Source organism: Mercurialis annua, linkage group LG6 (genome assembly GCF_937616625.2).
Source record: "Mercurialis annua linkage group LG6, ddMerAnnu1.2, whole genome shotgun sequence".
NCBI lineage: Eukaryota > Viridiplantae > Streptophyta > Magnoliopsida > Malpighiales > Euphorbiaceae > Mercurialis > Mercurialis annua.
The window spans coordinates 38556597-38671387 of NC_065575.1; the positions used below are offsets into that span (position 1 = coordinate 38556597).

The following is a 114791-nucleotide window of genomic DNA, read 5'->3' on the forward strand; positions in this document are numbered from 1 at the left end:
AGCAGATATAATATTCAACAGATAATATAACATGCTTATCCAATTCTGAGTCTAAAAATAGGCATAACATAAATAATCCGAAATAACTACATAACATGCCAGAGCAATATAACTGGTCAGATCAATCCGACAAACAACTGTAATAATAATAAAGACGTCTAGTCAACTACTGCGGTCTAAGAATAAAATAGTTTGACAGTTTATCAAAATAAATGGAACCTCCGAGGAAAAGTAAATGCGGAGATCACCAGACTCTCTCAGATCATAACCCTGGGAAAAATTGGGAAAACAACGGGGTCAGATATACTGAGATGAGTTCATACCACTATTTTCATTTATTAAGTGGAAAACCTTTAAAACGTTTAAAACATTTAATAACGATATTACAGATAATAGTTGGAACCCTAATCCACAATTCTAAATAATAATAATAATAATCCAATAGGTCTGGTCCCGAGAGCTGAGCTACACCGAGTTACCACTGACCACACTTATACCAGAGTCCCGAGAGCTGAGCTACACCGAGTTACTCTACCTGGTCCCGAGAGCTATGCTCACACCGAGTTACCACATTTCCATATATACCTTACCCAGATCAATACCGGTGCGCACGCAGTCCTAATGATGCCCATTAGGTAGCATGTTCCAACTAAGAGCCATAATATAAAAACAGTTCGAAATATACGTACAGTATATATATTTAATATTAAAATAACAATTTACTTAATAAAGCGGTAAATAGTAAATATAAACTCACTGCTTGCTAATCCGCGTGAAATACCGGCAAGCAACTAACTCTGGTTCGCCTCTGAAGCACGAACAGTAGACGAGTCTAGACAAATAAAATAATTATTAAAATCAGACCCTAACTCTAAAGAGTACTAGACACCACATAGGACTAGCACAAATAACACGTCGGAATAAATAATCCAAGGCACACACAAATAATACCCATTAGGTAATAAAACCCAATTAATATAAGTCTATTGAGTTCTCGCTTATAATTCAATTTAAAAATATTATTTAATAATTTTAAATAATAAATAATTTCCAAATAGTGGGTTAGCCGAGTTACCAATAACTACCAAGCTAACCTCACTTGTCGGGTGACCCAAGTCTAACCCGATTCAAAACGTTTATCAAATATAAACCCGAGTTTATATTTATAAAATAATTCCATAAAATAATAAACCATTTTAAAAGCGGAACTCAATAACTTCAATTCAAAGTAACCCAAGTTACAACCCCAAAAACTTAGTTAAATAAGTCAAATAAAAGTTCAGGGACCAATTTGCACTTTAACCAATTAGGGACCAAATTGTACTTTTGCCAATTAGGGACTAAATTGTACTTTAGCCAATTTGATTTCCAAAAATCAAATTAATTACTTTTATTTATAATTAATACAAAATATAAATTTACTTATCACAAATCCACTTAATTGAGTTATAAAAATAAGTCCAGGGACTAAATTGTAATTTAGCCAACTTTTGACAAAACGACATTTGTAGGCAAATATAATTACCCGAGTAATTATATTAAATTAATTTATAAACAACTTTCGTTTTAAATGTTACATTTATAAATTAAACAAATTCCAAGTACTTAAGTAAAATTTAACTCTAAGGGTTTATTTGTTTTAAACAAAATAGTTTGATAACCATAATGGCTAATTAGCCATCCCTTTCCTTTAAACCAAAATTCTTCCCCGCCATGTTACAGAACCACAATTCAGAATCAAGGATTTAAACAATCACAACAGGAATCAACTCCAAACCAAAAGCATGAAACTAATCCTCATCATAACTTAAACTTAATCACATTACAACATGAACCCTAAATCAAACTTAAGAGTCGAAGACAAAAATCTCAGTCCAACACGGCAGAAACTCGATTTCAAAGCAACGAAGAACTCAAACCGTAAACAACACAATCCAATCAACTTAGTTATGAATCTATAATCTTCCCAGACATCTTATATCAAAAGGAAACACAAAATCAAGCCAAAGGAATAAGCAAAGCATCGGCAGAAGGTAGATCATCCTAGAAACAGTTTCAAAAACTCTAAAACGATAAACCGTACGGCGATTAAAACGATAAGATTTACGTACCTTTTCTCGAAAATTAAAGATGGAAAACGTAGGGAATTGAGTCTAGAACGTCTGAGATCAAACGGTTCTGATTTTCATCAACAAACGAGGGAGAACGATAAGAATTACGGAATATCGTTCATAACCGAAAACTGGAAATCAAGAATTTAGAAGACTTACCGAACAGCGATCTTTGGATGATGATTTCGGCTTCGTTTCTCAACGAAAGGATAAAAGGAAGACGGCTAGGGTTTGTTTGCAGCGTGATCTAGGTTTTTCGTTTAGAAATCGAGTTTAAATAGCGAAAGGAACTAGGTCGAAAACGAGTGACAAAAGGCCCCGACACAAAGCCCATTACGGGCTGCCCTTTTCTCGAACGAGACTCAGCCTTTTGGGCTGAGTCCCGTTCGGGAATTCCTGGTCTCGTACGAGACCAGGCTAGGAAAACCATGGGTCTCGTACGAGACATGCTAGTCTCGTACGAGACCAGTGCAAAATTTGCACAGTCCCGTACGGGACAGGCACAGTCTCGTACGAGACTGTGCGTGAATTCATCAGGTCTCTTACGAGACCTGGTTTATTCCTTGGTTCAACCATTTGGTTGAACCAAGACCCAAGGTAACCGAGAACCAAACCATAAATTGAACCGGACCATGAACCAAACCCTTAAATCGAACCAAAGATGAATCGAACCACCAATAATTTACGAAACTTCAAATACTCCTCAAAACACATCCGGAACCACGTCGGAAAATAACAAAATAAATTCAAAATTTTACGGGATATTACATTCTCCCCAACTAATTAAAAATTCGTCCTCGAATTTAACACGATAAGCAATTACCATTAGAACAACACGTAACACAAGTAAAAATCATAAAAGTCACAGAAATCAAGATATTGTACCTCACGGAAATAGAAAAGGATAGCGATTCCGCATATCCAACTCGGTCTCCCAAGTACACTCCTCTACAGAATGATTGCGCCAGAGAACTTTAACCATCGGAATCTCCTTGTTCCGCAATTTACGCACTTGCGTATCAACAATCTCAACTGGCTGTTCCTCATAGGACAGCTCCTGGTCAATCTCAACACTCTGAGGCACAATCACGTGTGAAGGATCAGAAATGCACTTTCTCAACATAGAAACGTGAAACACAGGATGTACTAACGACATGTCTGGCGGTAGAACCAGACGATAAGCCACAGCTCCAATCCTCTCCGAAATCTCATAAGGACCAATATACCTCGGTGCCAACTTTCCCTTGACACCAAAACGAACCACGCCTTTCATAGGCGAGACCCGAAGAAACACAAAGTCCCCCACCTGAAACTCGATGTCTTTCCTCTTCGGATCAGCATAACTCTTATGCCGACTAAAAGCAGTCTCTAATCTCCGCTTAATCAACGGTACTTTCTCTGAGGTAATCTGAATGATCTCAGCTCCCGAGAGTTTACGCTCTCCGACTTCCTCCCAACAGATAGGAGATCTACACTTGCGCCCGTACAAAGCCTCATACGGCGCCATCTCGATACTCGCATGATAACTGTTGTTATAAGAAAACTCAATCAACGGCAAATGAGTATCCCAGCTACCCTGAAAATCGAGAACACACATCCTGAGCATATCCTCCAACGTCTGAATAGTCCTCTCAGACTGACCGTCAGTCTGAGGATGAAAAGCTGTACTGAAATCCAATCGAGAACCCAAGGATTCCTGTAACGCTTTCCAGAACCTCGAAGTAAACACAGAACCTCTGTCTGAAACAATAGAAACCGGTACACCATGCAGACTGACAATCCTGTCGATGTACAACTGAGCCAACCTCGAAGCAGTATACGAAACCTTTATCGGAAGGAAATGAGCTGACTTGGTCATACGGTCAACTATAACCCAGATGGAATCGTATCCCTGTCGAGTACGTGGTAACCCAACCACAAAATCCATAGCAATCCGCTCCCACTTCCACTCTGGAATAGGTAGTGGTTGCAGATAGCCAAAAGGTCTCTGATGTTCCAGCTTCACCTGCTGGCAAGTCAAACACTTAGAAACATACTCAGCGACATCCTTCTTCATCCCGCTCCACCAGTAGGTACCCTTAAGATCATGGTACATCTTAGTAGAACCCGGATGAACACTATAAGCAGACTTGTGCGCTTCTTCCAGAATCTGGTCCCTCAAACCATCTGAATCCGGAACACACAATCTCGAACCATGTCTCAGAACTCCATCCACAAAAGTAAACTCAGAATTCCCATCCTGCTGAACCTCCTCAATAATCCGTTTCAACTGTGGATCCTCAGCTTGTAAAGCTTTGATCCGATCAATCAAAACAGGTTGCACTTGTAACTGTGCTAACAAACAACCAGCCTGAGAAATCTGTAAACCATAGCCCGAAGCTATCAAACTGTGCCACTCTCTAACCATGGGTCTACGCCCAATCTCAGAAATATGAGCCAAGCTGCCCGAAGACTTGCGACTCAACGCATCGGCTACCACATTAGCCTTACCAGGATGGTACTGAATAGTACAGTCGTAGTCTTTCAGCAACTCTAACCACCTCCTCTGTCTCAAGTTCAACTCTCTCTGATCAAAGATATATTTCAGACTCTTATGATCAGTGAAAATCTCACAAGTAGCACCATACAAATAATGTCTCCAGATTTTCAGCGCAAAAACCACAGCTGCCAACTCTAAATCATGAGTAGGGTAATTCACCTCATGCTTCTTCAACTGTCTGGAAGCATAGGCAATCACCTGTCCATGTTGCATCAGAACGCAACCCAAACCAATCCGAGACGCATCACAATACACTGTGAAACCATCAATGCCAGAAGGCAATGCCAAAACCGGAGCTGTAGTCAAAATCTCTTTGAGCTTCTCAAAGCTCGCCTCGCACTTGTCAGTCCACTCAAACTTGACACCCTTCTGTGTCAGTTTAGTCAAAGGTGCAGATATTCTGGAGAAATCTTGCACGAACCGACGATAGTAACCAGCTAAACCCAGAAAACTTCTGATCTCGGTAACTGACCTTGGCCTTTGCCAATCCATGACCGCCTCAATCTTCTTCGGATCAACCTTGATCCCATCTTTCGACACCACGTGTCCTAGAAAGGTAACCTGATCCAACCAGAACTCACATTTTGAGAACTTAGCATACAACTGATGCTCACGCAACGTCTGTAGTATAGTCCTCAAATGGTAAGCATGCTCCTCCTCACTCCGAGAATAGATCAAAATGTCATCAATGAATACGATAACAAACTGATCCAAAAACGGCTTGAACACTCTGTTCATCATATCCATAAACGCTGCTGGTGCGTTCGTCAGACCAAAGGACATAACCAGAAATTCAAAATGTCCATAACGAGTCCGAAAAGCAGTCTTAGGCACATCTGCATCACGGATCCGTAGCTGATGATACCCCGACCTCAAATCAATTTTGGAAAAACACTTCGCACCCTGCAACTGGTCAAACAGATCATCGATGCGAGGAAGAGGATATCTGTTCTTGACAGTAGCCTTGTTCAACTGTCTGTAGTCGATACACAGTCGAAAGGAACCGTCTTTCTTCTTTACAAACAGAACTGGAGCACCCCACGGAGAAGTACTCGGTCTGATGAACCCGCTATCCAACAACTCTTGTAACTGGTCCTTCAACTCCTTCAGCTCTGCAGGAGCCATCCGATACGGCGGTATCGAAATCGGAGCTGTACCAGAAACCACATCAATGCAAAACTCAATATCACGATCAGGTGGTAATCCAGGCAATTCCTCTGGAAACACATCAGTGAACTCATTCACTATCGGAACACTATGCATATCACCACTACTAGTCTCCAAATCACGAACCACAGCAAGAAAACCCTGGCAACCCTTGCCTAACATCCGCTTCGCCTTGATGGCGGAAATCAGATTCTTAGGTGTCTCTGCCTTTTCTCCCTGAAAGGAAAAAGGTAGATCACCTGGAATCCTGAACTCGACTGACTTCCCTCGACAGTCAATAGAAGCATAATGGCGTGACAACCAGTCCATCCCCAAGATAACATCAAAAGAAAGAACATCAAGTACAATCAAATCAGCACATAATTCTCTACCCTGAATAACCACTGGACACGAAGGATAAACAACGTCCACTACTACACCTTCAGACATAGGTGTAGACACAGCTAAAGGTTCACTCAAAACAGATGGTGCCATACCCAATTTCCCAGCAAAACATGTAGATACAAACGAATGGGTTGCACCCGCATCAAATAACACTAAAGCATCTATAAAAGAAATCGGAATGGTACCTTGCACCACAGCATTTGATGCACGCGCATCCTGAGGAGTAAGTGCGAACACTCTGGCCTGACCCTGCGGCTGCTGCTGCGAACTTTGTCCAGTACCATAACCGTTGGAACCTCTACCGCCGTTACCACGGCCACCAAAGCCTCTGCCACCAGAACCACGGCCCCGCTGGCCACCAAAAGATGCTGCAGGTTGAGAGTACCCTACAGACTGTGTAAACGCAGGTCTCTGCTGCTGATAAGATGACTGCGCCACACTGGAGTTAGACATCTGCTGCCCAGATGTCGGACACTCCCTAGAAAAATGACCCGGCTGGCCACAAGTGAAACAACCTCCAGGAGCTAACTGGCACTAACCATAATGCCTACGTCTGCAATTCTGGCAGAACGGTATGTTCGATCCACCACTGTACCCGCGTCCTGAACCACGGTTGCTCCCACTGCTACTGGAACTGTACGGAGCACTCCTGGCACTATGCCTCCCTTTGTTGTGAGTCCGTCGACTCCCCCTGTTGGCCTGAGAAGAGCCACTGTAGTAATTCCCACTACTATGCTGCACTGGGGCCTGCTGCCCCCCACTAGGAAGGTCACTCTTTCCCTTCTGATTCTGGAAAGGGTCAGAGATCGTTCCAAACTGAACCATCGAATTCTCCATCCGTCGCGCACTATCCACTAACCGGGCAAACTCCATGTTTGTCCCTATCAGCAAAGGGAGAAACTCCGAGCCTAAACCCCTAACATAACGGTCGTTCACTCGCTCTTGATCACCCTGAAGATCTGTAGCAAACCGCCCCAAACGTACAAACTCAGTAGTGTAGTCTGTCACTGATCTATCCCCTTTCTTCAAATTTAGCAGCTTTTCTCTGAAACTCTCAGTAACAGAGAAGGGTAGATAGTAACCTCTGAACCTGATCACAAAATCAGCCCAAGACAAAGTATCCATAACTGGCCTGATGTTATCATGATACCAGTCCTTAGCTGGACCCTTCAGCGACATCTCCACAAGCATCACTGATTGACGATCAGAAGCTTGAATCCTCTGACTGTTGTACTCAAATTCCTCCAAAAAGTCAAGAGCATCCCCAGTACTATCAAAAGAAGTCGGATTCAACTTCAAGTAGGTCATCACCAACTCTCTGTCTGTTGGAATATGACCGACACCAGCAAGTCCACCAATACCAGCTACAGCACCAACCTGAGGTTGCTGTTGCTGCGCTAACTGACCCAGTATATTACACTGATTCTGCAGTAGAGCCTGATTGTTCTGCATCTCGACGACGCCAGCCAAGAAAGTAGTGAAGTCGAACGCTTGCATGTTTGGTGCTTGTTGCACCTCCGGTGCCTGCTGCACATTCGGTGCCTGAACACCTGCTGCACCGCGTCCTCTAGCTCCACCTCTACCAGCACCAGCTCCTCTGCCCCTACCAGCACCTCTACCTCTGCCAGCACCTCCACCTCGACCACGTCCAACATTAGCCTGAACTGGTGGTACGTTCTGATCGACTTCCATGGAAATCGCATCATCAGCCACAGCTTCTTGCTCTGCCGCAGCACGAGCACGAGTACGAATAACGTTGTCCATATCCTAAGATTGAACGACAACAATTTAAATAACAGATATTTCATACCCAAGTATGAACAAAACAAGCAACATATAGGATTTCCCAAGAAATCAACAGCAATAAAAGTTCACCCAAGTGAAATAAAATTAACATTTAACAACATCAAATCAACATACAATGACTGACTCGACGCAAACCTATTGGTGTAGGCAGAATGTTTTTAAAATCAAAAGATGACGTTTTTAAAGACATGACAGAATCCTATATCCGCGGTAGTTCCTAAGACACAACCATACTTAACAGAGTAAACACATAGCAAGCAATGGCCTTGGTTTGAAACCAAAGCTCTGATACCAAGTTTGTCACGACCCATTTTCATGAATCGCGACCGGCGCTAGGGTATGGGTAATATAGTACCGAAACCCGTAGCTAGCCTTTTATTTAACACATAAACACATAAACCTGCAGAAAACCAATGCTCGGGGGCAACCGAGACTTCAGCCTAAATCTAGCAGATATAATATTCAACAGATAATATAACATGCTTATCCAATTCTGAGTCTAAAAATAGGCATAACATAAATAATCCGAAATAACTACATAACATGCCAGAGCAATATAACTAGTCAGATCAATCCGACAAACAACTGTAATAATAATAAAGACGTCTAGTCAACTACTGCGGTCTAAGAATAAAATAGTTTGACAGTTTATCAAAATAAATGGAACCTCCGAGGAAAAGTAAATGCGGAGATCACCAGACTCTCTCAGATCATAACCCTGGGAAAAATTGGGAAAACAACGGGGTCAGATATACTGAGATGAGTTCATACCACTATTTTCATTTATTAAGTGGAAAACCTTTAAAACGTTTAAAACATTTAATAACGATATTACAGATAATAGTTGGAACCCTAATCCACAATTCTAAATAATAATAATAATAATCCAATAGGTCTGGTCCCGAGAGCTGAGCTACACCGAGTTACCACTGACCACACTTATACCAGAGTCCCGAGAGCTGAGCTACACCGAGTTACTCTACCTGGTCCCGAGAGCTATGCTCACACCGAGTTACCACATTTCCATATATACCTTACCCAGATCAATACCGGTGCGCACGCAGTTCTAATGATGCCCATTAGGTAGCATGTTCCAACTAAGAGCCATAATATAAAAACAGTTCGAAATATACGTACAATATATATATTTAATATTAAAATAACAATTTACTTAATAAAGCGGTAAATAGTAAATATAAACTCACTGCTTGCTAATCCGCGTGAAATACCGGCAAGCAACTAACTCTGGTTCGCCTCTGAAGCACGAACAGTAGACGAGTCTAGACAAATAAAATAATTATTAAAATCAGACCCTAACTCTAAAGAGTACTAGACACCACATAGGACTAGCACAAATAACACGTCGGAATAAATAATCCAAGGCACACACAAATAATACCCATTAGGTAATAAAACCCAATTAATATAAGTCTATTGAGTTCTCGCTTATAATTCAATTTAAAAATATTATTTAATAATTTTAAATAATAAATAATTTCCAAATAGTGGGTTAGCCGAGTTACCAATAACTACCAAGCTAACCTCACTTGTCGGGTGACCCAAGTCTAACCCGATTCAAAACGTTTATCAAATATAAACCCGAGTTTATATTTATAAAATAATTCCATAAAATAATAAACCATTTTAAAAGCGGAACTCAATAACTTCAATTCAAAGTAACCCAAGTTACAACCCCAAAAACTTAGTTAAATAAGTCAAATAAAAGTTCAGGGACCAATTTGCACTTTAACCAATTAGGGACCAAATTGTACTTTTGCCAATTAGGGACTAAATTGTACTTTAGCCAATTTGATTTCCAAAAATCAAATTAATTACTTTTATTTATAATTAATACAAAATATAAATTTACTTATCACAAATCCACTTAATTGAGTTATAAAAATAAGTCCAGGGACTAAATTGTAATTTAGCCAACTTTTGACAAAACGACATTTGTAGGCAAATATAATTACCCGAGTAATTATATTAAATTAATTTATAAACAACTTTCGTTTTAAATGTTACATTTATAAATTAAACAAATTCCAAGTACTTAAGTAAAATTTAACTCTAAGGGTTTATTTGTTTTAAACAAAATAGTTTGATAACCATAATGGCTAATTAGCCATCCCTTTCCTTTAAACCAAAATTCTTCCCCGCCATGTTACAGAACCACAATTCAGAATCAAGGATTTAAACAATCACAACAGGAATCAACTCCAAACCAAAAGCATGAAACTAATCCTCATCATAACTTAAACTTAATCACATTACAACATGAACCCTAAATCAAACTTAAGAGTCGAAGACAAAAATCTTAGTCCAACACGGCAGAAACTCGATTTCAAAGCAACGAAGAACTCAAACCGTAAACAACACAATCCAATCAACTTAGTTATGAATCTATAATCTTCCCAGACATCTTATATCAAAAGGAAACACAAAATCAAGCCAAAGGAATAAGCAAAGCATCGGCAAAAGGTAGATCATCCTAGAAACAGTTTCAAAAACTCTAAAACGATAAACCGTACGGCGATTAAAACGATAAGATTTACGTACCTTTTCTCGAAAATTAAAGATGGAAAACGTAGGGAATTGAGTCTAGAACGTCTGAGATCAAACGGTTCTGATTTTCATCAACAAACGAGGGAGAACGATAAGAATTACGGAATATCGTTCATAACCGAAAACTGGAAATCAAGAATTTAGAAGACTTACCGAACAGCGATCTTTGGATGATGATTTCGGCTTCGTTTCTCAACGAAAGGATAAAAGGAAGACGGCTAGGGTTTGTTTGCAGCGTGATCTAGGTTTTTCGTTTAGAAATCGAGTTTAAATAGCGAAAGGAACTAGGTCGAAAACGAGTGACAAAAGGCCCCGACACAAAGCCCATTACGGGCTGCCCTTTTCTCGAACGAGACTCAGCCTTTTGGGCTGAGTCCCGTTCGGGAATTCCTGGTCTCGTACGAGACCAGGCTAGGAAAACCATGGGTCTCGTACGAGACATGCTAGTCTCGTACGAGACCAGTGCAAAATTTGCACAGTCCCGTACGGGACAGGCACAGTCTCGTACGAGACTGTGCGTGAATTCATCAGGTCTCTTACGAGACCTGGTTTATTCCTTGGTTCAACCATTTGGTTGAACCAAGACCCAAGGGAACCGAGAACCAAACCCAAAATTGAACCGGACCATGAACCAAACCCTTAAATCGAACCAAAGATGAATTGAACCACCAATAATTTACAAAACTTCAAATACTCCTCAAAACACATCCGGAACCACGTCGGAAAATAACAAAATAAATTCAAAATTTTACGGGATATTACACATTATCATACAAAATTATATTAACATAACAAATCTGATTATCAATCAAAAATCAAAAAAACGTATTATTTTTACATTATCATACAATTATCATATTATATTTACATTATCATACAATTATAATTAGATTATTATTTTTATAAATCAGAAAACTATACCAGGATACACATATTATCATAACAGTATCATCAACTTATATAACAAAATAAAAAACTGTAATTAGAGTAGAACATGTATTATCATATCATTATCATACAAAATTATATTAACATAACAAATCTGATTATCAATCAAAAATCAAAAAAACGTATTATTTTTACATTATCATACAATTATCATAAAAAATTATATTACTACAATCGACTAACAAAACAAAATATTATAATATCATCATATTATCAACTACTATAAACAACATTATCATAAAAGTATCACAACTTATATACAATTTTATACCTGAATAGAATCATTTTTATTCAGATTATCACTTCCAAGCCTTCTCATCTTAATGTCTCTTTTAACCACAACAGGTTCTGCTTTCCTTTTACCACATACAGATTTTTTAACTGCTCTCCTCTTCATTCTTGGTTTTTTCTCAGTCTTACAAACAGGAACTTCAACTGCATGTAACATTTTGATTCTTAAACTTTTTCGAACTGGAGAATTAGCGACATTCTCCACTTCATTATCAACAGTGTCAGGAGAATTAGCGACATTCTCCACTTCATTATCAACAGTGACAGGAGAATTAGCGACATTCTCCACTTCATTATCAACAATGACAGGAGAATTAGCGACATTCTCCACTTCATTATCAACAGTGACAGGCTTTTCATTTGTCTAATGATTTGAGTTACTGTTTTATTCAAATCGGAATCACTCATGATGTCAGATTAACTGAAAATAAAACACAAATCAGTTATAATCAACACAATACAAAGAGAAAATCAACAAATATGAACAAACAATTGAAAAATTTAAATAAAAAATAAAAAAAAATGCCTAAAAAACCTAAAAAACGATTACAGACAAATTAATTGAAAAATGTAAACATTACTCACCAAACGCACTGATAAGATTCAGAAAACACAGATATATCAATGAGAACCAGAAACGAAGAATCAAAATCGATGAAGAAAAGAAGAAAATGGAAGACGAAGAAACGGCAATAAAGCGAGAACTGAAAGAGAATGAAAGAAAAGAGAGGGAAGAGTGATAACTGCTCACGGAGTAAAAACATAAATATTTGAAAACTGGGAGTATAAACATAAATGGGTTGGGTCATTAAAATAAAAAAAACCGCCCATGTAGGTAAAGACATATATGTCCATAAAATAGAGAGTAATTTCAGAATCTTTTAATCACTGAGGTATAATCTGTAAATATTTATAAAAAGAGAGTATTTTTTCTAATTTTCTCAATTTATTTCATCCCTGCAATTCTACTGCTAAAAATGGCAGCAACTGCTAAACTGCGCCTGCTCACTCCATCATCCCTTCATTCTAATGTCAACAAAGAATTTGCTCTCACAAATTCCATTTTAGTTCGTCCCAAGCTAACGGATACTCGAATTTGTCACTTCAAATCCGCCACTATTAAGCGCCTACGATACGCCCCTCTCCTTCCTGTAATCAATGCCCAAAGCTCACCTGGTATGTGCATTAGTTTACCCATCTTTTTATGAAATTGTTTCATAATTTCTTATGTGCTTAGTAATTATTGGCAGTTGACTACATTCCTGATGCTAAGTTCTATAAAGTGGAAGCCATTCTCAGGTGCTGTCACTGATCAATTTTTCGATTAATATTTAATATTCTTTCCAATTTTAACTGTGCAACTGAATTCCGGCGTGTTGTAGGCCTTGGAGAGTCGCCCAAGTTTCATCAGTAAGTGTTTCTTAATTACTCAGTAAATAAGTTTAAGACTTACTAAGGACCAACTTATATGTTTGTCAATGCCAACACATAATTGTACTTGCTGGAGATTATATCTTTTACTGTATTTGTTATGCAGTTTTTGATCTTCGAGTTAGCGATTTTTGGTTTTTTATTTTGCAAAAATGACTAACTAACTATAGAAGTGAACCAGATGAGCTGGATATTAATATTACGATTTAGTAAAGTCAGGTTATTCGGTAAGTATGGTTCTTACTTAAAAGACCTTGATATGTTGTTTCAAGAGGGGAGTAGGGGGAATCTGGTGGTTGATGATAACTCAGAGGTGTGATATGTTTCAAGAGGGGAGTAGGGGGAATCTGATGGTTGATGATAACTCAGAGGTGTGATATGTTTCATTTCTCTATCAATCCATCTTTGTGCAAGACGTTGATAATTTAAATTACCACTAATTTTCTCGTTATATCAAATTGTGCCTATTAACTTTCTTGTTTAGAGGCACTGAGACTGTTTGTGCATTCCCGAACCAGTATTTGATGGATGATACTGAAGATGTCGTTATTCAAGTAGTTTCATGTTTTTGCCTTTAGAAAAAGGAAACTTGCGATGAAGTAAAAAATTATACTATCATGCAAATATTTTAAATCTCCACACTTATTTGTTTATATGTATAGTCACTCACTGCTGCTTTGAACTATTTTCAGTCTTCACTAAATTAATAACCCAGTTTTTTCTCTTTAAATTACGAGCATGGCTGTTGTTTATTTTCCTGGTCAATGACTCAATGGTCAATCTGCATCTTTTCTTGTTCTGTCAGGGTGCTGGTGGTTTGTTTCATTTTTTCATTCTTTGGCTTCAACCTATGTGCAGTGCATAAGCATGTGCTAGCTGTTAAATTTTTGAAGGCTGTCGGGTTTTGTAAATCTGTATCATGAATTACTAATTATCATTTCTGTTGTTATCAATTGAGGCTTTGCTAAAAATTGGTATCCGAGGTGTTACTGTTTCTGATGTTCGTGGTTTTGGTGCTCAAGGTGGTTCAACAGAAAGGCATGGTGGTAAGCTCTTTGCTTAACTGTCAATCCGGTTTTTCTTTTTTGGTTCCCTGGAAATTTAATACATGGTTATAGTATGCAAAAATCTGATGACCAAGTTATGGCCTATCTCGCAATTTAAATCCTTTTGTTTTACCATTCGTTTTAGATGCAATACATTTTTTATCCTTCTAACCAGTTTAAATGGTTTACAAGACCATGATTCCCTTGCTTGTTATTGCTTATGGTGTTGTAGGCTCAGAATTTTCTGAAGATAAGTTCGTTGCTAAAGTTAAGATGGAAATTGTGGTGAGCAAAGACCAGGTATGCATGATATGACTTTTCAACATGGCGACTCTTATGCCGGAATTAGTAATGTTTGAAACAATGTATTCCTATTATTATGGAATTGATTGTCAAACTCATGCATGTGAATATGTTTTTATTAAATATCTTCGTAAAATATGAAACGTTGCCATTGCCAAAGTATTGCTTATTAAATGTTATTCATTTTTTTTAGGTTGAAGACGTGATAGATAAAATCATTGAGGAGGCAAGGACTGGAGAGATTGGAGATGGCAAGATTTTCTGTAAGATTAAGCTTCTTTAATCCTATATTTATAGCAGTGCATGATGCATATTGTTTCTTAGAACTTTTCCACCTTAAATATCTGTTCTATATTGTAAGTTCACTGACTTCTTTTCTGAGGTTTTCTGCATAGCCTTTCGTGTAGTTTTAGGAATTTATCGACAGAATTTTTTGCTATTTGAAGGGGTCAGATTAGCGATTTACTGTAGTGCTTAGGGAATCTGTTAAACAGTTAGCACTTGAGTTAAGATAGTTTACTGGAACTGTAATCTTCAGGTAATTCAAGAACTGTTCCTTTTCCCAGGACTAGTCTTAAAACTTTCTTTCATGATGACTGTGAGCTTGTAATGCTCGTTCTCACAAGTATTACAGAGATTTGTTATTAAGAATACTTTATGTCGTTAACAGCAGTGCTAGCCTCAAAAGTTCGTGTGAAATTCTGCCCATTTTATCCAACAAACTATTTTATGCTGGCACTCTCGCTGTAATGACTTTGATTTGATGGGTTAATAAGAGAGGGGCCACTATGCAATGTTTGCCCTTCTATATTCGACTATGTCCTTCACTTGTTGCATGTTATATGATTAATAAATGACTGGTTACTTTAGGAGCAATAGGTGAATTTTACTATCCCTCTGAGCACCTGTAGCTGCATCATTCTTATAAGCTTTATTTAACCATACTGTACGAGCTTGTTTAGCCATCGATCAAGTACAGAAGTTGAGATGATATAATCACCTCCTCCATGTCATAGTCAATTTAGATATATATTATGCTCTAACGGCCATTTGTGCATATCAATCTACCAGGTCTTGACAATATCGTAAAGTATTATTGTAAAGGTTAAGAATATATTATCAGAGCATCTAATGACATTCCCTATTTTGCAGTGGTGCCTGTTGCAGATATAATAAGAATCCGCACTGGTAATCTACATTTTCTTTTGTGAATCAATGATACTCGGAATTTTGAAGATCTCTTCCTGGTTAATGGCCTTACCTTTCTTTTCTTCATCTGAGCTAGCTTTTGCATTCAATTTTTAGGTGAGCGTGGAGAGAAGGCTGAGAGGATGACAGGAGGACGATCGGACATGACTTCTTCTACCTGACATTAGCATTCGTTTGATGAAGCTTCTTTTACTTTCCCGTCTTCATTCTGAAATTGACGTCGGTAGATATGATGCTGTATTCTCTTAATCCGATAAATCTAGTTGTTACGAGGTTCGATGGATAATTGATAATAAAAGGATAGCTGATTTGCTCAAGTGCAGATAAATAACAAGAAGAGGACTAAGGATTGCATGTTCTGATGTTCGGATGTGATAGATTAGATTTAGATCATCTTACTATAACATGTGCGGTGGAGTTTTGTCTCAATTTAAATCCATATTTTATATGCATAAGAGCTGTCTGGTCTTGTACTAACATAGCACGTTCAGAAGAACGTATCATACATAACATCTATGTATTTTCCAGGCATACACTGGCGGTGCTTTTGGTGGCAAGCGATGATGAACCAGTAGCATGGTGAAGGGACCACTACCCAGCCATACACACGAATCATTGCCGGTTCCGGTTTTATAGATCTTGCTTTATATGGAAGCCCAAATTAGCTTTAGCTTATCCCCAAATCCACTCAAAATAAGCTTAGCTTAAATATAATTTAATTTAAAAATATAAGATTTAGACTTTCACAAAATCCATATTTGAATTCCGGCACTTGTCCATTTATGGTATTAAATTCTTACATTTTTATTTGTTATCATTTAGGTCTATATTTTTAACTCTATGGAAGTTAGTTCTCTTCATCACAAAAATAAAGTGTTCTTCACGTGTAGTTAGTGTTTTCATACTTTAAATTTTAGGGCTTTTTATATAAAATAGAGGATTTAACCTAGACTTTACTTTTATACGGCCCAATTTATATCTTTACTTTTCACATCTTATATTTTATGAAACCTAATCTTTTCTTTTGAATTTCTTTCTTTTTTACCGTTTTCTTATTTTCCTTCTCAATTGGCGGTTTCTTCACTCATTTCCGCCATATGATTTTTTTATTTCTCTCAATCATTCTTTTTCTTCACGATTTCTTTTGAGCCGTGAAAGAAAATTTTCACGATTTCTGCTCGTTCGCTTCCGCCGTTGCGCCTCCATCGTTTCGCCTTTGTCTCGCCGCGTCATCTTTCTTTTATCTTTTTAATTTTAGATCTGAAATTTTTTGTTCTTTTTTTTTTATTTTCAGATCTGTAATTTGTTTATCTTTTACTGTTTATTCACCATTAAACATGTATAAAGAGTATCTTTAAATAATCTAATACTTATTTCATGTTATATAGAATAATTTTGTGATTTTATATAATAAATTTTGTTATTTCTGCATTTTTTTGTGTTTTGTTGTATTTCTGCGTTTTTTTATTCTGCAGAGCGATTTGTTGATGATGATTGATTGCTGAATTATTGTAATGTTACAGTGTTGTTGATTTTATGTTGATATTATGTTGATATCAACTGATTCTTTATTTTAACATTGACAAATAAGATAATATTGTCTGTGAAATAAACTTTCGTTGGATGAAATGAAACTGTATCATAACCGGCTTTATCGAAATTTAGTTAGGTATGAGAGGTGAAAAACGGAAGACAATTATACAAGTGATGTTGAAGAAACTGTGCAGCTGCGAAGAGAATTGAGGAAGAAAAATATTTTGAAATAGATTTTTTTAATTTGTGAACTATTGTGTTGGTGTATATTTAATATATTTTTATTTTTATATGTAAGAATATTTTTTTTCATTTGAATTATTGTTATTGTTTTTTCATATTATTTTGATTACTAACTCTGATAATTTCTTTATCTAATTCATTTATTTTAAACATTTTGTATCTTTGTTGTTCTTTAGTAGAATTACTACTATCATATTAACAAGTTATCAACATAATGTCAACACGATATCAACAATTAATGCTAATTTAGTTAAGATGTTTGTGAAATGAGAACATTGATTGATTTAAATTAAAAACAATCAACATATTATTAAAAGCATGTTAACATCTTATCAACATAGTAAATTAAGATTAACTTAATTTTTCTTTTAATGATTGAAAATCAACATGTTATCAACATTATGTCAACAATATGTCAACATGTTATCAACATTAACTTTATTTTTCTTTTAATGATTGAAAAATCAACATGTTATCAACATTATGTCAACAATATGTCAACATAAAATTGAATATGAAAAAGAGTTGAAATACTTATCAACATAACGTCAACAATAAATCAACAACGAATCAACATAAAAAATAAAATAAAACATACATTTTTGAAAAACTGTGACAACCAATAAAATATCAACAAGAAATCAACAATAAGTCAACATGATAATGCTAACATATCTTTATCTAATCTCAGTTAAATTTTGTATTTTTTTTGTTTATTTCACGCACAAAATTATCTAATTTGCTAATATATTTTTTTAAAATAAATTTTTTCAATGTTAAAATCAAGAAAATACCAACTGATTATCAACACAAAATCAACATAAAATCAACAACACTGTAATATTATAATATTTCAGCAATCAACCATCATTAACAAATCGAACTGCATAATAAAAAAACACAAAAATACAACCAAACACAAAAGAAACGAAGAAATAACAAAATTTTATTCTATATATCCATAAATTTATATTACATAACATGAAATTGGCATTATATTCTTCGAATATAATCTCTATACATGTTTAATGGTGAAAAAATAGTAAAAAAATTGTAGATCTGAAAAAAAAAGAACAATGAATAAATTATAGATCTGAAATTAAATAGATGACGGCGATGAGCAGAGGAGATGATGACGTTGACGAAGATGAAAACGAAGACGATGATGAGAACGATGACGGAGGAGCGGAGGAACAGAGGACGGCTCAGCGGAAGACGACGAACGGTAAAAAAGAGAGATGAAGATGAACTGAGAGAAAGAGAGAATTGAATGATGAGGAGAGAGAAAATAAATGAAATTATGATTTGTATGCTCTTAGGGTTTAATATATAGAGTCCGTATAAAAGTTATAATTCAGTCTGCATATGGTAGTTTAGAAAACCCAAACCTGCATCCGTATAAAAGTTAAAAATTTGGCATAATAGGTTGCTTGTGTAAAAACCTTAAATTTTATTGAAACTTTAAATTTTATTGAAACTTTAAATTTTATTGAAACGTAATTCTGCATTTTTATTTTTGTTGATAATAAATTTTTAAACTTTTTTTTTCTGTTAGTTCGAATTGACAATGTTAACACTTGACGGAAATACTTAATTTCTATAAAATTAGAAGTGTTAGGGCTTAACATTGATATATAGAAGTGCATGGATCTAATGCCAAAAACAGGACAAATGGGGTCTCAAATATGTATTATGCCTTTAGACCTTTGCTGTAAGCTGTGATCTAAATCAACCAATATGCTAAAAAAAGGTTAAATTTTAAATCAAACATTTTCTTTGACAAAAAAGTATAAACATTTTCTAACAAATATCTTCACATAGTTTAATGAAGATTGAAGACTTGGATTTAAAAAAATCACAAACATTTTATAGTGATGGAAACTTTTTACTAGACTGAAATGCTGATGTAATAGATCATTCAAAATAATAAGAATAAATAATTGTGAAGTCATCCACATATGTCATAATTTATAATTTTATACCTCTTATTTGAGAATCAAACAATTTGATATCTCCCTTTTAATTATACAAATAAATACAACCTTCTGTTATATTTCGGTATCGAATCGCTAATAAGATTAAAAATGAGTTATCAAATCGTTTGAAAATGAGGAATTAAATTGTTAACGAAATTGAAAGTGAGGTATCAAATCGTTTGAAAGTGAATGCCAAATCATTAACGGAATTAACAGAATCTCCTAATTATTAACGGAATTGAAAGTGAGGTGCCCAATTGTTTGATATTCAAAGGGTATCAAACTGTTAATTATAACATATATGGGGAGTCTCACTATTATTTGCACAAATAATAATCATATACAACAGTGTTTTAAAAACCGGACCAGCCGGAAGAACCGGGATTTGATTAGTGGTCACATTCTAAAACAACAAAAATCTGGAATTCCAATAGAACCAGGTTGGACCGGATCGAACCGAATAAACCGACAGTTGAACTGGTGGTCACACCGGACAAAGAGAATTATCGACAGAAAACTTTGTGGCATACTTAAATTATAAAATTTTCATTGAACCGGTTGAACCAGAAACTGATGACTAGTCACCTGTTCGGTTTTCAAAACAATGATATACCCTAACAATATTGAGATTGGGAAATCCCTATTCATAATTAGCTAAAGGATACTCTTCCCCAAACAGCTACGAATCTCAAATGCTCGAATACTGAACGACACGGGCAAAAGCTGGCTCAACGCGTCGTGATAACGGCGTCAAATTATACCAAACGAATGCACCCAACCGCAGCTCAAATAAAAGAAAGCTTACAAAATACGCCAAACGGAGCGTTTTACAGTTAAATCATTTTGTTTTAATAATTAAATAAAAGAAAAACGCGATCTGAGAGTGAGATAATAAAAAAAGTCCTATAAATACACTCTCTCTCTCTCTCTCTCTCATACTATATCAGCGTGGAGGGCAGCTCTCTCTCTCATTTCTCAATTTTCCTAAATTTTCTCTTTGGCTCTCTCATCTTCTCAGGCAAGTCTCTCCGTTGTTGATCCGTAATTCATTTCTCCTCTTATTTTATTTATTCTCGATCTGATCTCATTTTCCGGTGGAATTGAGGTTTACTTTATATATTTATTCATTGTGTTGCCATTTTTTTTGAGATTTAGAGGTGAATTGTGTTTAACAATGGCTTGATTTGATGTTTTTTTTACCGTTTGGATCTTTGTTGTTTTGCATGGATCATTATGTGATACGTCAGATTCAGAGATCTTTTAGATTTTATACGTGATTTGTGATTTGATAAGCTTGATCTAACAGTAAACAATGTCTAGCTCGATTATAATTCCTTTATGAAAAAACAAACGCTTCTGATTTGTTAGTTACTTGAATCTATCTGTGATTTTGGATCTTAGCCTACGCAATTTTGTTATTCTCGAGTCTGATTATCATGCCGTTGATGTGATCTTATTATTGTTTCATAATTATATTGTTGACGTAATGTGCAATTCAAAACCTAATATAATAATATGAATCGAGTTAATATAGTATTAACACTTTGGTTTGTTTTTCTGTAATTACTGGAACGTTGAATACATATGTTAATTGAATTGATTATGAATTAATTAGAGAATTTATAACTTGATGCATTTGGCCGGTTTTATTCATGGTTAGTGGTGGAGGTGTCTGATGCAGCTATTATTTTTGTTTTTTTGGTATTATCAGGTGTGAAAATATGGGGCTGTCTTTCACTAAGCTGTTTAGCCGGCTCTTTGCTAAGAAAGAGATGCGTATACTGATGGTGGGTCTCGATGCAGCTGGTAAGACCACCATCCTTTACAAGCTCAAGCTTGGAGAGATTGTCACGACTATTCCTACCATTGGTAAGTTTGGTTAATTATTGATTCTATTGCCATTGTTTTCTATATTTTATTAGCAGAGAAATAATCCAATGCAACCGATGTGGCAAGTCATTTTACAAAGCCTCTCACATTTATAAATATGTGGGTTCTAACATGTTTTAATTATTTAAATAGAACAAGTAAAATTTGTAACACGGGAAAGGCGTGTTGTAAAATAATGTTAAACAGCTGTTGCATGAAATAATGACTCTTGTCAACATGGCATCTCTTTAATATTTGATACAATGGGATCTTCACAATTTACGTTATGTTGAACTTTAGATTTTTATTTGGGCGTTATTGCTGTGGTCTTTTATAGCTGTTTTGTTGCCACTTGTAGATGAATAAGATAATTGTCGATAAAAAACTTTGTTTCCAATTTTTGTAGGATTACATTTTCTTGCAATTATTCGAGTTATTTTTTTCCTGCATTGCTTTTCTTTTGAACTTATATTAATTTTTTTCAAACCAGGATTTAATGTGGAGACTGTTGAGTACAAGAACATTAGCTTCACTGTTTGGGATGTTGGAGGTCAGGACAAGGTATGTGTCGTTGTTCCCAAGTACGGGTTAAATTCCATGGAGGTCACTGTTTCCTTCATTTATTTGAACGCAGTTATGTTATAAATCAGTGCTTATGTACGGTCTAGTACTGAGATCATGTCCTCCATCAGCACATAATCATAAGCTAGCATTTATAAATCACTGCATACAGTTTTCTCTTGATTATCAAGGAAAGGATTTTACACGGTGGCTTACATATGAAAGTAGAATGTATAATGTTACAAGGACAATCTAGTCTGCAAATGTATCTACCTTCTTTTGATGTAGCAGAGCCAGAGTCACATTAAGTCGAGTTGTATCTTTGATCATGTAACTTATGTAAACTTTAATTTGATTTTTCCCCCCACCTATTTTGTGTTCTCAGATCCGACCATTGTGGAGACATTACTTTCAAAACACACAAGGACTTATCTTTGTGGTTGATAGCAATGACAGAGATCGTGTGGTTGAAGCTAGGGACGAGCTGCACAGGATGTTGAATGAGGTATTATGAAGTTCATTTTTTATTTCAATTCAAATTGGGTTCTGAGTGTCGCCTCTAGGCTTGATGCATTTTGAACGGTTTCTTTGTTACCTACCCTTAAGTCACTTGTCAAACTTGCAGGACGAGTTGAGGGATGCTGTGCTGCTTGTTTTCGCTAACAAACAAGATCTTCCAAATGCAATGAACGCAGCGGAAATAACTGATAAGCTTGGCCTTCACTCTCTCCGCCAACGCCATTGGTAAGGAAAATGGCATCCCTGGTCACCTTTTATTCAACCATTTATTCATAGTCTAAATTTTGTTATTCTTGTGCACTGCAGGTATATTCAGAGCACATGTGCCACTTCCGGGGAAGGGCTGTACGAGGGTTTGGACTGGCTCTCAAACAATATCGCCAACAAGGTAGGAACTTAATGATGAATGAATATATTTTTGCATTTAATGTTCTCTGAGATGATTAATGATTTGGTTATATTTTGCGTGGTTCTTCAATCTGCAGGCATAATTCTGAGTTTTTGAATTGCGTCAATGGCTGGAATATACAGATGATAGTGCTACTTTGTGTTATGAATTTTCTTCTTTTATTTTCTTACCACCTTTAGCAGATGTACCTGTTTAACAGTGCTTGTCATTTCTCTTGCAAACCCTTGAATTTGTTTCTTGTAGCTTAAGAAGAATAATTCTTAAATTTTTCATTGTTCTTGACGCCTTTAGTAGCATATTTTTTGTTGAATGATTTTGCATGCTAATGGAGATCTGAGGCAATATGTTCCCCTTCTATCTGTTGAGGCTTTTGTTCTGGCAATGCGAAACACATCAAATTTAATTTATAAATTAAGAATTAAGAATTGAGAATAGAACAAAATATTTTAGCAAACAATTCAAAACTACTGGTTGAATAAGCTGAAATGGAAATCGTGGGTCGATTTAATCGATTGAACCAACAGTTATACTATGAACTAATCCATAACTTACTTTTATATATAATTTTACAATTAGTTCAGACTGGCGGTTGAATTGAAAACCAGTAGTGTTACAAGTTCAATAAATCGATGAGACCATTTAAAGGCTATAATTATTTTTTTCTATTTTTACATAAAAAGTTTATTTGTCACTTTTTATAATGAATTTTTTAGTCTTACATTATAAGTAGGGGTGTAAACGGGCCGAGCGAACCCGAGTTAGGCCTAGTTCGAGCTCGAGCTTGAACAACATTCGAGCTGCTAGAGCTAGAGCTCGAGTTGAATTTAATAAAATAAAAAAATTAATTAAAAAAAATTAAATTTGATGTATTTCAATTATTTCTTACTATATATTAAGCAATTCAATCAATTTTTATGATGTATATCTAATTTCTAAGGTTTAAAAATTTAATATAATGATAATAAAATTATTATTGTTATTTTATAACAAGTATGTTTAGACCCGTTTAGGCTCAAGAGCCTCACGAGTCTCAGTAATTGATACTCGAGTTCGGCTCGAGATGAAGCTACTCGAACTCGAGCTCGGCTCGAATTTTTTGAGCCAATCTTGACCTTTTTTCGAGTCGATCTCGAATAACTTACGAGTAGCCCAACTCGTTTACACCCCTAATTATGATGTCTAAAATCCAATTTTTATTATATTAGAATAGTTATATTAATTTTATTATAGTATTTATTTGTAAAGAGATAGTTTAAATAAAATTTTAATATTTTTTTTATATATTCAAAGATGTTTTTTGTGCCCAAAAAAAAAGCTGCTCTCTTACTCCAATAGGGTTGAAGACCCATTGCTCTGTTTCTGCAAAGCACCGAACTAGCTGAACCCTTCTCTGTCTCCGCCCATTAGAAGCTGCAGAGATCAATGTCAAACAGAAAAGTCCCACTTCTCACTGTCAAATCCCTAACAGCTTTATCAAAGGTATGCTCTTCAACTAATTCTTCTATTTCAATCAAAACCCTTACAACTGCAGCTCAAAGATCAGATTTTTCAAACTCTGCTGATTATAATTTCGACAATTCCGGCGGCCCTTTTCAAAACCCTAGCTCTTCCTACAGCGAAACCCGAAACCATAATGGAAATGGCTTAAACCCTAATTGGAATTTTAGGGAAACCACTGGAAATGTTGTAGACAATAACCAAGTTTCCCCAATTGGAAACCCTGGAAGTTCTTATCATCAATATAGTGGGAATCATCATCATGTTAGTGAATCAGTTGATAGGAATTTCGGGGGGCATGGTGTGGGTTCCAATGGGCAGTTGCAGTATAGCCAAAGGGAGGTTTTTACGCAGAATTCGAGTAGTTGGAGAGGACTTAATAGTGGAGATGGGAATTATCAAGGCCGTTTAGAGTCGCAAGGAAGCTGGACCGGTAATTATACTCGAGATACGAACCAATTTCAGCCTGGCTCGAGTGGTTATAACGCGGGAAATGTCGGAATGTATCAGCATAACTCAAATGTTGGATATGGACAACAGAATGTGAATGTTCCGCAATATCAGCAAAACTGGAATGGTGTGAACAATGTAATTGGAGCTTCTAAGCTGTCAAACAATCCTGAAGTTGAAAGAAATTCAGGTGAGGCTTCTGAAGGGACCTCATCTAAAGGTACACTTGAGGAGTTTGATGAGCTCTGCGAGGAGAAGAAAGTAAAGGAAGCAGTTGCTATCTTGCCTTTGTTGGAGGAGCAGCGTATTCCTGTGGATTTGCCTCGTCTTTTGCAGTTGATGCAGGCATGTGGAGAAGCTAAGGCTTTAGAGGAAGCAAAAGCAATTCATAACTATATTGTCAGATCACAACCTCCTTTAGAGGTCAGCATGTATAATAACATCTTAGAGATGTATGGGAAATGTGGTGATATGGACAGTGCATCTGCCGTGTTCAACAAAATGCCAGAGCATAATTTTGCTTCTTGGGATACTATGATAACATGGCTTGCCAAGAATGGTCTTGGGGAAGATGCAATTGATCTGTTTAGTCAGTTTAAACGTGCTGGATTAGTACCTGAAGCACAATTGTATACTAGAGTGTTCTCTGCTTGTGGTGTTGTAGGCGATGTTACTGAGGGAATGCTGCATTTTGAATCCATGAAGAAGGATTATGGCATTATACCATCAATGGAGCATTTTGTGGGCATTGTGAACATGATGGGAACATGTGGGTATTTGGATGAAGCTTTAAAGTTCATTGAAACTATGCCAATAGAGCCAAGCATTGACGTATGGGAAACCTTGATGAATCTTAGCCGGGTCCATGGGAACTTGGAGCTTGGCGATCGTTGTGCTGAACTTGTTGAGATTTTAGATCCTTCTAGGTTGAATAAACAATCTAAGGCTGGTCTTGTACCAGTTGACGAGTCAGAGTTGATGAAAGAGAAAGAGAAGAAGTTAGGAAGTCGAAATCTTTTAGAAGTTAGGAGCAGGGTCCATGAATATCGAGCTGGGGATACATCACATCCTGAAACTGATAGAATATATACCATGCTCCGTGGTTTAAGAACACAGATGAAAGAGGATGGTTACATTCCAGAAACAAGATTTGTATTGCACGATGTAGACCAAGAGTGCAAGGAAGATGCTCTTCTTTCTCATAGTGAGAGACTTGCTGCTGCTTACGGGTTTTTCACCAGTCCTGCTCGGTCTCCTATTCGAGTAATCAAGAATCTTCGTGTCTGTGGTGACTGCCATAACGCATTGAAGATCATCTCAAAAATTGTTGGAAGAGAACTTATAATGCGGGATGCCAAGAGGTTCCACCATTTCAAAAATGGAGTGTGCTCCTGCCGTGATTATTGGTGAATGGGATAAATTTGAAGGTGCTCTTTTTCCTTCTCATTTGCAATTCACATTATTTAAGATACTAGCTTTTATTTTACAACTTATTGCCATATCCAATTCAGACCGAGGACATCAAATTCATGTTTATTTTGGTTTGATTCTCGTAGGATAAACTGGTGCGAGTGTTACAGTAGAATCCTTTTGTCAGTTAGTTGTTTCATGTAAAATGTGCTTACCCTGATGGAATTTTGATGCCAAGTGAATTATTGATGAATGTCTCCCATTAATTTACTTTAAATGTTTTGCGCGCCTCTTAATCCATTATGTCTGAAAACTAATTTGACAAAAGTGAAAAGTGCTTACTCAGGAATTCTTCTCTCCTGGAATTGCTATTTAATCCAATAAGCTACCCTAGATGTTAGTCATTAGTGTGTCATGATTACAAGAGTTTTTTCATTTGTTAATTTCCAGGATTAACAATGAGACTAGAAATGGGCGACATCTTCTTTCAGAAATATGGGAATATGGCCGAACATTTCATGCAAGCAGTGATGCAAGTGAGGATGCATAGAATTGTCTCAAGGGCAACTCAAATGGAAGGAGCTGAGATTTGATAGAATATGTTTATGTTGGAAGGTCTAATCATATTTATATTCTTTACAGTTTTAGTGAGCATGATACGATGATGACAAAATAATACGAACTCTTTTAGCATCTGTCCCTGTATTCTTTGTATTTGAAAACATCGTAAATGATTCTGAAACATAGAAATTAATGGATTCTTTTTAATATCTTCATCGTGCATGCTTGTTTGTGTTGACTGGGTATCTGGTCTACCAGAATACCAACAGAGATGTAAATTGGCATGGTATTGCACAAATTGAAACAATGGCAAGGTCAATTCCTTAATACACAAAAACACAGAAAATAATTTTGTTCGAATTTGATTAGATTGAATTATCATGTAATGTCAAAGACACAAAATAATTAGCATAGTTCCTCCCATGGAGACTGCTATTGACTTCTATTTCTCAGGCTAATTAATACACGTCTCTCGCAAAATCTATGTTGTGTGGAAGCATTTAAAGTTTCAGAATTTCAAAAACATTCCCAGAAAATAATAGAATGCGGAAACATAGAACTCGACAACTTTCCACGCAACATAGGCACAATTAGTAGTTCAATAGATGGCAGAGAAAACAATTTGTTCCATGGGAGTTTATTACTCCTTAGAATGCTGTCATCCAAGGAAGGAATTTTTCATTATCAAGCTAAACAACAGATAAAACCAATTTATACTCTGCCTACCCGGAAGGCCTGCTGCAGAACTTCACTATCATGCCATTACTAATGGTTTCCATGATTAACTGGGAAGTGGATCTATATATGATTTCTCATTATGGCGCTCTTTTCGATCAGGAAGTTGAACTGAAGACCCTAAAACAGCCATTTCCTTCTCTAAGTTACTGAGGGCATCATGCTTGTTCACCATTTCCATCAGCACTTTAATCCGCCTGAAAGATACACTGCTCGGCTTGTGACCTTTCTCTATCATCTGCAAAAAGCACTTCTCTGCTTCCACCAACTTCCCCATATCACAAAGTAAATCAAACAACACATCCGATACCAAAGTGTAAGATCCGAAACCCTTCTCCACCATGTCATCCCACAGCGAAATTGCCATATCCACCTTTTCATGCCTCCTAAACAGTCTCATTAGAAACATACAAGACTGCGTATTAGGCAAGCACCCAGCATCCATCATTCTCCTATATAACCTCCACGAGCTTTTCAAGTCATTTGACCAATATAAAACCCGAAAGAACAGATTATAAGTCGTAGCATTTGGATCTAAACCCTTACTCGCCATCTCATCCATCAAACTCGAAGCATCACCAAGCCTTTTAGCAATACAATAATTCCTAATAACAGCATTATACGCCGCAACATCCGGATAACATCCATACTCCTTCATTTCCTTCAACAAATCTCTAGCTTTATCCGGCTGCCCCATCAAACCAAGCCCTCCAATAACACTCGTATACGTTATCACATCAGGCGAAATATCTTCTCCCTTCATCTCATCAATCACCCTATAAGCTTTCTCAATCTCTCTACCCTTACAATAAACATCAATCAAAGAATTATAGGAAACAACATCCGGTTTAACACCAAACTCCCTCATTTCCGTAAAAAACAACTCCGCCTCCTCTGCGGACTTCCAACCCGACAAGAGTATATTAAAAGTCTGCAAATCCGGCCTAAACTCTTTCTTCAACATATGATACACATTCCTAGCATCACTCATACTCTTCTCTTGACACAAAGTCCTCAACAAAGCATTAAAACAACTAGTATCCAACACGGAAACAAATCTCCGAAACTTTCGGAAAGACTCAACAGTCTGTCTAACAGAACATAACTTAGCAACTCGACCTAATACAACTTGCACAGTTCTGGGCGTAATCAAGAACCGATCTTTTCGCTTAATTCGAGCCAAAACATCCCAAATATGATCGAATTTACGGCTTCTACCGAGAATATAAAGCATGGTATCTAAGGAATAAGGAGTGTGATAAAACCCATCTCTAGAATCAGCGAAATTGAAAAATTGGAGGGCTTGTAAAGGGTTACCGTGGCTAAAACGGACTCTTTTTAAGACCTGTTCAATTAGGTCGTGAGAAAGGAAAATGTTTGTTGAATTTAGCGAGTGGTTAAGGTTTTGAAAGGAGGAGGAGGTGGTTATGATCGTGTGGATGGTGTCTACGTCGTCGTTTTGGGGGGTAGGGTTTGAAGTACGGGAGAAGAAGAGATGGGGAGTGAGATTGAGATAGTGGGTTTTGGAAAGGTAGGTTGAATTGGAGGGAAATGGGAGGGATTTAAGAATCATTAGTTATTACTGTTTGATATCTGATTTGCAGGAGTTTTTCGAGCTGCTGCTCAGAAATGGTGTACTCAGTGTACTGTACTGGATTTCCAACAAGGAGACGATAGCGACAGCAGTTGAAAGAAAAAAATACATATAGCGATAGCGAAACGGCGTCGTTAGGGGGGGGGTGGTGGTGGTTATGACTTAAGAGGAATTAATTTGTGCTGAGAGAGTTGGAAGTCGAAGCTCCGATCTCATGCACTAATGAAGGACTTGGTCATTAGGCAAAGCCTTCATTGGATTCTGTTTTCTCTGAATAACAGAAAAATTGGGCAGGAACGAATTAAACAAAATTCATAAAATATAGGAATTAGGAACTGATATGTACAGCTTATCTCTGTTTTCTTTGTCTTAACAAATTTCGAAAAATAAACAAATTTTGTCCACCAATATTTACCATCTGTTGGCCAAAATAAAAAGAGAAAACTATGTTGAGGCATTTGAATGAAGTAAGATTAAGGATGCATATAAACCATCTTTGATATTGATCAAACTATCATGGCTACTCTTTGTTTCCCCCACAAGACAATTTAAATTTATTGGAAACTGAAGAGCCCATGGATAGCATGCTGACCCCTGCAGTAAGCTGGTAAAGGACCTGTGTGCATTGGCCAACTGTGATACAACTAAGATTTCAGCCTCGATTGCATTTCCGTCCTTTCGAAATGCAATGTTGGCTCGGACTGCATCATTAAACAAAACTCGCTCTTGGCTCACAAGCTCCATTTGCTGCCTTAGCCGCTTCAATCGGAGTTTCTGAATTTCAACTCCATCTATATTTATATGTCCTTAATCGGGATCATAAAAGCTCTGCAGCAACTAAATGACTGTTGATTTCCCACTTTTTACTTTCTCAAACTAAAGCCACTCTCTGTAAGAAGAAAACATCCACATTTGTCTTCTGCTAACTGTTTGCAAATTGCAACAAATAGAAAAAAACAAAAAGAAGGGAATAATCTTACCTTCCCAAAAACTTTAAATAGCCGGCCTGGATGGATAAATAAAGCTTACATGGCAAAGCTCGATTTCTCCTTTCAAAATCTCTAATGTCGTTCCTGACTCATCCCTTCAGTCTATCTTAGAATTTCGGTCTATTATTGAAAATATGGAAGCAACGCCGCTCTTGGCCTTGGAGGAATCAGGAGCTAAGGAGCAGTTTTATCACACTCCTTATACAAAAAATAGCAGGAAAAGGGAAATTTCGAATCCCGTTCCTCTTATGACACCTTGCCTAATTCCTGCACTGAGGGGGTCTTCACACTTCTTTTTGTACAGTGGCATAACCTTCTCTTCTGTGCAGAAAGAAGGAACTGCTCTTATGTTTCCAACCGCATCCATTGCAACTTGGCAAGCTTCCTCGTGCATCATCTGCAACAATTAATTTGGCAGATCTTATCGAATCAATAAAAATGATAAACAAATTTTAATCTATTGGTGATGTTTCCAAGAGATAGAACGCACACCTTTTCATCTTCGCTGAATCCTTGCATGAACTTTACTTGAAACATAACCGGTAACTCCTATAAGAGGAATTAGCGCAAGAATATTGAAGGCCAACTGCCAACTTGCTGTGAAGGCATTGACCATTAAACCAACTTTATCAGAAACTAGCTTTCTCCAGCAGACACTTCTCTATTGCTTCATCACAAAGCTCAAGAGTGGTTTCCATGTTCCCTTCTTTGTAGTTCACATCAAAAGAAACACCATAAGATTTGAATACATAAGATGATTTAACTCCATGCTTGCAAGTCCGCAACTAACTCAAATTAAAAGCAGTCTCTCTCCTATAAGACAAGTGAGCAAGCAAAGCACATTTTATGGATGAAGATCACATCAGAACCATAACCCATTAAAACTGCTAAAAAGGTGGATATAGGTCCAAAACCTGCACATTCAAAGTCCAAAAAAGAAAAAGGTAAAGGAAAGGAGAGCAATTGAATGTAATGCTTTAAAGAAACTTTTCATGGAAACAGAGAAATACATGCATAAGTTCATTTTTGTTTCTTGAGATGTTTTTACACGTTTAAAAACAAAACAGTATATTATACATACTGATACCGAGTTTATTTGAATGGAAAATGTGTATATTATGATACAACCCTTTGAACAGAAGTATGGAGTACATGTAAGAAGGTTGAAGCTATAGAAAAATATACATAGTTTCAGAGGAAAATACATTATGACATTATCAAACTTGGTTATGATAAGAGGCAACTAAATAAAATTCAGCTAATTAGCATCATGGAATATGTCTTTAATGTTGGACTAAAGTCAAACGAGACAACAAGAAAAGGAAAGAGAGATATAAATGAACAAAAGAACGGAAGAGAAAAACGCACATAATCAAAGAAATTTCGTTAATCCATAATATTCTAAAATAAGCAGCTGATGGTCATCGCAATAGTAACACTCAACTTCCCACCCTAGCTATTCAAATCTACATCATGAATAGCAACTGTAGCTGATCCTGCTTGAGTTCAACAAATTAATCAAACAGCTACAGTTTTTCCCTAATCAAGCCTATGAAATCAAACATGGTCATCAAAAGCACCAGGTGCATAAAGCTGCAACGGGTCCCCGCCTGCAGCTTAGACACAAGGTGCAGGTGCACACCTCAAAGAGTGATGTGCAAAAGAGCAGACAATAAAAAAATAAATTTTTTGAAATAAATTTAAATTGCGATACGAACATGTACAAATATGAATAATCCCTACTTATTAACAAATTTATGATAAAAAAACTAGAACTTAATGCCAAGAAACATGGAGCGAGAATTTTACCTTGGCACAAAAAACATGGTGGAATCAATAATTTAACATGGTATGACTAACTATCTAATGTGACTGCAATTTGTTTTTGCTTGTTGTAAGTGTAGGATGTGAGTAGCTTATATAGCAGGAGAAACACCACAAAAAAAATGTTATGAAAACCATATAGGGTGAGAAACTGAGGAAGGGGGGAGATAAAACTAAATGGCCCATCCTGTTGTGGATTGAGCTAGTCACAAAGTAGAATGAAAAAGGAAATAAAAAAGAGGACTTAGATGGGACATGAGAAAACTGAGAGACAATTACACTGAAAAAGAATAAACTGGCAGTAAAAAAAACAGAGAAGGCGACGACGAGAGGGAAACAGAAAAAACACTTAGTTTTGTAATGCAGAAAACTTCCTGCAGCAATGTTGTCTCTCCCTCATGTAGACTGTTGGAGCCTGAGTTAAAACAACATAAATTTCTTTCTTTCTAATGGTTATTTCAATTTGATTGGCATTCATGAGATCCTGGTAAGATCCCTTACATATTCATATTAATGCTGGAAATTCATAAATAAAGAAAACAGCTGAAGGGAATGACAAACAAACTCAAAAGTTAAAAAGGCGAGCCTCTGCTTGCCTAAAGTATGCATATTGAACGCAAAACATGCCCCTCAATAATGTTGCCATTTTTTTATTCTTCGAGGTGCTAGCCCAGTTTAGATCATATAATATAACTTCAATAATTCCACCATATTTTTTTAATAGAGCTCCTATAGATAGAATGTTTCAAGTTCAGATTAATTGTTAAAGAAACAGAAAAAACTTGTAGCGTGCCTAAATAGTAAACAGAATCAAACATCTAGCTATATCTTGCAATTTCTAAATCAAGAATTATCCAACTGCTTCATTGTTCCCCTAGAGTATAATTTCTCAAAATCTTTTTAGGTATTGCCAGAGGACAGGGAATACCCAAAAATCACATTTTTATCGAAGCAATATGACAATTATTAACTTCCAATGCTTCGAATACAGATTACAAATACATAATGAATTTCATTACAGTTATGGAGTTCATGTGATCATGTTTATATAAGAAGATATGATTATGGTTGGAACTTGGCCACACATTTCTTACTCTAGACTAGTGCATTACCAATAGGAAGTATCATTCCCAATATTAATAATACTCTTATTTTTGTTTAGTAAATATAGATAATAAACCTTTATGAGAATTTCCACCAAATCTTACAATTTGAGTAGATTATTATAATTAATTACATATAAGAAAACTTCGACTCTCAATCTCATAACTATAGTGTAGCTACTTGGTTATGTGATGAAAAAAAATAAAACAGCAGCCTGAGCGTGTGCAACTTTTCCTGGACTACTGGTTAGGTTGAGCTTTACCATTCCATTACATAAACAGAGAGAGGTGAAGAGTAAATAGAGCGTTTTCCTATAACATGAAAAAGAAGATGCAAGCTATGACTTGTGAGGAAAGCCAATATAATTTGATGCAATATCTAATTTTAGTTAATTAAAATTCGCAAAAAGCGGAATCAACTAATCAAGACATTAACCGAAGCAAACCTAAAAATGCAATAAAAATCAGAAATAAGAAAAAAAGAATCAAAGAATGGAACTTACAATAATCCGACCTTCAATCCTCAAATCCTTCTGCTCAAAAAGCCAAATCTGAATGCGAGCTTTCTGAACCAAAACCAAAATAATAAGAAACTCAAATCTAAGAGAAAAAACAGATGAAAAATGTAAGAAAAAAACACTTACACTTTGAAGAAACCAGAAAATCAAGAATAATGAAGGCCAATTGCCTACTTGCTGTGAAGGCAATGACCATTAAACCAGCTCTATCAGAAATTTGGTACATCTTCAATAATTTTCAAGCCACAATCTTGCAGAACAATAAATTCAAAACCCTCAGTCTCCAGTCCTAGCTTTGTCCAGCAGACACTTCTCTATTGCTTCATCACAAAGCTCGAGAGTGGTTTCCATGTTCCCTTCTTTGTAGTTCACATCAACAAAAAAATTGTAAATTTCTGCAGCTGCAACAAACCCTTTTCTTCTCATCTCTTCAAATAGCTCCCGTGCCTCCAATAGTTTCTTCCTCTTAAAAAAGCCCTTGATGAGAGCATTATAGGAATTGGCTGTCAGGTTAAATCCCTTCTCAACCATTTCCTTGTACAAAAACCATGCCTCTTTCATATTCCTTGCTCTACAGTGCCCTCTTATTAAGATATTGTAGGTGTTACAATCAGCCACCACTCCTTGAGCAGACATTGCTCTGTAAATTTTAGTTGAGGTTTGCATATTATCTTTAACACAATATTGCTTCAAAAGAGAATTATAGGTGACTGCATTTGGCTTTATGCCTTTGTCCAACATCCATTTTAGTAGCCTCTCACCATCTTCAAGCATTCCTGACATGCAGAAACCATTCATTAGCACATTGAATGTAACAACTGTTGGTTGAAGCCCTACATTAAGCATCTCTCGCAGAAGCTCATGAGCCTTTCTCATCTCGCCAGTCTTACAGTAGGCATCCATTAATGTGGTGTAAGTGATAGTATCAGGATGCATTCCAACCTCCTTCATTTCTTCCATCAATTTTACTGCCTGTAATATACTTCCTGCTTTGCAAAGGCCGTTAACAATTGTGTTGTATGTACATATATTTAACCGAAGGCCCTTTCTACACATCTCATGGAGAAGCTCATTTGCTGTATCAAGCTCCCCACATTTACAAAGGCCATCAGCCAGTGCAGTGTATGTAACGACATTTGGAGTAAGCCCGACTTGAACCATCTGGTTGTGAAGAGAAAAAGCCTTTTTCACCTCACCTAATTTGCAATAGCCATCAATAAGTGATGTATATGTAACCTCATCTGGTTCCAAACCCTTGTTAATCATTTCATTAAATAGTCTATCTGCTTCCATTATTTTTCCACTCCCAGAAAGCCCACATATAAGAGCACTGTATGCTATTAAATCAGGAAATAAATTTTGAGCCTCCATTTGACAAAATAACTTGAACGCACCTTGAATATTCCCCAACTTACAGAAACCGTCAATTAGAGTAGTATATATCACATGGTCTGGATTAACTCCTTCTAACATCATTTCCCTCAAGACTCTCTCTCCTTCAACAACTTTACCAGCTTTACATAGAAGAAACATTACGCTGCTGTAGGTATATGAGTTTGGCTTCAAACCTTTCATCTGCATTTCTTTGACAAGCAGTTGCACCATTTGCAGGCTACCACCCTGACAATATCCATGAATTACGGTGCTATAACTTACCACATCAGGAATACAGCCCTTGAACTCCATTCTCATAAGTAAATAATGGGCTTCCTTTATTTTACCAAATCTAACGAGTAAATTTAAAAGTATGTTATACGACTCAGTGTTCCAACAGATACCCAGTGGAGGAAACTCACTAAAAACCTTCATTACCGTACCAAGCATATCAGAATTGCTCGACAGGTGTGTCAGATATACATTACAAGAGCTAACAGAAAGAATCACTCCGTAATTCAACATTTTGTCGAAAAAAATTCTTGCTTCATTCAGCATACCAGCTTCAACAACGACTTGAAAGAAAACGTCAAATACATGAGGATCTGAACCCCAGTCCTTATAAGTGTATATAAGGCGCTCAACAAAATGCACAAAACAATTAATAATATCCAAATTTGGCTTCGCCCAAAAATCACAAATAAGTTCACGAACCATTTTAAGATCATTTGAAGCTGCAGCAATGTGAACAACAATACAACGAACTTCAAGGTTAAGGTCTCTAAGTAAGCATGCCCAGTCGAGAAAATCTAAAACGAGTTCATAATCGTACCGGATGTTCATAAGAACCCAAATTAAGTGGTCAGACCTAAACTTAGTCTCATAGGGCTTAAGAATTTGGAGAAGCGGCTCGGTATGCCTTAACTTGATTGTATTTGAAATTTGATGGACAAGTTGAGAGTCTTGAATAGAGGGTTTCTTTGGGGAGTAATCAGGGAAAGGCCTTGTGTTACTCAACAATCTTCTAACGCATAGTTGAAAAGAACGCCTCTTCATACTGAAAATAATTATCAGAGAATGGGTAAAATAACTGAACTAATTTCATTGAGACATTTCGTCGAACACCTATTGAACAAAACTTAAAGGAGCAGATGAGGAAGAGTTTCATACCTTAAACCGGTGAAGATTGGCTGCTAAAACTCCGGCATGGCATCTGTGCTGAAATTTCTTCAATTACTTACCACGCGCCGTTTGAATTCCGTTCGAGAAGAAGAGATGCAAACTGCAGTAAACGTCGCCGTGAGATAATTTTTGAAGAAAGGGTTAACGAGTCCCTTAGCTTGTGACATAGAATCATTTAACTCAATTTTTATTTTTTTGAACGACTAACTCCAAGACTCTTTATTTTTGGATGAGATTATCCCATAATTATATTTTTAAAATGCGTGAAATTCAAATCGGAAGTGAAAAATATGAAAAAAATTAAAAAAATTCTTAATTAAAGATATTCCAAAAATGCTCTTATTGCTAACTGATGGATGAATGTGAAGTGTAACTTGCTTAATCCAATAGATAAGCATACCTTACATGCTTGGGAAGTTCACAGAGTTTTTTGCATTCAATTGTGTGGTTTAAAGGTTTGATTCTAAGACATTCCTTCATTACTTTGTGTTCTGTGTAATTCTCAAGTTGAGAATGTGGAGCATCTCTTTTTTGATTGCACCTTCTCTGCTGCAGTTTGGAGGAAAGTCCTGAATGCTACTGGAATCCAAAGACAAGGTATTTGGTGGAGGAGAGAGATTAGTGATTTGGTTAGAAGAACCAAAGGGAAAAATCCTAGATCCAAAGCTAGGAAAATCTGGTTCAATGCTGTAGTTTACCATATATGGAAAGCCAGGAACGAGGCAATTTTCAATCAAAATTTGCTCAACTGTGATCAAGTTTTTGCTAGGATAAAAGCCGATGCTGAGAGTAGGAGTAGCTAGGATCAGCTGTTGTGCCTTTGTTTGTGCTGTGTTTGTGTACTCATGTAGCTTGCCAATCTTTTCCAGGCTTTCTGTCTTTTTGGCCTGTTTGTGAGCCTAACCAGCTCCTTCTGGTGTTTCAAGTTATGAATTTGAAGAAATTACACCTTATACTATAAAACTACAAAATATATACGCAAGTACTACCTTTAATTTTTATTTACATTGTAACTTTTCGAATTTACTAAAATACAACCTCTTGTATTTTATTTACACAAATATGATTAAATGTTTCTTTTACGTGCTTTTAGGTTTTTGAACCCAAAAATTGTATCCCACTCTCTACCATTCCTTTTCAATATCCGTTGCACCTTTTTCTTGCCTACTCTCTTACCATTCCTTTCTTCCTTTCCTCTTCGGCCAATCACCTTCCGCCGCTCGTCAGTATTAATTCGCCGTTGCTGCTTGTTACCGACATTGCTCGTGATTATCATTGCTCTTTGCCGCCGCTCGTCAGTTTAACTAACCGCCGGTGTTTGTAAACCACAGATTCGATGGCAACAATGGTGAAAAAGACGAGAAATAAAATGGGATGAAATTTTCTGTTTGTATTTCTTTTTAACATGAATTGATGAACCAAAAAAATGGATTTAGGATATTTATACACATAAATTTGTTCTTTCCGTTACTGATTTTTTATTACTGAAAATTGATTTCCATTGTTGATTTGTAAACATAACTTTCCAGATCTAAATAGAAAACTAATTTCCATTACTGCTTTCTTTAATAATATAACTAACTTTCTTTTCTCATCTTCTTTAAATCTCTTCTCAATTCTCTACTTTAATGGTTCCAGATCTAATGACGGTTTCATGGGACATACACAGAGGTTTATAATGGTTTTATAGCTTTTTTTGGAGAATATTATATGTTAATTGTACATTTATAGTATATAAATGGTAATATTAATTGTATTTAAACGATATATTTATTGTATAAAAATGGTATATTATCTATAATTTTGCAATTTAGGATGTTCTTATTTATTATAATTGAATTAGAAAACACAGAGAAGGCAATTACAATACTTTTGTTTTTCGGATATTAAGTTTTGATAGGGTAAATTTCAGTTTGAAAAAATATGTTTATTTGATAAGGTGGTGTGTTATGAACAGAAACAGTTGGTATTTGTTTGAGTAAAGGACACAATACTATATATTTGTAAATAAAAATCAATATGTAATATTCTTGTAATTAAGTTTCCATTAGATAGAATTTTTGATAAAGTAAATGTTTTGGTAGTATACTTGTAAATATTTTAGTTGTTTCTGACATTTGTGTAAAAATCTCTATGAATTTTGTAGTTCTGGGCCTGTTTTAGCAATCTATTGCTGTTTTTTTGGTGATTGACCAAAAAATATATGTTAAATTTACTTTTTGCAATAAAAATATAAAATATGATATAATCTAACCTACAAATAAAAAGTTTTAGAGTTAGTTGTTAAAAAAAATCTATATCTATAATATATATAAAAGTGTATTCGCGGAGGGAACACGTCTAATTACAGACAAAAATACCCTCCCTCAATTTATAGACTTTAATTGTTCAAAATCATTTATAATGCCAATCAACCATATAGACATAATTTTTAAAAAAATTTAAAGAAATATTTCATAATCCTAATCAAACATTTAAAAATCTTTTTTAATCCTAATTATATATAATAGTGTAATCTCTTAGTATGGAGTCTTTTCTATATGCAGGTTATTTATATCAGTGTTTTAAAAATCGAACCGGTGGCCGAACCGGTGAGGCCACCGGTTTCCGGTTCAACCGGTTTAACCGGTTCAATGACCGGTTCAACCGGTTTAATAAATTTAAAAAAAATTGAAAAAAATTTCTGGTTAACCGGTTTTTTACCGGTTCAACCGGTCCAACACCCGGTTTTTTACCGGTTAAATCCGGTCCAATCCGGTTCAGCCCGGTCCAATCCGGTCCAATCAAAAGATCCGGTTTTTCACCTTTTCAGACCGGACCACTGACCGGTTCGCGGTTCAACCGGTCCGACCGGCCGGTCCGGTCCGGTTTTTAAAACACTGATTTATATTATTGATTTAAATTCTAATTTTTTATTTTATATTTAGATAATATTAAATATAAATCACGATAAATATAAAAAAATCAGGTTATTTATATTATTAATTTTAATTTTTCATTCTATATTTAAATAATATTAAATATAAACCACGATAAATATAAAAAAATATATTAATTATTAAATTTTTCATTTTATATAAAATATATATTTAATTTTTTATATTTATTATTAAAAATAATATATTAACGGATCACAATATCAATTATTATATTAATTAACCATGTCTAACAAGTATGTTCACAAATATATATAATTTAACTTTTAGAAATTGTAAGAAATAAATCTATAAAAATTTATACTTTGTCTTTTTTATATGATCATACGTGAAAGACCCTATGAGATATGGCAAACCGTGGTTTTTGAATATGAATCGAAAGATTAAACTCTTTAAATGCGGAATATAGAAATTAGAAAGAGTTTAAGGGATAGAGGATTGACACAAGAGATTTAGAGTGGTTCGGATCACAAATCGATTCTACTCCACTACTCAATCAAAAATTGAGATTTAGAATCCACTAAAAGAGATTCACAAGAAGTTTTCTAAACTAACTTCAAAGTTAGTGCTTTATAGTTAAACACCAACTATAAAATTTTCCAAAACTAGTCTCTAACTTATAAGGGTTGAGTTTTTTCAAATCTTAACTCTAACTCACACTTGATTTTTCAAGGCTAATCAAGAACCCACAAAGAAAACAATAAATGCTCTAACTAACTAAAACAACAAGCAATCAATATGAAGAAGTGATGCACAATAAATTTGAGAGAGTTTTTAGTAGTTGAGAGCTTTTAAGATTTAAAATAATTGTTGTAACTAAGCTCGAGGAGTTAGAGCATGTATTTAATGGCTTCTTGATGATGTGGATAAGTCCCATTGGTTCAAGCCTTCTTCTTCCCGTTATAATTCCTTGGAAAACTTCTGAAAATCAGCTCCTAGACATTTTGCACGATCGTTTATGTCGAACAGTTACGAAGAAATTTGAAATCTAGGGATTTACACGATCGTGTAACTCTTTGCACGATCGTTTAAACAGGTTGCACAATCGTGCATTGATCGTTTACACGATCGTTTAGCTCGCAGTAATTCAAAAAGTGTTGAAAAATGATTTGCACAATCTTGTATCCATTTAAACGATCGTGCAAAAGGCTAAACTCAGAAAATCAATTAGAATCTGCGTAAAAACTTAAGCGAAACGTTAGAAAACGATAAATGCCAATTGCTTGAATATATCAAAATAAAAGGTATAAAAACCCATGGTTCAACAATACGTATTAGTTTATTTTTATTAAAGTATAAATTTTAATTTTTTAATTCTATATTTAACTAATATAAAATATAAAAATTGACAAATATAAAAAGAAAAAACTACATGTAAAAGTTTTAAATATAAATCATCTTACATAAATATTTGCCTAATTAAATTTAAAAATCTTATACATAAATCATGACAAATGTATAAAATATGAACCACGCGCAACGCACGTATACAACAAATTAATTAAATTAAATGACTCTTTTTACAAGTTCAGAAGCGCGTTGATCCTTTGTTTAATAATTTTTTTGTTCTATAGAATAGATGAGTTGTCTTGAAAAAAGGAAGAAGATATATTATAGTAATACCACATAAGTTAATTACACTGACTAAAATGGGTTAATTACCGTATTAGTGTCTATAATTAAAAAAATTATTGTACTAGATTTTTTTTTATATAACTTTGGCAAAAGGCTCATTTTAGCTCTTGAAGTCAGAGTGGAAATTAATAAGACCTAAGGTCGAAGATAGCTCACTTGGCCCCTGACATTGTCCAATTGGTTCAGATCGCACTAAAAATTTAACATCGTCTGTTTTTATATCAAGTGATGTATAGAAAAAGTTCAAAAACATCCTTAATGTTTAAAATATTTACCAATTTTATATTTATAATTTTTTTAACCATTATCACCCTCTTTTTTATTTAAATATCAATAAGTAAATAATATTTTAAAATAAAATATTTTTTAAACAATTGAAACTCAATTAAACACTTTGAAACCTAATTAAACAAATTGAAATCCAATTAAACAATCGATCGCCGAAAAATTCATCCAAAAATTAAACAATTTTTTTTTACGAATACATCATCAATCCATCGTCGAAAAATACATCTAAAAATTAAAAAAAATCATTTTAATATTTTTTTAGAATTAGGAGACCCACTCTGAGTAGACCCACTACGGTGGGTCTGAGTAGACCCACCGTGGTGGCTCTGCTTTTTTTCTAGTAGACCCATCGACGGTGGATCTCCTCTTTTCTAGCAGACCCCACCGTCGGGTGGGTTTTTTTTTTTTTTTTTAAGCAACTCTTCGTTGGTGGGTATGCTCCTTTAAAAAGCAGATCCACCGTTTATGGGTCTATATTTTTTCCAGGAGATCCACCGTTGGTGGGTCTGCTCATTTTAGCAGACCCACCGATGGTGGGTATATCATCTAAGTATGCTCACGGGTGGTGGGTTTTAAGATTAAAAAAAATTAAAATTTAAGATTTAAGATTTATTTTATTTATTATTAAATTTTTAGACGTTTTTTTTTATTATGAATTGGTGGTGGTGCCGTCAAAAATAAATTAAAATAAATATTGTATTTGTAAAAAATAAATAATTATTTAATTAATTGAGTTTCGATTTAAATAGATTTAAATTGAATTTTAGTTGGTTTTATTGAATTTTAAAGCGTTTAATTAGGTTTCAAAGTGTTTATTTAAATTTCGATTGTTTCAGTAAATGCTTTAATTTTAAATATTATTTAATTATTATATTTAATGAAAAGGATGAAAAAGAGGGTGCAAATAGCTGAAAAAATCATAAATATAAATTTGGTAAAGATTTAATATATTAAGGATGTTTTTAAATTTTTTTCTTATGGGCTAAGTAAGTCATCACTTGGACGGAAGAAACTAACAGTGGTGCAATCTGAACCAGTTTGGACAATTTTAGGGGTCAAAGTGAGCTAACTTCGACCTTAAGGTCTTATTAATTCTTCCGCTCTGATCTTAAGGATTAAAGTGAGCCTTTTGCCTATAATTTTCGATTTTATGTGTTTTTCTTTCTGTAATTTATAAAGGTTAAGTCCATTTTAAAGTCCTCAAACTTTTATTTTTTATTTCATCATGTTCTTCAACTTTTATTTGGTTTTCTCAAATCCTTAAATTTTAATTTTTTGGTTCATCAGGTCCCTCAACTTCTATTTCACTTTCTCAGGTCCTTAAACTTTTTTTTGGTTCGTTAGGTCCTTAAACGAAGATTCATTTAAAGATCCAATGAACCAAAAAATAAACAATTAGAAATTTGAGAGGCAAATAAAAGTTGAAGGACCTGATGAACTAAAAAATAAAAATTTAAGAATTCGAAGAAGTAAAAAAATTAAGATACCTAATAAATAAGAAATATTTGACAAAAAAATAATAAATTAAAAATATATAGTTTAGAGACCTTAAAATAAGTTTAGCCATTTATAAAAGTGTTTTCAGATTAGGTTAAATCCATTTTAAGGTCCTTAAACTTTATTTTTTGGTTCATCAAGTCCTTTAACTTTTATTTAGCTTTCTCAAATCCTTAAACTTTCATTTTTTAATTCGTCAGGTCCCTCAACTTCTATTTGACTTTCTCAGGTCCTTAAACTTTTGTTTTTTTGGTTAATTAGATCCTTAAGCGAAGATCCATTTTAAGGATTCAATGAATAAAAAAATAAACAATTAAGGACTTGAAAAAGACAAATAAAAGTTAAAGGGCCTGATTAACCAAAAAATAAAAGTTTAAGGACTCGAAGAAATCAAGTAGAAGTTGAGAGAACTAATAAATTAAAAATATACTCCATCCGTCTCACTCTAATTGATAAAATATGGAGTTTTTGGTGTCCCATTCTAATTGACAAAACTAACATAACTATAATTTTATTCTTTAATTTTCCATCTTTACCCTCACTTAAAACCATGTCTTTTATGGAAAATGATGAGTATTTAATGAAAATTTGACTAATATATACTAATAGCATTAATTAACTCCATTATCAATAGAAGGGTATATAAATAATTTTCTATGTCATTTATTAACGTGTCTTGATTATTGAAATATAGTTATTTTGTCAATTAGAATGGGACGGAGGAAGTATAATTTAAAGATCTTAAAATAGATTTAGCCTTCAGATTACAATGAAAAAAAATTATCCATATGCTCCCCGTATAAGCAATAAAGCAACCCGCGGCTTAATTCCGCGAGTTAAAGCAACCCGCGGTTTAATTCCGCGAGTTACTTTATTGCAGTGCAGGGAATCTTTGACTGATTACCTGCAAACCGGAGAGGGAATTAATTTCCTCTCGGTGAGAGAGCCTTACTCGCAGAACAATTCCGCGGGTTAGGCTCTCTATATATATGAGAAAAATTGCCCTGAGCGCTCACCACTTTCATCATTCCCTCATTTTCTCATAGAGCAGCTCACTCTGCACAGAGAGACTTTCATTCATTCCCTCACTGCCAAGGTAAAAATTTTCTTTTTTCTTTTCAATTTTTAAATATTAATTTTAATAGTGATGTTTTTTTTATATTTGAGTTGTGAACAGTATAAAAGCTGTATTTTCGGGGAAAAAAGACAATTTGACGGGATCTATTATTAGCTAACGTGGACTACAAGAGGTAAGTTTCATTTTTTATTAAATAAAAGTTTAATTAGTAAATTATTATAAATTATAGATTAGAATGTAAATGCTAGAAAATATAGTTAGAAAAATATTATTATGTATGTTTAAATTATAAAAAATTACGAATGGTAGAAAAATATCCTAAATTTTAAATATTACAAAATATTATGGTAAAAAATTGTTAATTAAATTTTAAATGTCAAATTTATGATAAAATAAATGTTAGAAATTAAGTTTAGATAAATTAAGATTATTTTTTAAATGGTATAAATTATGAGTTAGAATTTTAAAATTATGGGAGATATATGTTTAAATTATAAATGCTAGAAAAATGTTATAAATTTTAAATATTGAAAAATATTATGATCAGAAAATGTTAATTAAGTTTTAAATGTCACATTTATGGTTAGAAAAATGTGCATTGTAATTTAAATGCTAAAAATTAAGTTCAGATAAATTAAGATTATTTTTAAATGTTATAAATAATGAGTTAGAATTTTGAAATTATGAGTTATATATGTTTAAATTATAAATGCTAGAAAAATGGTAGAAAAATATTGTAAATTTTAAACAATATTATGGTTATAAAAATGTGAATTAAATTCTAAATGTCACATTTATGGTTAGAAAAATGTGTATTATAATTTAAATGTTAGAGGTTAAGTTTAAGAAAAATTATTGCACACAACCGTTGCGCCACATCATTCGTGCAACAAACCAATTGTGCGTTAGCCATGTGGAAAATTGAATGATAAAAAAATAAGTAATAATTAAAAGATTCCCTATCGCAAATGCTCATTGGCTTGATGTATAAATGACGTGGCGCAACGGTTGCATGGGATAAACACTCTAAGTTTAAATAGATTAAGATTATTTTTTAAATGTTATAAATTAGGATAGTATCTAATGTTTGGAAATATAGTTAGAATATATAAATGTTAACATAGAAAATTTATTCTATACAATTACAGAATCGTGTATTGAAATTGAGATATTAAGAAATTTAATATGAAATTTACCGTTAGAAAAATATAAATTATATTTAATTGTCATTTTCTAAAAATTGTGTTTTAAAAAATTTAATTAGACAAATCTGAATTACAATTTGAATGTTTAAATGTTAACATAAATATTTTACTTTATACTCCATAATATTAATTTGAAAACCGTAGTATATAATTTATGATTAGATAAATGTAAATTAGATTTAATTCTCCTAACTTAAATATTTTAAATTTAATGCTATAAATTTTGAGTCTGTCAATTTTTAAAATTCCAATTAAAATAATTTTTTTAATGTAGTAATGACGACGAATGAACTGCCATCCTTTAAATTTTACTGGAATGGTACAATAATAACTACTCCGGGTGGAGTTGAGTACATCTCCGGCAAATCAAAAATAGTTAAGGTGAGGAGTCTAATAAATTATGGACAGCTGGAAAGGTTAATTAGAAGGGTAATTGGATTGAACGATGGTGATGAGATAGTGGAAATTTATCTAAGAGTGCCACGATTCGATGAAAGGGGCAAATTTGTTAAATACGATGCGTTTCCTATGAAGACAAATGCTCATATGTCAGCAATGTTTTATAATGTTTCGCGGACGCCGCAAATGAGGTTACTTGAGTTTTACATAATATACTACATAGGTGATTCAGACGACTGTGATGATAGTGGTGAGGAAAAGGTAGAAAATCATTTCTATGGGGCCGTTGATGATGACGACGAGGATGGTAATAACGACGACAGCGGTGATGAGAATGGAGAGGGTGCCCAAAATGCTGAGGGTGTTGAGGGTTTCCATGATGGTGGTTACATGGGACGAAATACAGATCCTTTTCAATTGCAGCTTTCTTATGAGTACACGCATCAGAATGTTGACGAGATGCATGTCAATATAAATCTGTGGCCAAAAAACAACACAATATGGGAAGTTGGAAAAGAGTTCCAACAGGGGATGGTCTTTAGTACGAGGTCTGTTGTCCAGACATCTGTGACAAGTTATCACATGCAAGTGCAGAGAGAATACAAGAGTTGTCGCACTACCGACAAAATAGTAGTGCTTGTGTGCAAAAATGATGACATTTGCAATTGGAGGTTTCGGGCCTCGTGTCTAAAAGACGATGCAAATTGGACGCTGACAAGATATAACGGCCCCCATCAATGCACCGGCCAACTAATCACCCAAGACCAACGAAATTTAAGAGCGCGACAGCTAGCTGAACACATCAAGACGCAATTGCAAATGCAGCGTGACATAAGGATTAAAACGCTTCAAGCAGGGATTTTCCAGAGTTACGGAGTGAAGCCTCGATATAAGAAAACTTGGTATGCCAAGGAAAAGGCCATTGCAAACATGTTTGGGGAATGGGACGACTCTTTTGGCGAGATTTGCAATTTTATGTCAAATGTGGCCGCAACTAATCCTAGGACAGTGTGGCATGCTACCGGTAAAAATGATTTTTTTATTTTTAACGATTAAAAAGTATTCATGTTTCCATATTTATGAATAACGGTTTATGCACAGGTACCCCCATAGTGCGGACCAAAGAAAATGATCCTGAAATTAGAACGTTCAAGCACATGTTTTGGACTTACGAGCCACTAGTGGCGGGTTTTCATTATTGCAAGCCTGTCGTGTACATCGACGTCGCCCACTTATATGGAAAATACGAAATGACGTTGTTGATAGCTTCTGCGATTGATGGAAACAACCACATCATGCCGATAGCTTTTGCCCTTAGGCGGTCGGAAACTAGCCCGGCCTGGAAGTATTTCATGAGGATGTTGAAGAGGTATGTTTTGCATCAGCGAAAGGTGTGTATTATATCTGATCGAGTTGAGGGCATTATAACTACCATGGACGGGCCTGACTGGACCATGGACACCCACAAGTTCTGCATTCGGCACCTAGTGAGCAACTTCCACACCGCTTTTAAAAGAAAATATCTGAAGAAATTTGCTGAAAAAGCTGGTAATTTTCTGATCATTAAATCCATTTAATAAACCTTGGGAAAGCGAAAAATGAGGATTTTTTAATCTTATAATTTAATCGCTTTGTAGGACGCGCTTACCAAGTGAAGAAGAGAGACAAGTACATGGGATTGATACAAAGAGATTCTCCTCAGGGCTATGCGTATCTCGATGCTTTTGACCCTGGAAAATGGAGCATGAGCGGCGACACAACTGGAATGCGGCACGGTGTGATAACAATAAACTATGTTGAGTCAGTAAATGCAATGTTAAAGAACATTCGCGGGCTCCCTGTCACCGCTATGCTGGAAGCAATTTTTAACAAGCTTGTTTCCATATTCACCAGGCATTCGACATCATATAAAGAGTATTTAGCATGTAATTATGAGTGGACTCCAGTCTGTGCACATACAATGCAGCTTCAGGAACAAAAGTCAAAGACTCATACGGCTGTTCTGTTCAATGTGGACCAGAAGATATACAATGTCACGACGAGGCGCGACAATGTAAGACAAAAGGGTGGTAATACACAGCAAGTCAATCTGTTGGCTAGGACATGCACTTGTGGAAAATTTCAGCAATGGAAGATTCCATGCTCCCATGTAATAGCTGCATGCACCCAATATGGAGAGAACCACCGCCAGTACATTGCTAGGTTTTACAGATGCGAATATGCAATCCGAGCGTGGAGTGCCGCTTCCTTTCAACCCATCCGTGATCGAGATTATTGGATTGCTTCCACTGAAATTCCATTTATTCCTAACAGCGAATGGATGAGAAAAAAGGGTAGGTCGGTTGAGAGTTGGCGACGAAATGAAATGGACTAGACATTTAGAGATGGCTCCTATGCCAACTATTGTAGAAAATGTCTTACCTATGGTCATAACCATAGGTCTTCTCTTACGGATAAGGCGTGATGTGAGGATTGCCATTTACTTTTATGACGTGTTTGATATGTTGTACTCACCTTATGTTGTACTAAAATTGTTGTACTCGCATTATGATTCAGTGTGTCATTGTGCCTTTGCTTTTTTATGGAATATTTTGTTAATATTCATGTATGAATTCAACAAAACATTTTGGAGTGTCTGCAAATGTATTGATTGTGAAAAAATACGAGGACCCTTTTGAGGAAATATGGTATGGCCGAAAAAGAGCGTTTTCAAAACACTCTTATTCTTGTGTTAGTATTAAATTTTGATATCTTCATTACAGAACTAACTTCATATTTCTTTTTTTTAAAGGGCCCTGACACGTGTTTCACTTCCTGTAGGACCCGTGGTACTAGGATAAGCTGTCTTGTGTCGAACACCACTTTGGACCAGCGGATGCAGGCTTTGATTGAGCCACCAGACTCGTTAGATGTCTTACTATGCGATGCTATCACTGCTCGGGTGGAGAGGTGGAAACCATAGACCCACACTTTTCACTTACCTGGAGGGGAGTGCACGATTACTTGCGAGGATGTGACCATTCAGACCGGACTACCCGTGAACGGTCATGCTGTGACGAGTTGTCATGCGGCGGATTGGGGTAAGTTGGTGGAGAGTATTTTAGGCATTCTAGTGGACGATTTTCCTGAGAAGAGGACGAAATCGTATGCCCCGACATCTTGGATACTCTAGAGGTTTGACATGTTTCGTGAGTTACCAGGGGACGCCACTGACAAGGTCGTGCGTCGGTACACACGGGCATACCTGTTGGTAGCCATTTCAGGATTATATTTCCCGGACCTCGCCTCTAGACGGACTACGTTGAGGATTCTCCTACTTCTAGAGGACCTAGCGGGTGTTCATACCTACAGCTGGAGATCGGCCACATTGGTTACCTATAAAATCAGTTATGCTTATGTTCATTGAGGACTCAGGATTGCCACATAATTGGGGGGGGGGGGGACATGGATACTACAGCTGTGGACATTGGACCGACTGTGGATTATTGCTCCCGCTCTAGTTGATCCCACTATTTCTGTCCATCTACCATTAAGTGGCAAATGTGTCTTACTATTGATCATTATTTTTTAGAGTTTTTCTATGCAACATAATTTGACTATTAAAGTATTGCTATTTTTTATTAACAGATGGGGAGGCCCGAGAGACTCCAGTCGTTCTGGAAGACGCCCGCTACATGGTATCCGCATTCGGCTTGACAGGTCCTGCTATGAAAATGTAAGAAATTATGTATTGATTTCTTTCTCTGTTCATCAGGTTATTGTTAAATTGACATAATAAAAAGTGCATTTAATTTTGTTCGTGCACATTAACTGGCAGCCTTACAATGAGGCCCTGTTGGAGCTTCTCTCGCAGTGGTGTTCAGATGGTCGAGGTTTTTGGCGGGCCGTAGTCCCATTGATCTATTTCTACATTGTCGAGTGGAACTAGCCGGACATAGTGCTGCAACAGTTTGGATTGCAGTAGGGTATTCCAGCGACGCCTAGTTAGGACAACATACATCATAGCCTTACCCTTCAGAGCAGTAAGAATTGGAGCTAGACGCATGCTCACTTCATTCGTCTATGGGATGAGAGGCTTTAATACGCTGTCCATGGCCCGTCCGCCTTATTATCATTCGAAGTATATGGATTGGTATCAAACTATCACGCATCGATGGGTCACACGACAAGGTGCTGAATCCGGATCTCAGGTACTTTCTTCTACTACCGCGACTATATGTATGGAGATAGTTTATCTATTTCTCTTTAATCTTTAACGCTTTACTTCTTTTATTGCATTTTTTATTTACATGCCGATATCGTAGAGTGTGTATTTATGGATGCTCCTATTCAATCAGAGATTTGAGAGATAGCAGTGAGCACCCAGAGAGGACCGACGTGATGTTACATCGCCCCCTATCGAGCCTTGATTCCGCTGTATTGACTGCCTATCAGACTTGACCTACCGATAGATTTGACTACTCTACGACATCACCCCCCCCCCCACCATTGCCGCATGTTAGTATAAAACCCAACTTGTAGTAATCTGGAAGTCGGATGTCGATCCCACGAGGACAAAAGGTTTAAAGTGAACAAAATATTACTTTGATTTTCAATTCGGAAAGTAATCAAACAATTGGATTGGTAATTATCACTACAAAGAACTAAATTAAACTAATAACCAACAACGCAAATTGCAATCACCAAACTAAATTAATAATGGTTGTAAACAATAAAAGAAAGCGTCTAGGGGTCGAAACTACGCCTAAATGTTCAAGACTACGGGATATGCAAATTTGGTATGAACGAGGACCGAATCGCTTCTAAAGCCCTACTCCCGCTATGTCGAGCCTCAAAGAGCAACAAAACCGTAATTAATCAAGCAACAACATCTAGCTCACTCTCGTGATCCTAAACATGAAAGTCAACAAAATGCAATTAATCACTCGATTCTAAGGTCGCCTATTCTCTAATCCGCTCTCGCGGCATCAAATCCTAGGCTCCTAGTCTTGTGGATACATTCATTTAGCCACATCTCGGTGTACTAAGCAAACTAACAACAAACTTAGGGTAGCTAATCCTAGATGGGCATTAAGCATCAAGATTAGCACAAGTTACTTAACCAAATAAGCATATCTCATCAAGTTAAAACATTTAAGATCTTATTCCAACCTCCAAACATGGGGGATTTAGCTACTCATAGCTAAAACAACATCAACATTAATTAAATGAGCAATAACCATTAATAAGCAAAGATTAGCTAACCTTGTAGCACTAGTAAGCAAGAACATTAAATAGACAATATCAATCTTCAATAATAAAACTTCAATCTCTATTAAAAAGTTTCAAACATTCAACAATGGAGAATCTCCAAACCCAAAGATGATTACTAGTCTAAAAGAAAAAAACTAAGAGAATCTTCAAAAGCTCATAAATGTTGCTTACCTTAAAAATGAGATAAAATTGTATTTATAGGTGTTACAAAAGAGGGAACAAAAAACACCCACTAAAAGAGTGTTGGGCCAAAAATGGAAGTGAGCCTTGAGTCTTGTCCTTGTCTTGAAATTCAAATCCTGAGCCTTTTTCCCCTAGGGCTCGATCGAGCCATTCATTTAGGAGGAGGGCTCGATAGAGCCAGTGCTCTTGAAAGAATATCTGGAGCCTTTTCTTCATGGGGCTCGATCGAGCCCCATCTGGTAAGTGAAGGGCTCGATCGAGCCCTTCCTTTCTTTCTCCACATATTGCTCGTTTCTTCGCTTTCGACTCGCTTCTTTTCCGATACTTGAATTTTTTCTTTTTTATGCCCAAAACACTTCGCATTGCTCCGCTTTTCCTGAAACGCTAACATATACAATAAGCACACAAACACGAGGGAAAACGTATCAAAGTATAACAAAAGCATGCGAAATTGACTCTTAAACATAGGTGTAATTTGCACCTATCACCGCGTCCAGCCGACCTTGGTGTATTTAATGATTGATTATCACATTTATTATTTCCACATGTCAAATGATGAATGAATAGTTTATAATCCTATGTGGCAAACTTGGTTCACACAAGAATTTTGAAAAAAATCTGTCTTCTCCAGTAACTCGCAACATAGGTTTCTATTATTATTTTGGCCAACAGATTGTAAATATTGGTGGAGAAAATTTGTTCATTTTTTGAAATTCTTAAAGATAACTCTGGGGATGTATAAATAACAGAGATAAACTACAACATTATATATAAAAGGCTTAATCACCAAAAAAATACAAACATATAAGTTTTGTGTCAGTTATAGTCAAACCTTTGAAAATCACCAGATTTAGCCAAATCTTATATATTTTGATTCCTTTTTATCCATTTTTGCATCGACCCGGTTTTTTGACACCTTGTCGTTCATGTCAACTAAGCAATTGACTTACATGACATCTGACATATTTAAATTAGGTTTGACTATAACTGTCATGAGAGAAATAGGCTTGGGTGAATAAACCTAATTTTAAAACCAAACCAATTTTTAAATTTAATAATTAGTAAATTAATTATATCATTTATAAAATTTTGTATATATTTAAAATTAATTAATAATTTTTATTTAATACTAATTAAAATTAATCTAATTTTTTACTAAATATAATTAAATCTAATAAATTTATTTTATAATATATCTTAATGAATATGTAATTAATTTAATTAATAGTTAAAATTGAAGGATAACTTTAATTTCTAAGCCATGTTTGATTTAAAAAAAGTGAATTAATGGATTTACTTAAAAATTAATGTTGAATTAAGTTTGGTGAAAGTGTTTAATGTTCATGATGATTATGAGCTTGATTTACTATTTTTGGTGTTGTTGAGATCTTGTTATGACTGATAAGTGTTGAGTTTAGGTAATAAAAATAGTGGTTATGTGTAAATTAAATTATGTTTTTGGCTATGTAGAGGAAAATGACATTTGGGTCTATGCTTTAGAAACATCCTGATATATATTGATTATACCATCATGAAAAGTTTTGATTGGTTATTTCTATATCACGGGTTTCACTTTATAGAGAAAAAGGAGTGAGAAAATAATTACTCTATTCCTTTAATTCAGCAGTCTATTGATTTTTTTTCTTCTGTTTATGTATATGTATTTTAATTATGAACATTGTCGTATGTTTGTTGTGTATATTACTCTCAGGTTCTTCATTGGAAGAAGAACAATTGGGTTTCAAACGGCGGCGGTGTCGACGGACTGACGATTGGAATTTTGCAAACATAATTTTTTAAAGGCTTAATGGCGTAAAAAATCATAAACTTTTGCGTGTTTTGCAAATTTAACATAAACTTTCAATTTTGGCAAATTAAATCACAAACTTTTGATTTGTTGCAATTTTAGCACCGATCAATTTTCCTTCAAAAAAATAGAGAAAAATGCTGATGTGGACGCCAGAATAGTGGTTATTCCGGTGTACACATCAGTATTTTTTTCACGAAAAATTGGTCGGTGCTAAAATTGCCAAAAATCAAAAGTTTGTTTATGTTAAATTTGCAAAACACGCTAAAGTTTGTGATTTTTTACGTAATTAAGCCTTTTTTAAAAGATGAATATGACATTTTTTATTTTTTAATAGAATGTAAATTAATTATATATTCATAAATATTATAAAAAAATCATGTTTAGTAAAATATTTGATTAATTTCAATTAGTGTTAAATAAAAAATATTAATTTATTAAATATATATGCATTTTATTATAATATAATTAATTTATTAATTATTGAATTTTAAAATTAGTTTGATTTTAAAATTAAGTTTATTCATCTTAAAATGCCAAAACTAAGCATTTTATGTCAGTTATAGCCAAAACTCATTGAAACATGTCAGTTGTCATATCATCCAATTACTTAGTTAACAGTGATGTGGGCGATAGGATGTAAAAATACCGGTTTGATTCAAAAATGGTTAAAACAAACAGAACATATACAATTTGTCTACATCTGTTGATTTTGAAAGATTTGACGATAACTAACATAAAACGTATAAATTTGACATTAAAATGTTTTTTGAAATGCCGCTTTTATAGCCGATTGTGTGATGGCCATTTTTCCTTTGCCTATAATTTTTTTAAAACAAAATTAACATGATAATCAAAAGCAGTTATATGAGCGAATTTTTCTAACTATCTAACAAATAAAGAGACCTATGCTGTAATCATAAACGTTTCAATCGCAAATTTATCTTACAAAATTCTAAAAAGAATTAAATAATTATATTGGAGCTAAAATAAAATTTGATTATTCAAAAAATTGCAACTTAAAAAATTAAATCATCCCAAAAAATTGAAAATCAACAGTAATATATATAAAAAAATTTAACTCATCACAAAAAATATAAATGAATTGTCAAGCAAAATTCTTAAGTGCTTTTCATGCATTTTAAAACACACATGCGTGGATATAGTCAATGTTTTATAAACAAATTTAAACGAACGAAGGGTCAATGCGCCCCCTGAATTTGTGACACGGGATCATCTAACTCAATTTATACTTTTTTGAGCAATTAATCCCAAAACTCTTTATTTTTTGGTCAAATAATCCAATAATTTATATTTTTATTTCAAAAAATAAACTTAGGATAATTATATCGCAATAATTAAGAAGGTATCTAATTACATTTTTGCATCTCTCGCCTCTGATTTGTATTTTACGCATTTTAAAAATACAACTATGGGGTTATTTGACCCAAAAATGAAGAATTTTGAGGTTAGTTGGCTAATAATCACCCATGCCCCCTGACTTTAAGGGGTACGGGCGCTAAACTCCCTGATCTTTGTGGCGGCGCTCATAAAACCCTCTAAGCTCAAAATATGACAAAAATACCCTTGGCGCCGTTTTTTCAGTCAATTGTCATTCTTAAAAAAAAAATCTGACACTGTCATATCATCTGACACGTCAGAAATATACCTTTAAAATTTGAAATACCTAAAATACCCCTAATTTAATTTAGAAAAAGACAAAAAAATAAATCAACCCAATCTAAATCAAAAAATTAACCCAACACCCGACCGGACCACCTCCACCCGACCGGACCACACCCACCCGACCGCCACCGGAAAAATTTTCGGTCATCTTCCGGATATGTTCCTCAAGAACAGATCCGTCGCGCGATCTGTTCCTCAAGAACAGAACCGGCGATCTGTTCCTCAAGAACAGATCCGTCGCCGGATCTGTTCCTCAAGAACAAATCCGTCGCCGGATCTGTTCCTCAAGAGGAACAGATATGCTGATCTGTAATTTTTTCGGTGACCGGAAAATTTTCCGATCATCATTCACTCGGAGAAGATGACCGAAAAAAATTTCGGTGGTGGTCGGGTGGCGGCGGTGGTTAGATCAGTGGTGGTTTGGTTTTAAATGAGTGGTTGGGTTTTTTCATTTTATCAGATATTATATTTAGGGGTGTTTTGGGTATTTTTATTTTTTTTTGTCTTTTGATGACATGTCAACTGACACTTGGTGCTGTCAATTTTTTTTTTCCGTTTTAAAAGACAGCCGCCAAATAAAAGACGACGCCATGAGTATTTTCGTCCAAAAGGGCTTTAATGAGCGCCGCCACAAAGATCAAGGGGTTTAGCGCCCGTTTTTAAACATCGGGGGTTTAGCACCCGTACTCTTAAAGTTGAGGGGACATGGGTGATTATTAGCCGGGTTAGTTGCTAAAAAAAGTATAAATTGAGTTAGATGACCCCGTGTCACAAGTTTAGGGGGCGCGTTGACCCTTTGTTCAAATTTAAACCTATTGCATTAAACAACTTGATCCAATAACATATTATAAATATATTTTTTACACTTCTAAGTAATTGCATATCATATTCAGTTACTTTTAATTAAAATTTATACATCAAACACAATTAATAATCATATCAGATTCATATTTAATGGTGTAACCAAAATAATTTCATACAATCCATACACGTTGTCATGATAACTCATTAAGACCGGCGGTCTCGGGAAAGCTTTACCTAAAATGATAGAGAATGGCTGCAAATAAATGCTAAGAGCAGAGCATGTATTGTGTACACTTCATAAAGATAATCCTGCTATAGATTGCAATGGATAATGATTTTTCCAGACTGAATTAACAATGTATCTCATACTTTTAACACAATTTACTGGATTCATACCCCGTTTAGCGCCTGCACTAATCACCTACAGAGCAAATTAAATCATGTTTCGATGTTCAATACAGCAGTACAGATCATATATAACTCAATGAAGAAATCCGCAGTTTCCAGGTCGATCATCATTTTCCCCTGCAACAGATAAAGAAAACAGAATCACTATTTTATGGAAGGCGAGAAAGAGAGAATGAGTGAATGAGAAAAGAATAGATGGTGATAAATAACTCACGAATTCATCATCAGAGTAATGTTGTCTCCTTTAAGAAGAATCCTCCCTGGACAAGTACAATACAATTTAGATGATTAATATTAAGAAAATTTCAACACAGTAATATTTTAGTTTTTTTTTTTTTTTACAAAAATACCTCTTTTTATGAGGGTGTTCGCATAAAAACAGGCATATTTTTGTAATAAAATGAAAAGATGTGTAGATTGTCTAAATTTCTCTAATATTTACCTAAGATTTTCTTGGTCTTCTTTTTGACATTGACCTCCTCAGCATCATCAAGAACCAAATTCATATACTCATCAAAGCCCTAATTAAAAAAAAAACATAAGATTTGAATACATAAGGTGATTTATCTCCATGCTTGCAAGTCGTAAATAACTCAAATTTAAAGCAGTCTCTCCTATTAGACAATTGATCCAACAAAGGACGTTATATGGATGAAGATCACATCAGAGGAACTTGTTCAACCATAATCCATTAACACTGCTAAAAAGGTGGATATAGGTCCGAAACTTGCACAGTCGAAGTCCACAAAAAAAGGTAAGGGAAAGGAAAGCAATTGAACGCAATGCTTTAAAGAAGCTCTTCATTGAGACACAGAAATCCATGCATAAGTTCATTTTTGTTTGTTGAATTGTTTTTACACGGTTAAAAAACGGAACAGTATATTATACATACTGATAGCGATTTTATTTGAAGGGAAAACTTATAAATTATGAGAACAATTCAAAACAAAAACTCTTTGTATAGAAGTATGGAGTACAAGTAAGAAGGTTGAAGCTATAGAAAAATGTAAATAGTTTCCGAGGAAAATAAATTGTGAGATTATCAAACTTGGGTTATGATAAGAGGCAACTAAAGAAAATTCAGCTAATTAGCATCATGGAACATATCTATAATGTTGGAATAAATTCAAAAGACAGCAAGAAAATGAAAGAAAGATATAAATGAACAAAAAAACGGGAGAGAAAAGCACAGAAGCAAAGAAATTTGCTTAACCCTTAATATCCTAAAATAAGCAGCCGATGGTCATAACCATAGTAACACTCAACTTCCTACCCTTACAATTCAAATCTACAGCATGAATACCTATTGTAGCTGAGTCCTGCTTGGGTCTGGCAAATCAATCAAACAGCTATTCCCTAATCAAACCTATGAAATCAATTATGGTCATTAAAAGCACCAGGTGCATAAAGCTGCAACGGAGTCCTACAGCTTAGACACAAGGTGTATTTCTACACCTCAAAGAGTGAGGTGCAAAAGAGCAGATAATAAAAAATTAGAATTTTGAAAGAAATTTAAATTTCGACACAAACATATGTGCAGATATGAATAACCCCTGGTTCTTAACAAATTTATGATAAAAAAAACTAGAACTTAATACCAAGAAACATAGAGTGAGAATTTTACCTTGGCTGCTTGGCACAAAAAACGTGATGGAATCAATAATTTAGCATGGCATAACTAACTACCTAGTTTGAAGAAAAGCTTACATAACAAGAGAAACAGGAGAAAAAAGTTACGAGAGCCATATAGGGTGAAAAACTGAGAAAAAGAAGAGATAAAACTAAATCCATCCTGATCTGGATTGAGCTAGTAACAAAGTATAATGAAAAAAGAAGTAAACAAGAGGACCTAGATGGGACATGAGAAAAATAAGAGACGATTACACTGAAAAAAGAATAAAGATGCAGTATAAAAGAACACAGAAAGATGAGGAAGAGAGGGAAACAGAAAACTTATTTCTGTAATGCAAAAAACTTCCTGCAGCAATGTTTTCTCCCCCTCATGTATTGTAGACTGTTTGAGCATGATTTAAAGCTACATAAATTTCTCTTTTTCTTATGGCTAATTCATTTTGATTGGCATAAATCCTGGTAAGATCCCTTACATATTCATATTATTGCTGGAAGTTTATAAAGGAATGACAAATAGAAAAAAGTTGTAAACTACAATGTTACAAAGGCATGCCTCTGCTTGCCTAAAGTATGCATATTGAACATTAAACATGCCCCTCAATAATATCGCCTGCGGCTGCTTTTAGATCATAAAATCTAACTCCAATAATTCCACCATATTTTTAATAGAGGCCTTAATCGTTAAAGAAACAGAAAGAACTTATAGCGTGCATAAATAGTAAACCGAATCAAACATCTTGCTATATCTTGCACTCTTATCTACTAAATCAAGAATTCTCCAACTGCTACATTGTTCCCCTAAATTATAATTTCTAAAAATCTTTTTAGGTATTGCCTGAGGACATGGAGTACTCAAAACCACACTTTTTTCGAAACAATAGGGCAATTATTAACTTCCAATGCTTGGAATAAAGATTGCAAATACATAATGAATTTCATTGCAGTTACGAAATTTATATGATCCTGTTTATAAAAGAAGATATGATTATGGTTGGAACTTGGCCACACATTCCTTATAGGCTACTGCATTACCAATTACAAGTATCATTCCCAATATTAATAATATTCTTATCAACTAATCAAGACATTAACTTAAGAAAACCTAAACTACTTAACCTAAAAATGCAGTAAAAATGATAATTAAAGGAATGGAACTTACAATAATTCGACCTTCAATCCTCAAATCCTTCTGCTCAAAAAGCCAAATCTGAATGCGAGCTTTCTGTACCAAAAGCAAAATAATAAGAAACTCAAATATAAGAGACAAAAAAACAGATGAAAAATGGAAGAAAAAAACACTTACACTTTGAAGGAACCTGAAAATCAAGTTCTAAGAAAGAATAACAAAAACAGTAATCATTAGAAACCTCAAAAAACAAACTTAAGAAAATAAATTATAAAAAATAGAAAGACGCAGTGAAAAGAAGTACAATGGGTTGGGTCATAATCCTTTGGACTTTAGTGCTAGCCATGGTTGCGAGAGTTGATTCTTCCCCTGCCTGAAACGCTTGTAACGGTGGTTGGCGAGGTGGGTTGCCGGAGATGGTGGTGGCAGAGTAGCAGGGGTTTTGGTTCGAAGAATTAGAGAGACGAAAGAGAAAGTTTAGGGTTTTATGTACTAAATTGAAATGAGGGTTTTTTTACTCTCACCATCCTGACTTTTGGTCTTTTATCAACACGGTCCTTAAATTTTAATTCAGTTCACAAACTCCATAATCTTTAATTTCAAATTAATAAATTTATTTCCGTCCATTTTTGTATGACAGCATCAGTATCAGATAGCGTTTAAAAAAATAGAAACAATTATAAAATTAATCCTCTTGTTTATGGATTTTAACGAACTAAATGCAGTTTAAATAAAATAAACTCTAACATTCACAACGCTTCAAGATTAAACCCTCAATCAACCCTTATGTCAAATATGGTGAGAAAATATTACATTTTCTCCTTGAAGATATAATGAAATAAAAATTAATTAAAATTTAATTATTTTAACAATTTAATTCATAGTTGAAAAATAATTAAAAGACCAGATTATTATTAAAATTTTACCATCTTAAAAAGAAAAAAAATAATTTTTTTTAAATTCTAATGTTTATTCTTTTTATAATAAAATATTAAAATCTTTTAAAATGTATAATTATAATACTCGTTATTTATAATTTTATTTTTAAATTTAAATTAGATGAAATTTTAGAAAAAGACCATAAAATTAAAATTTGTGTTATTTAATCATCGCTTGCAAGTTGATCGGGGTAATTCCCACTTACATCTCTTAAAAAAATCATAAAAGTATGGATGGGATAGATTAAAGTGAACGTTTAAGGATGATTTGTACCATAAAGTAAAAGTTGAGGAGCATACTTTGCAATTGGTTCTCTTTCTTCATTTGCCAGTTCTTAGAAAACGACCAGCCGTTTCATTTCTCGCATTATTATCCCCTTCCAAAACCCTGTCAGTATTTCTCGACTGTCATAGCCAACTCTCACAGAGTCACACTTAACTCGGACGATTCGCAACTATGCAAGTCTTCTCAAACTCGAATCGACTCGCTGCAAGGGCTTTGAAAACCGCTCCGATTCTGTTCAACTCGGCAGTACAAAGTCAGAAATTTCTCTCCTCCTACTCTGACATAATCGATCAACATCAATGGCAACATCACTCCAATTTCTCCTCCAAATCTTTCCCTTCATCAGGTAATCTTGCATTAGAAATCAAATTTTCAAGTAATTTGCAAGTAATTTTCAAGATTTCATATTCATTTGTTTATTTAATTTTATAGAGTATGCGATTTAAATATATTTTACACATTTTAGGTCAAGGAAGTTATTTGCTAATGGCAGCACATCCAATGTACTTGAGGACGTCCAATTCCGCAGCGTTTTCTACTAGTGTTGAGATTACTCCAACAGGTTTAATTGAATTATTTTGAGTGTTGGTTATGGTTTTTTTACTTAGAGAGAGTAAAATGCATTATTCCTGTTGTGTTGTTGAATGCAGAGGCTGTTAAGGAGCTTTACGAAAGAATACTCGATTCCGTCAATGTTAAAAAGTCGATGTCTCCGAATGCTTGGTTGTGGTCGTTGATTAATAACTGTAAAAATCAAGAGGATATTAAGCTTCTTTTTGATACTTTGCGGAATCTCCATATATTTGTTAGTGTTTTTCTAAATCTTTTTATTTATTGGTTACTTGTTATGTAAGAGTTAAAATTGGATAGTTTAAGTTCTTGGGAGCTTGAACTATATGTATGGCTTTTCTGATGCAGCGGCTGGCGAATCTTCGTATTTATGATAATTTTAATAGTCATCTTTGTCGTGAAGTTGCTAAAGCATGTGCTCGAGTGGATGCTATTGACTTTGGTATGTATATAATTGTTGGAATCCATTTCATTATATTCAAAACATTGATGCAGTTACCTATTTATTCTTTGTTACTCAGATTATTGAGTTGGCATGTATTAGTTTCTTGTTGCATCTCAAGAATCCATGTAGGAGAAATGCTGGGTCTGGATTGTGATGTTTGGGAAGCAAATCGTAATGTGTTTATATGACCATATTTACTGTAATTTGCAGGGAAAAAGACTTTGTGTAAGCATAATATATATGGATTGACTCCTTCTGTTGCATCTGCAAACCATTTGCTGGTACTCATAGTGTTTGGCTCTGTAATTTGGTGATATATGATTTTCTTGTGCTGTGCTTTACTACAAAGATGTAAATTTGACGTTTGCAGTCATATGCCAAGGAACGCAAAGATGTACAATTGATGGTTGAAGTGATGGGACTTGTGAAGAAGAATGATATCCCGTTACAGCCAAGTACAGCAGATTTGGTTTTGAGGTACGTTAACCTCAACTTATGGAAACTTCTATTCCACTGCTTTGACTTGTCCGAAACTTTTATTCCAATGTATTACTTTCTTAATGAATATTCTATTGGAGCTGTACCCTAAGACATTGTTATATTGTTCGAATATCATGTTTGGGTGTTGAATTTTTTAAATTGCAGTATTTGTTACAATGCTGGTAATTGGAATCTGATCTCAAAGTACTCGAAGAAGTTTGTCAAAGGTGGAGTAAAACTACGTAAAACTGCATTTGACATGTGGATGGAATTTTCTATCAGAAGAGGTTTCTTGATTTCGCCTTTTTTATTTTTTATTTTCTTTCAAGTTTGGGTTTAGTGTTTATATGTGTGCGGTTGCCATCTCATAATGGTTTACACAGTAAATACATTTTACAGTGATTTTATGACAAACCTTTCCTGCCTATTACAAGTGTAGAATGTAGATCAATTTTTTCCTGACAAATCTTAAGTTCCTATTCTTTTATCTCACGAGAAATCTGTTATGCTGTTGATTGATCTGAATATATAAGACTAGGGAGGTTGCTGGGGAGTTTCATTAGTGCTGGGTCTTGGTTTCTTTTTCCTCTTGTATATAATAGTGTCTATAGAGTGATGTTCTATGCTGCCAAGTTTTTTGTGGCTGTAGGACTTTTAAGTCTGTTTGGTGGGTGGGTTTGTGCACACATGTCATACATTCTGCAGGTATATTGTTTAAATGCGATATCATGGTAAAACGTTTTCAACATGCAAGAGAATCCAAATCTTAGACCATGTGTAACCGTGTCCTGAAGCATCCATTGATGTAATGACTTTAACTTTCGAAAAAGAATACCGCAGGAAGATATTTCTCGGCATTCATATATCGGTCTCATGTTTCATATCCTTATATACATATCTGAACTGAATGATTAAATTTGTCTTAAGTAATATTTTGCTTCTTTGGCTGAATGTAATACCTTCTCGTATGCCTTGGACCAATTTGTTAATTTCTGTGACATAGCATCTAATGCATCTCATTTACAGGATTTACTGAGTCATTCTGGAAAATTGAGAAGCTGAGATCTGAATCAATGCAGCATCATACTCTTGTGAGCGGGTTTTCATGTGCCAAGGTAATCAATCAGTCCAATTACATGTTATAGTCTGCTTATTTGACATGTGATTCTTTTCCTGGAAAATATTCAGATGTGTCACTCATTTTGTAGGGTCTACTTCTGGAACATAAACCTGAAGATGCTGCTGCTCTCATTCAAGTCCTTAATCAGGTGCCAATTATTCTCTGTTGCTTAATATTGGATCTGCAGAATATTTTGTGAAGATTTTTGTTTTTGTTTCCTCTGAAAAATAGAACCAAGTAGAAGAATCAAAAGAAGGCAGTTCAACAGCCCTAAATTTTAATGTAATTAAAAGCAATAGTAAACCTGTACCGAGTTCAAACTTCAGTTTACTGACATCTTGAAACGGTCTAGTTGAACAGCTATATGTTAGCATTAGGGAAAAACTCAATTTCAAAAGCATTCAGCTGGTGAGAGCATGTATAGTAAATTAGAATGAGTAATGAGAAACATACGGTTTAAGGTTCAACTTTTGAATCTATTCTTTTGTTATGATATTGTTATATTGAACTCCATTCGGTGAATCTATTCTTTTGTTATGATATTGTTAAATTGAACTCCGTATGGTATGAGGTTACTCTCTATTTGTGCAGACTTTACCCGACAACAAGAAGCCTGGTATTGTGATTGAACTTCAGAAGCTAGCTAGTGAGTGGCCTTTGAAAGTAATTAAGCATCAGCCAAAAGAGAAAAGGAAGGTATGATATTTCTTAATAGCAGGGGTGTGCATTTGGTTCGAATCAAATCAGATCCAACCAAACTGAAATTTTAATTCCTTCTAAAAGTTGAACGGAACCGAATTATGAATTTAAATATTACAATTCAAACCAAATCAAACCAGTCAGTTCCCTTGGTACTAAAACTGAACTGATTTTTTATTTTATTTTTAATTTTAAATTCAAATTTATCGGTTTGGTTCAGTTTTTATACACCTTACCTACTCATATGCTTTAGAAAATTCAATTGGATTGAGCGACATTATATGAAGGAAAATTAACACTGCTATATTCCCATGTTTATATGGTTGATCAGGAGGTGGTTGCTGCCCTAAAATCTGGCATATCTGCCATGGTTACGCGTTTGTCGGAAATGGGGTTAGGAGCGGATGTGAATTTAGATAGTCTAACGCCTAAAGAACAAATTCCATGTTAAATTGTCAAAGATGGGATCCTGAGTTTTGTGGTATTTTGTCGAGTCAAGCAGACGGGAGCAATGGTGTTATGAGAAGCAATGCAATAATCACCAATTTACACAAGACACTGATACCATTTTTTGATCTGTAATAGAAATGTAGTTGCCTTTTCTTTATATTTGCTAGTCCAACCATCTCTGGTATGTTCAGTTGGGTGTCTTTTATGAATCTTTGAATTAACTAATTCGTATATCCATGCACTGGCGTGGAATTACTATACCTTTTTCTATGAATTTTAATTTATAAAGTAATATTAATATTAATAATTAATAAATTATATGCCCTCTCTTTTTTAGTACAATTTATGAGTGCGGAGATTTGTTAAATTAAAATAAAAATAGATTAGAATGACTGTAAATAAATATAGATTTTTGTTAGTCATTTTTTCTGTTTAGTGATTTAATGATATAAAATGTTATTTTATAAATTTAAATATGTTTTTAATAATAATTAGAAGGCTAAATTGTCTCTTTTGCCAAAAACAACATTCAACATTGTTTTGGAAAGTTAACCATTTTTGAAGATTAAAAAAAGAGCTAACTAATTATTTTAGGCTTAATAACTCAAAAAGACTAAACGTTTAGTGAAAATTTCCATTATATCTTAAATTTAAAATTGTCTCAATAATGTCTAAAATTGTAATATATTGTGTTAAGAATGTTCAAGATTAAAAAAACGAGTTGATGTGGCTCTGACGTGGAGCGCCACCTATTTTCATGCGTGACAAATAGGTGGTGATCCACATCAGAGCTGATGTGGCTGCATCACATGCCTTTGCGATTTATGTGATGTTACATAAACTGGTTTCGGTACTCGAAAGTACCGTTTAAATCTCTTGACTTGTTTTTAATTGATCTAGATGAAACATTCAGTGTATATCTTTGAATAGCTGGCGATTTTATTGATTGAGTCTTTTTGTTTGATTAGTTTTTTAGTTGAATAGAGACTGCTTTTGAGATTGAGAGCTATGGATATCGATATGCAATCTTTATATTTTGATTATTAGCTGCTTATATACTCCCTTATTAATGACATAAAATGACTAATATAGTATTTAATTAGGGATATTTTCACCTAGATTCGATTCCTGAAAATTTATGGATAGGAGATACTAAAAAAATTAGAAGAGAAAACTAGAAAAATCTTAGATTTTCTAACACTTTATTAGGTAAGTTCATGAAAAATTCATGAATCAGGTTTAGGAAAGAATTTTTCATTTTATTTTAGACTAGGTTCGGATTTCTCTAAAATTAAGCTACCAATTACTACTTAATAAATTAATTTTATAGTTGATGATGGGTGGCACTGGAAAAATGGTAAAAGTATTGTTTTGATCATTAAACAAGTCAAACAATGTTTGAAGAGTATGAAGTTCTAATTTTTCGCATTACAAATTATTCAATTTTTACAATTGAATAAAGGGAAAACCTCCAACAAATACCAAGTTTTTGCGATTTTTGTCAATTATGACTAAATTTTTTTGAATTAGCAAATATAACCAGTTTTTGCATATTATATTCCTTTTATGGCTATTTTTTGAACTGGTTCAATTTCTTTTATTGTGATTAAACCTTTTAATGTGACACAACACGTCAATATTTTATATTTTATTATGATTAAATCTTTTTTAATCTTATATCATGTTGGCAAAAAAAATCGGTTTGATTCGAATTTTGGCTATAAAAAGAACATGATATGTAAAAACGGGTTATATTATTAATTTTAAAAGGTTTTTTTTTTGTCATAACTGACAAAAATCGCAATGATTTGGTATTTTTAGAGTTTGGCCTTTTATAAATTAACTCATAAACCTCTACAACTTTGGAATTCTTTCAATTTCTCAAACTTATATTTGTAATTATTTTTTGAATTTTTATGGTTATTTATGATATTTACGATTCAATTTTTCATATTTCTTGTTATACGTCGATCTATATCAATAACTCGTCACTTGAACGTCGTTCTCTGAAAAATATCATTACAGACTCCAATTTGTTTTATCGCTTTTGTCGTTATTCGGAAAAAAATGTCTACAAATAATCTTATTAAAACTATACTATGTTTGAAAAAAAAATTAAAAAATTACATCATAAATAAAACAAATTAAGACTTTGAAGTGATTAAGTCTAACCTATAATAAAAATAAGAGTTAATTGCATAAAAAATTACGACATGTGCACCTAATTTTATTTTAAACACGACTTTTAAAAGTTGTATATAAAATGACAACTTTTTAATTTTTTTCCAAATCTATCAACAAATTAAAATTCAGTGTATTTTTGCTGACCATGTTCTCATTAAAACATTAATAAAAGACCCAAATTATAGATCAACATCGAATCTTGTTCTCTTTTCGCTAGAGTACGTAGGATTCTGGCGTCCTAGTTAGAAAAAATACACCAAATTTTAATTTAGTGATAGATATGAAAAAAAAACAAAAAATTATAATTTTATATGATAATTTTTAAAGTTAAAAATCATAATTTTCTATAAAATTAACCCTAAAAATAAATACTACATTAAAGTATTACAAATAAACATTAGAATCACTTATCCTTATCAATACTGCTAGAATAATTCTCCAAACGATATTATCTTCTACATTACGATATCTGATCATGTGACTGCTTTTAATTATTCCCTTATTTGATTTTCAAATTACTAAGATACTTTCTTCAAGACTCAAAGATACTTTCTTCGAGAACTTTCATCTATATACAAAATATAATCATACTTCAAATGTATACATGTTAAGCAGTATTATGTTAGATCGTGAGTTCGATTTATCCCACAAACGCTTTTTTTCTTCAATAATAAAAAAAATAATTCATCAATAAAAATAATTCATCAATAAAAATAATAAAAATAATACAATTCAGCAATTGACAAATTATATGAACAAGGAAAATTGATTTATATTATAAAGAGGACTTCATCGAGTGAATAATAAATTCTTCTTCAATATTATCAATGAAGGAGCTTTAGTCAAGCGGATCGGATATACCCCTACTTGGAGACGAAAAATTTCCTTTTTAAGCAGTTTCAATTATGAGCTCCGTCCTGATTAATATGATTAAAATCGGCGATCTCTATATGCATTCAATATTACGATTTCTGTATTTGTATTATGGGGTCTAAAAAAAAGACCGAATCTTTATTAAAAAATATGTCGTTTTAACCCATTTTGTCATTCGATTAAATTTTCTGGCTAGAACTCTGAAATCATACTAGAAGAGAATTCTGGACTCTGTACAAATAATTGTTCAGTACAATGTACTCCCTCCGTTCTTTTTTAGTTGTCCATTTAGCCAATATTACACATATCAAGATAGTGCTCATTTTGTCTTAATTTATAAAGAAAAATACTAATATAACCCTATTAGTTAATAAATGCTTTTTAAATGAAAACATGGAGTCATTTATTAGGGATGGATAAATTTGAAAGATAATAGCTAAAATCACATTGAAATTCTAAATGAACAACTAATTAGAGTTAAAATATATTGCTAAATGGACAACTAAAAAAAACGGAGGGAATATTTGTATAAACAATACTCCCTCCATTTTGAATTAGTTGTCGCTTTTGGGAGATTTTTTTGTTCCATAATACTTGTCACTTTAGAATACCAAGAAAGCATTTATTACTATTTTTCCACATACATCCCTCATTAATTCTTGAAAGAATACAGAAATACAAATAAAGAGTCATATTAATTAATGTTAACAAGTTTCAAGAAGGGCTAATTTAGTAAAAATACTTATAAATTTAGACATATTTATTGATTTCTTAATTTGTGTGAAAATGGCTAAAGCGACAACTATTTCAGAATGGAGGGAGTATTAATATTTAAATATAGTGTTATATTCTAAAAAATAATATGGAGTATTACAATTAAATGAGGGTGGAATTTAACTCTATAGTGGTTGGAGGGATGTTGAAAATTTGTCCAATTAGAGGATGGAATCTATGCTTGCCCTTATCGGGTCTTTCTAAATTTCTTGTGCTAGTCTCCCACTGGGGAGTAACAAATCAAACCAATTATTCCTGAAGAGACTCCATTTTACTCCAGTCAAAAGTACAATTTATATGGTATTTTCTGCAGTCAAAAAAGAAAATATGGCATTTTCTAAAGCCTAAAGTTGATAAGCTTTTTATGTTTATTAATCAATTTTTACTATTTAGTACTTTCTTTCTAGATGGGAGAACAAATTAATTCTCGAAATGCTTAACAAGATTCTTCTTGATTTAATTACTCTTTTTCAAAAGTAATTTAGTTACTCATGTTAATTTTTATTGTAATTTCAAGAACATCATGACATGAGGGGTATGATAATCATTATTTCAAGGAAAAATTAATTATTGTTTTAACAATTATGATGAATTGATAAATAATCGTATCAGTTTAGTTCAACAAGTTTAAAGTTTGTATCAATATGCTTTTAACAAATTAAAAAATCAAAATTGTATGCAAATGGTGTTGAAGTGGGAAATCCCACATGGGTTGTGTGTGTGAATGGACATGTGTTTAAATATTGGTTGGGCACCTCCACTTAATACCAATTGGTTTTAAGATGGAATCTAACATGGTATCGGAGCTTTATCCATTCACACAATTTGAATTTGGCCCGGCCCACGTGAGTTGCGCGTGAGGGGGTATTGGTTACTTGGCCCGGACACGCTACACGTGAGGGGGAGTGTTGAAGTGGGAAATCCCACATGGGTTGTGTGTGAATGGACATGTGTTTAAATATTGGTTGGGCACCTCCACTTAATACCAATTGGTTTTAAGATGGAATCTAACAAATGGATGTGGAAACTTCGATCTGATAACACTTCGCTTTGGTTGTTTGTGGTCACTACTAGCTGTTCTATTTCTTCTTCGCATGAATTGCAACTTTGCAACGTTCTTCATTTATTTCACCCATGGAAAGCTACCCACAAGTCATGCATTGCAAACTCTCAACTATGGATATTATTCAATCAGCATGTTTCGGTTATTTTGGGTAACAGCAAATCAATTAGGTTCTGGAGTGATATTTAGCTGGGTGACTCCCCTCTTGTTGTTCGTTATGAGCAGTTATTTTCTTTATCTATGATAGGGTTCTTTCTAAGGCTTCTTTGGTCTCTAGAGGTGTTATATCTCATGATCAGATTGGTTGCTCAGTTTGTAATGCAGCAGAAACAACTTTTCATATTTTTTTGTCATTGTTCTTATGTTTGGAGATTTTGGAGTTGTAATATGATGGCAAAGTGCGATATTATTTGCGTTTCTCCGTCAAAGATTTTATAGCTTCTTTGAGTTGTAGAATTCTTTTTGTCATTCTTCTCACAAAGAGTGATTTTGTTTATGAGAATTTGGGAGTTGTGGAAAGTTCGTAACAATAGGGTATTCAACGATATGAAGTGATTACGCATGAAAGTTTTGGCTTATTTTTGTATTTGCAGGGCAGTGCAATTTTTTTCCCAGCTTTTCATTCGTCTTTCCCTTATTCGGATAATGATGTTTTTAGATGTTTGGATAATTTTATAATTCCCTTTTGATCTTTTTGAATTTTGCCTTCCACTCCTTATGATTGTACTTTATAAATCATCATTTATTTTTAAAAAATAAATAACAAATAACAAAAAATGAAAGATTCAATTAATTAAAATAATATTAATAACATAAAATTTATTATTTTTAAATAACAATATAACTTTTTTATTTATGTTTCATAAAATAATTCAATTCCTTTAATTTTTTTATATTAGGTATCATTTATAAATATATCACACATTTAAATTATTTTCATAGTTAAACAAAGTATTTAGATAAATAAAAGTATAAAATATATTAAAAAGTTTGAAAACGAAAAATAAAACATTTTATAACTAAATTGAAGATTTTCAATAGCATTATGTTAACTGAGATAAAAATAATTTTATATAATAATCAAATTAAATTAGAATATATAAATAGTTATGCAAAAGTTCAGGTGCATAAGTGTTCAATCTGTCATAGCTCGAGGGCATAAATATACGGCTAATAGCAAAATACAAACCTTCGTAGGATGTTGTAATTTTATCTGAGACTTTTAATTTTTTACAAATGTCCTGATTTTTTCTATTTAATTACAATTTTAACCAATTTTTTCTAATCAATTTAATTATTACAATTTTTCTTAAATTTATAAATTAACTCTTTGATCAGAAAAATCCATTTTTAAAAATTTCAGAATTTAACTTCTAATATTTAAAAAATAAAAAATAACGTTGAAGTCTAATACTAAATTCTCTTATTTTATCGGTGGTTGAAGTAAAAAAAAACAAATTTAAAACTAAAAATATCATAAAAGTTAAATAAAACTAATAGGTATTATATTGAGGTGAAAAAATCAAAAATTAGATTAACTGAAAAAATGGTTAAATTGTAATAAAATATTTAAATTAGGACATTATTGTAAAAAACAAAAAATTTAAATAAAACATTACCAATCTATAAAAATTTAAATTTATTTTACAATGAGGTCTAAATATATGCAAGGTTAATGTCATAAAAATTCACAAACTGTACACGTATTCTCATTTTTATCACGCCGTTTTAAAATCGCCATTTTCATACACGAACTACCATTTTTTTCAAATTCATACACCATTCAAAAAATCCAGTAAAAATTGTTGAGTTGACAACCAGATAATGACATGCTATAACAAACCGGATAGTAACACGTCATCAATTTTTGTCGAATTTTTAATCGGGTGTGGATTTTAAAAAAATAGTAGTTAGTGTATGAAAATAACGTTTTTTAAACGGTGTGATTATAATGAGAAAACGTATAAAATCAATAAATTTTTATCATATTATCCCTACATAGTATGTGGCCACATGAACTGGATAACCGAAGTCAATTTAATTCTAGCTCCCATGGTATGTGGCCACATGTCCTGAGCTAGTTTTTCTTTTCGTCCGTTTTATTACGAATTTTCAACGCAATTTTTATTTTATTTAACATGAGTCATATTCATATAGTGGTGGTACCAGCTACCTGATTGACTTTCGTTGTATTATTTGTGCATGCTTAAATTCTCCACAGTTGACGTGCTCGCCTAAACCATCTCTATGAATCATTATTAGTTGAGAATCAGTGTATATATTTCCCAATTTTTCTGCTAGAAAACAGCACAAATTCATAACAATTTCTGGTTTTTTAGTAGGTACTGTTTATTAAATAATATTATCAATTTTATTTTTGCTAATTTAGTTTAAATTTTGAACGGTTTATAATATTTGAAATTCAGCTAATAATTAAACTAACTGAACTAATTATTTTTAGTTAATTAAATCTAAAAATTAATTTGTCTCAATAGAAAATTGAGTTCTTATAACAGCCATATATACTTGGAGAGATTAAAAGGAAAACGTGTAATTATGTTTAAATGTGGTTTTGGTCTAAGTTTCCAGACCAATTAAATTCAGGATCAGGACCAATGCCATTACTTGGCGGTGGCTATAAGGGATATCCAGCTTAATTAAAAAACTGTTGCTTTAATTAAAGTATGAGATGAGGATTATATTTGATAGTGGTCGGAGAAATAATTAAAACATACGAAACAATTGGTCCGTCAATGTCATCAAATTCACATGTTGCAAAATTCATGCTAAGCTAAGACCATAAATGAACTATAGGCAAATTCAAATTGTTTATCAAATACTCCTTCCGTCCTGTTTAAAAAATAACAAATGACTTTTTCACATAAATTAAAAAAATATTAACTATTATAATATTTTTTTTAGTTTATCTTTATTTAAGATAGTGTTGTATTTTGTGTATAGATTAATAGTTATTAACTATGAAAAGAGAAAAGGGGGTGAACAAGAAAAATTCATATAGATTAGCATAAAAAACACAATATGGCTTTCTTAAGTGAAACAAATAAAAATGAGATATATCCCTTCTTAAATGAGACGGAGAGAGTATAATACAATTTCCGTTTTAATAGAATTATACACTTTACTATTATAATAATTTAAAAGAATACAATTAAATATTATTATAAATGTTTATAATATTTTTTTAATTTTTTTATTATACCTTTATTTAATATAGCTCCTAAATATTTGATCACATATGTTATAATTAACATTTTCGGCCCTTTTACTTAAAAATCAAATGACATGATACCTTATTCTTATTTCAATTAACAATGTAATCTTTCTGTCCAATTTGATGTTAGTCAATCGAGTTAAAAAATTAAATTAAAAAATAATTAATGTCAACAATTTCGTCTTTTGTGTTTGAAAATTAATATAGACTTCCCATCCTCAAATCCCTACATTTTATTCACTTGATCTCTGGTCTATTTTACTTTTTTAGTTAGTTCTTATACTTTTCATTTTTTATTTACTTAGTCCATGTATTTCTATTTTTGTCTACTTAGTCCCTGTACAAATAGAAACAAAAAATTTATTTATTTCTTTTCTACCTTTTAATAAGGACTAAATCACAACGAAATTTAATTGTAGAGGGATCAAGTAAACAAAAAGTGAAATGTATAAGGACTAACTAAAAAAGAAAAATAAACTATGGATCAAGCACATAAAAAAATGAAAAGTACAAGAACTTGGAAATGGGTTAAGCCATTAATTTATCCCTAAATCTTTTAATTCAATTGACTAACACTAAAAATAGACGGAAGGACTAAAATATTAATGGAAACAAATATGAGAGATCATATCGTTTGATTTTCAAACAGGAGGGATTAAAGTGTAAACTATAACATATATGAAGAGTTTTAGAGCAATTTAGATTTTTAAATTTTACCATCTATGTTACAAATGAGGCGACATATTTTAATCACAAATACTCACATATCACCTAAAAGTCAAACCAAATTATTGATCTCTTAAAAATTGGTTGGTCAGTTTTATTTTTGGATTAAGGATCATATTCATAAAAAATTCAGGCTGATTTTTAGATGACATGCCATTATTTGTGATTAAATTCTGTTGAACTAATAAACATGGCTAATATATCGTAAAATTTGATGATTTTTTTTAAAATAATCATGATTGACTTATAATAAAGGCCTAATGTCTTAAAAAACCCCGACCTTTTAGCCCCTTTTCAATATACCCTGACGTTGAAAATTTGTCAATTTTACCCTATTTTGCATTTTTGTGTTTCAATTGTACCCTGAAAAATTAAATTAACGTCTTTTGCGTTTGGAAATTTGTTTAAAACATTCTCCATGTCTCGCATATATTAATTGTATATTTTTAAAATTTATTTAAATTTAGTTAAATTAATTAAGAATTTAAATTAGTGTTAATTTGATTATGGTTTTTAGTTAGTTTTTAAAAATAAAGGACTTATTTGTACTTTTTTGAATAAAAAAGAATTTAATTTCATGTTTAGACTTAATTAATTGAATGATTTCATCATTTAAGTAAAAAAATTAACGAAAATTAAAATATTGGGGTACAATTGAAAACGGAAAATTCAAAAGTGGGTAAAATTGACAAATTTTCAACGTCGGGGTGGAATTGAAAAAAAGTTTAAAGGTGAGGGGTTTTTGAGTGATTAGGCCTATAATAAATACGAAGTAAAAATAAAATTATTAATTAAAATTGACTTTAATTTATATTGATCTTACTTGCAAAGTATTGATATTTTTAAAAAATTAATCCATCTATAAACTATCAACAAAGATTTTATATTTATCAAAAAAAAAGAACAAAGATTTTATTGGAGCTCCCGTGTGCGTGTGTTAGAATTAGAAGTTGAAAAGTCAAATGGTCAAACCCAAAAATTCTAATAGCAACTCTGAATTTCCACTTGCCAAAAAGAAAATACTAGAAAATTAGTTAGTGCACAAAACCTTGTACAAACTCGCTATCTACTAATTCATAGTCTTCGTCTCCCAGTTGCTATATATACACACACAAACAAATAAACACTTAATTTTCTAAGTCTACTCAAATCTACCAATCTCTCTCTACTTCTTCATTGAAGACATGGATGAAGTAGCAAATTATGTTTCTCAAAGTTACGAAGTTGAATTAGAGGATGCTTCATCAGACATCAGAAAAAGTCCATGGACAGTTGAAGAGGACGCCGTACTGACGGAGTATGTTAACATCCACGGCGAAGGCCGGTGGAACGCCGTCTCGAAATGCGCCGGATTGAAACGTACCGGTAAAAGCTGCAGATTGAGATGGTTGAACTACTTGAGGCCAGATGTTCGGCGTGGAAACATAACTCTTCAAGAACAGTTGTTAATTCTTCAACTCCATTCTCGCTGGGGCAACAGGTACTTAATTTATCATCAATTATTAAATTTTTCTTTTTCCTTTGGATTTTTTGTATAAAAAGTAGGCACTTTTCGCATTTTCTCGATTTAAACATGTTATTTAAAACGTGACATCCCACGTTCCAACCTTTTCGAAATATTTATCCTATAGGCTACTGCCGTTTTAGGGCTTTTTTTCGGTACAAACGTCGTCGTTTCGGTCATTTTGTGCTTAAATCGCGAAAAACTGCTAAAAGTTGACATTTTATATACAGACATAACTTTTTTTTTTATGATTATGAGCAAATTTTGAATGTTTTCATTTCTTGAAATATATGAAGGTGGTCAAAAATAGCACAGTTTCTACCGGGAAGAACAGATAATGAGATAAAGAATTACTGGAGAACAAGAGTACAAAAGCAAGCAAAACAACTCAAATGTGATGTTAACAGCAAACAATTCAGAGACGCCATGCGTTATATCTGGATGCCCCGATTAATCGAGCGAATCCAAGCATCCGGGTCTTCCACGGGTCAACCCACTAGCGTAGTCAACCATAATGATCAATTTCCACCGCCAACTGAGTGGCAGATTGACCCAAGTTTCATATCCGAGCCGTCAGGGACTTCTTCAGACTCAGTAGACTTCACAGAGTTTCAAAATCAGAGCAGTAATGAAGGCCATGAAGACAACGGGTCGGGTAGCTGGGCGGGTGAAGTGGGAATGGATGGAAATGGGTACGGTGGAGATTCATTGGAGAGTTTATGGAATGAAGAAAATATTTGGTTCCTACAACAACAGCTAATGTGAGTGATGGAATTTGTTTACGTGACGCCTAAGGCAGTGGTTCACTCATTCTATGATTATGAGTATCATTTTACGGTAGCTAAATTAACAATATAATTTTGATTTTGTTCAAAGAAAAATAATAATAGTTAGTTTGTTTGTAGATTATACATACACGTAACTGAATCAACAAACGTTTTATGTGTAATCTTTTTGAGTAGTGACATTAAAACAAAATCAAGTTTTTGTTTGGGTTAATTTTAACAACTTCTTGTCAGAAATTGTTACTTATTGGGCCAAAATGTTAGTTGTTTATTTTTGGAGGATCAAATGGTCACTTTAAATTAATTTAAAGTATCTTACAGTAATTATCGGGTCAAATGATCAAAGTCATGGTTACAAGTTAAGTACAACTTACAATTATATTTCGGCATCCATTAAATGTATGACATGTGGTGTAATTAATATAAACAACCAATCATTAAATAGCCTATTAATTGGATGTCTTTTTATTTAAAACATAAGACTATTTAATAATTGGCTGCTCATATTAATTACGCCACGTGTCATACATTTAATGGATGGTTCATAATCCTACGTGGTGAATTAGGTTCACACAAGAATTTTTCCTCTAATTGAGACAATTTCTCCCATCACAAACCAATCATTGGAAATTTTGACGAATATCCACTCCGAATAACTGAACAAGTAATTTTAGTTATTAAAATATAATAAATTTTAGAAGGTTTTAGTGGTAAAATTTAAGTTTTTTTTGAAGAATGGTGAAATTTAAGTTAAGAAATATATTATCTAACTCAACACTTTATATTAATATTTACTTTGATTAGCAAAAAATTATTTAAATATTAAATTAAATAGTATTACTCTAAAAGTTAAATAATTGATTAAATGCACAACAATTAGCTAGTGTTAATTATAAAATAATTCATAAATTTTTGGCGTATTTTACATTTATGATATGAAGTTTAAATTTTAACAATTTCAAACATAATTTTTTTTATAATTCAAAACATTGAATAATTTTTTTATTACAAAAATTATGATGTAGATGCCGGAACAATATATATATATATTTTAGTATCTAGATTAATATTTTTTTTATTAAATTTTACCGGTGTTTAAAATTATAAAACATGAATAGTTCGTGTTAGATAAAATTTAAGATTTATATTATAATTACAAGTTATGTTAAAATTTATATTTAACCAATTAAACTAAATTTTGTAACATTTTACTGAGAAGTACATTATAATTTGGTTTGGAAGTTTTAGATTTGATTCTCTCTTTACTCATTGTAATAAAAATATGGCCTAACCATTTTTTAATCCAAACCTTAGCGTTTCTATCAATTACGACCATTTTTTTTAATCTTTACAATTATTTCCAATTTAATTTTTTTAATTTACAATTATGGACAAAACTTTAAATTTTATTTTTTAAAATTCAAACCTTTCAATTTTTATCAATTGCGACTAAAAGTTTATATTGACTTTTTAGTTAGACAATTTTTTACAATTTGATTGTAAATTCGTAATTGATAAAAGATGCGAACGTTTGAATTTTAAAACATAGAATTCAAAATTTTGGTTACAATTGCAAAAAAAACTTTCAAATTGGATATAATTGTAAAGACTTAAATATCTGGCCGTAATTGATAAAAAGTGTAAAGATTTGGATTTAAAAAATAATTAGGTCTAAAAATATTATATTTTGTTTACTAACAAATTACAAGAACGGGTACAACAGATTCTTTTCCAAAAAATTTCATGTGTATACAGTAAATAATATTTATTGAATGAACATCATATTGAAAACTAAAAGCAATTACTTGTCGAGAAAAAACATATGGAAAATGGGTTATTAGATGCAATTTTTATATGCATCTAATAAGGATGCATATTTTACACATTGTCTTCGAGTAGATAGTCACATGCCCCAATGATATTAAAATATAAAAATATGTTATTTTATTACAAATTTTATAAAAGTTAATAAAACAATGCAAAAATGAAATATATAAAATAAAAATTTCAAATTAATAGTAAATTGTATTATAAAGTCCATATTAAAAAATTATTTTAAATTTAGAATAATATTATAATACTACACCATAACATACTCTCTATGTCACCCCACTAGAAAAGGCTAATTGATGATAAAATATAACAAATGTGAATGTAAACTAGGGGTGGGCATGGACCGGTTAACCGGTCCATGAGGGTAATTTGTAAACCGGTCCATTGTAATACGGTTTTTAAAATTAAAAACTTAAACCTAAAATTTTAAACGGTTAACCGGTAAATCGGTTAACCATTAACGGTTCGATTTTCGGTTTTGCGGTTTTTAACCATATAACCATTAGAAAAAAATAAAGACAAAAAAAGATAAAATTTTAATTCTATTTAATTTTTTTAGCAAACAAAAAGAAACTATAGAAATTGAAACTATATTAAAAAAATATAAATCTATAATTTATGAGTAATATTAATGTTAGGCTTGTATTTTTTGAATTGTTTGTTGTGTTGTTCACGTCCACTTTCTACTATTTATAGACTTAAATATTTCTATTTATGTTAAGTAAGTATTTTAATAAGGAAAACAAATTTCTTACAAAATATTTTCATATATAAATTCTCCTAAAATATATAAATATTCCTAAATAAAATATATGTCATATATTCTTATGTTTAGATTTTATCATGTGTATATTATAAAATCCATATTTTTTTAAAGATTATAAAATATATTTATATATATTATATAAACCGGTTAACCGGTTAACCACGGTTTTTAAAAATCCAAAATCTAAACCTAAACCATTAACCATAAAAATTAAAAATCAAAACCTAAACCTAAACCGTTGGACCGATTAACCATATTTTTCGGTTCAGTTTTACGGTTTCGGTTTGGTTAATCGGTTTGACCGATTTATTTGCCCACCCCTAATGTAAACACATAGTATTAAGAAGAAAAAAAGTGATGGAAGCATTGACGGTAGTAAGAATGTTAGAAGGGGTCAATCGCAGCCATAAAAATGAAAAATAATCAACGGTGGGTAGGTTTAGTCTGGACCAAACCACTAATTGCCGCAACTCTTGAAACACAAGGCGACGGCACTCACTCTATTACTTGTGTTGTGTGAACACTTTTGAAGCCTAGCTAGATGGACCCCTATTTTAAATATTAAATAAACTAACAATAAAAATATTCATAATTCATTGCATTAAGATCCATAAAAAGTCAAGTAAACTAAATTTAAAACTTAAATTTAATTATTGTCTTTTGATTTTTTTAGAATGGGATCCATCACTTGTGCCTAATTGGTCTTAAATGGATTGATCATATATAATAATATCTAAAGAATAAAGGATTAACACGCCTCCTGAACTTGTAACACAGGATCATCTAATTCAATTTATATTTTTTTAAATAACTAACTCTAATTTTTTTTTGGATCAAATAACTCCATAATTTATGTTTTTATTTCAAAAAAATAAATTTAGAATAATTATATCGCAACAATTAGGGAAGTATCTAATTATTTTTTTGCATCTTTCACCTCTGTATTTTACACGTTTTAAAAATATAATTATAGATTATTTGACTCAAAAGTAAAGAGTTTTGGGATTATTTAATTAAAAAATATAAATTGAATTAAATACTCCATATTATAAATTTAGATCGCATTGTGAACCTTTTGTTTAATATCTAAACGTGTGAACAATTTTGAAGCCTATCTATGAGCCCCCTATTATAAATATTAAAAAACTAACAAAAAGAAACAATCACAATTCATTGCATTAAGATCCTTAAAAGTCAAGTATGCAAAATTTAAAATTAGTTAGTATTATCTTTTTATTTCTAGAATGAAATCTATTGCTTGTGCCTAATTGGTCTTAAATGGATTGATCATGTCTAAAATCTAATTGTGTGAACATTTTCGGAGCCGCCATTTGATAAATGTTTAAATATTAGTAAACAAAAAATAAAAAAGAAGGATTGGGATTCCCTCAAATTCAAAATGAATTTGAGAGGGTCATGTTTATAATCTACATTGTTCAATACAAAATGAACGGTGTAGATCAAAAAAGTAAAATTTTAATCAATATGAACATGACCTCCTCAAGTTCATTTGAACTTGAGAGAATCTCAATCCAAAAAAGAATGGGTATAATTTCATTGTATTAAGATGCTAAAATGAACAGAATTTTAATATTATAGTTTGGTTTTCAGAATGGAAGCCATAACTTGCGCCTAATTGGTCTTAAAGGGGTTTATTATGAGGGTCACCGCCGACTTCTAATATCAAATTAGTCTCTAACGAATTTTATTGGAGATGATTGCTTATATAAAGTACTATTACACAAAGGCACAGTGCGAAAACAAAAATGATTGCAATCATCTACACATCTTTCTTTTTTTTCAAAAGTAGAACCATTGATTGATGATTAACATATAAAATAAAAAAAATTATATTATAAAAAATTATAAAATTTAAATATATGATCTTCAAATTAAAACAACAATAACAGAAATAAAAAAAAACATTAAACTCGTTAAGTCACTGAGTTATGCCACTATTGCAGAAAGTATACGAAGATTCAAATCGTTGAAAACGGTCAATAACTTATCGAATTATTTCACGGAATGCTATCCGAGACAAAACGCACTAAATTTTTTTTGTTTTGTCCTATGTGACATACCAGAATTATAAAATGATGTATAACTCAGTATCCTTTTTTAAATAAAAAATATAACTCAATACGTTTTTTACAATTTGCGAGAAATTTTATGACCTTTTTTTAAGACTGTAACCTTCTTTAGAATAATTCGATAAGTTAGTAACCGTATTTAACGATTTGAATTTTAATACCCTTCTGTAACAGTGGCATAACTCAGTGACCTGACAAGTGTAGTATAAAAAAGAAATAACCAAAAAAAAAATTAAGAATATGAATCTCGCTAAAAATGTTGTCTTCGTTCTCAACATGAGGATCTTAACTTACCACCGTCTAGTTTTACCGACGATCCGTTTGATCCGCTGAATCCTAACATTTCTGATCATCTTTAATGAAATTCAAAAGAGATCGGTCAAAACATTAAAAAAAAGTTGATCTTTAAAAACTTAAATATAAAGCCCGCACAATCACTAAAATTGTTTGAAAAATCCAAAAAAATCAACATACAAACCAAAATTATTCTTAATTTTTTTTTATTCAAACATTGCTTTCAATTAATTAGCCGTAGTATTTTTATTCTCTTGTTTTATTGGATAATAAATAAAAACATAGAGAAAATTATATATAAAAAAATCTAAAGTTTAGAGAGTATTAAATGAATTGACGTTAAAGGTCGTTTGATTCGCAAAAAAAGAAGAAGGAGAAAATGAAAATATTAATGAATGACTCCTTTTATTTGTATTTGTTTTATAAAAATTTACTAAAAAATATGAATGTGATTACCTCTTCAACGGAAATCACCTATTCCCCCTCACTCGTACAAATAAACTTTTCATTACATATGAATCAAAATTTAACTAAGTATTTTAATAATAAATAAATAATATATAATTACTAAAAAATGTCAAATATTTATTTAAAAAAATGTTTTCAGATATTTATTTAAAAATAAGAAAAAAAATATAATTTTATAATTTTTTTAAATAAATAATAAATAACTTTTGAGTAAACTACCCATTCGTCGATGTTTGAACCATTTTTGTTGTAACCATAGCCTGAATCTTTAGTATAATCTAATGCTAATTTTAAAAGAGAACAAAATGTATTATTTAGATTTAGTCTATCAATTGGCGCCTATCAAGTTCTATTTCAGAATGTATTATGAACCATTATTCTCTTAATTGTGTGAAAATAATGATGCTCATATTGCTCACTGCATAAAATAATCGATAATGCAGAAAACGTATCATTATTTCTATTTCTGAGTTTGTTTAATAAGTATGCTGTTGCATGGCAATTGGTGCTTCTATTCTTATTTGGTGATTGTGTATATTTCCACATTTTTTGAAATAACATCGACATGTTTTTGAGTTTGTTATCACAAAATTATTGGCTGATCGGCTTGTTTATGTGGCGGAAAAAATAATTTCTTCTCATCATTTTAGTTTATTAAGAACAGATCCATTACTCATTGCATAGCAGCAGCTTTTGAAGGTATTGATACTCTTAATAAAAAATGATTTGGCAGAAATATGGCTCTTAAAGTGGATATTAAGAAGACTTTTGATACCATGGAATGGAACTTCATTCTGGAAGTTTTTGATGATTTTGGTTTTGATTTAAAATTTAAAAATTGGATTCTTGAGATTTTTTATTCGGCAAGAATCTCTATCATGCTAAATGGTACCGCCACAGGCTATTTTTCATGTTCCCGTGGGTGCATCAAGGTGACTCACTATCCCCTCTTTTATTCTGTGTAGAGGAGGATTTTTTTTTATCCATGCTTATCATTTATTATGTTGAGTCGGGCATGCTTGGTCTAAGCTATTCTAGGGACTCCAGGTTTTTCTTTCATCTTTTTTATGGAGACAATGTTTTGATATTCTGCAAAGCAACCAAGAAAAATGCTACAACCATCAAAGCTCTTTTTGAAACCTATGGTTCGATCTCGGGGTAGATTGTGAGTTGGGAGAAATCTTATATTTATTTTGGAGATTTAGTGTCAAATTCTAGAGTATTAAATCTAGCTCAGATTTAAAACATAAAAAAAGGTCCTCTTCCTTTTAATTATCTTAGAATGACTTTGTTTGTTGGGGCTCCGAAGGCTCTTTAGTGCGCCGAATTGCGGACAAGGTGGTCAATAAGCTTGCAGGGTGGAAATATAGCTCTTTGTTTATGGCGGTAGAGTTACTCTACGCAAATTTGTGATTTTCAGTTATCTTCTTCATTCATTTGCTGCTGTATAAATGGCCGAAGAGTCTTATTTGTTCTCTAAAGCGTTCAATCCGAAATTTTATCTGGACAACTTCCATTGATAAAAAGAAGGGTTAATTACATATAAAATCATAACCTTTACATGTTTTTTCATTTTAATCACGTCCTTTAAAAAGTGTCAAATAAAATCACCATCTTTCATTTTTTTGCAAATCTATCACGAATGTGAAAATCCGGTGTATATTTGTTAACTCGACAACCGAAATCAACAAGAAAAGAGTAAGAGAAATGTATTTTGTGTGTTGATAGGGCATTACTCAGATTAAAGCATTTATTTGTGAGAAAAAAGACATCAAATTTTACTCATCGACGATAGATTTGCAAAAAAATGAAAGGTGGTAATTTTATTTGACACTTTTTAAAGGACGTGATTAAAATTGAAAAACACATAAAGGTGGTGATTTTATATGGAATTAACCCTAAAAAGAAATTAACGGCATATTCTTGCTATTGACGGTAGTCATTCCTTTTTATTGCTTTATTTACATAGATAAAATAAATATCCGACTTCGTTTTCATTTTTTGTTTTTGTGATAAATTTATCAATGAGGCACATGATATTAATATATATTCAAATAAAAAATCAAATATAAATCAAGACCTTTTAAAGATTGAAGATGAAATCGTTTAGAAGTTATATTGATTTTTGGTTTGTTTATTTGATATCGAAAGGTTTGTTTGTTGTTTTTTTTTGAATTTTGGTGAGTCTTCTGTTAGACAACAAAGTAAAGAATTGGATTCTTATGATGGTAGAGCAGTTATGTAATTTTGATTTTATAAGGCGATCTGCAAATAAGACTCCGTTTCTTGTTCTATGTCAGGTTATTAAAAACGGTTTAACATTTTTAAATTTTTACATTTATAACTGTTTGATATTAATGGAATATTATTTTGATGGTAAAAAAAAGTCAACAAAATAGCTGTCTTCGCCATAATTAGAGTTAGCCATAGTTAACTAAAAGGGTGGTTTCAGGAAATATTTGAACCAGTCCTCGAGCGATACTGGGCCGGTTAGGAATCGATCGATTTCGGTTTATGATTCAAGTTATGGCCGATTGAAAATCTTTTAAAAAATATTTTAAAAGATTAAATTAGAATGTATAAGTGATTAGTTATTACTTAAAATTAAAAGCTAGTATTTGATATAAATAATTTAGTTATATATTGCTACATAAATAATTTTGATAATTTATATATGGTAGATATAGTCCTATATTGCTACAGAAATAAAATTAATAGTTAGTATTTGAAATAAATAACGAGTTAAAAACAAATAAATGAAATTTTATATATTTGTAGTTGTATACATTCTAAATAAATATAATATGATATATTAATAATTCATTATATATTTGTATATATATTATAAATAATTTAAAGTATTTGAAAAGATATATGGTTTGGAATCAGAACCGACCATTCCGGTTTTTTTTAAAATTGAACCGGCCCAAATTTGACCTCTCTTTGATTTCGGGCCGGTTTAAACCTGGTTAAAAATTTGACGGTTCCTAACCGAATATGATTAGTCCGATTTACAGTTCAACCCTGCCCATAGCCGTTGAACCTTGAATTTCATCCCTCTATACTATTTTGATTTTCGTATTGATGAGCTAATCTTGGCATACTCCAATAGAGAATTTCAAAATTTTAATTATTATATTTGTAGAATTCTTAGGTCCTTAATTTTCTTCGGTATTGAAAGCTCTTGGAGAAGTATAACAATGATAATGCATGGAAAATCAAATTTCTTGTTGCAGCAGCTACTTGCTAATTAGTAAACTCAAAGTAAACGATTTAGTGGGATAAATTATAAAATTCTTTTGTTTGCCGTTTTACAAATAAAATTTGTACAATGTAGTCATTGCTGACGTTGCCAAACTGTCCCCTCAAAACGGGGTGCATGGTTAGTCTTTTTCTTTTGGCTTAATTATTTAAAAACTACCCATCTTGAACTTTTTTTTCGTTTATACCCTGACCTAGGAAAAAGTTCATTTATACCCTGACGTATATGTTTATGTTTCACCTCTACCCCGAGTCACTAAATTAACCTCTTTTTATTTAAAAAAAAGTTTAAAATAGTCCTTCATTTGGAGAAAAATCCATTTCTAATTAATCTCTAATTAGTTTAGGTTAGAAATGAAGAACTATTTTAAACTTTTTTCTTAATGAAAAGAGGTTAATTTAGTTCCTCGGGGTAGAGATGAAACATAAATACATACGTCAGGGTATAAATGAATTTTTTCCTAGATCAGGGTATAAACGAAAAAAAATTCAAGGTGGGTGGTTTTTAAGTAATTAAGCCTTTTCTTTTTGGGTTGATTGTTTTTAGATTTGCAATTAAGTGATTCAAAGGAAAAGTTTTGTATTTTTAGGTGATAGAAGTAACGTATTATTTATATTTTAAATTTATATTTCTTTATTTTAATTATTATAATTAATGAAAAAAAATATGAGATGCCATCGCTGATTCATTGAATTTTTTTTGTTAGTGACGAACAACATACGTCACTAGATTTTAATGTCTTTTTAGCGGATGGTCGTCTGGCAACTCCCGGCAACATTCCCAACTAATACCAGCAAAAATGTTTTTTGTTTAAATAGTCGTCGCCACTTCCGTCGCTATGAATAAAAAAAACTATATATGTTTGGTTTAGGGATTTTACAGTTTTTATAAATTAACCATCTATTAAAATATGAGTGTATCTAATTAAACAAAAATAATACAATTTCTTAACTAAATGTTATGATAAACAAGTCCATAAGCTTGATTTAGACTTTGCATGTGTAATGTAGTGTAGCAGTAGATAATAAGGCTAAAATTTTTCAAGAAGACCTGCAGATTGAAAGACAACGACAGAATGTGAGGAAGTGGAGTTGTCGTCCCCACCATAGGAGGAGGTGGTGCTAGCTAGTAGCAACTGCTACACTGTTGCTCATATGATCAAATTAATTACTTCATTTCTGTACACCACTATATAACACTCACATTGATATACACTGCGAGATGCATTCCTAACAGTGTTCTAAAAATTGAGTCGATGATAAGGCCCCGATTTTCGATTCAGCCGGTTGAATGATCAGCTGAATAAAACTATGTAAAAAAATAAATATTGGACGCAATTTATGACTCAACTGTCCGTTTAACTGTTTTAAGTGTTGATTCAACTGCTGATTAAACTGTCGATTCATTTTGGTTATTTCGGTCCAATCTTATTGGACTGAATTTTAGCTCGGACACAGACACGGGAACACGGGACACTTGCACACGGACGTAGCAAAACTATGTTATTTTAAGGTTTTTTATGCAAAAAATGAAGTCTTGTGTTAAAAAGTCAAATGTCTTAAATGTTTCCGAAACGGGATACGTTGGTTGAATGAAGTGTCCGTACTAGCTAGTTTAAGATTAATCTGGACCTAATAATTAACCATTTTTTGATTCAACCAGCTGGTTCGATTTAGTTTTTTATAATCACTGATTGCTACACCCCTGTCCTATTTAAAGATTTGAACTGCCAAACAGATTTCTATTGCAAATTGGAATACAGCTACTCTCCCACTTCACCTTGCCATGTGGCATATTGGGTGTTTGGACCCATGCATATACTACATTATCTGCAATTCTAATCAACCTAATACCCCCTCTTCAATATATTGGCAATGTTCAATTAGGAGTATAATCGAATCAAATCGAATCGGGAGTTAGTAAGAATAATTTAGAATTAATTTGATATTATTCGAGTTGTGATCGACTCTGAGCTATTTCTAGTCATGCTATTAAATTAAGTTCGATGTTAAAATATCCGGCTTGATAAATTCGCAAGTCTAATCAAATTTTAGTTAGTTATACATGTTTATAATAATATTCTTTTTCGAATACTAAGAGTATTTAATTATTTTAATGAATTATTCGAACTCAAATTCCTAAAGTAAACTTTGATCAAGTAATTCGGATCAGTTTTAAACTTCAAATTTTAGATTCAAATTGTAGTCGAATTTAACTATGTTTTAATTCTACTTAAATCGATCAAACCCTAATTTCAATATTCAGTCATGGATTAAATACCAAAGACAGAAGGTTAATATAGTAAAATACAATTCCATATCCTATCCTCTCTACCCACCAATTAGCATTTTAAATTCCCACTCCAAACATGAACTCTTAACCCAATTTTTGCAATGGCTTCAAAATGCTATTGCCATTTCATTCTCTTCCTTCTCTTACTATCCATTTATTGTATAAACTTTTCTTCTTGTTTTTCAGATAAACAAACAGATTTCAAGAAATGGGTATCTTGGAACATTAATAATCATAAGAGAAGGGCAGTCTTGGAATCAAAATTTACAGGTAGCAAAGTTGTTGATTACAAGCTTCAGAAAGCTGAAATAAACAATGTGACAATAATAGTAAACCAAAATGGAACTGGCAATTTTACCACCATTGGAGAAGCTATCAATAGCATTGCACCATACAATACTAGAAGAGTCATAATAATGATCAATCCAGGTGTTTATAGGTAACTAATACAACTATATTATATGTTTACATATTGTATCGATTATATAATATAGTAAAATCAGTGGCAGAATCATAAATTTTATTTAGGTGGAACAATTTTTTTTTTTGTTCAAATTATATGTTATGTGACTATTTGTTTAGACTGACCGACTTATTATTTGACTTTTTTTTTAAATAAACCCTAACTCGCCCCGAACCTGATTCCGGCACTAAATAAAGAATTGCACTAACTACTTGTGATTTTGTTGTAGGGAAAAACTTATAATCTCCAAAAAGAAGGCATTCATTACATTTCTTGGGGATTCAAACGATCCACCTTTGATAACTGGTAATGATACTGCTTCAGTGTTTGGAAAAGATGGGAGGCCATTGAAAACGTTTCAAAGTGCTACTGTTGCTGTTGATGCTAATTATTTTGTTGCCATCAACATTAAATTTGAGGTAATTATGTGTTATATAATTAATTAACTTATTAAGTTACTGTTTCTATACACTATGAAGACGACAATTCAGACATATTACATAGAGATTCGTAGGCTGCTCGAAACATTCCAAAATACTAACAAGTGGCATCTCTCGTGCAACTAAAAATACACACACAAGCTTACGGCTTCAAAATCAACGTTGTTGATCAAATAATATTAAATTAATTAGTAGTATTAAATTATTTTAGGTTTAATATTTAATTTCATAATATAATGTTAGTTTAACGTTTCATTCTTGAATTGAATGAGCATGTATTTTAACCTATTGTTTTCCTATTTGAGTATTGGCTGGAGTTGATATAAGTATAACCAGATACGATTTTATCAAATAATCAAGCAACCTAAAAGGCTAAAAAATAATCTAATTTAATTATTTTCAATGTATTTAGCATACATATGCTTATTAGATTTGAAATATAAACAAACATAAACTCGTCTAAATTGTGTTCAAATATTTAATTAATTAAATAAAAGTTGTGTTGATCTAATTCTAGAATTTCTATAGCAAAAATTTGATACAATCATATAGAATAATCAATCAACTAAAATTTCGATACATTTCAACTATAATTTAATTCCCCATATGCCGGTTATTTTCTTGAAACTAAACTATGGAATTATTTCAGAACACAGCTCCACATGAAATCGGAAAGAAAGGTGAACAAGGCGTGGCGCTTCGGATATCAGGAACCAAAGCAGCATTTTATAATTGCAGTTTTTACGGAAATCAGGATACTCTTTATGATCACAAAGGTCTTCACTATTTCAATAATTGCTTCATCCAAGGCTCCGTCGACTTCATTTTCGGCTCCGGCAGGTCCCTTTACGAGGTAACTATATATTTTACTTCCCATAGATTAGGCTTGAAAGTTAATTTGAATCAGTTGAATCCGAACTGTTACAATATTTATGTACGAATGATTTGAATGGTTTATAATATTTACCATCATTTATCCAAGTTAATTTAAATTAATTGAACTCGAATTTTTACGATATTTACGTATGAATGTGCAGAATTGCCATATAAATTCGATAACAAAAAAGGTAGCATCAGTAACAGCTCAAAACAGGAGCAATTCGACATTGGAAAGTGGATTTTCGTTCAAAGATTGTGTAGTAACCGGAAGTGGCTTAGTGTACTTGGGAAGAGCATGGGGTGATTATTCCAGAGTTGTCTTCTCTTACACTTACATGGACAACGTTGTTCTCCCACAAGGCTGGAATGATTGGGGCGTCCAGAAACGTGACACGTATGCTCAAATTACTTACTAATTACTATTTCTGTCCCAAATTGATAAGTAGCATAGAACAGATACGAATATTAAAAAATTTAAATTTTTAAAATAAAGTGAGTTATTTAATACGTAAAAAAATTATTATACGTGTCTTCATTTAATATACTGGTAATTTTTGTCTTTCTGGTAAATTATGTTGTCTTTGTAAAATATGTTCTATAATTAATAAGTATATAAAATAATTATTTAGTAAAATAAATATCTAATACTTATATTTTGAGATAAAAGAAAATTGAAATAGTATCTATTAATTTGGGACGGAGGGAGTATATTTTTATTTTAAAATTAATATTTAATTAACTCAAATAAATTTTAATCAATATTGTTGATGTTGCAGGAGAGTATTTTATGGAGAATATAAGTGCACTGGGCCTGGAGCTAACTTTACGGGTAGAGTTCCATGGGCTCGGGTTCTTACAGATGAAGAGGCTCAGCCTTTTATTGGAACTTACTATGTTGATGGGGATACTTGGCTTCTTAGCCCATCATGAATATAATTGAGAGGGTCCAATAATTGAGTAATGTGATGAATTTTTTAAATATTTTAAGATTATTTTTTAATGCCATGCATAAAAGCTTAAAAAAATTGTGGTTGTATTACGTGGAGGTAATGCATTTTAAATTAATTATTTATATGTGACGATAATTGTTTAGGAGTTCGAGATCGAATTCGATTAAATAATTAAAATTTGAATTATATTGTGTGTGACTTGATTATCTTATAATTAATATTTTAAAATTAAATTTATTTAGATATAAAAATATTATTGTAAATATAAATATACTTTTTTTTTGCCAAAAAGATTTTGTTTGGATCAAATTTTTCAAAAATGATGAATGACATACTGTTTGGTTCTATTAATTTTTTTTTAAAGAAAGCTATAATTTACAAGTTAAATTGCAAAAATGAAAATGAAAACATAAGAAAACCGAATAGTGAGAAACAACTTTCTTTCAAGATATAAGAAATGAAAATATGGAGGAAATATGCAAATAGTATAACTATAGAAATTTATTATTAATAATTAAAAAATTAAACATACTAAATATTATTTATAAATTATATATTTTTTTTACAAATGAATTACTACATATTATGATAATTAATCAAATGAATTATTTAAGTATATTTATAATTTAAGTTCATCATAAGTTATCTATGAATTTTACAATCATAATTACAATTAGTATTTTAAAAGTTTTGTAATAATGAAAAATATATATAATAAAATCCAACAAAATAAAAAAATTATAGCTATATTATTTTTTTTCTAAATTAATTTGATTAAGTATTTGATAAAATAAGATAATAAGATAATGAAAAAAAATAGTTACAGAAAAGATTAAATTATTTTATTCATTAATAAAAGAAGTGGAGATTGAGAATAGAATCTTATAATTATGTTTTTATAAAAAATAAAGAATAGTTTTTAGTTTTTTTCATATAAAATAAATTTTATATTAATAAACTAGTGTTTAATTTTTATTATATACCAAAATGACCCACATATAAAGTTTCGTATGAATTTCGGATACATAAATATTTCGGAAACTAAGAAATCCGATTTTTTTTAAGATTTTCGTACATCATAGATTGCAATGGGCATAGAAAACAAGACAAAAAGCGACTACAAAGCGGGAAGACTAAGACAATTATTAGACTATCCGTATATGAACGGCGGATCAGCCTTCCTACACAAATTTTAGTATATGTATATCTTACACACCCGTGCATTATCATCTTCGCTTGCGAAACTAGAAGTAATTTGAGCATGTAGCTCGGTAGTGGAGGCGGCGGAGGCAACAACGTCAACAACAATTTTTTCCCGGTTTACTTGAGTGATCACGATGTCGCAGCCGGTTTTATAATTATCCGACTCCTCTAATTCTTTGCTGCATCTAAATAGAGCTTCTACCAATAACAACAATGAAGCCATTTAGAAATATAAATATATGCTACAAACACAAGAATACAGCCATTATGTCTCCACAAAATATACATTTATATGCATGTTGATTAATGTGATTTTGTAATTAATTTTCCAGAAGTATGCTATTAATTAACAGTTTTTGAATTAAGCTGTTATGTAAAAGATACACGCAAGCCTTGTCTCTATTATTCAACAATAGTATATGTGAAGCTTCTAGGTACGTAATTTCCATTCCATTAAATTTTTTGCCATTGCAATTTCAAGTTTGTTGCGTAGCATTTCAATATTTAAGTGAATGAATTTTTCAAAGAAATGAATTTTCTATGTATGGAATTTAAACTCGAAATTTTATAATTTTACAAGTTTAAAAATACAATTATTAATATGAATTAAAACACTGGTAAATGAATAAAATAGGTAACTGGTTCAAGCAGTTTAGAATGATATGTGATGATAAATACGTTTAACATGGAAATGTGATGATTACCGAACAATTAAAAAAAAGGAAATTTCCTAAAGAAGAAAATTGCTTAAATTGGCTAAGAGCTTTATGAATTATGGTGCATTAGATTGTAGAGTCATACTTGTTTTCATACCTAACCCTTATTTTGGAAAGTCTAATTCACAAGCTAGATCTCTCTGGTTTGGTTGATGGAACTACCATGCATGGCTTGTTTCGTTGTCAATGTTTTTGGTGAGGTTTTTAAAAAAAAATTAACATGAAAATTTATATTAGCTCAAAACTACAACAATTACAAGTTTAAGATACGGTATAAATTCGATGAGCTGACATAAACAAAAAGACGCCTATACTACACACACAAATACCTTAATCGCAAATCACCTTACAAACTTTAAAAATTAAAATCATATAATTGCGCTGCATCTACATATGAGTCCTCTAATTTTTCAAGAATCTATAATTTGCAAGTTTGAATTATTGAAAAACTGATGAAATCCACGGAAACCGGTAACAAACGAGTTTAAAACATTACAAAACTTGATCGAATCGAGAAATAGAACCAAAATACGGGATTCATCAAGAATCACAACAGATGATCGCCCAGAACTATAAAATCTTGAAAGAATCTGAAAAAAAAAAAACAGCAACAACAACATTAACCATACAACACATCTAAAAAAATCCAATCTGTAACGGAGAAATTTATTCAAAAACTGAAAAAACAAAACACAACAAACTATAGATGGAAAAAATTCGTAAAACAATTGAAGACGGGATATCACCGTTTTCACCCCTAGAAAGCAAACTGGTGAAGAAAACAGACCAAATAGAGCTTTCTCTCTAGCCTGCCTCTCTCGCCTAGAGAGAAGGGAGACCAACACCGCTTCACTAGTAAGATGTCACTTTGTTGTTTTGGGTGGAGTTAGATTGAAAATGGGCATTAAATCCACGAATAATTATTATTTGAATGTTCAAATTTATTTGAAAATAAAATTTAATGTTTAACTAAAAATTTATACATATCAATTTAATATTTGGGCTGGATAAAATATAATGAACATGCATTTTAAAGTAAGTTTTTATGCATCTTTTATTTTAAAATCAAATAATATAGTCCTTTATTTTTAAATTTGTTAATATTTTAGTTCCCGACCAAAAAGGTTCAAATCAAAGAAACGCATGTCTTATTTTCCTCTTAGTAGCCTGCTTATACTTCATATTTACACACTGCAAATTATCATGAATAGTTTCGTAAACCACCTGCAAACCATATCCAAAATCTATTGATTTTGTCTGCACTTTACGTTGCTAATCAATGGAAGAAAATCCAAAGAACCCTTAGAAACAATTGAATAAACAATCTAAAATGGACTGAACCTTGTTCTTTGGTTAACAGTACAGTTATGGGCAAATTAAGTCAGTTAGGCACAACTTCTGATTCCAATTGTTCACTTGATTGCCAACCAAGCAATGCAAATAAATTGCTAAGGATCTGTTAATAACCTCAGTTTGGTCATCATTTTGAGGAAGATAAGAGCTACTAAAGTTCATCTACCATGTTAAAAGATTCGGGCTTATCAAAACCTCTACCTTGAAGCAACACAATTTTTATGTTTTTCAAGACAAAACTATGAGCATTACTTTGCCCAATATGCATGACATTTCGATCACATTGTCAAGATTCCGTAACAGCAAATCATTATTAGTAGATTTTGTTAGCGTAATTAGTATACTATTGTAAGGTAGTATAGTCTTTTCTTTTATTGTTTAATTTTGCTTATATAAAAGTCTCTTTCTCTTCTATTGTTAGCATCTATTCTTTTATATTTTATTATTTATTCAATCAATGGTTTCGAATTCTTCCATAATGCTATCTGATTTATTAGTAAATTTAACTAAATTGATCTATATTATTCGTTATTTTATGAATATTGTAGATTTAATAATTTTGACCTAGGGATGGCAATGGGGAGGGGATTCCCCGTTCCCCGTGGGGACCCACCCCTAATGGGGCGGGGAATCCCCACCAATTACCCCCATGGGTACGGGGATGGGGGAAAATCATTCCCCAACCACGGAGATGGGGAGGGGACGGGGAGTATAGTCCCCACCCCATGGGGATCCCCGTCCCCATGGGGATCCGATTTATATTTATATATATTTATTTTATATTATAAATTTTAGTATGTTATTTATAATTTTAAATAATTTAACATAATTTTTTTTATTAATTTCTATTTAGTTATAAATATATAATATTATAAAAGGTAATAGTATTTTCTATAGTGATTTTTTTTTCAAATATCTTATGAAAATAATAAATTATTTATAAATTATATTTAATTATACGGGGAACGGGGATCCCCATGGGGATGGGGAATCCATGGGAATGGGGACGGGGATGATTTTATCCCCATTAATTAAATGGGGATGGGGATTCCCCATAGACGCGGGGATGGGGATGGGGATGGCTTCCCCGTCCCCACCCCGCCCCATTGCCATCCCTATTTTGACCGTTCAAATTTAACCCATTCACATTGGATGACATAATTTCTGAATTGGAAATTTAATTATGAAATAAATTTAATTAATCAATATAACATACTGTCTATATGTAAACTAATTAAATCGAGTCAACTCTACTTCACCACATGATCCACATCTAACTAATTGAGCAGAAATAGATTTTGTCAACTATTAGTGTACTGTACTTAATTGTTGGAGCATTCATGATCATTGCTCTAAATTCAGAAATGTAGCATTAATCAAATTTACTACTACATCTCAAAGTAGACCGACTACACATGTGACTGTTTAATTTAGTATCTACAAATACTTAATGTGGATAATGTATCCTTTTTTTTATTTGAAAAGATGTGGAGAATTTATCCTTATAAACACCACAAAAATATATAAGTATTTTTCAAAGTAGTGAAATTACAAACTAGCCAATCAGTGAGTGTTTTGGTTTGTAATTTGAGTAACTATTAAATAATTAAATTAGTTTTAAAACCTTATGTTATACACACCTGAGAATCATTTATTTAATTCTTTATAAGTTGATAATTTCATAATTTTATTAAATTTTATTTTTTAACAGAAATTTATAATTTTACCTATATTTGTTAATATAGAGATATATAATTGTGAATTTGTTGGGTTTAAACTCTTCAAATCACAAACTATCCACATATTATAGTTTAGGTTACTAATTTTTTTTCTTTTGTTTCCCTTTAGTTACTAATATTAATTATAATTTATTTGTAAAGGACGTTTCTCCATAATTTCAGTCCTTAATTGTTCCATGCAGCAATTAAATTTGTCATGTATCATCGATGCGACGATATCCATTACTCTATGTAGAATAATATTTGTTCATAGCACATTTTAGTTGCTATATTTTTCATATTATAACAGAAGAAAAATAAATTACAACTTTCAACTTAATAATTCTATTTAATTTTCGTATTATAACAAAACAACAATAAATTACAGCAACTAGAGAACTATATTTTAGCTAATATTAAAAAATACAAAAATAACATCACACTACATATATTGTTTTTTTTGCTAACTTATACATATCTTTTTCTTCACAAATTTCTTAGGCTAAGCTAAAACTTACACATGTGTTGCTTACATTTATAATAAGATGCCACATCTTTTACAAATGGGCTGAAATAAAAAAGAAAAACTTCCAATAATCAACATCATATTGGCCTATAATTTACAGCTACAAAAAGAATTTAAATTCCTTTGTGCATTAATTAGGCGGTGGAGATGAAACTTGGACTGTAAGTAACAACTAGTTAATTAGGTCAATTAGTTATTCCGATCATGAATCAATGTTAGAATTACCGGAATGAATTGTGAAGAAATCAAGCCTGGAATCTCCCAACCGCAAAGAATATGCAGCTTTCTTATATTCACCCCAAGTGAAGGGTTTATATTTAGTCGGATTTTCCGGTGATACCATCTCCGGTAGAGGTGATATACATGCATCTTCCGGTGGTGCTCCGAAGTACATTGTTGACATTCTTGGCTTAACTGAGTTCGCAAACGCCCTATGTCTCACGCTCCTCACACGCCCATTTGTTAACACCTTTATTTCACATATAATTTATTATTAATAAAAATCACCTATAAAATTTTAGTTTATAATTTTTTGAATTTAAATATTTATACTATTACACATAAAAAATTATATAAATATAAAAAATTTATAAAATTTATATGTTAAAAGAATTATAAATGTCATATGGATAGATTCCAATTTTTTTAAAAAAATTGACATTTAATATATTCATTTTTATTTATTTTAATATTTTTAATTATTTCATCAAACATCTAATAAAATAATATATAGTTACAATTTTTTAATATAATTTTTTATTTTTAATTCTACATATTAAATATATCATTTTCATATAATTATATTTGTTAATATAACATTAAAGTTTAAATGAATTAGAAAAATTATTTGTCTTCTATGATTTCAGCTAAGGAAAAATAGATAAAATGACCTACTTAATTAATATATGATTAAAAAGATAAAAAGACCAATTTAAAAAATATAAAGATTTATATACATTCATACACATCATAAACTTACTATTTAAATTTTCAAAAAATATAAGTGTAACCTAGCAAAAACAATTTAATCAAATTGATTGCTGACCTGTAATGCATCACCAACAATCAAGAAGAATCCAGTGGGGTCAGGTGGGACAGGGACCCACAAACCGTCATGCAAGCAGATTTGGAGGCCAGCCACGTCGTTGGATCGCAAGATGGTCAATATCTGAGGGTCAGAATGCTCTCCAAATCCAATTCTTTTTGGTGATGGGTCCCAATCTTTGACCTCTTTGACAGCCGATGGATAGTGATTTAGCCTAAGCACCGAGTCACTATGGACGGCTCTGATTAACCGACTGAAGACGAACTTATCTTCCATCCATAGTCCTTCTCCTAGCAGATCAAGAATTTCACAGGCCAACTCTCTTACATCTTCTATATAATCATTCACAGCACAACTGCAACACCAAATAGAACTATTATTATAAAAAATTAAAAACAATGATTAATTGATTATGATATTTTCTTTAATTGGCATATAAAATTTTAATTTTTTTTACTATATAAAGTTGGTGTTCCCTACTTTTTCTTGATTTGATTGGAGAATTGATTAATTTTTTTTTTTCATGAGTCATTACAAATTATTATTTCTGTCCATGCAAGCAATAGGCCGGTGCCTGCTGGTCTGTCGGAGAAATGGAGTGGTATTAGAATTTAACCAATGTTTATTATGATAATTGAATATTAGATATTTATTCTCACAGTGTATTTATATAATTTATTATAAGTGTATGGTCAGTCAAGAGCAGGACAAAATCCAGGCCGACTTTACTATAGATAGCAACATATTCATAATTAAAATTATGATTCATCATTGTATTATCAATTATGTCTCACTTAACATAACAAATTAATAATGGAAATTGAGCTTTTTATTGGGCCATTGCTAGCTAGCTTTTGCCAAGTATCTAAAGCCAAAATGATTACAATTTTAGAGAAATTTTATTAAAATAAAATATATGTGACTATCTGATTAATATAAATAAATGAAATAATTATATTTATCTATAGCTATGATCAAATTAATATTAATATCCTTATAAGATAACTTCATAGATTGATATGTTAATTCTATAAGTCTTGATTATATTCAATAAAAATATAAAAAGGATGAAATGTTTAATTATTAAAAATAAAGTATTTTAATTACTTTAGATACATTTATTGATTGATAAAATTATTTTTATTTTAAACTACAATAGAAAAGCTAATGTGAGTGTGACCATTTAAAAAGTTAAAATCATATAAAATATTTTTAAATGATTCTATCATTAGTGTGAAGTGAAGATGGGCCAATGAGAATAAGCATAACATGTTGCAAAATGGTTGTTGATAGTTACTTAAAGCAAAGTTTTCCCTTTTAATCAGTAGATGAAAGTTGAAAATGGACACTTATAAGGAAAAATAAAATATGTTTCTCACGTATGCAAATATTTGTTACACGTGTTGCTCTTAAATTTCTATTAGGTCAGTGACATCGAGCCACAAACTGTAAAGTGATTGAAAACGATGATCAAGAAATAAAGTTGAAAGCTATAATCAACTCTATACTATAAAAATAAAGTTTCTCAAAATAAAAACAAAATCATTCATCCAAAAAAAATTGAATTAGCTAGTCATAGAAGGGTAAGTTTGACTATTTGTAAATTATTTAAGATGGATTCAAAAAATTAATTTTAGAGCAATTTAGAAAATTTGAGTAGAGTTTAAACTATTCAAATGGAATCTCAAATTCAGCTTGATTGTCAATTAAAGTAAATGAGTCTTTCGCATACATAAAATAGTAAAAAAAAATTCTTATTATATTAACTTTTTATATCTCTAAAATTAGATATGTATTATTTTAATTAATTAAATTTTATATTTTATAATAAAAATTTTGTAAATGCCAATATTTATAACAATTTGTTAATAATAATTTTTATTTATCTCGAGTTCGAACCCAAATTTGAAATTATATTGATTCAGGTTCGATTTTAAATTTGAGCTTGTACAATAATTTTAAATTTAAATTTAAACTTGACATAATTTATGCTCGATTCAGCTCGTTTTCGCACACTAGTCATATATATTTTATAATATGACCATGCAAACTAGCTAATCAATGATATTATAATAAATTAGCAAGTTGATTCAGATATAATGAAATTGAACTGTAGAACGTAATTAATTTAGACCCCCCAAAAATAAACAATACTATGTTGTAGATTATTTTAGTTAAACCTTTCTTTTTCTCCTAAAGGAAAGATGTCATTTTCTAGGATACCAAGCAATTACACTAAAAAATTCTTCCACCGTTTCATTTTCAAAATATTAAATAATTTATTTCCCTCATATACCGGCCCAATTGCCATATGCAATAAATAACTTTTTGTTCTTTATTTATATAAAATAATGAGCAGCCATTACAACGTTAAAAAATTAAATATAACACAGCCGTTGCGCATTTTATTTATATAATAAATTAATAGTGCGTTAGTTATGTGAAAAACTGAATAATTAAAAAAATTCCTATTACAAATGCTCATTGATTTGTTGTAAAAATGACGTGACAGCGGTTATATGGGCTAAACACTTAAAACACTTTTTTTTTATAAAAAAATGTATTTAAATAAATAAATCAATGATATATAAAATAAATTATTTAAACATTAAAAAATTTAAATTCATGATAAATAATAAATAGACTGTTTTTCAGGAAAAAAAAATTTACTGGTGAATTTTTAGATAAATAATAAAATTTATGACTAATTTGATTAGGCTTTTTTTATTTTAAAAATAAATTTTCTAGTAAGAAAAGATATCTAACTTTTGTTATGGTAAATTAATTCATAATTATAGCTTGTTTGGTAATTATATTATAATTTTTAAATTTGTCTGTTTGATGCATTATTTTTGAGATATTATCAAACATAACTGCAACTCTTCTGAAGTTGAGCAAGATATTTGAGCCTCACAGCGTCGCATTACATCTTCCCCGTGAAATAGTAAAACAAATTGTGACCGATGAGTAAAAAGAGACAAACAAATTTGTTGTGTTTTAAATATAAACTACTAAAAAACAAACACCTCCACATACTAAGCAAAAACCCCGCGAACCTGGTATCCTACTAAACTAGAAAAACTGAAAAACACGAACAAAAACCCCTTCTTTGGTTTTTTCTTATAATATTTTTATCTTAATATTTTATGTCATCATCTTTCTGAATTGTTTCTTCAACATGTGACGTATAATACTTAACGAAAACAGACAACATGTGTTAATTACAAGAACCTAGGCAACACGGACACGAAAAAACATACTGTTTAGACACGACTGTGGTGAAAATAGTGTCTAAAACGTCAAGTGTCAGAAACGTTTTCAAAACAAGAACCACAAAAATGAGGTTTTGATATAAGATTATTACCTGAATTTCGCAGGGTTATCAGAGATCGTTTTGGATCGGTCGGAAACGGAGACAGGATTCGTGTGAAGAAGAAGATATTCAAGCTCGCCTTTGTCGCCATTACTTCCAATGTTCTTACAGCCATATCCAAAAGGATTAGCAGGACCAGCTTTTTGCTTTTCTTGAACCGATTTTCCAAAAAAATCAACACCCTCTTGTTCTAATCTCTCAACTACTGTATTACTAACGCCATGATTAACAACTTTGAAGAATCCATAATCTTCGCAGGCTCGTAAAATTAATTCAGACACAGTCGATTTATTAAGCGAAAGATCAATTGTCGGAATTCCAACTGCCTTGGTTTTTCTAGCACGCATTATTGGAATATTTGAAGATGGTACTACCATTGTTAATTCTTGCTCTATTACTACAAGAATAAAAAAAATTCGTCAAAATATTTATTTGAAGAAGGTAATGAATTTAAAAAAATTATTTGAAGAAGGTAATGAATTTAAAAAAATTATTTGGGAGTGTTGAAGTTTAGAGAGGTATGATAATGGCTGAGGTGGTGTGTATTATATAGATATATATAGAAGAGAGAACAACAGGAAAAAGAAGGAAATTTATATGAATATTGTATTGCTAGGTAGGGGTCGCTTTTATTTATTTTTTTGATTTAATTAATAGTACGTGGATTTATGAGACGTGGACTTTATTTATATATGACACTCTCAAATTAAATATATTAGAAAAAGACTGTACTAATATAAAATAATTTAAATCAAATGATTTTGAAAAACTTAAAACCTACAAGACTTTTAATATCTAATTAATTATCATTCAAAAAAAATTTAATTATCATTCAAATTTTATTATTTGATTTCAATTATACATATTATGGACCCGTTTGGATAGATGTGACAATATAATATAATCTTGACTATAATTAAGACTTTTTACTCATCACAACATTGCTACATCATTATAAAAATATATTTTTAATTTAGTTTTAAAGGCTGGATAAAAAAAACTGTATAATATAATTCTAGTTATAATTAAGTTTTTTTTAAAAAAAAATATATTAGAAAGAAGACTTTTATTGAAAATTTAGATTTTTAGATTACGAGGTTAATATTTTTCTTATGAGATCAATTCGAACTAGCTAATGTCTTAAAATCGTCATATTCAGTACGATTTCATTTTTATTGTATTAATTATGGTCATTTGTATAATAATTTTAAATGTTATCACATGTGGACTATGTCACAGCTGAATTGACATATTTTATTTTGGCATGCCATTTAAAAATCGAATAGTCAATTTTATCTTTAAATTAAAAGACATAAATGATTTTGATTTTAATAATACATCATTTATGATTAAAGTATGTTGAGTCAGCATTAGCATGGCTGACAATACATGCGAAAATTAAATTTAAAGTTATTTTTGAAAGGACTATAATTGATGTAATAAATATGTAATCAGATTAATTAGTTAAATTTTGAAACAATTAAAAGTGTCCTTATTGCAAAAATTTATATTTTTATGAATTCAACAGATTAAATATTTAAAAATTAAAGTTAGAAAAAATTACTAAGAGCAAGGTGAGAAGTGGCTGACATTAGGTGGGGGGAGAAGTTGGGTACAACCTGGTAGCGGCTGTTTGTCCCCCTCTAATTGGAACTATATTAGCGACGCTTTTCAAAAAGACGACTGTCGTCTGCGGGCATTTCTTACTACGACGCGTATTTTGACCTTGTCGTCTTTGACTCATACCTCACAATATTTTCACACCTTCATTAATCCTATATATCCTTTGATGTTTTTTCTATGATTATTTTCTATATAAAGTTTTAGTTTTTAATATTTTGTGTGATTTAAGTATATAATCTAAAATTTGGAATAAAAGTCTTAATTTTAATTTTTAGTATTTTCTAGCATCAAGACGGTCTTTCATACAAATGATATTGTTTTGCCATCTGAAATGACTAAAAACGACATTGAATAAGATATTTGGTCTGTAAAATGTCAAAAAATAAAAAAATTAAGTCTTTTTATATTAAGATATGCCAAACTTTAAATAAAACACTTAAATGCAAAAAACAGTAAAAATTAAATAAAATACTTAAATGCAAAAAACAGTAAAAATTAAAATTTTATAGTAAATATTGGGTCTTTTTTAAAAAAATTCTTCAATCCCAAATTGTTTATTTCATGAAATTATTTGACGAAAAGAAGAGAACAAATTTGATCATTCCTCGTTCATGGAACTAACAGATTTGGATAATTGTGCATACCCAAACGAATATACTAACTGAAGAATTGTAGTTTAAATTTTCTTTTAGTCTTAGTAAGATGCCTATATTCAAAGAATCTTTCATTTGTTTTCTTATTCTAATACTAATTTCGTCAAATTTTCTTTTGACAAATGCATTGATAAAGTTTGACAATAACATAATTTTAAAATACATAATTTTAATATGGAGTGGTTGAGGTTGGATTGCTGGCCATTATAGTCCGGAATTACCAGATATGTGGGCTTGTAGGCAGTCCACATCCCGAAATTTGACAATAATATTGAGTTTCGACTCAGTAGAGTGAGTCCTCGTCACCAAAAAAAATAACATAATTTTAATCGATTTGATAAAATAAATTTAAGTAATGTTGGAATTACATTAAAAATGCCTAATGGATATCTGAATATTTTATATCTTTTGTAAATGTAATAAAATTATTTAATTTCGATAAGTTTAACTCAATTTTAAAAAATTATGTATTAGCTTTTAAAAGTTATTTATGAAAAAAAAAAGTAAAACTACAAACATATACATATACTATTTTTTAATTCATCTTTTAAAACATTAAAAATACATGATAAATTAAATAATTATTAAAATCACAACTGATTTTTTAAATCAAAGAAAATTATCAAAATTTAAAATTCTAGTTAAATTTGCAAAAAGATAAAGAAAATTAAGATAGTGCTAAAAACAATTATGGACCATATTATAAATGCAAAACCTATTTTAAGGTCCACATACTTTTCATTTTCTTTACTTCGTCTAAATATTTTTGTTTTTCACTCGGTCCATTTACTTTCGAAAACAGATTTACGAACACCTTCTATTTTTTTACGAGATTCATGTACTTTCAATGACAATTTTATTTGGTCCATATACTAACGGAGAGTGCATCACATTTCTGTACTTTTATTAACAGAAAGACTTCATAAAACTGTTTTTGAAAGTATAATGATCAAATAGAAAAACAAAAACGTTTAGTAAAAAAATAAAAATATACAGAGATCTTAAGATGAGTTTTGCCAACTATAAACTATTTATCATTCGGTATTATAAATTTAATTTTTATATTTTGGTAGTTCAGCTTCTATTTTATCAAAACGTGAGGTTATTATTCAACAATAATTGCTTATGTAGCAACGCATTTGGATTCACATAAAAAATTGGCTACCAAATTGACAAATCATCTAAATATACAGAATAATTTTTTATTATTGAAAAAATATAAATTAAGTTATTGAAATATATAAATTAAAATAATAATAAAAGAGGTGTAGAACGTAGAACTAGAAGTCTATAATTCGATACCAAATTAAAAAAAAGTTAACCAAATTTAGATATTTTGAATCATTAAGCCTAAAAGGGGTTTAAATGTGCGTACAATATGAAATGAAATTTTGTACAGTAATTAACACTATGCTTTTAAAATTACCTTTTATGTCTCAAAATGACATGTTATTTGAAAATATAAAAAAATATGATTAAAATTTAAAATATTTATCTAGTTTTTCAATTTTATCATTTATAAATTTTTAGAGATATATATAGCATGTTAATAACATGATTTTTTTATAGGTGCATTTGATATTAGAATATAAATTAATTAATTCATTTATAGAAAATTACATTATTTATTAATAAAAAATAAAAAAATTAATTGTCAAAAATTATATGTAGTTTATAATTTGGTTTCTAAAAATAATAAAATTATTTATCAATTTGGGACAGAAGAACTATTATGTATTTTCATCCAAAAAAAAAACCATTATGTATTTGATAAAAATACAAAAAATTGCACTTATTGTCTAAGGATTTTCACCCAAACTAATTTCCAGTTTGAATGACAATGATGTGAAGAAAGAACATTAATTGGCTAACTGATTGAACATTGAATTCAAACTAGCTACACGTGAAATGAAGTTAGCAAAATTAATTAATAATTTTATCACTGAAGCAATGTGGTAAAACATTGTTGACTGCCAACAATGAGATCATAAATAAACATTTAATTAATGTAATGTTTTATCATATGACAACCTACCGAAAAATAAACTATATAATAGAATAGAATAAAGCGCAGACATGATGTACCCAAAAGAAAGTACAAATATGAAACCATGCATCAAGATTCCACATGAATTAGGTAGAACTTGTACACAAAATACGTACTGAAGTATACTATATAGTAAATAATTAATTAAATTAAGTTTATTCCATTATTAGGCTAAACTGAGGGAATATTCCATTAATTAGTTTTAATTGTCTCGACTATTATAAAGCTAGTGCCATTCGAGTAGCTAGCTAATTCGTGGAAGATGAACTACCTCTCTGTTGGTGAACCAATTATTTGAAGCAATTGTTTTGTTTAGTTAATAAGATTTATTAATGTTTTAATGTCACGAATAGTTCATTCGTCTCTAATCTAAAAGTCACGACTAATTGGCTTTATAGTTCGGCATTTCCAGAGAAGTTTAATAAAAGTTTTTATTTTATACTAGTTTCGCATTACATGCTATGCACGTGGCTCGTAATGTAACTCGTCAAAAATTATATTAGTAAATTTATTATAATTATGTCAATTTTTTATTTATAATTAATATTAAATTAATTAAGAATTTTTATAAAAATAAATATAATATATTCGGTTATTAAATTTTTTTTCCATACTGAATTTATTCTTTTTTTAGTTTTATAATAATCATAATTAAATAATTAATTTAATTTTATTAATAATATCTTTAAAAATAATAAGATAGAAATTTATATAATAATATATTGACCAAATACAGTATTTTAATTTTGTAGTTCAATCAAACTAAAAGATAGGTATTCCTACTAATTTGGAGACAATTTAGTTATTTTTTACATACTAAAAATTAAATTGGAGATAATTTAGCTACTTATTCTAATTAGGATTGTAATTACAATAGTGATTAATTAAATAACTAATTAGTTAAAGACTATAAAACCTTTATTTAGTAGTAAACTGAAAAGGATTATTCAGTAAATTTGTCTCCCCCCCCCTCATCCGTGCTTTTATATATAGTATAGATATATTGTTCTAGTTACATAGCAAAGGTAAAAATGTCTATTTAACAAGAATAGAGAAGTGTTAGCCTAAAACAAGAACCATTGAATGAGTGACATATCACACTTCTAATACAAAACAAATAGCATATAAAAATCAATGAGCTGTAGTTCAAATGCTATAAGCGTTGATCAGCAAATTGCTAGGTCGTGGGTTCGATTCTCCCACAAACACTCCCCTTCCAAATTATCACAAATAGAATATAAAAAATATACAGCTATACAACAAATCACTTTTTGTTTTAACACCGGCCCTTCAAACTTGGTAGTGGTATGGGGTTCTCTACACCTCCAAGTTTGTCTCTTAAGTATTGAAATCTTGAATGAGATAATGATTTTGTTAGCAATCGGCTATTTGATTATGAGAAGGTACATACCGAACTTCAAAAAAATTTGCTAAAACTCTGTCTCGTACAAAATGCACATCAATTTTAATATGTTTGATTCTTGCATGGTAAACTCGATTTGCAGCCAGTGCACCTGCACTCATATTATCACACCATGTCATCGAGGAGCTTGATAAGGGAAATTCCAACTTGTTGAGAATTGATTCTAGCCAGGCTATCTCACATGCTACTTTAACTAGTGCTATGTATTTAGATTTCGTGCTTGACCGTGCTTCCACAAATTGCTTCTTCAAGCTGTAAGACACAAGTGTATCACCTAGAAAGACACAATGCCCAGTTGTAGACCTTCTATCTTTCGGGCAACACGCCTAATCAACATCTAAGAAGTCATAAAGGGAGAAGTTAGAACGATGCTTTATATGAAGCCCCATTGTTTTTATACCCTTCAGGTATCGTAACACTCTCTTAATTCCATGACAATGTTTCATTGTTGGACTATGAAGGAATTAACTAAGCTTGTTAATTATGAATGACAAAATCAGGTCTCATGTTTGTGACATATTGTAGTGTTTCTATAACACTTCGATAGAAGATTGCATTCTTCATTAGTTCCTAAGCTGAGGCCCCTAGCAATTTTTTAGCAACTGCTGGTGTTGGGCAAGGCATAAGGTGTTCTAAATTGAAGCTCTCTGATGTACCTCGTTGTCACGACCCGAAAAATTTAGCCGCAACCGGCGCTAGGGAACGGGAGTGGTAGCTCCGGAACCCGTAGCAAGCCTAAAATCACAAATAATTTTTTCGCAAATATTATAAACAAACAGCGTAACACAACAGAAGCAAATATATAACATATATAAACATTTACACTAACTGTTCTGTTAACCTCGCGGGCTCTAGTTACCGTACCCTGTACGAACTGGCCTCGCGGTACTATATACATCAGTTAGTGTTTCAAAACATCACACCGGCATCTGGGGCCGTGGATCATATACTAAACACGTAGCCTATCAAAATGCATATAGAACAATGACAGCAGCTAATATATACAATCAAAATGAACTGCTGTCTAGGCTATTATACTACTGACAAAGGACCACTACTGCAGCATTCACAGAAGTCAGAAACTATACATATACAGCTGACTTCTGGACTTCAAAATTGGCCTCTAACTAGGTCCACAAACTAAGCACCTGAAAGACATCAAAGGTGAGGGGTCAGTATTTGGGAAAATACTGAGTGAGTTTGCATTTACTAACGGTATTATTATAGAAATATAGCATCGCATTTTAAATCAACATTAATACAAAAAAACATATGAACAAGTACTCGATCCTTTCGAAACTAAAATCCTGAAACATAACGTAACTCACTATTATTCAAATCATATTGATTCCAATAGTTTGACCCGGGAGCGTTCACGTTCAACCACGTCAGTCAGAACATATCTCTTAATTGTTGGTAAAAATACGCAAGCGTACGTATGCCAACTTGTAATACAGACTGCGAAGTCCGGATATCGTACCCACAGAGAAAGCTCTAAAGACAACTAGTCAGAGTACTCGATTCGAATAGCCGAAAAGATAATTTTTTGTTGGTTTTGTAAATTAAAAGACAAATATTGATAAATGTAGATTAAAGTAAAGTAAAGCTGTAATTCAAATGGTGTTTTAACAATAATGGGAAAAGCAGGGATTATTAATCTTAGTTATGCTGTTTACTTGATTCGGATTATGGATTATATGGTTCTGATGACGTTCGAACTAATCTAGAGCACCTAAAATTCTCTCTCGAGCAATTACAGGCAAAAGCATTAAACTAACTAATACTGGGTTAATTATTCACTCTCGCACAATGATTAACCTAAGTATAAATCGATTTAATGATTATTAAGCAAATTCTAAGAACCCGCACTCGTTAATTCACTCTCGCACAATCAACTCTTGCGTTCTTAATTATATTGTTCTATTCCAATTTTACTCTCTCGAGCTAAAATCAAAACATACGGCAAAGACTAAGTGATCAGTTTAGACTAAGCATTAAGCACAATAATTAAAACCCATCAAGAACACAAAACCCATAAGTTTAATTCAATTAAACAGACATAATTTCGATTAATAATCCCCAATGAAGGGTTTAGCTAGACATAATAATGAAATAACCCAAAGCAATAATTAAAGAAATCATTCTAAGATTAAATTGAATACTGAATATAGAATTGAAAATAATCGTACCTTGTTCGAAAGTAAACTAATGATAATCGACAAGAAAAATAATGAAGAACTGAATGAATCGATAATCCAACAATAAGAAAACTCTAATCTATGGTTTATGTGATTACAAAAACTACGCGAACCTTTGTTCGATGTTAAACTCCCTATTTATACGGCTCCCAACTTCATAATCTGATACTAGATCAAGATAGATGAAAACCCAGAAGTGCCCTTTGAGTTTCTCGGAGTTTGGAGTTAAAACGGACAATTTTGTCTTTTTTCAGTCGCAACTCTCGACACGTACACGACCGTGTAAGGTAGTACACGTTCGTGTTCTTTATGCCTTAGCCAAATCTTCAAACTTCACAAAATAATGTCCTTCGGCGAAAGTACACGATCGTGTACTTTTGTTCTTCGAGGTAGTACACGTTCGTGTACCCCTAGGACTTGGCTAAATTTTCATTCCTTTTGGCTTCACAAAACTCACCCTTCGGCGAAAGTACACGATCGTGTACTTTAACACTGCAGGGAAGTACACGTTCGTGTACTACATCACTTGGCCAATTTTCTGCTTTCTTTCCCATCTCCTCAAATACCACCCTTCGGCGATATTACACGTTCGTGTATTCTTGTACTATGAAGGAGTGCACGTCCGTGTACTTGGTCACTTGGCCAAAATCACCTATTTCCACTTCTCGATTCTCCCATGATCCACTTCGACCTCTTGCAATCTCTGAAGATCATCAAAATCACTCCAAATTACGCCATACTTGCACATTTTCCCTGAAATACTCGACATAGCAATAAGTACCCAAATAACGCTCAAAAGCACATATCAACATGCAAATACCGTATCAAAAGTATACTTAAATATAGGGGTATTTCTACCCCTATCATTAATCCCAAAGAGGTGGGTCCAACCCACTGGTAGGTCCAACCTACTAGATACGGGGCTCAGGTTACACTGTAACCGAGTTCACTCTCGTATCGCATCCATATCATAGCTTTCATAATCAAACCATGCATGCATCTCAAATCATATCTTATAGTCAGACACGCTAGACTGACTCAATTACTGGTGATCACACAGCCTATTGACACCCAATAGGTAGCTAGTTTCGTTGGATCGTATACTAGGTTCTCGTACATAAAACTTAATCAAAACATGTAGCATATCAACAATTCATATATGTATATTGTGCGATGCATATAAACAGTATATATATATATATATATATATATATATATATATATATATATATATATATATATATATATATATATATATATATATATATAATATTATATGTATATAGTGCGATGCATATAAACAGTATATATATATATATATATATAATATGATATCAAAATAATATTAATCGATAATACACGAAAGTAAAGTGCAACTCACAGTGACCGCTATCCAATCAATAACGAAGTCAATATGATAATATGCCCGTGCTAGACCACGTCGGCTGACCCCACCGTTTGCTGACACGTCTGATACATATAGATCAAATACACGTTTAATACATAAACGTGAACCTTAAAAACCTAAAACCCTAGGTTATAGATTTAAGTTATCACCCCTTTCGTTTCGTATTCGTTTCTCTCAATTTTGATAACTTCTTGATCGGATTCTTACTTAATCGATGTACTTATCTTGACTATTTATTATGTTAATTTTCATTTATATAATGTTTTATATCTATTTCAAAACATTTCACTGAGTTTCACACTCAAATCAAGCTATCGGAGGTCCTTTTTCACTCCCGGAAGTCCCACGGAGATCCGGGTCGAGTTAGGGCACGTCGTGCCCTTCAATTTTTGTGAAGGGCACGTCGTGCCCTTCATGGTGCACGTCGTGCACCCCTTGTGGTGCACGCCGCGCACCAGCACGTCGTGCACCGACGTGTGCAGCGTTTTTCCGGCACTTCCGGACCATTTCCGGGGATCCAAAACTTCCTAAACTTACACCAATACATACCCAATTCATTTTAATCCATAATTCATCGTTTTACACTTCAAAAACATCAAAACCAACAAATTTAAGCTTAACCTCAAATCTTAAAAAGAAACAACCCCAAAACCTACTGTTTTCGCACCATATATCGATCTCTTACCTTGATTTGATGCCCGGGAAAGATGGAGCTTTCAATTCCGAAGAGATCGCCGCGAAAATCGTCCGAAACGGACGCCGAACGGAGAAACGGCGAGCAACCGAACTTGATCGAAGGGTTTTTTATGTTCTGGATCGTTCTTCACTTCTCCTTCTGATTCTTCTTATTCATATCTTCTCATTTATATATCACTTGGCTAATTTGTTAATTTAACCCCTAATTTCTTCATTTATTACCAATTATCTTTCAAACTTTTCTTTCGTACGATTTAGTCCATACCTAAATCGATAAACTCTTTTATTACGACTTATAAGTATTATTTATATCCGATAAATAATACAAAACTCGATATTAACACTTTTTCGTCAAAATCCAATATTTCATTTTTCGACACAAAGTGGCTAAATTACCACTTTGGTCCCTGTGCCCTATTTTGGACTTTTCTTGATATTTTTCCTTTTAATTCCAATTCCAACTTTAGAATTGAAATATAACATTAAATTCTCGTATATAATCTTTTCCAAAACCGACCTACTAAAACTTATTTATCTTAATTTTATCGGATAACTTTCCGATGTCGCCACTCTGGCGACTCGAAATTGGACACATGGCCCAATTAAATAATTAAATATTTTTGGGGTATTACACTCGCTTAAGTCAAATACAACACCAGTAGTATCTCTTCTAACTTCAATTCCCAGAAATAAGTGAAAATCTCCAAAGTCTTTGAGAGAGAACATGTTGTTTAATTTCTTCACAAACATTTTTTAGAGAATTAGGCTTGTTTTTTATCGGCTTCCGTCTATGGTGTATCCTTACCGTTGGCGGTAACTATTTTTTCTTTCTACTTTATTTATATAGAACAAAATAAATAGTCAACACTTTTTATCATTTGTTTTTGCTGGTAAATTTATAGATGAGTCACATTAATTTTACATATATACGAATAAAGAATCAGAGATAGATTAAGACCGTTCAAAACTGAAGATGAAATCACTTAGAGGTCATTAGTTTTGTTTTGATATTTTTTATTATGGTAATTGTCTTTTTTTAAGTTTGTTGTCTTTTCTCTATAAAAGATTTATTTGTCCGCTTTTTTATGAGAGTAGCTTAGGATTAATTAATGAGTTTTCTGTTAAACAATGAAGAATTAGATTCTTATTATGGTAGAGCAGTTATGTAATGTTGATTTTTATTTTGTAAGGGGATTTGTGATCAAGGTTTGCATCTTGTTCTATGTCAGATTATTAGATACGGTTATACCCTATTTAAATTTTTATACTTATAACTGCTCGATATTAAAAGAAGATTATTTTTATGTAAAAGAAATGTAGTTTTGGTTGTTATTCTTTTAATATGGGATGTTTAGTTATACACCATCAAAAAGCAAAATATGAATCAATTAAATATTTTATTTTATATTTTATTTTATGTCAAACCGATATATATCATTTCAAGGTTTTTTGTGTCCTAATTTTAAAAAAAAATATTAGCATATTAAATTTCAATCTATAATATTTGTAGTGGTATTCCACATATGATCAAAATTATTGAAAAACTAAAAATTGCAACAGAGCGAAAGGTTAAATTTTATATGTAGCGTTTTAAACCATGAGATTAAATCGCTACAGGTATAAATTGAGATTTAATATGTCAATATCTTTTTTACCACTCTATATGTCCTATTTGGAAAGTAACATATTTTATTTTAAAATTTTATATTATGTATGTTTTATTTGTCATTTCATACGAGTTTTTTAAATCTTTGTTTCTCTTTTTAAAATTAACATTATAATTTTAAATATAACTTTACAATCATATTAATAGAGATAAAATGAAAAAAACAATAGAAATTGTTATCTTTTAATTTATGTATAAAAAGTTTACATTATTTCTTAAACGGACGGAACAAGTATATCTAATTAAAAAATTCTTGGAATTAAAAAATTGTTAGCATTTGATTTTTCTTGTGGTTACACATGACCTGTTCATTCTTCCATGCATTAGACAAAGTCTCCAAATTTGATTAACAACTACAATTAAAAATTAATGACATTCTAATTAATAAATTGAAGTTGGTCACCCATTTAAAAGACATGCATATGATTTGGAAGAAAGCTTCCTATTTAATTCCCCCGTGCAGCAATGGGCAGTTAGAGTCCTGCAGATTTCAGAAGACTGTCGAGTCTACACACGCATAATAATTTTAAAATTAGAGGTGATAATTAAATATTAATTTGGAAATTAGAAAGTACAATTAGTTTGTTCAAAGGCATGGAATCCGGATAATTGATTTTGACCATCACTAAACTTTCCAATTTTTTCATTTCAGTCACTAAACTATGTTTTTTTTCTTTTCAATCAATAATTTTTTTTTAGTATTCCCGACCAAAAACGCTTAGGTGACAACCAGAAATTGACATCTGACAACCGGATTTTGCTAGTTTTACACGGTAGGATTTTGAAGAAGCATTCCAAGGGTTTTATGGCGAGAATCCAAAGTAAGCTAGCGAGTTGGCAAGCTAATACGCTATTCATGGCAGGGCGTTCCACTCTCATTCAAGCTGTTGTTTCATCGATGCCGATTTATTCTATGCAAACTATGTCAGTTCCGGTGGGATATTGTAATCAAATGGAGGCTGACTGTCATAAGTTTTTGTGGGGTTCGTCTATGGGGAATCAAAAACTGAATCTAATTAGATGGGATAGAGTGTGTCAGCCGAGAAGTAATAGAGGCCTTGGGTTTAAGAAATTGAAATCTATGAATGTGGCTCTGTTGATGAAATTGGGCTGGAGCTTAATTACTAATCAAAATAAGCTATGGGTCAAGGTTGTGGCGGGTAAATATGAGTTTGATTCTGATAATTTCCATTCTTTGCTTAAGGTGCAGGGTTCCTCTCATCTTTGGCAAAATCTTCTCTAAGATTTTGAATGATGTGATTCAAGGAGTGAGATGGGCTGTTTGTGATGGTCGGAAAGTTAGATTTTGGTTGGACCTTTGGCTTGGGGAGAGTGTTGTTCTTAGCCAGGTAACTACCGACCAGATTCCCATTGCAGAGTTGAATTGCACTGTTTGTTTCAATACTGACGCCAATAATTCCTCGAGTTGGGATAAATTTACTCATCTTCTGCCTTTTGAGTTTTTAAGTAGAATTGCTAATACTTGTCCTTCTAATGATGATAATGGCCAAGACTTTATCTATTGGGGGCTCTCCCCATCTGGGAATTTTTCTACGAAGTCCACTTATAACCTCATTGAAAGTCAGAACTGGGATGATACTAACTCAGCGTGAAAAACCGTTTGGGATTGGAACGGGCCTGAACGTATAAAGCAGTTCTTCTGGCTTGTTGTGCATGATAAAATCCTTACTAATTTGGAGCTAAATATGAGGCATATTTCGGACTCAGCTTTGTGTGGCAGGTGTGGGGTTGAAGTTGAGGACTGCTGCCATGTCTTAAGAGATTGTTGGGTCACAAAGCTTCTCTGGGTCAGATTTGTTAAACCTGATAATAGGGCTCGTTTCTTTAGGGAGCCTTTTAAGGATTGGATTATTGGGAATTTATCGGGATCTTTTAAGGTCGTTTTTTTATGGCGATTGGTCTCAATTCTTTGGCGTTGTTATTTGGAAAGCTTGGAACTGGAGAAATCTTGTTGTGATAGGTAAGGAGGATATCCTTGTGGCTCAAGTTGTTGATGAGATTCATGCTCAATTGGTTATATGCAGGCCTCACAGTCTTGCGCTCATTTATCCAAGCAAGCTGCCAGGGAGAGGATCACGGTTAGTGTTGGTTGGTCGTACCCTCCTTTTAACTGGGCGAAGATAAATACAGACGGGGCGTTTGATCAGAGTACGGGCTTGCAAGAGCAGGGGGTTTGGTGAGGAATGATCGGGGAAACTGGCTAGGGTCCTTTGCGATGACTATTGGCCATGATTCAGTTATTGGTGCTAAGTTTAAAGGGGCATACCAGGGGCTGCTCCTAGCTTGGAATCTGGGGTTGCGGAGAGTTATTCTGGAAGTTGATAATAAAACAGTGGTGGAGAAGGTGAACAGTAACGATATGGCAGCGGATAATTCGAACCTGCTCTGTGCTATTCGTGCTTTGATAGCGAGGGATTGTGAGGTTAAAGTCCAGCACGTATTTAGAGAAGCCAACAACGATGCGGATCACTTAGCCTCTTTAGGCCATGGTGTCTTGGTTGGCTTAGTTATCTATGATAGTATTCTGAGTAGCCTTGTTTCGTGGATCCTGCATGATATGCATGGAATCTCATATGATAGAAGTATTCAAGCTTGATTGTTCTTAGGCTTTTGGCCTCTTTTTTGTAACAAAAAAAATTATTTTGGTTGTACATATTTTTTTTTTATGTTTTTTTAATGGGACTAATTTAAAGACCAAATAGTCACTATTTGATTTAAATTAATTATTGAACAAAAAGCGAATCGCTAAACTATACAACCAAATAGACTTGTTAACATATCAAAGAATATAAATATAAATTTTCCGTATTGAGCAAAAAAAAGTATTTTGTACTTTTTGACTCTGATTTTTATGTAATCTCAAATTAGGTCATACTTTTATTTTATTTATTAAAAAAATATTCATTATTTTTAAAAAATTCATTTAAATAGAGATTTTCATTAAGAATGCTATTATATTATTACTATTGAGTGGATTAATATAACCATTCTAATTATATGAATTTATTTTGATAACCATTCTTATCATTTCTCCAATGAGTAGTAGTGTTGAAATTATAGTGCATATACTCTATTAATTGTTAGAATGCGTGGTCTACTCAAAGTCTCGTCGACTCCTACCTACATATAGTAGTTACATGGTGGATCCATTGAAAGAAAAACAAAGGTCTCTTATATATTTAGAATATACTATTAATTAAATATAGTAATAGGTTCATCAAAATAATTATTAAAGGCGGTGACCTTCAAGATATATAATGGACTCCCTAGCCTGATTATGAACATATTATATAAAGTGGAGCCTACAATTAGCATAATAATGAACTAATTGAAAATTTGTGTCTTGAATGTTTTTAATATTTTTATTTTGATGTATGAATTATTTATATGAATGTTTTATGTTTTTTTTTATAATTGGGGGAGGGGGAACGCTTGTGGGAGGAAATGAACCCACGACCTTGACAGCTTACTGTCCAGCGGTTATACCATTTGAGTTACAGCTCGTTGGTGAATGTTTTATGTTCTTTTAAAAATATATCAAACAAACAATTTTTTTCGTTATTCAGTCTTTATATGCTAAAAAATAAAAATAACTCATCTTTTATTTAGAAGTTATACGTTATATTCACACAAAAAAATTGACGATTGGATGTCCAATGCTACACTTATTAAAATTTTAAACTATATCAGTAAATTGTAAATCAATTTTAGTCATATTTGTAATTTAGTGATTGAAAATTAATTAATAAATACTAATTTGATACAACTTTAAAAAATTAAAACACTTATTTAAAAATAAATAAAATTAAAACGTCAAAATAAAAAAAATAGTATTAAATTTATACTTCATTTGTTCTTTTCTAATTGAAAATAATTTCTTTGGTGTTCTATTTTAATAGACATTTTTATTTTTATTTACTTTTTACAAATTTTGAGGTTTTCTGAACAAGTGTCAACTTAAGACAACGCTTTTAGACCTTTCATGTTCAAACTAATTCACAAACGAGCGATATAGGTTCCTTGCGGGAGATAGATTCTAATTCCATATTTTAAACGGTTGCATATATGAGTATGATTTGAACTTCCGTCCTGATTTAAATTAGGAGAGTGTCATACTAACTCATCCACGCTTTGAATTTTTATATTTTTTATTTATTAAATATTTTTTCTGTTAAATTTTATAATTTACCTTCTTCAATTAATATATTTAGAAAAAATAGTTTTTAAAAGAATATGACGCATTTAATATTATACAAGTTATTAATTATTGGCAACATTTATACGGAGGTATGTGTACTATACGGCTTTTATTTAGAAAGTTTCCGTATTTTTGTTTTTTGCCTAATTACGTAAAAAAAACTCCACCTTGAACTTTTTTTTCATTTATATCCTGACCGTATAGAAAAGCCATTTGTATTCAATTTTGAAATTTTAGTTTTCATCCCTACCCAACACAAGGATATAATTAATAATTTAATGAATTAAAGGATGAAATCATTAAAAACAACTAAATTGAGGGTTATATCATACATTTTTTTATTTTAAAAAAAACAAATAAGTCCTTCAACATAAAAAAATTAAACTTAATAATTAATTAATTTTTTTAATTTTATAAAAAATAAATAAATTAAAAAAAATCTTCCCGAAACCAATCGAGGAACCGCCGCTCCTCCTTCTCTAAGAAGGAGCCGTTGCTCCTCCTTCATATCAGAGAAGGAGCGGCGGCTGCTCCTTTTTCAAATTGGAGAAGCCACATTTGGAGAAGGAGCAACTCGCTCCTTCTCCATCCATTTGGAGATGGAGCTGCCGCCGCTCCTTCTTCACATTTGGAGATGGAGCAGCCGCCGCTTCTTCTTCACGTTTGGATGGAACAGCTGCCGCTCCTTCTCCAATGAGAAGGAGCGGCGGCTCTAGGGATATTTTTTTGAAATTAATAAAAATTAATTATTATTTTAACTTTTTTTCAAGAAGATGGTATTTTTGTGTTATTATAATAATAATATCTAATTAGTATATAAGCTAAAAAAAGATTATTTTAAATTTTATTCTGATTGAAAAGAATACAATTTAATGTATTTGGACAAGGATGAGAATAAAAAATTTAAAATTGGGTGCAAATGACTTTTTTACAAGGTCAGAATATAAACGGAAAAAAATTTAAAGTGGAGGTTT

At 32.2% G+C, this 114791-nt stretch overlaps 11 protein-coding genes across 16 annotated transcripts; 7 read left to right on the forward strand and 4 right to left on the reverse strand.

Moving 5' to 3' along the window:
• Positions 1-12741: 12741 nt before the first annotated feature.
• On the forward strand, positions 12742-16255 carry LOC126686633 (nitrogen regulatory protein P-II homolog). 2 transcript variants are annotated; one of them, XR_007643979.2, is made up of 9 exons: positions 12742-12987; positions 13062-13110; positions 13194-13221; positions 14201-14288; positions 14521-14588; positions 14785-14854; positions 15744-15779; positions 15897-16022; positions 16057-16255. XR_007643979.2 is itself a non-coding variant. In XM_050380771.2 (8 exons), the coding sequence occupies exons 1-8, from the start codon at positions 12789-12791 to the stop codon at positions 15959-15961; spliced, it is 603 nt and encodes a 200-aa protein (XP_050236728.1). In that variant the 5' UTR covers positions 12742-12788; the 3' UTR covers positions 15962-16255. The 2 variants fall into 2 exon arrangements, 1 of the variants encoding a protein (XP_050236728.1); XM_050380771.2 differs by having other exon boundaries at positions 15897-16255.
• Positions 16256-20466: 4211 nt separating this feature from the next.
• LOC126686634 (ADP-ribosylation factor) lies at positions 20467-23220 on the forward strand. 2 transcript variants are annotated; one of them, XM_050380772.2, is made up of 7 exons: positions 20467-20570; positions 21264-21421; positions 21912-21982; positions 22368-22487; positions 22608-22726; positions 22808-22889; positions 22987-23220. In XM_050380772.2, the coding sequence occupies exons 2-7, from the start codon at positions 21274-21276 to the stop codon at positions 22990-22992; spliced, it is 546 nt and encodes a 181-aa protein (XP_050236729.1). In that variant the 5' UTR covers positions 20467-20570; positions 21264-21273; the 3' UTR covers positions 22993-23220. The 2 variants fall into 2 exon arrangements, with proteins under 2 accessions (XP_050236729.1, XP_050236730.1); XM_050380773.2 differs by having other exon boundaries at positions 20486-20593.
• Positions 23221-24200: 980 nt separating this feature from the next.
• On the forward strand, positions 24201-27037 carry LOC126686790 (pentatricopeptide repeat-containing protein At4g32450, mitochondrial). Its single transcript, XM_050381028.2, has 2 exons — positions 24201-26284; positions 26718-27037. The coding sequence occupies exon 1, from the start codon at positions 24333-24335 to the stop codon at positions 26265-26267; it is 1935 nt and encodes a 644-aa protein (XP_050236985.1). The 5' UTR covers positions 24201-24332; the 3' UTR covers positions 26268-26284; positions 26718-27037.
• Positions 27038-27169: 132 nt separating this feature from the next.
• On the reverse strand, positions 27170-29255 carry LOC126686791 (putative pentatricopeptide repeat-containing protein At1g02420). The gene has a single exon (XM_050381029.2). It carries the CDS (start codon positions 29134-29136, stop codon positions 27610-27612), a length of 1527 nt encoding a protein of 508 aa, XP_050236986.1. The 5' UTR covers positions 29137-29255; the 3' UTR covers positions 27170-27609.
• Positions 29256-29456: 201 nt separating this feature from the next.
• LOC126687814 (pentatricopeptide repeat-containing protein At1g05670, mitochondrial) lies at positions 29457-36935 on the reverse strand. 3 transcript variants are annotated; one of them, XM_056106235.1, is made up of 7 exons: positions 36548-36935; positions 36136-36247; positions 33718-36022; positions 33577-33639; positions 30637-31060; positions 30138-30543; positions 29457-30046 (listed from the first exon to the last, which is right to left on the reverse strand). In XM_056106235.1, the coding sequence occupies exon 3, from the start codon at positions 36019-36021 to the stop codon at positions 33868-33870; it is 2154 nt and encodes a 717-aa protein (XP_055962210.1). In that variant the 5' UTR covers position 36022; positions 36136-36247; positions 36548-36935; the 3' UTR covers positions 29457-30046; positions 30138-30543; positions 30637-31060; positions 33577-33639; positions 33718-33867. The 3 variants fall into 3 exon arrangements, with proteins under 3 accessions (XP_055962210.1, XP_055962211.1, XP_055962209.1); XM_056106236.1 differs by lacking the exon at positions 36548-36935 and having other exon boundaries at positions 33577-33635; positions 36136-36441; XM_056106234.1 differs by lacking the exon at positions 36548-36935 and having other exon boundaries at positions 36136-36441.
• A 6375-nt stretch (positions 36936-43310) lies between these two features.
• Positions 43311-49815, forward strand: LOC126688149 (uncharacterized). Of its 2 annotated transcripts, XR_007644190.2 has the most exons (6): positions 43311-43599; positions 43681-43753; positions 47977-48727; positions 48813-48900; positions 49003-49375; positions 49523-49815. XR_007644190.2 is itself a non-coding variant. In XM_050382751.2 (5 exons), the coding sequence occupies exons 3-5, from the start codon at positions 45063-45065 to the stop codon at positions 47557-47559; spliced, it is 2331 nt and encodes a 776-aa protein (XP_050238708.1). In that variant the 5' UTR covers positions 43312-43599; positions 43681-43753; positions 45061-45062; the 3' UTR covers positions 47560-47827. The 2 variants fall into 2 exon arrangements, 1 of the variants encoding a protein (XP_050238708.1); XM_050382751.2 differs by lacking the exons at positions 47977-48727; positions 48813-48900; positions 49003-49375; positions 49523-49815 and adding exons at positions 45061-46209; positions 46287-46733; positions 46823-47827 and having other exon boundaries at positions 43312-43599.
• Positions 49816-55216: 5401 nt separating this feature from the next.
• LOC126686867 (uncharacterized) lies at positions 55217-58567 on the reverse strand. The gene is made up of 6 exons (XM_050381141.2): positions 58389-58567; positions 58262-58288; positions 58118-58180; positions 55769-55847; positions 55541-55586; positions 55217-55443 (listed from the first exon to the last, which is right to left on the reverse strand). The coding sequence occupies exons 1-6, from the start codon at positions 58428-58430 to the stop codon at positions 55434-55436; spliced, it is 267 nt and encodes an 88-aa protein (XP_050237098.1). The 5' UTR covers positions 58431-58567; the 3' UTR covers positions 55217-55433.
• An 823-nt stretch (positions 58568-59390) lies between these two features.
• On the forward strand, positions 59391-63332 carry LOC126686866 (uncharacterized). Its single transcript, XM_050381140.2, has 11 exons — positions 59391-59654; positions 59775-59870; positions 59959-60113; positions 60227-60320; positions 60534-60604; positions 60694-60800; positions 60969-61090; positions 61830-61918; positions 62012-62071; positions 62515-62619; positions 62954-63332. The coding sequence occupies exons 1-11, from the start codon at positions 59480-59482 to the stop codon at positions 63071-63073; spliced, it is 1194 nt and encodes a 397-aa protein (XP_050237097.1). The 5' UTR covers positions 59391-59479; the 3' UTR covers positions 63074-63332.
• Positions 63333-72989: 9657 nt separating this feature from the next.
• On the forward strand, positions 72990-74427 carry LOC126686190 (transcription factor MYB78-like). The gene is made up of 2 exons (XM_050380237.2): positions 72990-73404; positions 73725-74427. The coding sequence occupies exons 1-2, from the start codon at positions 73109-73111 to the stop codon at positions 74191-74193; spliced, it is 765 nt and encodes a 254-aa protein (XP_050236194.1). The 5' UTR covers positions 72990-73108; the 3' UTR covers positions 74194-74427.
• A 10872-nt stretch (positions 74428-85299) lies between these two features.
• LOC126686064 (probable pectinesterase 53) lies at positions 85300-88101 on the forward strand. Its single transcript, XM_050380083.2, has 5 exons — positions 85300-85657; positions 85911-86100; positions 86771-86974; positions 87159-87394; positions 87777-88101. Exons 1-5 carry the CDS (start codon positions 85320-85322, stop codon positions 87928-87930), a joined length of 1122 nt encoding a protein of 373 aa, XP_050236040.1. The 5' UTR covers positions 85300-85319; the 3' UTR covers positions 87931-88101.
• A 5161-nt stretch (positions 88102-93262) lies between these two features.
• LOC126686037 (gibberellin 2-beta-dioxygenase 2) lies at positions 93263-98408 on the reverse strand. The gene is made up of 3 exons (XM_050380047.2): positions 97876-98408; positions 94512-94866; positions 93263-93935 (listed from the first exon to the last, which is right to left on the reverse strand). The coding sequence occupies exons 1-3, from the start codon at positions 98259-98261 to the stop codon at positions 93669-93671; spliced, it is 1008 nt and encodes a 335-aa protein (XP_050236004.1). The 5' UTR covers positions 98262-98408; the 3' UTR covers positions 93263-93668.
• Positions 98409-114791: the final 16383 nt, after the last annotated feature.

What these genes read in the sequence shown, in the direction of transcription:
- LOC126686064 (XM_050380083.2), top strand. Translation starts at nt 85,320, where the DNA reads ATGGCTTCAAAATGCTATTGCCATTTCATTCTCTTCCTTCTCTTACTA. An exon ending in CCATCAACATTAAATTTGAG is followed by an intron (nt 86,101 to 86,770) that starts GTAATTATGTGT and finishes GAATTATTTCAG; the next exon opens with AACACAGCTCCACATGAAAT. An exon ending in CCGGCAGGTCCCTTTACGAG is followed by an intron (nt 86,975 to 87,158) that starts GTAACTATATAT and finishes ATGAATGTGCAG; the next exon opens with AATTGCCATATAAATTCGAT.
- LOC126686791 (XM_050381029.2), bottom strand. Translation starts at nt 29,136, where the DNA reads ATGATTCTTAAATCCCTCCCATTTCCCTCCAATTCAACCTACCTTTCC.
- LOC126688149 (XM_050382751.2), top strand. Translation starts at nt 45,063, where the DNA reads ATGACGACGAATGAACTGCCATCCTTTAAATTTTACTGGAATGGTACA. An exon ending in GACAGTGTGGCATGCTACCG is followed by an intron (nt 46,210 to 46,286) that starts GTAAAAATGATT and finishes GTTTATGCACAG; the next exon opens with GTACCCCCATAGTGCGGACC. An exon ending in GAAATTTGCTGAAAAAGCTG is followed by an intron (nt 46,734 to 46,822) that starts GTAATTTTCTGA and finishes ATCGCTTTGTAG; the next exon opens with GACGCGCTTACCAAGTGAAG.
- LOC126686634 (XM_050380772.2), top strand. Translation starts at nt 21,274, where the DNA reads ATGGGGCTGTCTTTCACTAAGCTGTTTAGCCGGCTCTTTGCTAAGAAA. An exon ending in CACGACTATTCCTACCATTG is followed by an intron (nt 21,422 to 21,911) that starts GTAAGTTTGGTT and finishes TTTTCAAACCAG; the next exon opens with GATTTAATGTGGAGACTGTT. An exon ending in ATGTTGGAGGTCAGGACAAG is followed by an intron (nt 21,983 to 22,367) that starts GTATGTGTCGTT and finishes TTGTGTTCTCAG; the next exon opens with ATCCGACCATTGTGGAGACA.
- LOC126686790 (XM_050381028.2), top strand. Translation starts at nt 24,333, where the DNA reads ATGTCAAACAGAAAAGTCCCACTTCTCACTGTCAAATCCCTAACAGCT.
- LOC126686037 (XM_050380047.2), bottom strand. Translation starts at nt 98,261, where the DNA reads ATGGTAGTACCATCTTCAAATATTCCAATAATGCGTGCTAGAAAAACC. An exon ending in GATAACCCTGCGAAATTCAG is followed by an intron (nt 94,867 to 97,875) that starts GTAATAATCTTA and finishes TTGGTGTTGCAG; the next exon opens with TTGTGCTGTGAATGATTATA. An exon ending in TTGTTGGTGATGCATTACAG is followed by an intron (nt 93,936 to 94,511) that starts GTCAGCAATCAA and finishes TGTGAAATAAAG; the next exon opens with GTGTTAACAAATGGGCGTGT.
- LOC126686633 (XM_050380771.2), top strand. Translation starts at nt 12,789, where the DNA reads ATGGCAGCAACTGCTAAACTGCGCCTGCTCACTCCATCATCCCTTCAT. An exon ending in AAAGTGGAAGCCATTCTCAG is followed by an intron (nt 13,111 to 13,193) that starts GTGCTGTCACTG and finishes GGCGTGTTGTAG; the next exon opens with GCCTTGGAGAGTCGCCCAAG. An exon ending in TGGAGATGGCAAGATTTTCT is followed by an intron (nt 14,855 to 15,743) that starts GTAAGATTAAGC and finishes CCTATTTTGCAG; the next exon opens with TGGTGCCTGTTGCAGATATA.
- LOC126687814 (XM_056106235.1), bottom strand. Translation starts at nt 36,021, where the DNA reads ATGAAGAGGCGTTCTTTTCAACTATGCGTTAGAAGATTGTTGAGTAAC.
- LOC126686866 (XM_050381140.2), top strand. Translation starts at nt 59,480, where the DNA reads ATGCAAGTCTTCTCAAACTCGAATCGACTCGCTGCAAGGGCTTTGAAA. An exon ending in CATCTGCAAACCATTTGCTG is followed by an intron (nt 60,605 to 60,693) that starts GTACTCATAGTG and finishes TGACGTTTGCAG; the next exon opens with TCATATGCCAAGGAACGCAA. An exon ending in TCATTCAAGTCCTTAATCAG is followed by an intron (nt 62,072 to 62,514) that starts GTGCCAATTATT and finishes CTATTTGTGCAG; the next exon opens with ACTTTACCCGACAACAAGAA.
- LOC126686867 (XM_050381141.2), bottom strand. Translation starts at nt 58,430, where the DNA reads ATGGCTAGCACTAAAGTCCAAAGGATTATGACCCAACCCATT. An exon ending in GGATTATGACCCAACCCATT is followed by an intron (nt 58,289 to 58,388) that starts GTACTTCTTTTC and finishes ATTCTTTCTTAG; the next exon opens with AACTTGATTTTCAGGTTCCT. An exon ending in GGATTGAAGGTCGAATTATT is followed by an intron (nt 55,848 to 58,117) that starts GTAAGTTCCATT and finishes TTTTTTAATTAG; the next exon opens with GGCTTTGATGAGTATATGAA.
- LOC126686190 (XM_050380237.2), top strand. Translation starts at nt 73,109, where the DNA reads ATGGATGAAGTAGCAAATTATGTTTCTCAAAGTTACGAAGTTGAATTA. An exon ending in CATTCTCGCTGGGGCAACAG is followed by an intron (nt 73,405 to 73,724) that starts GTACTTAATTTA and finishes AAATATATGAAG; the next exon opens with GTGGTCAAAAATAGCACAGT.